Below are 115,000 nucleotides of genomic sequence, written 5' to 3' on the forward strand. Positions count from 1 at the left end.
CATCATCCACACATGAGTTTTACGATAACTTCAAACATTTCCCAAGAGCATGACAGGGCTCGTGAGGATTGAGAAAGAGAGGAGATTAAATCTGACTTGTGAATGACTGAACATTTTTATTTAAGAATACTTTTAAATGTATTATTGATACACTAAGTTGACAGGTCATGTCTCCCACTTTTTAGGTGTTCATTGGTTACAAGGAAGTGTTTACAGATATGTGTTACTGGATGTAATAATTACTATTCTTATCAAAAAATGGAGGACTTTGAATATGTAAATATACAGCACCACTGTACTGTGCCACTGGCCTGAAAAGAGTCCCTGACTACCTTGACTTTCTGTCCACACGAGCTATTCATCAAACTATTGGATGGAGTTAATAAAACTTCACAGCAAAAATTTAGGAGACATAAAAATGCAACCATAGCTGTTATACTTCCTCAAAATCCAGGCCATATTTTCAACATTTTACAACAGAATTTTTTTTTCTCTCTAATTTAAAAAATATATGCCAAAATAAGTTCTGCCTGGCCTATAAAAATGTTCAACTTACATTTTAGTCTAGTCTAGGAAATATACTTATTTTTAGTACATCAGCATGTCTTTGGCATACAGTTTATGCAATGTACTGTGCATGAAATATACAACAGACAACTGAGAACAGAGGCAATCCTAACCTGAAAGTGAGCTCTAACACGTCATTGTTTATTTCAGTACCATGCCATCACACTACACTGCCTGCGCCTGTCCCCAGGCCTCAATGCCCCTCAGGAATGAAGGTGGATACACTGCATCCAACAAACCATATTTTTGGAGGCAGCTCTAGAATCTTTCCTCTGCTCTGCCAACTCCTAAGTATCAGGCTTGCGACAAAAGCAAGCCCATCTCAACCTGAGAATAACTTCTGCCCTAAAGCTTAAGAGGCAAAATTTTCAGCAACTTTTTTTTTTTTTCCAGCAAAATGCATACTGATGTACTGAAAATTTTTAGGTTTCTAGGACCTTCATGTAAGTTAAACATTTCTGCCTGTTCTTTTTTTTTTTTTTACTAAGAGAAAAGCCTTGTTGTGCAATTGAATAATTTGGCTTGGTTTTCAGAAAAAAAATACACCTTCAGTTATCTCTGAGGAAAATACAGCAATTGTGGTAATCTCCAACATTTTTGTTACTACTAAGTTTATTGACTACATCAGTTGTGTTGATAAACAGGTTCTTACATGAATGTAGGGAAGTCATAGTAATTAGGTGCTCTTTTCAGGCAAATGGCCCAGTGATCTGTGACACATCTGGGCCTCTGCACAGAAGTTACTCACTGAATATTTCCCCAGGTAGAAGTACTGTGACCAATGAGGTTCATCCAAGGTGTAATTGCCAATGTGCAGAAAACTATGGGCTTTATTAGGAAGCTTATTGGGAAGCTAACACTCCCAAAATTTCTCATCATGCATCTGCCAATGACTCCCTTTTGGGAAGAACAACATGACTATAGGCACACAAGAGGCTCCATCTTGCCCTAGGGGAGAACAAATTGTGGTTAACAGTGACCCCATTCAATTAATCATATGCATACAGAAAAAAGAGAGAAGTGATACAAAGTTATAAAAAGAGAAAATCAAGGGAAACAAAGATAATCCTAAAATCTCTGACACTGGAGGCACATGCATGGTATGGATCAAGGAAAGTGTGAGCAGTAGGGAAAGTGTGATAGTTCAATATGTCTGAATCTGTATATATCTATCTGTGACTGCAAGGAGTAAGAGAAGAGAAGAGAAGAGATGAGATGAGGATATTCTAGAATGACTTGAATGAACACCTGAGAACAGTTGAAGAAATAAATGTAAAAGTTACAAGTAGTGAGACAGCAAGAGTATCTAATAGGATAATAAGTACATAATATAAGAAACAAATGAAAATAAGGAGTACCTGGTGGACATACACACATGTAGAAAAAGATATTGTTCCTCTCAAATGCCTTCTAGAAAAAATGACCCACAGGTACACAGAAAGGAGGAATGAGAGTTGAAAACAGAAGAGTTTGATTTGCAACATAGCAGTAGATGACAAATTAAAGAAAGATGTGTTAGATGCCAAGGTAACAGAATGGAAGTTTAAAGAGTTAAATCCTTATCCTGTTGTAGCTAAGATGAAGATAAGGGTGGGATGAAGAATACATCAGGAATGATGGTAGAGTGAAGGTGAGTACAGTGTTGACTTGAGAAAGAATGAACAATGAGTATGGAGAGGAATACGAGATAAAGGTATGCAAGAGACTGAAAGAAGCTTGAGCAACAACTGGAGATGGATCGTGTAGAATTGTTTTAAATACTTAAAAGTACATTATATACTTACAATAGCAGCAGCAGAAGTGGTAGGGTAGAGCATACAAGGTTTGGGAGTAGGAGTAAGGAAAGTGGATGGCAAATAGCTGAGATTAAAAAAAAAACGTCATGCAAAATTGCTGCAAAAAAAAAAAATAATAATAATAAATAAATATATGCCAGAGAAGATTACAGAGTGGAGAAGAACTGATAACAAGTCTTGGAACAGAAAAAAGATGGAGCTAATAAGAGAAGCAAAAAGAAGAACTGAAGTTTGTAAGGAAGTTCAGCAAAAAAGTTCAATAAGAATAAGTTGCTTTGAAAGGAACTTAAGACATAGAATGGAGGAGGGTAGCATGGGCATATTAGAATGAAAAGAGCTCTAATAACTAGCTAGGAGGAAGTGAAAACTGTGTGGATAAAAGTGTTCTGATCAGTTACCTAATGAACGGAAAGACAGGAAGGAAAACACAAATCTAGCACAGATGAGGAAGAGGGTGAAGGGCAAGTGTTTTTGTACAGAGAAATTGGTAGAAAAGAGAAAGAAAAAGCAATAGCCTGGACACAGTATGACAAAGCTGTCACCATAGATAGAATGAATGCAGCAATGTTAAAGTATGGAGATGATGCAGCACTAAACTGTATGCTTCTGATGTGTGTTCTGACATAAAGGCAAGAAGAACCACAAGAAAGCAGAGGTTATACCACTACAAAATAAACACTGCCCTCTCAATTTCTGCACTTGTTTTCTTCCAAAGACATAACACTAAACTCAAAGACTGAAAAACTTGGGATATTGAAAACATTTACAAGTGCATATTTTATCCAGCCACATGGCCTATAACTGTGTGAGTGTCTGTGTTTTGTCCTCACATCTTGTCATGACACAGTGGTGTGGTACCAGCACAAGTAGAACTATGTGAGTGTGCTTTGTCCTCACCTCCGTCGTGAAACAGTTGTGCAGCGGTGTAGCAGTGTACAGCACAGATGATTTTAGTCTGAGAGTGATTCAGCCATCAAAACCAGATAGTAGAAATTCCAGAAGACTTAAGAACAAAGGCATGTTCGTTTGTGCTATGTTTTGGTAGGTGTCTACTGTCTCTTCCACTGATATAAAGGCAAAGGTTGTAGGAATTAGTACAATATTTATAACGAGATAAGTTTGCAATAAGCATGAAACATATACCCAGTATTTTCCAACTCGGAAACAAGACTAAAAACAATTTTCTCACTAAAAATTGGAGAAATATAGGTACATAGGCTTTCAAGGACTTTTTCCAAATCACCTAAATTAAACTAAAAAAGTGTTAAATAATTCAGAAGATCAGAATTCTTCTTTTTTTCATATAAGAGGGGCAATGGCAAAGGTCAACAAAAAAAATTAAAAAAAAAAACAAGGCCCACTAGAATGCCAGTCCCAATTCAAAAAAATTATGAACCAAATTTCATCAAACTTAAATATTAATATAAAAAGCAAGCACATACAAATAGTATATCAAAATTTCAAAGCCATGAGTCTTTGAATCTTTTCTTAGATATCATGATTATACACAGCAGCACAGCAGTATTCCTCATTATTTTTTCTCTTTTGTAATATTTCAGTATCAAATTCTTTTTAACATTTTGTAAACATCATAATAGTTATAAAATGCAACTACATTGAAAAGAGAGAGAGAGAGAGAGAGAGAGAGAGAGAGAGAGAGAGAGAGAGAGAGAGAGAGAGAGAGAGAGAGAGAGAGAGAGAGAGAGAGAGAGAGAGAGAGAGAGAGAGAGGAGTTAGGAAATATTTTCATTATATACGGCTGTTTAAGGTGTCAGTGCCAACTATGTCAAAACCAAATCCCTATTTAAATCTATCCTAACATTACATAATACAAGATAACCTGACCTAATCCAGCCTGCCATACCATAATGATCTACCAAATAAGCATTACAACCCACAACTAAATTTATTCACCCTGTAACTGCTGACAACTTCTATTAGTCATGTAACTGCAGAATACTTCTATTTGCCCTGCAACTGCTGACTACCACTATTTATCTTATAATTGTTGACTACTTCTATTTACCCTATAACTGACAACTATTTTTATTCACCCTATAACTGCTGACAACTTCTATTTATCATGTAACTGCAGAGTACTTCTATTTGCCCTGTAACTACTGACTACTACTATTTATCCTATAACTGTTGACTACTTCTATTTACCCTGTAACTGACAACTATTTTTATTCACCCTGTAACTACTACTTATATTTACTCTGTAGCTACTGACTACTTCTATTTACCCTACAAATGCTGGCTACTTTTATTTACCCTGTAACTGCTGACTGACTTGCTATTTCACTTAGTAAACCTAAGCAATTTTTCGGGGTCAAATAAGATTACAGGCAATAAAAGGTTTTCAGTTCCTCCTTCTACTGTCAGCTGTGTCTCAAAATATACATTTTTTTTTTACTCCTGAAGATTGATCTACAAGAGTCAAAGAGGGAAGAGAACAGAACAAGTTTATGATGACAAGAGAAAATAATCATTGACAGAGACAAAAGGTTTCCTGTCAAACAATAGGTGAATGGAATGGATTAAGTCCTTTTTACCTCTCAGAACTGGTGTGGGCAAACAATATACATGATCATGGGTAGGCTTACAGATTCATTTATATTTCTGGGTTCTACACAAAGAAAAGATAATATTGAAATAACTGCGTTTTCATTTAAGGACGAGGTTAGGTTTGATTTAGATTAATTTACTTCACCAGTTTCAATGTTGATCCTTTCATTGTGTAGATCACGACTTAAAACTGTAATATTTTGCCCAGAAATAAAACACTCTGGAAATTAGTACACTAAGGTAATTCCCATAATCTCCTAAAGAAATTATTATCTGCTAGAAAACAGGAAAAAAAATTAATATAAGAGATGGTATCAATAAGTGCTTTCATCAATACAATAATAATGCAAATAAGTAAATACGTATTAACAACACAGCCATTCACGATCATGACAAATTAAATTCCTTACCACCATGGTCCTCTGAGGTGAAAATATCCAATTACGAGCCAATATCTGTCGACAACCTGTTGAGTGGAATCTGTGTCAGCCGCTCGTGTGTGTCATCCCGCCTCGCTCCCTGCACCCTAACACTGCCCGACACCCACACTGCACGCACTTAATATCGTACTGCCTCACCCTTCTTATGCTCACTCAGAGTTTAAAATCAGCATTGGAGGAACCGTCTGTTATCAGGTTAATTTCATTCCCCTTGCCGATTACTTATGTCCACCTCTACACCGCCTTACATCTCAACCCGGCACTGGCGAGACTAAGGGATATGCACCCCCTGGGCCGAGCCGTCCTCCTTACCCTATTCCTTATTTCACTAGTCCTTTCCACCAAATTCTGTTTATTTCAACACCCATCATCTTAACAGGGGAACCCAAATTCAAACTGTCCTAGAGAGAAATAATACATTTTGAATTACTAGAGAAAATAGACATGTCGCTAACTAACACTAAAGTATTCTTATTAATCTTTGTTCTACTGATACCCTCCACTAAACTCAGCTTATGAAGATAACAATCGGCTCGTCAAATATACCTAAATTTAATAATTGCAGCAAATAAGCATTTACTTTGAGCTAAGGGATAAAATAATGGCTATGCAAGCGACAATATACCGTTGTCTCGGTTACTTTTGCCTAACGTATAGACGAAGAAATTTTTCGGCAGCGATACTCATAACAAAGATCAGATTCTATCCTGTCCTCTGTTGCATGGCTGCTGGAATTTATATATAAAATCCCGGATTCTCATACACATAAACGCTTCTATCACTTTGTTAATCTTATAGTGCACAAGTAAACACAGTCAGGCTGAGGAACCAAATGGAACAGAGAGCTCAGGTAAGAATATTTAAGGCACCAAAAGGAAAAATAGGGCACTATGGACACAATGTCTTGCAGGAAAACAGCCATCAAATCGAATAGCCTCGAAAACACTGCTGTACGTGAATCGAGGATGTAGTGTCCAAAATTAACACTATGCAAGAGTGAAGGACGTAATCTGATTGATCTGATAAAAAATTGGTGAATGTGAGATAAGGAAAAGACCATCAGCATATTTTTTTCAACAGTAATATATATATATATATATATATATATATATATATATATATATATATATATATATATATATATATATATATATATATATATATATATATAATTTCGAACATTGATTCATTTAGATAATCATAATTTTGCCATTTTAAAGCTTTACATTATGAAATCTGTCGCAGATTAGCCTCTACTCGTAAAACATAGAGAGATTAATTAACTAGATGAAATGGGATTTGGTCAATATTAATTGTATGATATTACTCCATTCCACTTGTTTTCATTTAATTTCTCCTACTCACCTTTGTAGCCCCAGAGAATGTTGAGGACTGGCTGGCTGTAATGCAATGACTCACTTGAACATTTTCTTCTGATTTATTGTGTAAGTTGTTTCTTATCAAACCCCAGACAGCTGGGTCTGATTGATAGTGTACACAGTATTTTCTGTAGACCTAACCTAACTTTAGGGCACTAATCTTGTGGGATTGGGGCACTAACTGAATGGTACTTCCTTGGAGAGCCTTTCCATAGTTATATATGTGGTAATTGTTGAGAGTCCTGTGGTGTCTTGTAGACTTCAAGATAGCTGAGATTCCTTAGCAAGGTACTGTTTTGTTTGTTTTTTCCACAAGGTTAAGAAGATATTAGCTTTACAAGCCATGAAATTTGTGAATATTTAGAAAACTGCAAGACAAGACATATCAAGGCAAAATTATTTTATTCTGATAGACCAGTGTGTTTTTAATTAATATAATCACTTAACATAGCCTAAACATACTTAACCTAACCTTACCTAACAGAAACTAGCAGAATCCTGAGACTGCCCATCACAGAATCTGTAGGGATGGAATTTCTCAGGCTTGTGACACTTGAGCCTCTGATGTTGTCAAAGCGAAATGGATTTGAAATCCATAGCCATAGGCATATGATATATGTTGTCCCTTTCATAACAAAAATAGAAAAGTGTGAGCTTTCTTCTTTATTACCAAGGCATCATTTAGATCTCACAACACATTCATTTCTTGTTGCATTCTCACTGTAACAATATCAAGTATAGCATCCTCTTCTATTTAGTTTCCTAGGATTCTCATAATTCATGATGCATACTCTTCCATTTAGATAAACCTTTCAAGTATTGATAATGATTCCTTTCTTTCAGTACAAGTTCTGACAGCTACAGGTCCAAACACCTTGGAGCATTGGAATTTGATACCAAATTACATAACTGCATGGATGCTTAACTAGAAGAGATCTCTATATTTGCATATATTACAGGTTAGTGAAAGAGACAGCATATTTGTTATGTTTTTCATTCATGATAGATCTGGACTTTATCCAAGGCTTTTTATCTTTTCTTTTTCCTTATATATATATATATATATATATATATATATATATATATATATATATATATATATATATATATATATATATATATATATATATATATGTGTGTGTGTGTGTGTGTGTGTGTGTGTGTGTGTGTGTGTGTGTGTGTGTGTGTGTGTGTGTGTGTGTGTGTGTGTGTGTGTGTGTGTGTGTGTATATATATATATATATATATATATATATATATATATATATATATATATATATATATATATATATATATATATATATATATATATATATATATATACTTATTTAATCTTAACCAAAGTAGTAAATCCCAACTTTAATTAGACAGTTACTAAATAAAGCCATGTTGAATGCTTCACACAGGATAATCATTCATGGTGAATGGAAGTAAACAAACTTAAATGATGCCTCAAATAACTAAATTGACTTACCTGAGAGGTGTGCAAAGTGTGAACAAAATAGACAATGAAAGCGTCTGTTTTAGTTTTGGTTAAATGAGTAAGGGCGAAGAAATGAAGTTTGGAGTGATGGAGATGATGAAATGTAGCAATGAGATGGTGTTGAGTTTCCTTTAGCAAGTAAGGGAGAAGAAATTAAGTTTGGATTGATGGAAGTGGTGAAATGTAGCACTGAGATGATTTCACCATCTGAAAAGAATGAATGAATATGTCATGTGACAAGAAGATTATAGAAGAATAAGATTTGCTTTTAGCATACATTATTCTTAGCACAAGTTGTTGTTGATATAACCATGACATAAATCCTTGGTATCTGCACTTGTGGTCACATCCATCTCAGTATTTTTCCTAATTCTTCTCATGAGGCAGTTGGGTTCTGCCCTGAGGAACCCTGTTGTGGTTATCACCTTGGGAGTGGTCTTTAGAACTGGCATCATAAATAGATCACTAGATTGAAAAGATATTGGTATATATGAAAAATTGGGGTTCTGAAATATACAAGGATGAAGTGCACTGACAAGAATAAGTGCATTTTTCAGATGCATCATCAAAAGAACTCCATTTTAATTTACACTTATCAGTATTTAAGATAAATTTTTCATGTATCAGTGAGAAAGAAAGTTTAAGTTTAAATTGAAATACATATGTTACTTAATATAAAAGTCCAGTTAAACAGACCAGACTTACTGTATGAAGGAAGCTTGGCTGATAATTTGGATTAGAAAGTGTGCACAGTGTTATTGGTCATTTGTATGTTGTGTGTGTCAAATAAATATTATGCAAGTGTTTTACTTACTGCTGATCAAGTTTCTTATTTTGCAGAAGCTTTATGATGGCACTTCCTTCTGAAACATCTCCTACCTCCACCTGGCCTCTACCTCCTTCACAGTACATCAACCAGTATACTGATGAAATCATACGAAGGGGTAGGGCTCCAAAGCCACCCTTGCCTATCCATAATGATTACACAATGTTTGGTGTTCCCTTCAATGCTGATGATGTAATCATTAGGCCTCTTGAGTCTCAGGTTAGTTGTTTCATTCATGCCTTTTGTATAGATGTAGATAGATATTTTACATAAGTAAGACCTTCAAGAAAAGTAAGTACTTAAAGCATGGCTCTTAGATCCTAACATTCTTATGAGGATATCTAGAGCTCTGTTTTCAAAGAGAAATAGTGTATGATGGCAGAATTTTGTCCCTCAAGAACACTGCAGACCTTGATATATGCCATGTTCTTTCTTTACTGTCATATTTGCTTCCTATAATGTAAAAAACTCGTCTTCTCAGTTTTATTCATCATAGTTGGATTAATCATGAAGAATGCATTTAAAACAGGAGGCTCAGATTATGACCAAGACAGTAATAATTTAGGTACAAAGAGACAGTGAGATAGCATTGTCTAGTTGGAGGCATGGTGGCTGCTGACAGGAAGTCTTTGATTGTTAGAAGTACATACTATTGATGGGGAAAACAGGTCAGTATGAAGCTGCTTTTTTCCTCTCTCCAGTTACAAATACTTAAGCTGTTGGTATCACTCTTTATACTATAGGAGGTAAGATGATTTGAAGTATTAAATATTGTACCTATGCATGTAAAATCAATTGGACATTTATCTCACATTTTCAGAGCTACACTCAGTAAGCTTAAAGATTCTCTCTCTCTCTCTCTCTCTCTCTCTCTCTCTCTCTCTCTCTCTCTCTCTCTCTCTCTCTCTCTCTCTCTCTCTCTCTCTCTCTCTCTCTCTCTCTCTCTCTCTCTCTCTCTCAAAATTCAAAGCTTCCTTGTTGCATGTGAATATGAGTAGGGGTCCAGTTGGGTCAGTAGATTGACCTGATATTAAATGCAAGGTTTTACTAAACTTGGAGAGTTATTTTTCCATGAGTGCAACATATATCAGAATTTATGCATAACTAATAGCGAATTCTTGATGCAAAATATGATTAAGCATGACATGCAGAATGCCTTGTCTGACATGATTCTTGTTTTGCAGTCCATCCGTCGCCTTTATCCTCAAAACTTCGACCATCGAAGAGAATTAAAAAAACTCAATCACTCAATTCTGGTGAACTTTCTAGACCTCTTGGACATTCTCATCAAATGTCCAGACTCTACAAAGCGTACAGACAAGATTGAAGATATCAACATTCTCTTTATCAATATGCACCACCTAATAAATGAATTCCGACCCCACCAAGCACGAGAAACTGTAAGAGTCATGCTGGAAATGCAGAAGCGACAAAGACATCAGGTATGTTACATAGTACACATGAAGCAAATTTTAGCTGAACAGTCAGAGATTAGAGTAGTTTCAAAAATTTCAGTTATACCTTACCTGGTGAATTTTAAGATTTGTTTAATTTCTTCTCTTGCAGACATTAATTTTCTCAAGATCACATAAAACTCCCTAATCCTCATGTATAGTCTCATCCCACAGTGAAGAATGGCTTAAGGTTGAGCCATACTTGTCAGGTAGCAGACTCTGTACTCTGTGATAAGACTTGTTTTTATTTGAACTCATAGCTTTCCCACTCAAAGGGAGAACATTCAATGCCCACAACTGGCTTCAGAGGTGCCCAAACAAACTATGTTTCAAGTAAAACATTATGGGGATATACATATCACTGAGACACCGAGACAAGACTACCACCCAGGCAAGTGCTCTGTATAGTTGGACTTGTCCCCAGGTGAGCTGAGTTTGGTGCCAGATGCCACTCATCTACAAAAAACAACCACATTTGAATTCCTATCACCTCAACAAGAATAGACAGGGATGGGCAGATTCCCAGTCCAGCATCCCTCTTGGGTAGGACATGTAGAAAAAAAGAAATAGCACAAAAGATTACATATGGTATTTTAGAAGACACCCATCCTCACTTCTATAGGAGACCAGCCACCACCACTTTTTTCTACCCAAGAGTGGTGGTAGGCTGGGAATGTATGTATCTTTGTCCATTTTCATATCTTTTAAGTGGAGATGGGAATTTAAAAGTGCTTTCTGAATTTGCCTATTACAGGCAGGAAGCTGAATTCTGTGAATAAGTAACAACTGCAGCTGTGAATAGTCCAGCTATGGATTAGTCTTGCTATGGGAAGCATTCAGAGCTGCCTGTTTAAGAGGGCCACTGGCCAGGAGAAAAAAAATAAATAGATAGGAATAAAAAAAGGGCCCACTTTTTTTTTGTTATTTTTTTCCCTCTCTTATGTAGGAGGGACACCAGCCAAGGACAACAAAAATCCAATAAAAAAAGGCCCACTGAGATGCCAATCCTCGATTAGGGTCCAAAGCAGTAGTAAAAAATTGAAGGATAAGTGTCTTGAAACCTCCCTCGTGAAGGAGTTCAAGTCATAGGAAGGTGGAAAGCAGCCAGTGAGTTTCAGAGTTTACCAGAGATAGGGATGAATGGTTAACTCTTGCATTAGAGAGATGGAGAGCATAGGAGTGAGAGAAAGAATAAATTCTTGTGAAGCAAGGTCATGGGAGGAGGGGAGGCATGCAGTTAACATGAAAATAGTGGTAGAAGATAGCAAGAGATGTAACATTGCAGTGATGGAAAAAGAGAGGCTGAAGGAGAGAAGTTGATAAGATGAAAAGCTTTTTGATCCCACCCTGTCTAGAAGAGCAGTATGAGTGAAACCCCCCAGACATGTGAAGCACTCTCCGTACATGGATGGATAAGGCCCCTGTACAGAGTTAGCAGCTGGAAGGGTGAGAAAAACTGGCAGAGACATCTGAGAATGCTTAACTTCATAGAAGCTGTTTTAGCTAGAGTTGAGATGTGAAGTCTCCAGTGTAGATTATAAGTAAAGGACAGACCAAGGATGTACAGTGTAGAATAGGGGGGCAGTTGAGTGTCATTAAAGAAGAGAGGATGGTTGTCTGTAAGGTTGTGTCGAGTTTATAGATGGAGGAATTGAGTTTTTGAGGCTTTGAACAATACTAAGTTTGCTCTGCCCCAGTCAGAAGTTTTGGAGAGATCAGAAGTCAGCCATTCTGTGGGTTCCCTGTATGAACTGTGATGTCATCAGCATAGGAGTGGATGAGACAAGTAGTTTGGTTTAGAAGATCATATATGAATAATAGAGAGTGGTTGACAGGACAGAACCTTGAGGAACACCACTGTTAATAGATTTAGAAGAAGAACAGTAACTGTCTACCACAGCAGCAATAGAATGGTCAGAAAGGAAACTTGAGATAAAGAAACAGAGAGAAGGGTAGAAGCTATGGGAGGGTAGTTTGGAAATCAAGGCTTTGTGCTAGACTCTATCAAAAGCTTTTGATATGTCCAAGTCATCACCAAAAGTTTCACCAAAATCTCTAAAAAAGACTCAGTAAGGAAAGCCAGAAGATCACCAGTAGTGCAGTTGTGACAAAACCCATACTGGTGATCATATAGAAGGTTGTAAAGTGATAGATGTTTAAGGATCATCCTGATGAGGATAGATTCAAAAACTTTAGATAAGCAGGAAATTAAAGCAACAGGATGGTAGTTTGAGGGATTAGAACAGTCACCCTTTTCAGGAACAGTCAGAATGTAGGCAAACTTCCAGCAAGAGGGGAAGGTAGATGTTGATAGAGTTGGAAGAGTTTGACTAGGCAAGGCATAGGCACATAGGCACAGTTTCGGAGAACAATAGGAGGGACCCCATCAGGTCCATAAGCCTTTCGAGGGTTTAGGGCAGCAATGACATGGAAAACATCACTGCAAAGAATTTTATTAGGTAGCATGAAATAGTCAGAGAGTGGAGGAGAGGGAGGAACAAGCCCTGAATCATCCAAAGTAGAGGTTTTAGCAAAGGTTTGAGTGAAAAGTTCAGCTTTAGAGATAGATGTGATAGCAGTGGTGCCATCTGGTTGAAATAAAGGAGGGAAAAAAGAAGAAGCAAAGTTACTGGAGATGTTTTTGGCTAGGTGCCAGAAGTCACAAGGGGAGTTAGATCTTGAAAGATTTTCACACTTTCCATTAATGAAGGCTGGTTGGAGAACAGACATGGCATGTTTTGAAAGTTAAGTAGTCAAAGAATTTCTTACAGTCAGAGGAGTTAGGTAAAAGGTATACAGCACAGATAAATTTAGTTTGAGAGTGACTCTGTAGTCATAACCAGATGGTGGAAAACTCGCAAGATTTAATAGCGAGGGCATGAGAGCAGATTAAGTCGTTGCGCACATAAATGCAACATCCAGCTTTGGATTAAAAATGAGTTTAGAGAAAGTAGGAGGGAACAGAAAAGGGGCTACTGTTAGTTGTCTCAGACACCTGTGTTTCACTGTAGAAAAGAAGAGGTTTAGTAGAGGGGAGATGGTGCCAGTCCCTAATTGAAAGGGCCAAATTAATTATCCAAATTGGAGGATAAGTGTCTTGAAACCTCCTCCTGGAAGAGTTCAAGTCATAGGAAGAGCTAAATACAATGGTCTGGTAAATCTAAATTGGTGAGTGTGGCATATAATCCTCCCGGTGCAGTGGTGTCGCCTCTATAACTGTCAAACTGATCTCTGTTCCACCCACCCATGCCGTTTCTTGGGAGATGATAATTTGGTCAACTCATATTCCCTTCATTATGCTTGAATGCATGTTTTATCTAATGTTCATTCACTGACTTGTGTTGCTGCTATTGTCTGAAATCCAACTTTTGAAATACCATTAAGAACTCCTTCATTTTCCTTCTCTCTTTGAAAATACTGATTTACTTTATCATGATATCCTTTGCTTGACTTTATATATGTGAGGTATGGTTCACACAGGGAAGCCACAGAATGCCTGACTTCTGATCTCTCTAAAATTTTGATTGGGGCAAAGCAAACTTGGTATCGTGCAATCCCTTAAAAACTCTATTCCTCCGTCTATCAGCTCAACACAACCTTCCAGACAACTATCTCCTCTTTTTCAATGACACTCAACTGTCCCATATTCTACACTGAAAATCCTTGGTCTGTCCTTTTCTTATAATCTAAACTGGAAACTTCATATCTCATCTCTAGCTAAAACAACTTCTATGAAGTTAGGCATTATGAGACGTCTCTGCCAGTTTTTCTCACCCTTCCAGGTGTTAACTCTGAACAGGGGACTTATCTGTCCATGTATGGAGTATGCTTCACATGTCTGGGGGGGTTCCACTCATACTGCTCTTTTAGACAGGGTGGAATGAAAAGCTTTTCATCTCAACAATTCCTCTCCTCTAACTGACTGTCTTCAGCCTCTTTCTCATCGCCGCAATGTTTGCATCTCTTGCTATCCTCTACCGCTATTTTCATGCTAACTGCTGCTCTGATCTTGCTAACTGCATGGCTCCCCTTCCTCCTGCAGCCTAGCTGCACAAGACTTTCTTCTTTCTCTCACCCCTATTCTGTCCTCCTCTCTAATGCCAGAGTTAACCAGTATTCTCAAGATTCATCTCTTTCTCTGGTAAACTCTGGAACTCCTTGTCTGCTTCTATATTTCCTTCAAGAGGGATATTTCAAGACACTTATTCTTCAATTTTTTACTATCACTCTGGACCCCATTCGAGGACCAGCATCTCAGTGTGTTTCTCTCTCTCTCTCTCTCTCTCTCTCTCTCTCTCTCTCTCTCTCTCTCTCTCTCTCTCTCTCTCTCTCTCTCTCTCTCTCTCTCTCTCTCTCTCTCTCTCTCTCTCTCTCTCTCTCTCTCTCTCTCTCTCTCTCTCTCTCTCTCTCCTCTCTCTCTCTCTCTCTCTCTCTCCTCTCTCTCTCTCCTCTCTCTCTCTCTCTCTCTCTCTCTCTCTCTCTCTCTCTCTCTCCCTTTGGCTGGCATCCCTGCTACATAAAGAAAAAAAGATCTGTGTGGTGCAAATGCAATGACCTGACTTTGTGTGGTGTGGGTGTGGGTGGAGCATTGTGGTGACAGCTGCATCTCACTCAACCTGGCTGTCCCTGGCAGCACTGCACAAGCAGGGTGTGTCACATCTTACATTAAGTTCTTTATATTCACAAACAAAAATGGATTATTCATAAAAAAAATTATATCTCTATGATCAAATATAAGAATACAGAGTATATGATTTATTGACAGATAAAGAACAGTGTACTGACTCTGGGTGGTTCAGCAGAGGCAGCTACAGCAAGTCTTGAAAATTATACATCAAACACACCAGTTTAGATTTGCCAGACCATAGGCTTGTTTTAGAACCAGAGGATTTGTATATGTCCATAATGTTTCCTTCAGCAAAAATCCTTGGTTTATTTGAGCAACTTTGATATTTGTTATGGATAATGGTAAAATTCCTAACACCCTTCTCATGGCAGACCTAGATGTGGGTTGCTGTGGTGTGAGATGGTTGCTGGTTTGAAAACTACTGACTTTACTTCTAGGACATTGAGATGTCTCAGCCAAACCAGCCATTGAGGACCAGTTGTTGCTAACATAACTGCAACATAGATCTCTGTTAACTAGATTTGGTGTGGTCTCATGAGTTCCTTTCCTCCAAAAGACTTTATATATATATATATATATATATATATATATATATATATATATATATATATATATATATATATATATATATATATATATATATATATATATATATATAAGAGGGGTACTGGCCAGAGGCAACAAAAATTAAGGGATAAAATGCCCTATGAAGTGCCAGTCCCCATACTGAGGTCAAAAACAATAGTACAAAATTGGAGGATAAGCGTCTTGAAACCTCCCTGTTGAAACAGTTCAAACCATAAGAGGGAGGAAATACAGAAGTAGACAGGGAGTTTCAGAGTTTACCAGAAAAAGCTATGAATGATTGAGAAGACTGGTTAACTCTTGCTCTTGCATTAGAGAAATGGGCAGAATAGAAGTGAGAGATATAAGAAGTCTTGTGTAGTAAGGCTTTGGGAGGAGGGGAGGTATGCAATCAGCAAGATCAGAATAGCAGTTAGCATGAAAGTAATGGTAGAAGATAGCAAGAGATTCAACATTGCAGAGATGAGAGAGAGACTGAAGACAGTCTGAGGCTGGTGTAGGAGTTGCCATGTTAAATTTTGAATTTTGAGTGAAGAGTGTGCATGTATTAGGTACATGTAAAGTTGTGTGAAGGAAGAGAGTTGTCTTTAGAAAGCAGGCTACAACTGCCCTATTGTGTTGTGAGACACAAAGAGAAACATTCATTGAGGTCATAGCTGGGTTAGTGAAGTTCACAGCACCCCCTGATCTGGTATGAAACCATTCCAGTGGTTGAGACCTCACAGGGAGTAATTATCATTTCACCAGGTGTCTACTGCCTCCTCTGACTGTCTTGATTCCCTCACTCACCAAGGTAATGGTAACTACATGCCTTCCCCCTTCCCACAGCCTTGTTGCACAAGACTTTCTTCTTACTCTCATCCCTATTCTGTCTATGTTCCTAGTGCAAGAGTTAGCACTCTTTCATTTATTTTATGGGTAATCTCTGGAACTGTTTGTTTCTGTATTTAGGGGAACAGCTCTCTCTCTCTCTCTCTCTCTCTCTCTCTCTCTCTCTCTCTCTCTCTCTCTCTCTCTCTCTCTCTCTCTCTCTCTCTCTCTCTCTCTCTCTCTCTCTCTCTCTCTCTCTCTCTCTCTCTCTCTCTCTCTCTCTCTCTCTCTCTCTCTCTCCCAACACCTGCAATAAAATAAATAAACTGTAAGATCCCATCTCTTCATATTATTCTCATTTTTCAGGTTGCAGAACGATTAGAGCGGCAAGAAGATGAAGTCAGTAGACTTGTTAGGGAAGCTCTTGCCTCCTTGCCTGACAATCTTGACTCTGATTCAAAACTACTTGTGCCTTCCCCTGAGGAGCTCCAACTGAGGCCAAAAAATGATGCAAGCAACAATGCTGAAGATAAGTGTTCCAGTCTAGATAGACTTATGTGCAATATTGTGGATGCATTATAGAGGTAATGATATTTTATATACAGAAACAGTGATGTAATATATAAATATATATATTGCTATGTTATGATATTACTGTGTTCCATAATTCCATTATGGCAAAATCGTCCTTTTTGGGAAAATTAATTTTCTGAAGATGTGTATTTGTTCATAATGTTTATGACTCAGAAGTGCATTTTGTAACTTTGTATGACTGTATAGGTAAGTAATAATAGTACCATTAATGGAATGACATCCAGAAAATATACAGTTTTATTTTCTTAAAACTGTTTGATAATATTGTGGGAAAAGAAACATTTCATGAGACATTAATTTACACTGCATAATGCAGTATTATCACTGGATATGTATGTTTGGTTTCTGAAACACACACACACACACACACACACACACACACACACACACACACACACACACACACACACACACACACACACACACACACACACACACACACACACACACACACACACACACACACACCTACCTGAAGCCTAATTCTTTCTTGAAGTTCTTTCCAAGAAGGATGGCCACAAGAGAGAAATTATAATGTATACTATACTATATACATGCATGTACACATTTAAAACCTAGAGCTTCAGACAACATAACCATAATTGTCATAGGCTGAGCTGATGTGGAAGCCATGTCTCCTCCCACCTCCCCCATGCCCGTCAGTGGGACAGCTGATTGGTGCACTTATAATGGAGTTGCCAATGCCTCTAATTTCTTATATCTAAAATGTATTTAACCACCTTATCAGTTTGCCTTGTCTTAAGTTGATTTTTCAAAAATATCAGTAGGAACACAGTGATAGTATTTAAGTAATGATCCTTCAGAAAAATTGTGGAAATTGTGTAGCTACCTATCCATCTATCTTTGATGCCACAACAGAAGAGCCTCAATCTCTCCCTGTCCAAACATTCCGGTCTTGCTTGTTCAAGCACTTGGCCTCTACAAACACCCCTTTCATACATGTACTCTTTTATCCTATCTTTTTACCTTTCAAGTGGCCTCCCTTTCCTAGTACAGCAAAAGTACCGTCTTTTGGCATCCAACATTTCAGAAAACCTGCTGTTTTGGCATTTTTTGCAAAATAGTCTTATTCTGAAAATTATCTGATTTTTCATATTTCCAAAGGATTTTGGCATATGGTAAGTTTAAAAATTATGCCAGAATACCACTATTGTCTGCCATCATATGTAGGGTCTACTGCTGGCTGCAGCACCCATGGGTATGATGGTGTGAGTGGTGTACATGAGAATATTTTTGGTATGAACTTGGAATATATGAATAAAGTACTAGACTGAGGAGGAGAGGAAAAGAATATTAGCAATCCAAAGTGTAACATGCACAAAATAAAAAAATAAGAACATGAGAACATGTCTATTGTGTTTACACCGCCATATTTGTCTTTCCACTCCGTGAATGAAAATTCACCAGTGGTCGAGGAGCAGACTTACCAGCAGATCATTTTAAGGGTGACAAATCCTGCTGCTTTGGAGATGAAAGAGGAGGAAAGTGAGGAAGAAGGGCCAGAGAAAGTTTCATGGAAAGATGCTGCAAAAATCTAAGTTTATTTATCAAGTTTGCTGAGGCCAAACTGGTTTGTTTTCTAGAAATATGCCTTGAAAAGTTTTGTGATTTCTATATAAATATACCTTGGAAACGTTAGTTGTGTTTTCTGCAAATGAGTAAATAAATAATAGCCTATGTTCTCATTTACTCATTACTAATATAGCTGATGAACTTCACATTGATCTTTCAGCATATTCAATGTTTTGGCAACTGTTCAGTCCTGTTAATGCCGAAAGATGGGACTTATACTGTATGTAGTACCTTCAACTTCACTCATGTATGTACATTTTCTTTGTAAATTTTTCACTTTTCATTCACTCAATATGGTCACACCATCTTGATGTGTTTCTTTTCACCCATTCCACCATTCCATAGTTTAGACCACTTGCACTGACACTCATACCACACTTCTCATACACACTCATTGCTCTTATCCTCCCTTGTCACACAAAGCTCATTTCCACTGCACACATTCTTGATTGCTGTGCCCTATTTCATGTCCAACTCTCTGATCCTCTGATCCATACATCAGTACTGACAGGAAAATATTATTCCCTAATCCCATATTCCTCTTTACATCCACAGACACATTTCTCTCTTTCATGTCTCTTATAAGTAATCCTATGACATGCTTACCTTTTGTGATTTTTGTATCTCTTCATCCATCTCACACTGTTTACCTAACACTGTTCCAAGATACTTAAACTCATCCACTTCCATTCACTCCCTTCCCATAACCATCTCACAGCTTCCTACTGGTGGCTCATTTACCTTATAAGGTATCCTAAAGTCACACACCACTTCTCTCGTTTCAAACGCCACTACTTTACCCTTCCCAACATTCACCTTCAGTTTCCATCTTAACATACAACATATGCAAGTTATTTATCACTCTTTGGAGTTCCCTTTCACTCTGCTAGTAATACAGTCTGCAGACAGACATACTACTGCAGCCAATCCCACTCCATTCCATTTCAGACTTGCACCAACATTTCCTGCTTTAATTTCCTTCATACAGCAGTTCATGAAAATATCAAACAACCACAAAGACATTACACATCTTTGGTTCACTCCTTTTTCTGTAGCAAAATTCCCTCCAAGCTCCCCCTCCATCCTCACACATGCACTTGCATCCTTATAAGAAGCTTTAATTCTTTCCAACACCTCCCCTCTTATACAATAAATCTTAAGAACATCCCAAAGGGCTTCCCCGTCTACCATATCATATGTTTTTTTTTTTAAATCCATGAATGCTGTATACAACTTTTCATTCTATCTTAAGTACTCCTTTATTATCACTTTAATTACAAAAATTCCAATCCACACAACCTTTTCCTCTGCATGTTCCTTACTAACCTTTACCTAAGTCACTTACATCAGTTTCTCAGTCATAGACTTTATCTGGAACACTAATCTAACTAATCCCTTTAAAACTATTGCACTCATTCCTATTACCTTTTCATTATATATAGATACAGTGATTCCTTCCTCCACTCATCTGACACTTTTCCCTTCCTCCATGCCTGGCCACATATTATGTGCATCCAATCTAGTACCATGTCACTTCTTTACTTAGTTATTCTAATTATGTCTGCAGCTTTCATACACTTCACTCTAGCTATCAGTTCTCTACCTCCTTTCCACCAATTCCTTTCTGCATAAACTTTTATTCTGTACCTCCTACCCTTCTCTTACTAAATATTATTGTTGCTGCTTATTCATCAACCAAAATGCCTCCTCCTCCTCCTCCTCAATTTCTTTGGCCTCTCTCTCTCTCTCTCTCTCTCTCTCTCTCTCTCTCTCTCTCTCTCTCTCTCTCTCTCTCTCTCTCTCTCTCTCTCTCTCTCTCTCTCTCTCTCTCTCTCTCTCTCTCTCTCTCTCTCTCTCTCTCTCTCTCTCTCTCTCTCTCTCTCTCTCTCTCTCTCTCTCTTTTACAGCTCCTTTCATTTCAGTTGTCCATCTTGCACACCCCTAACCTCTACACCCCAGCTTTTTTATATCCTACCACTTCTGATGTAATCTCTGGAAAGAAACCATTTATTCTGTTACATAAACACATTCACATGACTGTCAGCTTATACCATCAATAAAGCAAGTCAGCCTGTCATACAAATGGATTAGTGTAAGTAATGTTAACTGTTTCCTTAATTTTCCAGAAGGCTTAATACTTTGATATTATTGTTGTGTTCATATTGGTATTTCTAAAAGTCACCTAAAGGTTGTTGGTAAGATAATTGAAAATACTGAAACCAAAACTACTTTTGAAAGTGACTAGAGCACTAGGAGTGCACTAATGAGCTGACTTGCCAAAAGAGGGCAGGAGGCATGGAGCATGCCCTTTAAATCAGCTTAGCCTACAGCAACCATAGTACACATTGAATTAATTTTGTGGCAAATTTTACTTTGTACTATTTGCTATGATTGATAATAAAGGTAAGAAAGTGTTTTATGACAAGACTATTAATTATCCTAATTTCCATATATGTAAAATGTCTATTTTCTTTTCTATCTATCTATATAAAAGGCTAGCAATCCCACATGGGATGGCCCAGTCAAGGCACATACACACACATCATTCACACTCTTAGCCCTGTCAGCTTTCAATTGAAAGGGACACTCTTGCAGCCCACAATACTACATCCCAAGAGTCCAGGCACAACATAGCTGGCCACACATCCACATCAGTGCACAACAACATATACAAAAAAATTCTGATTGGGGCTGAGCAAAATTAGTAATGGTCAATGCCTCAAAACTCAGTTCCTCCATCTATTAACTTGACATAACATTCCAAATAATTATCCCCTCTTCTTCAATGACACTCAACTCTACAATGTAGAGACTACACTAAGTCTGTCCTTTACTTATAATTTAAACTGGAAACTTCACATCTCATTTCTTGCTAAAACAGCTTCCATGAAGTTAGGCATTCTGTATTGTCTCCATCAGTTTTTCTCTTCCCCCTACCCCAGCTGCTTACTCTGTTCAGGGTCCTTATCAGTCCATGTGTGGAGTATGCTTCACATGTCTGGGGGCCTTCCACTCATATTGTGCTTTTAGACAAGGTGGAATCAAAAGCTTTTCATCTTATCAACTCATCTCCTCTAACTGACTGTCTTCATCCCCTTTCTCATCTCCACAATGTTGCATCCCTTGCTATCTTCTACCATTATTTTCTTACTAATTGCTCTTCTGATCTTGCTAACTGCATGTCTCCCCTCCTCCTGCAACCTCGCTACACAAGATTTTCTTCTTTCTCTCATCCCAGTTCTGTCCACCTCTTTAATGCAAGAGTTAACCAGTATCCTCAATCATTCATCCCTTTCTCTAGTAGACTCTGGAACTCCCTGCCTGTTTCTGTATTTCTTCCTTCCTATGACTTGAACTCTTTCAAGAGGGAGGTTTCAAGACATTGTACCCTCTAGAACATAAATAATAGGCAATGCATACTTTTCAGAGTTTGCTAATCCTCACTGGTGTACAAGTCTTTTAAGCCATTCATAGGTACTAGATGTTAGAAATTTAGGTCAGATTTAAAGGGTCACGATTGTCACAGTTCCTCACATTAACCACATTCAGTGCATTTTCACTTTTAACTTCAGATTATGAGGGAAATAGGATCATATTCTGCTGACTAATTGGTTTTTACATTGTTATGCCAAATAATCTTGTAAAAAATAATTACAGTAAACCCTCATTATACAGGACCCTGTTATGATGGATTTCCGCATTTAAGGGACATGTATGGTCTACGGACCCTCCATCAGATTTGCCAGATAAATGGCAGTAAATAAGGTGGAGCGTGTGGCCTATGGCCAGAATATTAACTTTGTATTATTATTATTGATAAATTCACTAAATGCTTACAACACACATTCCACAGTATTTTAAATCATGTTTGTCATCATCACAAATACTTTATTACACTGTGGTGTGTTGGCATGTTTGGAGCTCCCTTCTAGTGGAGCTCGACCTGGTAAGAAATCCTAGTAAGCGGCAGTGGCAGCGAGGAAATGAGTGAGGATCAGAGGGAGGGAGGGTGTAGGTGGTGGTGAGCACACACTGCACTAACCAGGGTTGCACTGTCTGCCATAATTATGGTATTTCTGTCAAAATTTTGGTGTTTGTCTACCATCTGCCATACATTGTCCACCATACACAATGCCATAATGTAAAGAAAATGTCATAAATTTCATATTGCTGTATAATAATCTGGGCTGACTGGCAGAGCAACCCTGGCATCCACACACTACATCTGCCTCAGTTTATGGTTCAAGAGAACCATATAAAAGGAGTTTGTCATTTGGTACTGAGGTAGATAATTAGTGGGAGTTTCCTTGTGTAGCACGCCCTAGGCAAGCATCAACTTTGGCAGCTTCCACAGTTAAGAACCACTGCATTAGTGTGTGAAGATCCACAACCTGGCTTCAATGAACAGACATATTTTATAGTTAGTAGTTAATTTGTATTACACAAAAGGCCTTTTGGCAGACTTCCCAGCTTTTCAGTCCATAGTAGTAGAGTTTCATATGTTTTTGCTGCCCCACTCGACGCACAATGGAGGGATACACAATTCTTTTGAGGTGGTCCCTTGACCAAAAAAAAAAAAAAAAAAAAAAAAAAAAGCAGAACCCACTGTCCGTGGTTTCATTTCATATCCTGAAATATGAAAGCAAAATAATTAAAAACGATATCCTATGGCATTATCATATACATTGGAAATGATGACCATGATGATAATTATGATTATGCTACTGCAGCTGCTGCTGATGATGACTATGATGATGATGACTGATAATGATGACCATGACAATAATAATGATGATGACAATGATAATGATGATGATGATGATGGAGAGGAGGAGGAGGAGAAAGAGGAATTCTTCACGTAACCATTAAAAAAAATATATACATCAATGAATGTTCAACAACCCAGTGATGATAAGTGTCACATTTGTTCCCTTTTCTCCAACATGAGTAGGTGGGAAGGGTGTTAAATAAAATCTGATGTACAATTTACATTTCCCACATTGCGTAAATGATTTTGAAACAAAAACCAGCCTTCTTGGCCTTAAGAATACTGACTTGTGGATTGTTATTGCCTTGTGATCTTTATACCTTGGCTGACCTTGACCATGACATGTGCCATTTAGGATCAAAATGTTTCCATCACCAAAACGTATGCTTATGTACCAAGTTTCTTGTGTCCTTCCACAGCTGCGACAAATATCTAGAATTTGAGAAATTTTCCCCTGATTACCTATCTTGCAGTATGACAGTGTCAAGAAGGACAAACCTACGTAGGAATCTGTCTACGAACAGTAATCTCTTTTGTGTATGTACATTGCGTACGTGTACGCAATGTACATACACAAAGTACATATCAAAGTACATATCAAAGTACATATCAAAGTGTCAGCGATTATTGTTGCAATAGCGTGACCATGAAAATTAACGTACCGATAATGGGGACTTAGGTGGCATTACTTCGTATAATATATGTGCGCCGCAAGACAGTGGTATGATTGGTGCCTGATCTAGGCCACGATCAGTTCCCACTTGTCAGGAACACTACACTGATATCGCGTGGCAGTGGCACCGTTCTTACAACATTCCCGACCGAGGAACATCTTTCAGGCTGAGATGTGTGCATAAAGAGAGCATCGTTCCCTAAGAGCCAATAGGACATTATAAAACGCTTCCTGAAGAATGTTCAGATTTTTCTCATACCCTTATCATTATGGTGATGCTGATAAACGCGTGTGTAGCCATTACTCAGTTTTACATGTAATGCAGTACTTTACAACGAGGAAGAGTGTTGTCTGACTTGAGTCACGTCCAGGGCTAGCCGGCATCTTCGTTTTTTTTTTTTTATCACACAAATGTTGTTTGTTATATGTATGTATATGTTTTAAAAATAGATAAATAATAATAATGCTGATGAAAAATAGAGAAAATAGTTTTTAATGTATGCTGTTTTAGCGTTATTGTACTTATATCAGCTACTCCCTTGAAGAGAGAAAATTGCCAGTATCATGTTCTTTCCTGAAATAGAATACACTATAGTAGTAGTAGTAGTAGTAGTAGAAGTAGTAGTAGTAGTAGTAGTAGTAATTGTAGTAGTGGTGGTGGCGGTGGTGGTGACCACGTGGTGGTAGCAAGAGCAGAAGAGGAAAAGTAAAAGTGAAATGGGTTTGATATCTTCTGTATACACTTAAAACAATAGAAATTCAACTCGTTAAATATAATCTTATCATTTCGATAAGATATGTTCGAATACTGAAGAGAAGGTCTTTCTAAGATAAGGCAGAAATGTGATCACAGCTTCCTTGTTTAAGAATGAGAATCTGATACGTTGGGTATAATTACCTTGCATTGTGCTAATGTAGACATTGCACATGCATTATCATTGTTGTCCCCTTTGCTTAATAATGAAGCGTCTTTCCTTTTGTACCATTGGACATCTACCCGTGGTACGTCAAAAGTGTCATTAAGAGAGGGTATCAGCCCATCAGGTATTGAAAATCTTAATATCATCGTGTGTTTAACGTCTTCAACAATAAGAGAAACTTTTAACTTCGGATTGCAATGAACTATGCAAGATATTTCGGTCAGAGTGAATAACGAGTACATGATCGTATTATATATATATATATATATATATATATATATATATATATATATATATATATATATATATATATATATATATATATATATATATATATATATATATATATATATATATATATATATATATATATACACACACACACACACACACACACACACACACACACACACACATTTATTATTATGGTTTATCATTACTTTTCAGTTAAATCATAACAATATCGAGAGAGAGACATGTGCATGAGCTTATCATTAGACGCAATTGAATGCGAAGCGTGTAGGGATCACCGGGAAGACATTAGAAAGGCACTTGGAATTAGGGATCACCGGGGAGAGATTAGAAAGTCACTGGGAATAACTAGACAAGACTGAGAGATAATGAACATGTGTGTGCAGTGGACCTAGCGATGATGTGTGAGGTGAAATTTATACTCATATTTCACTCCCCTTAAAGTTGTGATAACCAAGTCACTGTATGACTTTAGATGGAGCTGCTCCATGTGATTACTTGAGGTAAAATTGGCACGAAGGTTAGAATAGGTGAGATTGCTATTAACCTAAACTGATTGCGCATTTTGTCGTGGCCGAGAAGAGAAATATACTCTTAACTTGCGTCTATTATTTAAAAGCAAATTAATTATCTGTAAAAGGAGACATGTCTGCTAAATTTATTTGATTTATAAAGCCATTAATTTCTGCATTCATTAGATGAAAAACCATATTTTAGTCTAAGGCGAGAGTAAAGGATTAGGTGACATGTAGGCTGCTTCCTATGCAGACAGCATAGCCACTCCTGTGATAGCAGCAGAATAAAACAATTCGGTACAAGGTTATATGTACTTTTATTCATAACAGTATTGAGTATTGATTTAGATAGTTCCATTGAAGGAATGTGCTCACGAAAACCAATTTACGTAATTCCACGTGACCGGATTTTATGAAAACTATCTTGTATTTATATTTATTTATTTATTTATTTAGAACTTATAGGTACTTATTTATTTATTTTTTGTTGCTGGAAATGTACTGCATGCTTCTTCTTTTTTTTTTGTGTGTGTGTGGGAAATATTAGTGACTTGTGTAGGAAATATGGCAATACTTCAACTTTCGTAGTTTTGTACATATGACTACGCATCCCTTTGTTGGTCTCTCTCTCTCTCTCTCTCTCTCTCTCTCTCTCTCTCTCTCTCTCTCTCTCTCTCTCTCAGCGTCCATGTAGGGATAAATAAATTGGGACAAAGATAGAGCCTGAAGATTTTACTTTGTCCACAATGAGCGTATGAATCTTTTGAGATTTTAGTTGAATGTTTCGTCATAAGCAGTTTTAGACTGGCAAGAAGTAAAAAGTCAGTGCCTTCCATACGTCTTCATTTACGCTTTCGTATATGTTGCTATTAGTGATATATATATATGTATATATATATATATATATATATATATATATATATATATATATATATATATATATATATATATATATATATATATATATATATATATATATATACATATATATATCACGTACTTACAACATATGCAAAAGTATGAATGAAGACTGCATGTAAGGGGCGAAATCAGTAGGGAGGGAGCGGGAGGGAGGAGAGGTGGAAGTGGTGGCTAACCCTCCAAGAGTGTGGGACAGCCTGCTGTCTCACTGGCAGGCAGCTTGCAGAGCATTGCAGCAGTAGTGGGCCGATGGTTGTGGGCTTGTGGCCACTGCCCACTTGTCAGTGAGGTTTGAGAAGTCTGCGAGTGAACATCGCATCCCCCTTCACAATGTGGCAAGAGAAAAAAAGTGTCTTCTGGCTCGTGGTGGTGTTATCGTTCGTCTCTACAGTGCTGTCCACAGGCAAGTGAAAGATAAATTAAAGGACTTACAATCGATGTATATCTACGCTGTTTTGCATTATATGTCATAGAATGTAACACTGAGATGTACGGCTGAAGCATCAATTTTGATGATGTTTCGCCATTCTGCGTGCTGAGGGTCGCACGTTCGCCAGGCAGCCTCTTGTTATGGGGGCTCGATGACGGAAGGGGAAATTTACTCCTGTGATTTCAAAATAGGTTCTTTTAATTGACTTGCAGAATCGTGATATTAGTTTCTTCATGTGTTAATTGTCAAATCTCTCTCTCTCTCTCTCTCTCTCTCTCTCTCTCTCTCTCTCTCTCTCTCTCTGCATATAAAATGTATTATATATATATATATATATATATATATATATATATATATATATATATATATATATATATATATATATATATATATATATATATATATATATATATATATATATATATATATATATATATTAAAGTTATTTATTCTATTATTTATTTATTATTATTTTTCTTAAGGAAAGCAGATTTTGCCAGACTTATTCTACTCGCATTGGTGACTTGCTTTTCATGCAACAACTTTTTTTGGGATCAGTTGCAAATCTTGCCTTCTCTTTTAGGAAATACTTCATCTAGATAGATCTTCCTTCTGGCTCCCACTTTTATCTTTTCTTTTGCTATTCTTTTTCATTCATTCTTCCTGTGTCGAAGTCATTTAGGACCTAAGTCGTGCCTTTTTTGTAATTATTTTTTGACTGCTAATGATGACATTCCAGTAATTTCTCTGGTATTTCTGATTCTGACCCTTCTAGTTTTATTAGCAATTGCTATCAGGTTTTTCATTTCTGATATTTGCATCATATTTCAGACACTTGATGTTATTATTCAACTTTCTGATTTATATATCAATGTTAATTTTCGCACCAAGACGATTCAAATATTGTTTTGTGTTTGTGTTGATATATTCGTATCCTTTAGCACAGGATATAATGCACATACAAACTTGTACTTCGGTATTCTCTCAGTTATCTCCTTTTACAACCACAATTTGCCAGATATGCTAGATGTCACGTTCGTCTTCTCTAATTATATTAGTTTACGTAATATTGTTTTCTATCGTAATGATTAGTATTTTTGTCTTGAATGTTGATGCGTAACCCTGCATCCTCAAAACATCTATTCCAGCAAATCGTTAGAAATTTCTCCACAGCTGTGTTGTACTGTTACTGCAACATGTTATATCATATGTGGATGTACGCACACCTGCATGCGCATCCTCTTCTCCGTGATTTTCCATTCTCTTTATATCGTTTAATGATGCTGCTCATATACTGTCAACAACAATGGAGATAGCATGTTTCTTTGCTTCACTCCTGCTGTTACTTCAAATCAGTCATCCTTCTCATATCCAGTTTTAAAAAGACATATATAATATATATATATATATATATATATATATATATATATATATATATATATATATATATATATATATATATATATATATATATATATATATATATATATATATTGAAAGTGTATATGAGCAGGAGATTCTCTTTCAAACATGTTTAGCTGAAAGTGATGGTAGGTTCTGCAATTTGTATTTTCTTAAAGAACTTCTCTTTTTCCTTAAAACTGTCCGATTTTCTTCCATGTGTTGTGTGATGACATCTTCATAGTGTGTCATCTCTGCCATATCGCGATTTCGGGTCCGTGACCCTTCTTCAGTGGCTGCGGTGGGATGCTTCTTTTTCGATGTTTAAGGAGAGAATGAGTAGCTCGCTAGCTGGTCGGAGAATGAGTAAATACTGGCAATTCCGATCAGCTACTCATTCTCTCCTCAACCATCGAGAGTGAAGCATCCCACCTCAGCCACTAAAGAAGAGTCACGGACTCGAAATCGCGATATGGCAGAGATGACACACTAAAGATGTCATCACACAACACATGAAAGAAAACCGGACAATTTTAAGGAAAAGATAAATTCCTTAGAGAAAATCTAAAATGCCCATACATGCATTACGTATATAACTTTCTTAACTAAGTACTTTTCATTCCATATTCCTCCAGTTGACATTTCCAAAAGCTTCTCTCTTGGAATCAAATTAATTTTTTTTCAAGATTTATGAAAACATAATGCAATTTTCTTTATATTCCAAACATTTTTCGATAACCATTTTAAAGATATAGATGGTATTCGATGTACTTCTGTCTTTTCTGTATCTAAATTGCTCTCTTAGATTTTGCTTTATTACCGTTCTTGTTCCCTTTCCAAGAATTCCTCTATAAACTTTAACAACATGGTTGATGAGAGAAATACCTCAGTAATTATAGTAATTTACAACTGGTTACAACAAAATGAAGAGGTGCTTTAGAAGAATAACAAACGATCCGTTATTGTACGAAGCAATATGGAGCAGGGACCAGTTACAGCTATGAGCTTAATTAATTTGACTTTAGAAGGAGTCCTCGAACGTGAAGCACTGACGCAGTGCTGCCAGATAGAGGGAAGCTTCAAGGAAATTGTTGGTGCTACAGGGGAATAGAAAGAAAAAAATCTTAATACACTAAAATGTAGCGAAATTCGAAAGAGGCGGAGATTATCATCATAACTATCGTCATCAGCTTATAGCATTCCACTGCAGATAGAAATTAATCAGAACCCTTCTTCTAGGTCAGGCCTTAAAATCTGTGGATATGATTCCGTACTGATTCTCTCTCTCTCTCTCTCTCTCTCTCTCTCTCTCTCTCTCTCTCTCTCTCTCTCTCTCTCTCTCTCTCTCTCTCTCTCTCTCTCTCTGTCTGCGTGTATATCTTGTAGAGCAGCGGTTCTCAACCTGGTGGCCATGGCATTTTAGTGGGGGCCATGGCGGGCTGTTACAAATTATGCATTTCTAAATAATAACTTTTTCCCCAACGAAATTCAAGTTTGCTTGTGTCCGCTAGTCTTTTGTAGTCTAGTGATGTAAGTTAAGCATATCACAGAAATCTATCAAATACAAGATAATAATGACTGCCAACTTTATAATAAAGCAAAGGTGTTCTCATCAACATTCAGTTATTATTATTATTATTATTATCATTATTATTATTATTATTATTATTATTTATGTTATTGATTGATTGATTGACTTTTTTTTTGCCTTTTTTGTCGGGATTTTGGAGAAAAATGAAGGAGAACCACACGAATGTTGAAAATTCATGAAGGGGGAAATGGAGAGAGAGAGAGAGAGAGAGAGAGAGAGAGAGAGAGAGAGAGAGAGAGAGAGAGAGAGAGAGAGTTGAACAGGAAAACGTTGCTGGTGAATCTAGGGAACTTTTGATAGCTGTATCTGACGGCACTGCAGTGGCGTCGTATTCGTAAACGTATCAAGACATGAGCGTTGGAAATTTCATTCAATAACACTTAAGTGATTTTTAGGTGCCAAGTAGCGTCTTCAGTACGGTGTAACCCTGCTGACAATGTGATGATAATGTCAATAGCAAGGAAGTAACTGCAAGACAGCCATCATTAATGCTTACCATGCCTTTGACATCATCCTTATCAGCATGTCTCCATTTCAACCATTATCCCGCGTATATTCTGCCACTACGACTACTACTACTAGTAGTAGTTCTACTGCTGCTGCTGCTGCTGTTACGACGACGACGACGACGACGACGACGACGACGACGACGACGACTACTACTACTACTACTACTACTACTACTACTACTACTACTATGGTGGTGGGCGCTTTTTTTTTTTTACAACTGCACCAACCCCATCACATTAGATTTACAAATGCACCGACTTGGCACTACAACATTATTATTATTATTATTATTATTATTATTATTATTATTATTATTATTATTATTATTATTACTGTATTTCTATTGTTATTCTTTCTTGGGCATGAATTGCTCTCAGTTGAGTAAATCTCATTAAAGAAAAATGTTTTGGTTAACATTTTTCTATGTAGGGATATATATATATATATATATATATATATATATATATATATATATATATATATATATATATATATATATATATATATATATACAGGATCGGGTAAAGTATAGGGAAATATGAAAAATGTTTACAAGTCATTTCACAAAGATTAGGTTACGTTTCGCTGTAACTCGTGCAAAAGAAAAAAAAAGGAAAATTTATCCCACACTTATCTACATCTTTACACAGTATCATTATCAAATTGCTGAATCCTTTTCTAATTTTGTTTTAGTGACATCTATGCCTTTTTCTCATAGAAGATGTATAATGTAATAATGCTGCATGTGGGAATTTTGTAATACATGATGGCTTTATTAGGTTGCCCTAAAAAGAATATCATCACAAGTGTAAGACCATCTATCTATAGTTCTGGCAGACAGGGTGACATCTCCCTTAAGAAATTATTCTTAGGAATGCTTCGCAAAGACAGTAGAGTGGGAGTGTGGTGTTCTTGTTTCTTCTTTCCCTAATTATTCCCCATCAATGGGGAGTTTTCGCTGTTCTTACAAAAACCTTGAGTTTGTAGCACACAATACAGCCACAGTCAGTTAGTATTGTATACGCCTTCTTTCTTGCTTACTTTAATTTCATGCACAAGGAATCTCTTATCTAAATATAATCATATCGCGTGCATTACCTGTTAAGTTTTATTAGGTTAGTACAACTGAAGAATTGTTGCTTTACATGGCTGTCATATAAATGTAAAGCTAAGTTCTCTCACACATCAAACCTGTTAAAAAAATTCCAACAATATATATGCTTGAAGGCTAAATTAAGCACATGGCTTGTGAATTTTACTCTCTCTCTCTCTCTCTCTCTCTCTCTCTCTCTCTCTCTCTCTCTCTCTCTCTCTCTCTCAAAACTTATGTACTGCAGTTTTTTTTTTTTTCTGTGCAATAAGTTCGCTATGAAAATACTAGAACTCTTCTACAAGGTTTCAGGCTTTAGGGAAATTTTCTAGGGATATTTTTGAACATGTGCGGACTCGACTTTCCCTTTCTCCGTTGAGCCTTGACTGAAGTTGACTCCGCCTTCTTCCTTTAGTCTCCCGCTCTCAGTGGCCACATGAAGTAGTGAGTGGGTGCTCGTGACGTTGTTTGCAATGGCCAGTTTACTTCAGAATGTTGTGTGGCTATTATTCATATCATTATCATCATCTACTGGTAAGCTATAAGTTCGAATGTGTTTTGCTTTGAGTCAAGTTGCTCGGGAAATCTAGTTGGGGATTGGTAGACCACATTGGTACCGATGATGAAACCTCCATTCTGAGCCAGAGGCCGGTCACGTACTCCCCCGGCCGCCTCTGCAAATTGGCCTTCTTGCAGTGACTCATGATAGCCTCTGTTGAAGACAGATTAGTGGTGGCATAGACGAAAATTATTGACGTGTTGTTAATAAGTGTTTGTGTTGTTGCGTAACTTTTGGCTATGCTCCTAAACTTATCGCGCGACTTTATCACCGGTTTCGTCTGCAGTGCATTCCGTGCTTTGGTTAGGTAAGAGTAAATGCATGTTAGGACATGTGCCAGATGGTTAATAGGTGGGTCTAGTTTTGTTGATTTTATTTTATTGAAGGCCTGCATGTGGGTTTCTGGTTATTTATTTTTTTTATACATTTAAATTCTTATGTATTTGGTTTGATTTTTTTTTATACTGATAATTTGTTCAGTCTATTTCCGGATCATAGTGACGCAGTAGTATAGTGTAGCATGCCTTCAGCTTATTTGTTGGTTCAGACATGGTCTGCCTTGCATTTTAGCCGCCGTCATGCAGTTATTAGTAGTTAGGCAATGTTGCCCTAAAGTAAAGAGGCGTCCTTTTTAATTAGGTTGTCTTTTCACAAAGGCAGAAATCGAAACATGGGTTTCAGGCAAGATGTTTAACCATGGCAGTTCCTACCACAAGATAAAATTAGGTCACACGTTTTGGGAGTTGAATTTTCTGCTAGTCCACTATAATCAGGTAATACTTTAGCTTTTTATGTTTTATATCTACCATGACTGTAAATTTGGTTTTCAAGAGTGGATATCTTGGTCTTCTTTGAAGTAATAGTGCTGGTGCTTTTGCTGTTACTATGATTTGTTTCAGTTTGAACACTGCTATTGCTCAGGGTTAGACATGAGTCAGTAGACAAGGAGTATCCTGGTTATGCACTAAAGAAACACACACCTCCCATACAAACACAGATTGATCTAAAGGTGGGATAAATCTTATTCCATGAGAAGGTTGCAGATGACTATTTAAGAATATTAACATTTACTTTGCTAAGGAAGGGTTAAAGTTTTGCTGTTATATATTTGATGCATGCTGATGTCTTAGTCATATACAGTGGAACTTCGGTTCATGAATGTTCCCGTTCACGAACAAATCAATTCGTGATCAGATTTCTCAAACAATTTTTGCATCGGTTTATGAACAGTGTGGGAACAGTGTGCAGGGTGTTTGTATATTCGCACACAAACACCCTGCAAACCCTCTCATTTGGCAAGCATGCGCTCATTTGCACAGCTGTGTTTTGGGCCGCCTGCTGTGAGCATTTTGATTATCACACACTAGCAAGTCTCTCCAGCATTGGTTGTAGCTTGTCACTGATTTCAAGGTCAGGTATCTTCCCAGCTGTTTGATGGGGGTTAAACCTGAGTCCCCCTACTCCCCTCCTATCTCTAACCTTTCAGGGTGGTTGGAAAGATGATTTGAGAGGAAAAGATAACATCCTACCTTGTGTCAAACATGCATTGGTTAGAAGGAAACATTGGAGCATATGAGTCTGTGTAAAGCAGGAACTGTTGTGCTACTCATTACAGCACGTGCTCTGCCATCCCATCACATTTCACCTTGTGTTTTGGTGTCTGGATGCCCCAGAAAGACCTTACCTGCTACAGACACGCTCATATGGTGTGAGGTTGTCAAGACTCCCTGGATCACAGATACTGCACTCAAACAAGGGACGTGAGGTAGAATTAGGGAAGCACATGCTGTCTTGAGCAGCGCAACAATCTCTGCTGCACAAACTTGTATGCTCCTATGTTTTCTTCCAGCCAGTGCATGCTTGGTGCAAGGCCAGACTTTGTGTCTTTTCCTTTCCAACCAAAATTTCATTCTATATTCCTTGTCACAAAAAGCATTCAAAATGGGAAAAAAAAAAAAAATGCAATAGTTCTGAGGCTGGAATAGAATAATTGTGTTTACATTAATTTCAATGGAAAAAAAATATTTTGGTTTGTAAACTGAGTCATGGAAAAGATTAAGTTTGTGAACTGAGGTTCCACAGTACTATGTATGACAAATTCCACACAGCATAACTAATATACACTTGTAGGCAGGTTTGAGGCTTCCAAAACCTGGATCCCAGTACAGTATCCACTGGTGTTTGTTTCTTATGCATTTTTGTCTGTAAGAGGTGGCATATCAGCAGAGTGTGGCTTCCCCCTCTTCCATGTTGTCTAGGGTTGGGAAGCCCACCAGGTGAGATAACCCAAGTCTCACCACTCTACTCTCCTTCATCTGTTTCTGGAATTCCAAAGTATCTTAAATTCACAAAACACATTCTTTTAATTTGTTTGGATTATTGGCATTTTCTACTTAAGGAATGCTAAACGTATTGATATAAAAGCTCAATGTGACAGCTGTGTACAGTATTACATGGAAGTTTTGTATGATGACCAAAAAAGAAAAATCTTTCACCAATTATGATAGCAAAACAATTTCCAGATAAATTTTGGAGCATTCTGAATCAATCTGCTTTCTCTTTTCCCCCAACCTTTTTTATCCACCTCCCAGGTTTAAAAAAACAACCTTTGTCACCAGCACTATTTTATGCTAAATCACCTAAGCTCTATATTTTGTTTATGAATTTATTATTTACTATTTATCGAAATTATATGAGATCTCTACCTATGTCATCTCAGTTGTTAGTGTGGTAAATCACAAATTATATATGAGTTCTACATGATGCATTTTCTACAAACTTGTTAGCTACCTATCCTTGCTTCTGGCCTCTGCTTACTTGATCTTTAATGCGACTATTAATGTAATCTAACAGCAGTGGGGCTCCTTCCCTTCAAATCCCCAGGAGTATTTTTGCATTCATAGCTTAGTTGATATTAAGTCTTTTGACTATAATATGGTGCCTTAAATCACATTTTAGGACATTTGTAATTTTACTGGCAGACCTACCTGCATTCATGTGTTTGCATTCTTGATCTGGTTAGTTACATGGTGGTGTTTCCATATTTCCCTGACAAATCATGTATATATATTGGTAATGACAGAAGATGTAGTGTAGTGAACGGAAGTGATACTCTTTAAGGGGAAGATTATAGAATGTCAAAAATTTATGTTTAAGCATATGTATCTATTATGTATTTATCTATTTATCTGACGTCTCACAAACCTGGGAGCCTCCCCCAAGTTTGTGACCAAGGCAGTTCCTATAGCAAAACTCTCTCCCAATTCACCTTCAGCCCTGACTCATGCACTTGCATTCCTATGAAAAGCATTCATTCCTTCCAACAACTGCCTTCCTACACTATCAATCTGAGGAGCATCTTGAAAGATTCTCTTATCCACCCTCTCATGTGCTTTTTCAAGGTCCATAAATGCTGCATAGAATTTTTCTCTCCTCTCTTTATTCCTATATTCCCATACTTCTCTCCCATCTCTCTCATAACTTAAACATTCTTTGATTTATCTTTTCACTCAGCTTCCTATCAAACTTATCATTTGATACCTTTTTACTTTCTCGTAAGTTCCTTCACTTACCAATTCTCTGTTGTTTCACTCTAATATCCACCAGCACATGTTTTTGTAAAATGTTCTCATACTCTCTTTTTTCTTCCAGCCTCTTCAGTCTCAGTTGTCCATCGTGCAATTCCCTTACTCCTATTCTCAAGCTTTCTACACCTCACCACTTTTGCTACCTGTAGTCACTGTATCCTTGAATACAATCATCCCCATTAACCACAGTTTCAGTTGTCCTGAGAAAGGTTAGGGTGCATGGGATAAATGGGAAGGACTGGGAATGGATAAGGTCATGGCTAAGTGACAGGCGATAGAGTTGTAATAAACAACTCTAAATCCAAGTGGGGTCAGGTAATTAGTGGAGTGCCACAAGGATAAATTTTTGGTACATTGTTGTTTTTAATACATATCAGTGAGTTCGATAGTAGAATTAGTAGTGATGTTAGTAAATTTGCTGATGACACGAAGATAGATAGATTCATTAGGTCAGAATCGGATGCCATCACCTTGCAGGCAGATTTGGATAGGATGAACGAATGGACAGACAGATTTTTTTTTTTTTTTTTTTTTTTTTTATGTAGGAAGGATACTGGCCAAGGGCAACAAAAATCTAATAAAAAAAAATGCCCACTGAAATGCCAGTCCCTTAAAAGGGTCAAAGCAGTGGTCAAAAATTGGAGGATAAGTGTCTTGAAACCTCCCTCTTGAAGGAATTCAAGTCATAGGAAGGTGGAAATACAGAAGCAGGCAAGGAGTTCCAGAGTTTACCAGAGAAAGGGATGAATGATTGAGAATACTGGTTAACTCTTGCGTTAGAGAGGTGGACAGAATAGGAGTGAGAGAAAGAAGAAAGTCTTGTGCAGCGAGGCCGCGGAAGGAGGGGAGGCATGCAGTTAGCAAGATCAGAAGAGCAGTTAGCATGAAAATAGCGGTAGAAGACAGCTAGAGATGCAACATTGCGGCGGTGAGAGAGAGGCTGAAGACAGTCAGTTAGAGGAGAGGAGTTGATGAGACGAAAAGCTTTTGATTCCACCCTGTCTAGAACAGCAGTATGAGTGGAACCCCCCCAGACATGTGAAGCATACTCCATACATGGACGGATAAGGCCCTTGTACAGAGTTAGCAGCTGGGGGGGTGAGAAAAACTGGCGGAGACGTCTCAGAACACCTAACTTCATAGAAGCTGTTTTAGCTAGAGATGAGATGTGAAGTTTCCAGTTCAGATTATAAGTAAAGGACAGACCGAGGATGTTCAGTGTAGAAGAGGGGGACAGTTGAGTGTCATTGAAGAAGAGGGGATAGTTGTCTGGAAGATTGTGTCGAGTTGATAGATGGAGGAATTGAGTTTTTGAGGCATTGAACAATACCAAGTTTGCTCTGCCCCAATCAGAAATTTTAGAAAGATCAGAAGTCAGGCGTTCTGTGGCTTCCCTGCGTGATATGTTTACCACCTGAAGGGTTGGACGTCTATGAAAAGACGTGGAAAAGTGCAGGGTGGTATCATCAGCATAGGAGTGGATAGGACAAGAAGTTTGGTTTAGAAGATCATTAATGAATAATAAGAAGAGAGTGGGTGACAGGACAGAACCCTGAGGAACACCACTGTTAATAGATTTAGGAGAAGAACAGTGACCGTCTACCACAGCAGCAATAGAACGGTCAGAAAGGAAACTTGAGATGAAGTTACAGAGAGAAGGATAGAAACCGTAGGAGGGTAGTTTGGAAATCAAAGCTTTGTGCCAGACTCTATCAAAGGCTTTTGATATGTCCAAGGCAACAGCAAAAGTTTCACCAAAGTCTCTAAAAGAGGATGACCAAGACTCAGTAAGGAAAGCCAGAAGATCACCAGTAGAGCGGCCTTGACGGAACCCATACTGGCGATCAGATAGAAGGTTGTGAAGTGATAGATGTTTAAGAATCTTCCTGTTGAGGATAGATTCAAAAACTTTAGATAAGCAGGAAATTAAAGCAATAGGACGGTAGTTTGAGGGATTAGAGCGGTCACCCTTTTTAGGAACAGGTTGAATGTAGGCAAACTTCCAGCAAGAAGGAAAGGTAGATGTTGACAGACAGAGCTGAAAGAGTTTGACTAGGCAAGGTGCAAGCACGGAGGCACAGTTTCGGAGAACAATAGGAGGGACCCCATCAGGTCCATAAGCCTTCCGAGGGTTTAGGCCAGCGAGGGCATGGAAAACATCATTACGGAGAATTTTAATACGAGGCATGAAGTAGTCAGAGGGTGGAGGAGAGGGAGGAACAAGCCCAGAATCGTCCAAGGTAGAGTTTTTAGCAAAGGTTTGAGCAAAGAGTTCAGCTTTAGAAATAGATGTGATAGCAGTGGTGCCATCTGGTTGAAGTAGAGGAGGGAAAGAAGAAGAAGCAAAGTTATTGGAGATATTTTTGGCTAGATGCCAGAAATCACGAGGGGAGTTAGATCTTGAAAGGTTTTGACATTTTCTGTTAATGAAGGAGTTTTTGGCTAGTTGGAGAACAGACTTGGCATGGTTCCGGGCAGAAATATAAAGTGCATGAGATTCTGGTGAAGGAAGGCTTAAGTACCTTTTGTGGGCCACCTCTCTATCATGTATAGCACGAGAACAAGCTGTGTTAAACCAAGGTTTAGAAGGTTTAGGACGAGAAAAAGAGTGAGGAATGTACGCCTCCATGCCAGACACTATCACCTCTGTTATGCGCTCAGCACACAAAGACGGGTCTCTGACACGGAAGCAGTAGTCATTCCAAGGAAAATCAGCAAAATACCGCCTCAGGTCCCCCCAACTAGCAGAGGCAAAACGCCAGAGGCACCTTCGCTTAGGGGGATCCTGAGGAGGGATTGGAGTGATAGGACAAGATAAAGATATGAGATTGTGATCGGAGGAGCCCAACGGAGAAGAAAGGGTGACAGCATAAGCAGAAGGATTAGAGGTCAGGAAAAGGTCAAGAATGTTGGGCGTATCTCCAAGACGGTCAGGAATACGAGTAGGGTGTTGCACCAATTGCTCTAGGTCATGGAGGATAGCAAAGTTGTAGGCTAGTTCACCAGGATGGTCAGTGAAGGGAGAGGAAAGCCAAAGCTGGTGGTGAACATTGAAGTCTCCAAGAATGGAGATCTCTGCAAAAGGGAAGAGGGTCAGAATGTGCTCCACTTTGGAAGTTAAGTAGTCAAAGAATTTCTTATAGTCAGAGGAGTTAGGAGAGAGGTATACAGCACAGATAAATTTAGTATGAGAATGACTCTGTAGTCGTAGCCAGATGGTGGAAAACTCGGAAGATTCAAGAGCGTGGGCACGAGAGCAGGTTAAGTCATTGCGCACATAAACGCAGCATCCAGCTTTGGATCGAAAATGAGGATAGAGAAAGTAGGAGGGAACAGAAAAGGGGCTACTGTCAGTTGCCTCAGACACCTGAGTTTCAGTGAGGAAAAGAAGATGAGGTTTAGAAGAGGAGAGGTGGTGTTCTACAGATTGAAAATTAGATCTTAGACCGCGAATGTTGCAGAAGTTAATGAAGAAAAAGTTGAGGGGGGTGTCAAGACACTTAGGGTCGTCGACGGAAAGGCAGTCCGACCTGGGGACATTTATGGTCCCCTCCCCAGATGGGGACTCCGAGGCTGGTGTAGGAGTCGCCATGATTTTAAAATTTTTTGAGTGAAGGGTGTGCGTGTTATTAGGTGCTTGTAGTTTTGTGTGGAGGAAGAGAGTTGTCTTTAGAGGGCAGGCTGTGACTGCCCCCTTGTGTTGTGAGACACAAAGGGAAACGTTCAGTGAGGTCACAGCTGGGTTTAATGATAAGTTCACAGCACCCCCTGAACAGTGCTTTAGACCTCACTGGGAGTAATTATCGTTTCGGCAGGTGTCTACTGCAGGTGTCTACTGCAAATGCAGTTTAATATCAACAAATGCAAAGTACTTAGCATAGGTAGAAGAAATCTACACAGTAGGTACCCAATAAACAACAAAGCTCTGGTAGGTTCATGGTACAAAAAAGATTTAGGAGTTGTAGTTATCTCTGAACTCCATCCAAGAAAGCATTACATAGAAACAGGGCAAATAGGTTATTAGGATTAATTTTTAGTAGTGTTAAAAGTAGAAATTCCAAAGTAATATTAAGATATCTAGACTGTTGTGCAGTTCTGGTCCCTATATTACAGGAAGGATATAGGTCTATTAGAATCAGTACAAAGGAGAATGACAAAAAGGATACAGGGGATGAGGAGTATTCCTTACGAAGCAAGATTGAAGCTGTTAAGTTTACATTCTTTGGAGAGATGTAGGTTAAGAGGGGGAACTGATAGAAGTCTTTAAGTGGTATAAGGATTATAACAAGGGGGACATAAGCAAAATTCTTAGAATCAGGATAGAACAAGAAATAACAAGTTCAAGCTTGAAAAATTTAGGTATAAAAAAAGAGATAGGAAGGTTTTCAAATAGTATGGTAGATGAATGGAACGGACCCAGTAATTAAGTTGTTAGTGCTGAGTCATTAGGGAGCTTTAAGAGAAGGTTAGACAGATTTATGGATGGGGATGATACGTGGAGATAGATATATTTCATACAGGGACTGCCATGTGTAGGCCTGATGGCTCCTTGTAGCTTCCCTTATTTCTCATGTTCTTACATATTGCTGCCAGCCAAATTCAAATAAGAGAAGAGGCAATGAGAGGCAACCTACCAGTGTTTCTCTCTCTCTCTCTCTCTCTCTCTCTCTCTCTCTCTCTCTCTCTCTCTCTCTCTCTCTCTCTCTCTCTCTCTCTCTCTCTCTCTCTCTCTCTCTCTCTCTCTCTCTCTCTCTCTCTCTCTCTCTCTCTCTCTCTCTCTCTCTCTCTCTCTCTCTCAGTTAATTGATAAATAAGATGTTTAACCTTGTACATGTAGTGTTTCTTTACTAAAAACAATGTTTTGGGCACTCAACGTGGGCATTAATTTTCCTCTGATTTTCTTTATTTGTGGGTTTGTCTGTTACTCGGTCTCCCTGGATGACATTAAATACCATCCTTTTATTTGTTCCTAACAAGGGATGATTGCACATAACATTAAATACCACCCTTTTCCTTGATCCCTCCTAGCTTCTCTCAGTTTTTCTCATATTCCTCTTGTTGCACTTTCCTGCCCAGCCCTTCACCAGCCACTCCTGCATGCACTCTTTCTACCATCATTCCTACCATACTCACATTCACCTCTCATTTTCACTTTCACTTCTCATTTTCACTTCTAAGTACCTCAGCATAGTATTCACTTCTCATTTTCACCTTTAAATACCTCAGCATAGTGATCTGACCCATCACATCCTTCCTCAGTGTCTCATCCACTACTACATAGTAAATAAGGTTCTTTTGTTTACCACTTTCATCCCTCCTCCTCCTTGTGTGCCTGTGGATTATTTCATGTTGGAGAAGGGTATTTATCAAGAATCATCAGTCTACCAAGTAGTCCCATTCTCATTTATATTCTGACTAAATATGTGACTAAATACTTATCAAAGTATTTAGTCATATTTTTGTAATTGGATTGTAAGAATTATTATAGAACAATATAACTGTTGTGTTGGGCACAGCCACTAATTGTAATGAACCAGTTGGCATCTGTTGGTGATGTGTATCAGGTCAGATTGAGGAACAGCTAGTCTGCTCATCAACAGTCAGTGCTACAGAGGCTGACTTTAGAGGTGCCACATCTGTTATGGATTGGTAGTTGTAGTTAGCTTAAGGATTATTCCAGTGACATTTTTCAATCTGGAATATGTTGATGATAGGATTAGAATACCCATATATGAAATTTGAGCATGACAGTCTTTTGTAGCATTTGTTTTAAATGATGTTTTTCCTCCTTTTAGATTTGGCTGCCGTCTACAGAGACAAGATCCTAATCCTTCGTGATGCTGACTCTATCCATCCTGACTCTTTGTCATGGGAAGACATCTTTGTGGAACTCCCAAAACCATTGTCTCTTCCTGTGGCCCTTGCGCATGATGTGGAGACCAACAGACTCTTTGTGGCAGATACTGATCCCAAAGAAAAAGCAAAGATTATTTCCATTTCGCTCAATTCAACATTTGGAGTGGTTAACATGACTACTGCTGTCGAAAGTGAGTTTTTTCACTCTAACTTTTATTCTCATGTTTTTAATTTTTTCCAGGTTTACCTTCAGTGTGTGTGTGTGTGTGTGTGTGTGTGTGTGTGTGTGTGTGTGTGTGTGTGCGTGTGCGTGTGCATTACAGTAAGATCTTGATATAACAAACTAATAGGAGAATGCCATTTAATTTCAAACAAAAATATTCAATATTCAGTGATTCTTATAGCAAAACTTTTTTAACAAGCTCATATTCAAGGAGATAGTCTCCATTCTTTGGTGGGTTTTGTGGGCAAAATATGTTGGTATCAAAGTGCCACTTTCCTTCACTGTCTTGCCCAACAGTGATCTGTCTGCTCCCTCCATTCTCACTCCTTTCCTATGTGACAAAGAATTGAACCCATTAGTTGTGCTGGCTATGTCATGAGCCTTCTCCACTACTGTAGCTTGTGAGTGTGTGTGGATGATTGGTGATGTGAGGCTGTGAGTAGCTGTTGTGTGGCATGACCTCACATTTGCCTCGTTTTTTGTTTTGTTTAGTTATTTATTTATTTACGTATTTGTTTATTTATTTATTTATTCATTTTTAAAATTTTTTAAATTTATTCCACTGAGGTTTATCTGTGTCATTGTCTACCTTATCCTAGCACTTATGGAGGCCTTTGCTGTAATATCATACTCAGGTTGTTGCTTTGGCCTAGACTGATACAGGATGCAGACTGAAGGGACCTTTCCATAAGTGGGGAGCGACAGTGGTAGTGGTGATGGTGGTACAAGGTGACACTGCTGCTACTTATCCTTTCTTCTTTATTTTCCCTTCTAGCTTCACTGACTTGTTTAATTCACTATGGGGTGAGATATCCTGCTCAGTTAAGTAACTCAAAGAAGTTGTAAATATGAGTGTGTCTGCACCACTTCCACCATTACCATCACCACCACCACCATCATTACTGCTCTTCTCCACTTCAAACTAGTTCCCTGCCTCAAACAGCTATCACCTCTTGTATGTATCACAGCATTTCATCATTATTATAGTCAGTCAGTTCAGTAGTGAGGACAGCCTGTACTGCATCTATGGTGACCACGAATTGGTTTCAAAGTCCATTAAATAGGATGCTTGTTCATTGGGTTTAAGAGATTCACTATATCTAAATTTGCTATGTTGCTGTTGCTGTTCATTGTATCAGGGTTTCATTTTATTGGGAATGGCTTGTATAAGTATTTTTTGGAAGAATATGTATTTAGGATTTCCTGCCTTTGTGTTTGAAGAAACTTATGTTGTGTTTTTTCAGGCACTTCGGTATCAGTGGTAGAAGGGATGTCATATAGTCCACGGTCAAAACATATCTACTGGACTGATGCTACCCATCATTATATTTACAAGGCCTCAGTACAAAGTGAAGATGGCAGTTTTGTATCCACACCAGTAGTGATGGAAATTCTAGGTGACAGAATTTCACCTCGTGGATTAGCATTGGATGTTTGCAATGAGTAAGTTCTAAAGTATCTCTCTCTCTCTCTCTCTCTCTCTCTCTCTCTCTCTCTCTCTCTCTCTCTCTCTCTCTCTCTCTCTCTCTCTCTCTCTCTCTCTCTCTCTCTCTCTCTCTCTCTCTCTCTCTCTCTCTCTCTCTCTCTCTCTCTCTCTCTCTCTCTCTCTCTCTCTCTGTTAGGAGGAATGTAGTAATTGTTCAAATGAATTGATAGCCATTGATAGTCACTAATGAAAAAAATGTTGAATTCTTGAATGTTAATTTTTTTAGAAAACTCCTGGACATTTGTAGAGTTGCAAGGTATGCAGCTGATTTCTTGGTTAGACAGACTTTAGGTGTTAATGAATAACCTAACCACATATACACAGGCCTGAATACACTGTAGATTACTTAACCGAATTAGTCTTTGTGATGGAGTGGAGTTGTAGATTTGACATGTGCTGTCAGTAGGAGACTTGACTGTGTACTGTCAGTAGGAGACTTGACTGTGTACTGTCTGTAGGAGACTTGACTGTTTGCTGTCAGTTGGTTTGAGTTGAAAGTATGATCATGGGATGCACATGCTTATATCCAGGAGTTGCAGTACCTTCATGACCCTGGATCACCACTAGTTATTTTTTATTAATAATAGAATAATAATAATAATAAGAAGAAGAAGAATAATGATAATAATCTTATTTCAGTTTAATGCCATACATATATAAAATATAGATATATACTAAAACCTGAAAGATCTTTCTAAAAAAACAGAAATAGAAATTAAAAATATATATTTTGTTTACATAATGCATTTTTATTTACTTATTTACTTTATTTACTCTCTTGAAACCTCCCTCTTATAAGAGATCAAGCCATAGGAATGTGGAAATACAGAAGCAGGCAGGGAGTTCCAGAGTTTACCAGAGAAAGGATTGAATGATTGAGAATACTGGTTAACTTTTTTTGCATTAGAAAGGTGGACAGAAGGAGGACAAGTGAGGAGGCAGTAGACACCTGCTGAAACAATAATTACTCCCTGTGAGGTCTAAAGCACTGTTCAGGGGGTGCTGTGAACTTATACCCAGCTGTGACCTCACTGAACATTTTCCTTTGTGTCTCACAACACAAGGGGGCAGTCACAGCCTGCCCTCTAAAGACAACTCTCTTCCTCCACACAAAACTACAAGCACCTAATAACACACGCACCCTTCACTCAAAAATTTTAGAATTATCATGACGACTCCTACACCAGCCTTGGAGTCCCCATCTGGGGAGGGGACCATAGATGTCCCCAGGTCGGACTGCCTTTCTGTCGACGACCCTAAGTGCCTTGACACCCCCCTCAACTTTTTCTTCATTAACTTCTGCAACATATGCGGTCTAAGATCTAATTTTCAATCTGTAGAACACCACCTCTCCTCTTCTAAACCTCATCTTCTTTTCCTCACTGAAACTCAGGTGTCTGAGGCAACTGACAGTAGCCCCTTTTCTGTTTCCTCCTACTTTCTCTATCCTCATTTTCGATCCAAAGCTGGATGCTACGTTTATGTGCACAATGACTTAACCTGCTCTCGTGCCCACGCTCTTGAATCTTCTGAGTTTTCCACCATCTGGCTACGACTACAGAGTCGCTCTCAAACTAAACTTATCTGTGCTGTATGCCTTTCACCTAACTCCTCTGGCTATAAGAAATTCTTTGACTACTTAACTCCCAAAGTGAAGCACATTCTGACCCTCTTCCCTTTTGCAGAGATCTCCATTCTTGGAGACTTCAATGTTCAGCACCAGCTTTGGCTTTCCTCTCCCTTCACTGACCATCCTGGTGAACTAGCCTTCAACTTTGCTATCCTCCATGATCTAGAGCAATTGGTGCAATACCCTACTTGTATTCCTGACTGTCTTGGAGATACACCCAACATTCTTGACCTTTTCCTGACCTCTAATCCTTCTGCTTATGCTGTCACCCTTTCTTCTCCGATGGGCTCCTCCGATCACAATCTCATATCTGTATCTTGTCGTATTGCTCCAATCCCTCCTCAGGATCCCCCTAAGCGAAGGTGCCTCTGGCGTTTTGCCTCTGCTAGTCGGGGGGACCTGAGGAGATATTTTGCTGATTTTCCTTGGAATGATAGTGATAGTGATAGTGGTGATAGTGTTTGGCATGGAGGCGTACATTCCTCACTTTTTTCTTGTCCTAAACCTTCTAAACCTTGGTTTAACACAGCTTGTTCTCGTGCTATACATGGTAGAGAGGAGGCCCACAAAAGGTACTTAAGCCTTCCATCACCAGAATCTCATGCACTTTATATTTCTGCCCGGAACCATGCCAAGTCTGTTTTCCAATTAGCTAAAAACTCCTTCATTAACAGTGTCGAAACCTTTCAAGATCTAACTCCCCTCGTGACTTCTGGCATCTAGCCAAAAAAATCTCCAATAACTTTGCTTCTTCTTCTTTCCCTCCTTTATTTCAACCAGATGGCACCACTGCTATCACATCTATTTCTAAAGCTGAACTCTTCGCTCAATCCTTTGCTAAAAACTCTACCGTGGACAATTCTGGGCTTGTTCCTCCCTCTCCTCCACCCTCTGACTACTTCATACCACCTATAAAAATTCTTCGCAATGATGTTTTCCATGCCCTTGCTGGCCTAAACCCTCGGAAGGCTTATGGACCTGATGGGGTCCCTCCTATTGTTCTCCAAAACTGTGCCTCCGTGCTTGCACCCTGCCTAGTCAAACTTTCAGCTCTGTCTGTCAACATCTACCTTTCCTTCTTGCTAGAAGTTTGCCTACATTCAGCCTGTTCCTAAAAAGGGTCACCGTTCTAATCCCTCAAACTACCTTCCTATTGCTTTAATTTCCTGCCTATCTAAAGTTTTTGAATCTATCCTCAACAGGAAGATTCTTAAACATCAATCACTTCACAACCTTCTATCTGATCGCCAGTATGGGTTCTGTCAAGGCCGCCCTACTGCTGATCTTCTGGCTTTCCTTACTGAGTCTTGGTCATCCTCTTTTAGAGATTTTGGTGAAACTTTTGCTGTTGCCTTGGACATATCAAGAGCTTTTGATAGAGTCTGGCACAAAGCTTTGATTTCCAAAGTACCCTCCTATGGCTTCTATCCTTCTCTGTAACTTCATCTCAAGTTTCCTTTCTGACCGTTCTATTGCTGCTGTGGTAGACGGTCACTGTTCTCCTAAATCTATTAACAGTGGTATTCCTCAGGGTTCTATCCTGTCACCCACTCTCTTTTTATTATTCATTAATGATCTTCTAAACCAAACTTCTTGACCTATCCACTCCTACGCTGATGATACCACCCTGCACTTTTCCACATCTTTTCATAGACTTCCAACCCTTCAGGAGATAAACATTTTACGCAGGGAAACCACAGAACGCTTGACTTCTTATCTTTCTAAAATTTCTGATTGGGGCAGAGCAAACTTGGTGTTGTTCAATGCCTCAAAAACTCAATTCCTCCATCTATCAACTCGACACAACCTTCCAGACAACTATCCCCTCTTCTTTAATGACATTCAACTGTCCCACTTTTCTACACTGAACATCCTCGGCCTGTCCTTTATTTATAATCTGAACTGGAAACTTCACATCTCATCTCTAGCTAAAACATTTTCTATGAAGTTAGGCGTTCTGAGACATCTCCGCCAGTTTTTCTCACCCCCCCAAGCTGCTAACTCTGTATAAGGGCTTTATCTGTCCATGTATGGAGTATGCTTCACATGTCTGGGGGGGGTTCCACTCATACTGCTCTTCTAGACAGGGTGGAATCAAAAGTTTTACTTCTCATCAGCTCCTCTCCTCTAACTGAGTGTCTTCAGCCTCTCTCTCACCGCCACAATGTTGCATCTCTAGCTGTCTTCTACCACTATTTTCATGCTAACTGCTCTTCTGATTTTGCTAACTGCATGCCTCCCCTCCTCCCGCGGCCTCACTGCACAAGACTTTCTTCTTTCTCTCATCCCTATTCTGTCCACCTCTCTAATGCAAGAGTTAATCAGTATTCTCAATCATTCATCCCTTTCTCTGGTAAACTCTGGAACTCCCTGCCTGCTTCTGTATTTCCACCTTCCTATGACTTGAATTTCTTCAAGAGGGAGGTTTCAAGACACTTATTCATCAATTTTTGACTACCGCTTTAGACCCTTTTATGGGACTGGCATTTCAGTGGGCATTTTTTTCTATTGGATTTTTGTTGCCCTTGGCCAGTGTCCATCCTACATAAAAAAAAAAAAAAATGGGTGAGAGAAAGAAGAAAGTCTTGTGCAGTGCAGCCGTGGGAGGAGGGCAGGCATGCAGTTAGCAAGATCAGAAGAGCAGTTAGCATGAAAATAGTGGTAGAAGATAGCAAGATATGCAAAATTGTGATGATGAGAAAGAGGCTGAAGACAGTCAGTTAGAGGAGAGGAGTTGATGAGACGAAAAGCTTTTGATTCCACCCTGTCTACAAGAATGATATGGGTGGAACCCCTTCAAACATGTGAAGCATACTCCATACATGGACAGAGAAGGCCCCTGTACAGAGTTAGCAGCTAGAAGGGTGAGGAAAACTGGCAGAGATGTCCCAGAATGCCTAACTTTATAAAAGATGTTTTAGTTGGAGATGAGATGTGAAGTTTTCAGTTTAGATTTCAAGTAGAGAACAGACTGAAGATGATCAGTGTAGAAGAGGGGGAGCAGTTGAGTGTTGCTGAAGAAGAGGGGATAGTTGTCTGGAAAGTTGTGTCAAGTTAATAGATGGAGGAGTTGAGTTTTTGAGGCATTGAACAATACTAAGTTTGCTTTGCCCCAATCAGAAATTTTAGAGAGATCAGAAGTCAGGTGTTCTGTGGTTTCCCTGTGTGAACTGTTTACTTCCTGAAGGGTTGGATGTCAATGAAAAGACATGGAAAGTGCAGGGTGATATAATCAATGTAGGAGTGGATAGGACAAGGGTTGAGAAAATTATTGATGAATAATAGGAAGAGATTGGGTAACCGGGCAGAACCCTGAGGAACAGGAGAAGAACAGTGACCATCTACCACAGCAGCAATAGAATGGTCAGAAAGAAAACTTAAAATGAAGTTACAGAGAGAAGGATAGAAGCTGTAAAAGGGTGGTTTGGAAATCAAAGCTTTGTGCCAGACTTTATTAAAAGCTTTTGATATTTCAGCAAGTTTCACCAAAATCTCTAAAAGAGGATGACCAAGACTCAGTAAGGAAAACCAGAATATCACCAGTAGAGCAGCCTTGACAGAACTCATACTGGCAATCAGATACTTTTTTTTTTTTTTTATGTAGGAGGGACACTGGCCAAGGGCAACAAAAATCCAATAAAATAAAATGTTCACTGAAATGCCAGTCCCATAAAAGGGTCAAAGCAGTAGTCAAAAATTGATGGATAAGTGTCTTGAAGGAATTCAAGTCATGGGAAGTTGGAAATACAGAAGCAGGCAGGGAGTTCCAGATGGATGTTGTGAAGTGATAGATGTTTAAGAATTTTCCTGTTGAGGATAGATTCAAAAACTTTAGATGGGCAGGAAATTAAAGATATATGACAGTAGTTTGAGGGATTAGAACAGTTACCCTTTCTAGGAACAGGCTGAATGTAGGCAAGCTTCCAGCAAGAAGGAAAGGTTGATGTTGACAGAATTAAAAGAGTTTGACTAGGCAAGGTGCAAGCATGGAGGCACAGTTTTGAAGCTGAAAGAGTTTGACTAAGCAGGGTGTAAGCATGGGGGTGCAGTTTTGGAGAACAATAGGAGGGACCCCATCAGGTCTCTGAGCCTTCCGAGGGATATGCCAGTGAGGGCGTGGAAAACATCATTGTGAAGAATTTTAATAGGTAGTATGAAGTAGTCAGAGAGTGGAGGAGAGGGAGGAACAAGCCCTGAATCATCCAAGGTAGAGTTTTTAGCAAAGGTTTGAGTGAAAAGGTTAGCTTTAGAGATAGATGAGATGGCAGTGGTGCCATCTAATTGAAATAAAGGAGGAAAAGAAGTAAAGTTATTGGAGATGTTTTTGGCTAGGTAACAGAAATCATGAGGGGGGTTAGAGCTTGAAAGATTTTGACACTTTCTATTAATGAAGGAGTTTTTGGCTAGTTGGAGAACAGACTTGGCATGATTCCAGGCAGAAATATAAAACATGAGATTCTGGTGATGGAAGCTGAAGTAGCTTTTGTGGGCCACCTCTCTATCATGTATAACATGAGAACAGGCTGTGTTAAACCAGGTTTGGAAAGTTTAAGTCGAAAAAAAGAGTAAGGAATGTACGCTTCCTTGCCAGACTCTATTTCCTTTGTTATGTGCTCAGCACACAGAGATGGGTCTCTGACATGGAAGCAGTAGTCATTCCAAGGAAAATCAGCAAAATAACTCCTCAGGTCCCCCAAACTAGCAGTGGCAAAATGCCAGAGGCACCTCTGCTTAGGGGAATCCTGAGGAGAGATTGGAGCAATAGGACAAGAAACAGATATGAAATTGTGATCAGAGGAGCCCAACAGAGAAGAGAGGGTAACAGCGTAAGCAGAAGGATTAGAGATTAGGAAAAGGTCAAGAATGTTGGGAGTATCTCCAAGATGGTCACGAATACGAGTAGTATTGCTCTAAGTCGTGGAGGATGGCAAAGCTGAAGGCTAGTTCACCAGGATGGTCAGTGAAGGGAGAGGAAAGCCAAAGCTGGTGGTGAACATTGAAGTCTCCAAGAATGGAGATCTCCACAAAAAGGGAAGAGAATTAGGATGTCCTCTCCACTCAGGAAGTTAAATAGACAAAGAATTTCTTATAGTCAGATTTAGATTCATATTGTCATGATATAAATTACTCATCATCAAGCAAGTATATAATATTTTGTTGGAATTTATACATATTCAACAATTTGTTGATAAATCCTAACAAAACACTGTGTATCATAAGCTCAGCCTAGCCAGTGGATATGTTTGTTGGTGCACTCTTTGTACAGGATGTGGCTGACAAGTATGTCATTGCTTGCATAGTCATCATCAGGGCAGTTATGTTTCAAGAAGTACCAGACACTTCTTCATATCTAAAGTAATTCATCAGTTTTAGTAACTAGTGTCTTCATGACACAGTGAATCTTGTAATATTGCTTGTGGAATGGGTGAGAATAACATACAATATGCTGTTGTAGAATAAGTTATGTAATCAATAAATAGGCTAAGAAGTCCCTCAGTGCTATGCTGAGAGATCTTTCAAGGAGTGTTTTTAGTGATCCAATTAATGTCTTGAGTTTGTGACCCAATGTACTTGTATGATTGCAGTTAAGGATTTGCAAAGTTGCTCATTGATTCTATAGGTAATTATAAATAATAAGGATAAATGTATGAGTTAATGATATGATGAAAATTATACCATCATATTTGCATTACAGGCATCTGTATTGGAGTGAGGCAGGTAATCAAGGAACCGTGCCCAGCAGTGTAGAGATGTGGGATCCTAAAAGCAACAAACATCATATTTTTAAGAAGGATGAAGAAAAAAAAGATTTTTATCAGGTAAAGTATGTTTGTGTTTGTTAGAATGAGCAGAGTATAATGTTGAGCAATACAAATGTTTCTTTTCCTGGGTTCAACCATTCTTTCATTTTTGCTTGGCTTTGTCATGTTAGCTTTGGAACTATTGTATTGTGTTAAACCTAGGGAGGTAGTGACAGTTTTAATAAGGGCAGAGTAACTGGAAGAGAAGAGATTAGGTTTGGATGTTTGATTGCTTATTAACTGTTGTTGAAGGTTTTGAAATTCATAGTGTGTTGCCTGCTTGCCCTTATTTTCATAATGGCTTTGTTAGGCACAATGTGTCAGTGCAGTGCAGTGAAGTTGTTTATTTTTTAAAGTACAGTGGTAGATAAGCTTGTGAACTTAGGTCAAAACTATACTGAAAATGAGAAAGAGTGACAATGACCGATAGAGTTTGGACAATACCACTGGAAGCAATTTGAGGCTAGAGTTACAATGGCAGTGAAACTTCCAGAGATGTTTGATACCGCTTCTTGACACTTGCACATGTTTTATATCCCTGATTAAATCACTTCCTCATTAACTTTTAGGTACTTGTGAACACCATTAAAGGCTAATACTAATTTTGAGCACCATTAACCCTTTCCTTCCGGCAATCGTATATGTACGATTGCATCAATGCGTCCGTAGCGACGGCAATCATACCCGTGATCAAGAATTTTCGCGCCTCAATTTTGAGCTCCAAGCGCAGTTTCTCGAGTCAGATGGTGAGTGGAAGTGTCTGGCATGTTTCCACATTTAATGTTGTCACTAGCTCTGGAAATTTAGTGGTAACTAAGCTATTTTCCCTTTCTCCGGGCGACACTTGGCAACCCCAGCGACCCGCCGGGTGGAAAGCAGCTTCCACTGCTTCTTGCCAGCTATTGTTGCAACATACCCTAAATTTTCTAATATATCTGTAATTCTCCTCAATTCTCAGAGCATATTTTATATAAAGTCACTTATTATGTTTTTCCAATTTCCCCTCCAAGATGAGAGAGAGAGAGAGAGAGAGAGAGAGAGAGAGAGAGAGAGAGTGTGTGTGTGTGTGTGTGTGTGTGTGTGTGTGTGTGTGTGTGTGTGTGTGTGTGTGTGCGTGCGTGCGTGCGCAGTGTCATCGCTCTCCGGGCTGTTTCTGGAAGACGGATCACACAGTGGGAGGAGGAGGAATCCTTGAAAAGGCATAAACTAAACTTTCAGAGGTCACATCGAGCTACAAAGTACATCATTGTACTCAGAATAACAAAGAGAAAATAATTATTAGTATTCAAACAGTTTTCTGACAATTTCTAGGTTTATGATTTTTAGCCGTCATAGCAAACGGGAAAATAGTTTAAGCGCCGGAAGGAAAGGGTTAAAGGCTAATGCTAACCTTGAATTACCAGTGTGGTGCAGAAATAATCTAAAAAAACCATGCTGAGCCATTGTTTACACACGAGTTGATGAATGCTCACTGTTGATATCATCTCATATCTTCCACAATTGGTGTTCACACTCATACTATGTTAATTGGGTGCAAAGCTATGGTCTTCAACACTGAATCCAAATGATAAACAATAGTTTTCTAATGGTGTAAGCAGTGGTGACTTCATTGCTGCAGATCACAAGAGAATTGTACTGTTGTCAAGTATGCAAGCACAAGTCATTCTCTTAAATTGGCATCACTGCAGGTGGCAATGACAACACCATGCTCAGTACTGTGGGTGACAGAGGTAGCAGCAAACTCAGTACTATCTCTGTGGGTGTCGGCATGCTCATTACTATCTCTGTGGGTGGCAGGGTTGGTGGCACGTTCAGTACTATCTGTGGGTGACGGATGGTGGTAGTGGCATGCTCAATACTGTCACTGTGGGTGGTGGGGTGGTGGAGGCAGCAGCCTGCTCCCTCCTGTGGGTCAATTACAGTAAAATCCCTCTCATCTGGCATTCGAGTATCCGGCAGCTTCAAGTATCCGGCACATTTTTCCCCGAGCCTTAAAATCAACAAAAAATCAATGTGTACTCATAAAATCGATTAAAATTCCCACGTGAGGCATACTTTATCCCCTCGCCACCAGAACGCACTGCTTCGCGCCACCTGCGGCCCACTGCACTGTGTTTACTCAGTGACTCAGTCCCGCGTGTGCACTATTTATGGCCTGACACCTTCATCATGTCTAAAGTTGTAGAAAAGAGGAAGCGTGTTGTGCTTACACTTAAGCAGCTGATCAGATCAGCTGATCTTTGTTATGGTAAGATGCATGAGTGTAGGGGGATGATTGTGGACATAATTTCACTTCTGTTCAAGTATCCGGCATGTCGGCGGTCCTGTTGATGCCGGATAAGAGGGATTTTACTGTACTGAACTATGAGTAGTATCACTGCAGGTGGCAAGGATAGACCACACCTCCCTCATTTCGTTGCTACACAGTCACATTTTATGGACTTCTCTGGGGCTTGTAGTGGCTCATCCCCATGTTGGGGTTTTGAGTCTCTCCTGTGAGAGTGAGACTTAGGGTGAATTGATCCCCTGCATTAGATGGTATTCATGTTAGAACATTGTGTGTTAGCAGCAACTTGACGGTACAACATTTCTTTTATGGTAATGTGCAGTATGAAGGCCTGAATGAAAGGATGCATTGCAGATATACCTTATGTGATGAGTGTGCCAATAGTAAGAGGGTGTGAAGTAATTATGGAAGAAGAGATAATTGAGGAACTCAAAAGTTTAAAGTATCTGGGGCCAATGTTGTGTAAAAAATGGTGTAATGGGTGGAAAGGTAGAGAGAAGGCCATGAAAGGTAGATGTGTCATAGAATCGCTTGTGAGGGTTGTGATATGAAAAAAATGTGTCTATGAATGTAAGAAGTGTAAGGAATAGACATGTGAAGTGACAAGAAGTTAGGAACAATGAATGTATAGAGGAGAGATGTAAAAATAATGGAGGGAAGTGTGGGGATGGTGACATAAGTTGAAATAAATATATTGAGATGATTTGGCCATATCAAGAGGACAAGTAAAGAGTATGTAAAAGAAAGAGAATTGTGAATGAAGTGAAGATGTCAGTTCTTATAACTGTAGTTTTTCCCACTCAACAATGAACTTGAAAGTATACGACAATAAACTTGAAAGTATAGGGTAAAGGAGTCTGTATGTAAAAGTACAAACATTTTATAAGTACATAAAGTAGTTATAAAATATTGGGATCATTTAGGCATTATCGCTCTCAGGGAATCCCCAGCCTTGTGGTGCTTTCATGTCTTGTATTGGGCAAGTTATAGGATTAGAGTGTATGTACAAAGGACAAGTTTCATTCTTTGCTCTCTCTCTCTCTCTCTCTCTCTCTCTCTCTCTCTCTCTCTCTCTCTCTCTCTCTCTCTCTCTCTCTCTCTCTCTCTCTCTCTCTCTCTCTCTCTCTCTCTCTCTCTCTCTCTCTCTCTCTCTCTCTCTCTCTCTCTCTCTCTCTCTCTCTCTCATATAAAATATATTAAGAAAAATTATTGAAGGAAAAAGAGTAGTTTTGTCAAACTTTTTTTCTACTCCCATTGGCGGCTTGTGCTTCTTATCATGCAACAGCTTTTGAGAGATGAACTGATGAACTGTAGGCTGTATTTACCTCCTCCTCTTGTAGAAAATGTGTATTTGCACTGTAAATTGTTCTTTGAACTGGAACAGAAGAGGACAGGTAGCAAGGATAGGAACTTGTCTTTGGTAGCAGCCAGAGAGGAGGTAAATTAATATGGTCAATCTGACTTTTTTGTCTGATCCATCTTCACTGAATTACCCACAGAAGTATTACATTGTAAGAAAGCAAGGTTTAAGTATTTATTAAGAGCAATTGTTCAAAATGGACATTTATAACCATATGACCTTATTAGGAAATTAAATACTATAAATAAATGTAATCAGGAGACAAAGGAGTGTTTTGGTATAGGTTTGACAGAGGAAGTGGGTGAATTTTTGTGAAGGACAACAGCCAAATTATCTTGATATTTTAGAAAAAAAATTACTAATTATTATTATTACTATTATTATTAGAATGGTTGTGTATGACAGAAATGAATGGAGAGCATTTGTGAGTTCTTGAGAAATAACACGGCTGAGTGGCCTCCAAGGCAGGCGCTACACATTGATAGCTTTACACAGGTGTCAGGCAGTTGGGTGTGGCAGGGAGAATACCCCCCTTTTTGGGGAAGACAGCCTTGGTATATGTATGTATTTATTATTATAATTGTTGTTGTTGTTGTTGTTGTTGTTGTTGTTGTTGTTGTTGTTGTTGTTGTTGTTGTTGTTATTATTATTATTATTATTATTATTATTATTATTATTATTATTATTATTATTATTATTATTTTCAGGCACTGCTCCCCTTAAGGAGTATTGCTACCTGGTATATTGATAAACTTTTGAAATTTAAATGTTGATAAGTTAATTAAAAACTGTAAAACAAAAAATGTAAGATGAAAAATGAGAGTTTGAGAATATAAAAATATTATGGGAACATTGTTGAAATTCTTCCAAAAGTTGTGCTGTGAATTACTGCTTAATATTCAGCTCACCTTAAAGGGTTGTGTTTTGAATTATGCTCGAGAAGACAAATTGGATTTGTATCCTTTATGCTGTGTGTGTGTGTGTGTGTGTGTGTGTGTGTGTGTGTGTGTGTGTGTGTGTGTGTGTGTGTGTTTGTGTATTTACCTAGTTGTATTTACTTAGTTGTATAGTACAGGGTCCGAGCCAAAGCTCAATTAGTCCTGTCTCCATACCCGAATTTGTCCAATCTCTCTTTAAACATGTGCACACTCTTTGCCGCAACCACCTCTTCTTTTAAGTTATTCCATATTTCAACCGTTCGATGCGGAAAGCTGTATTTCTTAATATCTCCCAAACAATGACTCTTCTTTAATTTCTTCATATGTCCCCTTGTACTTATATCTCCTTCCTCCACTTTTACAACTAGGTCATCTCTGTCTATCTTCTCCATGCCATTTACTAATTTGAACATTGTTATCAGGTCTCCTCTTTCCCTTCTTTCTTGCAGTGTTGGTAATCCAATTTCTTCCAGTCTTTCCTCGTCTCATTTTCTTGTTCTTTTATTTTCTTTAGTGATTCTTCTCCAAATTTACATTCATTTAACCACTTATTTTGCCTCATTTCCACATCCTTAACACTTGCCTTCATTTCCTCATTTCCTTTCTGAACAGTCTCTGCTTTCTCCTTTGTTTGTTTCTTCAAACAGCCATTTTCCACCTTCACCTTTTCATTTTTATCTTCCATCTCAACCAACTTTGTTGTATTATTCACCAATTCCATACCTGTCTCCTTCTGGTGTGCCTCCAATGTCTTTATTTTCTCCAATAACTTGTCCATCATTTCCTCCTTATACAAAATCTTTCTGCACTGCAATCTATAATTCAGTTCTCTTTCTTCTCCACTGAAACCTTCAAAGAATCCCCTTTGCTTTGGGGTGCCGCCCTCTGCCATGTTTGTCCAAAATATAAACAGACAAAATAAACTTTCCTAGAGACAGGATAACTATACTCATGGTACTGTTTCTCTCCTCCCTATTTATCACCTAGATATTCCTGGGTCTTCATAACATATCTTGTTCAACTATGAGCGATTTGTGTTATTCCTTCACTTCTATAGATAGAGCACTGGAAAACACGTCCTGTCAGCTCCGTGTGTGTGTGTGTGTGTGTGTGTGTGTGTGTGTGTGTGTGTGTGTGTGTGTGTGTGTGTGTGTGTGTGTGTGTGTGTGTGTGTGTTTGCTACAAGAGACCAAAAATAATTTACTCCACTTGAGTGGTAAACAGATGAGGTATGGAAAAAATAAAACTAATTGCAGATGTTGTGAAAGTATAGCTTTATAGATTTATCTTAGGTTCATAAATTATATTTACTGTTTTAAATATTTTCCCTTATAATATACCTTCACAACTTTTTAGGTGAAGGGAAGTTCTAAGGAATTTATTTTATTTATCTATTTTATTTTCTTTGACCAGGGACTCACCTTCGATGACACCACAAGAACCTTGGTGTGGGCTGTTACTCATGGAGATGACTTAAATAGCTCCTGTCGTATTGTCAGCACTTCAGTTGATGAAGGGCTTCATCAAGACCTTGTTCACTTGGAAAACTGCTACCCATTTTCATTAACTGTTGACGAAAAATATGTATATTGGGCAGACTGGAGCAGAAAGGGAATTATGAGAGCATCAAGGAGTGACCCAGATGATATCGCAAGGCTCCTCACCACCCCTAGTGAGATGAAGGAAAACTATCTTGGTGCCTATGGCATAGCAAAATTAAATGTTGGAAAATTGGTCCAAATTCCATGTCAGGATAAAGAAGATAAAAGTCATCATGAAGATAAGACAGAAGATTCAAAATCAGTAACTAATGAAGAAAGAGGGGAAGATACAGCAGAGATCAAGAAATTTCATGATGATTCCTCAGATAATGTGGAATCTACAAAGTTGAAGGAGGAGGATGATGGTGAAAAAACAGGTGAAGAAATTATTTCTGATTCTTCAGATTTTAAGGAATTTGGAGAGTTGCAAGATGGTCATCACATAAAAGCTGAAAAAATCAAGAATAACATAGCTGAGCATGCTCCTACAGAATATTCAGGCACAGAAAATGACAAAAATAACCACAACATATATGAAGATATCATTGTGAAAACCTTCAAGCAAAGAAATATGCTGAATGGATCCCAGGCAGATTCACCTTCAGCAGAACCGGAACAGAAGACCAACCAAGAGTCTGTAGACACAGCAACCAAAATTAACGGTGATGAAACAATGACTGACACGATTGCCTCACGTTCAACTTACAGGGTCTCAAGCACAGAATGGTGAGTATCAGTCTTGATCTTTTTTTATTTGATTTGATGTATTCTTGAAAGTAATGGGTCTTTTTTAATTTTGTTTGATGTATTCTTGAAAGTAATGTAGTGTATATATCATCCTTCTGACCATATTGTCAAATTAATTAATTCAAAAAGATTGGTAAAATTTTTTGAAATTTGAGGAAAATTTCCCTCATGGAAGAGATGAAGATATTTTGAGTGAACTAAGGGAAGAAGTAATGGTGAAGTAAAAAGAAAGGTATATATATATATATATATATATATATATATATATATATATATATATATATATATATATATATATATATATATATATATATATATATATATATATATATCAGTAATCCCTTGACTGTTGTGGGTGTTATGTTCCAAAATCTCCTGAGATAGGTAAAAATCTGTTAAGTAGAAACAAGGCTGTGTTCATTAGTGCAATCCTGCACAGCCCAGGTCACTTAAGTCACCTAACTGAACAGTTTTGGGCACCTCCATGGATATTGTAAACAAATCATTGACGTTGCCATGGAAATGACCACAATCTACCTAGCTTTGTAGCAGTAAGCATATGGCTGATGCTTAACCACTTGGTGATTTGTATTATAGATCACTTGCTGTCCTCAGTGATGAGGTTCTTGATGAAGATATGTTACTATTATCATTAATTATCCATCCCATTTCCTGGGGAACACTGTATATATATATATATATATATATATATATATATATATATATATATATATATATATATATATATATATATATATATATATATATATATATATATATATATATATACATATATATATATATACATATACACACACACACACACACACACACACACACACACACACACACACACACACACACACACACACACACACACACACACACACACACACACACACACACACACATATGCTATTTGTGGGGTTATATTCCAAAGCCTCCTGCAATTAGTGAAAATCCACGAATATGGGAAACCACCTCTACAAGGCTCAGCAGTACCTGTGTTTATAGTTTTAATCTAAGAAATGTGTCTCTCACTTATTAAACACATTTAAAATTCACTTAAACACAATAAAAAATAATTCTTATACATATAGTACATAATATCTTAATTAAAAAAATACAGTACACTGTAAAATGAAAGGGACTAAACTAATGTGTACAGTAAACCCTCAATATAACGAACTTCTTTTTATTGAATCGTGGATATAATGCCCCCTTTAAAGCTGCTATTGCCCCTCACCTCTCTCTCTCTCTCTCTCTCTCTCTCTCTCTCTCTCTCTCTCTCTCTCTCTCTCTCTCTCTCTCTCTCTCTCTGAATATAGTGAATTTTTGTCTTTACTGAATATAGTGAATTTTTGTCTTTACCAATGCACCTTTCCACCATATGTGTTCATTATATTAAGGGTTTACTGTAATTTACAATAATTGAAAGAATAATCCATTTTCTTTGGGTTGGAAGACTGAACTGGTGGGCACATCTAGTAAAAATCCACGAATATGCAAAACCGTGAATGCAGAACTGCAAATACTGGGGAACAGTGTGTGTGTGTGTGTGTGTGTGTGTGTGTGTGTGTGTGTGTGTGTGTATATATATATATATATATATATATATATATATATATATATATATATATATATATATATATATATATATATATATATATATTTGACATTCCATGACTTACAAACATTTAAGTTACAAAACTTCAGGAGATGCAAACAAGAATCCCTTCTAGTCCAAATTCTGTTTCACTCAACACAGGTTCAAATTCGCTGTGCGTCCCTTGCCTTGTGCCACTTTTGGCCACTACCTACACTGAGCAGCCAGATATATAGGAATTAACTGTGTGGAATTGCATTTCAAAGTCCTGGGCCCATATTCACAAAAATTCTTAAGTAGAGGGATTATGCTTAACTCAAAAGTTATGCTTAGTTTTATGCTGAACTTCCCGAACCATGCTTAAGTCTAAGCACAAAGCTTAAGAATCAAGATGGTGTACCAACAAGGAGGTTGAGCCTGCCACCTCAGGAATTACTGGCCTTGTAAAGATGTCAGTGACCTGTATGACTGAACTGTTGAAAATTTATAGAGTAGATTGTCAGGAGTGTTATTCATGACAGATTTAGCAGGAGATGCCAATGAGAGCTCTACAGGAGGGAGTGATGCATTGATGCTAGAAATAAAGGTAATAATTACACAGCAATGGGAAGTGAAGTTCTGTAACATTGATGCCTGTGTCTCATCCTTTGTTCTTTTGATGCTGTGTGTCTCATTTACCCACCTTCTTGATAATAGAAGCCCATGCAGCTTTTTATGCTGCTGAGTGAATGAAGCTCTTCAGGCTACTTCTTTTGTCATATACTAACTGGAGAAGGAAGGAAAGTCTTATCATCGGTCCAGTTGGGTTTCTTCTATTCACCTTTTCAGCCTTAGGTGTTGTTATTTCCTCTATACTAAGGAAAAAACAAGGAAGGGACTGGAGTTGCCGACCTGCAGGCCTCATTGTTTAAATTGCTATTTGGCCACACTGTCTTGACTTTTTCATGAGTAAACTCATGTTAAGTATTATTCTTTGAAGCAACTTCTTCATAATTATTAAAAATTGGTTTGGAACAGTGTGCTGCAACTCATTTGTAGATGCTGCACTTGACTTTTTGATCAGATATTCTTTTACTATATTTAGTAATTGACTTCCAAGGTTGTTATTCACATTCTGTAGTAAATAATGTGGCAGTTATTGGCATCTAGAGAGCATGAAAGTGAAGTTTGTGTACATCATGTTACATTGTCAAAAAATAATTATGTAACTGATTGCAATTATTTCAGTGTTCCTAGGTATAGCTACATAGCAGTTGTTGTAGTTCTGGCTGCAACCACTGTTGCGTTCCTGTGCTCCACAATCATCCTGGCAGTTTTGCTGTACCGCAGGAGAGCCACTTCCTGTAAAGGAATCTCTGTAGCTGCTGTAGAGACCCCACAAGGTGAGTAATGTCAACAGTTGTTTTTATTTGGCTCAGGAGTTTTTCATCTTATTCCTGAAAAGCCTTGCTGGCCCAAGGAATCTTTGCTTGGTAATACTTTTCTGTTCATTTGTAGTACATTTTCATTGCCTTTTTCGAAATTTGCCCTGTACTATCTTTGCTACTACACAGAATGTGCTTATGTTCTTCAAAGGCTTCTGTGTTCAAATCTCTCTTAAAGAAAGGTAGCCCAAACAAGACATCATATCTTGGCTTCATTTTAGTAACAATAATACACTCCTCTTGCTCTGTCCCTTTGAGTAGCCTTTTATGATGTGCAGGAAACAACTGGATTGTGTTACTAGGCAGTCTTCCCCAACACAAGGGGTCCATTTTCACTTTTCAGTTATTTTCATAAACAATAACAACAGCTTCATCATCATTATCATCATCATCATCATCATCATGGGAATTTTCTTCCATAAAAGCAGTCATTCAAGTTTTTTTATTATTATTATTATGTAGGAGGGGCACCAGTCAGGGGCAACAAAAAAAAAAAAAAAAAAAAAAGTTCACTGAGGTGCTGACCCTCAAACAGATTCAGAAATCATTGTCAAAAATTGTAGGACAAGTCTTTGAAACCTCTCTCTTGAAAGAGTTCGGGTCGTAGCAAGGAAGAAATACAGGAGCAGGAAGGGGGTTCCCCAGTTTATCAGAAAAAGGGAATGGTAGATTGAGAATACTGGTTGCCTAATTCTTGCATTAAAGAGGTGGACAGAATAAGGATGAGAGAAAGTAGAAAGTCGTGTGCAGAAAAGCTGCAGAAGGAGGCATGCAGTTAGCAAGAAAATAGCTAAAATATTTCCCTCCTCTATTTCAACCAGATGGCACCACTGCTATCACATCTATTTCTAAAGCTGAACTCTCGCTCAAACCTTTGCTAAAAACTCTACCTTGGATGATTCTGGGCTTGTTCCTCCCTCTCCTCCACCCTCTGACTACTTCATGCCATGTATTAAAATTCTTCGCAATGATGTTTTCCATGCCCTCGCTGGCCTAAACCCTTGGAAGGCTTATGGTCCTGATGGGGTCCTCCTATTGTTCTCCAAAACTGTGCCTCCGTGCTTGCATCTTGCCTAGTCAAACTCTTTCAGCTCTGTCTGTCAACATCTACCTTTCCTTCTTGCTGGAAGTTTGCCTACATTCAACCTGTTCCTAAAAAGGGTGACCGTTCTAATCCCTCAAACTACTGTCCTATTGCTTTAATTTCCTGCCTATCTAAAGTTTTTGAATCTATCCTCAACAGGAAGATTCTTAAACATCTATCACTTGACAACCTTCTATCTGATCGCCAGTATGGGTTCCGTCAAGGCCACTCTACTGGTGATCTTCTGGCTTTCCTTACTGAGTCTTGGTCATCCTCTTTTAGAGATTTTGGTGAAACTTTTGCTGTTGCCTTGGACATATCAAAAGCTTTTGATAGAGTCTGGCACAAAGCTTTGATTTCCAAAGTACCCTCCTACGGTTTCTATCCTTCTCTCTGTAACTTCATCTCAAGTTTCCTTTCTGACCGTTCTATTGCTGCTGTGGTAGACGGTCACTGTTCTTCTAAATTTATTAACAGTGGTGTTCCTCAGGGTTCTGTCCTGTCACCCACTCTCTTCTTATTATTCATTAATGATCTAAACCAAACTTCTTGTCCTATCCACTCCTACGCTGATGATACCACCCTGCACTTTTCCACGTCTTTTACAATTCTACAAACTTTTCAGAAAAAAAGTTGCTCGACACCAGGGGAAAATTTTTTGTGAATTTTTGGCACCCAATGGTTTAAGATAAGAAATCAAGATTTTTTTTTATACCCATCCATATATCCATATATTCACAGTATATCCAGAAGGAAAGCCACATACATATCCTCAGAAATGAAAGATCAAGTCATTCTAAGTTGGAAACATTCCATGGTTAAATGTTTTTAACACCATGGTTTAAAAGTTAAAGGACATTTAAAAATTAATGCGCATCACAGGCAAGTGGCTGCACATGGGTTGTTCTGCATTGTCCAGCTGGTCACTCTTGCCACGTGCTGTTTGTTTTGTTTTAACTATTATTTGCTATAATGATACACTGCATTCTTGAATTAAATTATATCTTTATGAAAACCTTGATGTCTAATCAGGTAACATCCTCATGATGCCAACACCCACCATAGCTTCCCTCTCCTCCTCCCTTCCACCCTTGACAGTTCTTAGCACATTCATAATAAAATGTACTGTAACTTCTACACCATGGTATTAAAAGCATTTGGCCATAGAATATTTTGTCTTAATGACTTGATCTTTCATATCTGAGAATGTGTGACTTTTCTCCTTTGGTGCCCTGTATATCATAGGTAATATTGGTTGTTAGCCGGGGAAGGGAGGATGACCAGTGACTCCCTTCTGCTCTGGTTTTGATTCAATATAAAGATAAGCAGTAATCACTCAACTTCTGTGGCAGTTTTCTTGTTTTCTTGCACATGTTCCTCATTTCAACAGGAAGCACCTTATTTAGATTGTCTTCAGTGAAATGTGCATGCAATGTAGTGTTAGTGTACAAGAAGAGAATTTGTTTTTAGAGGGCAAGCTGTGATGGCCTTCTTGTGCTATCAAGACACAAAAGGAAATAATCTGGAAGGAAATGGGAGGGAATTGTGGCAGGATACAGCTACCTCCATTCTCCATTAATACCTCATTGGGAGTATTTTCAACCATGACAGCATGTGTCTAGTATCTCCTCTGAACTCTCACTCACCACTGCAATGGTGCAGTGGTGCAGTTACTATTACCTTGGTTACTGTTCTTTTAAACTTAGAAACTGCATGCCTCCCACAATCTTGCTGCATGTGACTCTGTACTTACACTTTTCTCTGTTGTGTTCACCTTACCAGTGCAAGGGTTAACCATTATGTTCATGCTTTTATCTCTTTTACTGGTAAACTCTGAAACACCTCCTATTTCTGTCTTGTTTATGACTTGAATTGTTTCAAAAGAGAAGCATAGAGACACTGCAGAAATTAAATTAGCCATCCCTTGCGTTTATTTGTTTATTGTTTTGTTTCTCTTTAGGAATGGTTTTGAGTTTTTTTTTCTTTTTTGTGGAAGAAGGGGGAGCAGTCTGATATGGCAAAAAAAAAAAAAAATAAATAAATAAATAAAATAAATAAATTAAATATAGATAAATAAATGAATGGTTAAGCTGTGATAGGAAAGACTCTTCATTAAATAAACTACCTAGATCTCAGAGGTTTACTAGTGTATCTGCTGCATGTCCTAAAATTAATCAATCTTCCAGTTGACTAGAAATTTTCCAAATATTTGATATATTTCTTGTATCATATATTTTCTTGGTATTACCTATTTATGAAGAATTATATAAATGTCATTGAAATAAGGCCATTCTCTTACACATTCTCTATCATCAACCACATATTTAATTAGAAAACCAGAAGTAAAGTATCTAAACTGAAGTAACTCACCATTGTTTGTTTTTATTTATTTTTCTTTAATCTCTCTCTCTCTCTCTCTCTCTCTCTCTCTCTCTCTCTCTCTCTCTCTCTCTCTCTCTCTCTCTCTCTCTCTCTCTCTCTCTCTCTCTCTCTCTCTCTCTCTCTCTCTCTCTCTCTCTCTCTCTCTCTCTCTCTCTCTCTCTCTCTCTCTCTCTCTGACAAAAAGACCTACAGTTTAGAAAATGTTAATGTCTTGCTTTCTACACTTTCTCACCTACAGAGACTAATATCCCTGTAGGAAAAAAGTGTACAATGATAGAAGTTCTGAAAGTGTTTTTACTCACAAGCAGTGGTTACATTACTTTCATGCTTACATTTTTCAACATTTTTGCAGTCACCAGAGAATTCCTCTTTGTAACCTCATTGGACAGTGTCTTAGGAATGCCCTAAACTAAAGCTCTCATCAAGGATAAACCTTTTTTTTTTAGCATTACTATTTATGAAACAACTTACTATTTATGAAATTTGTTCATATTATATAAGAAAATGACAAGTAATATGAAAGTAATGAGATATTGGTTAAATTTTTTTCACAGGGAGATTAGGTTCCTAGTTCATGGCATCATTCATAAAGGGCAGTGACATTAATGATGTAGAGGCACACACCCCATTGCCATTGATGATGTAGAGGTACACACCCCATTGCCATTGATGATGTAGAGGCACACACCCAATTGCCATTGATGATGTAGAGGCACACACCCCATTGCCATTGATGATGTAGAGGCACACACCCCATTGCCATTGATGATGTAGAGATACACACCCCATTGCCATTGATGATGTAGAGGCACACATCCCATTGCCATTGATGATGTAGAGGCACACATCCCATTGCCATTGATGATGTAGAGGCACACACCCCATTGCCATTGATGATGTAGAGGCACACACCCCATTGCCATTGATGATGTAGAGGTACACACCCCATTGTCATTGATGATGTAGAGGTACACACCCCATTGCCATTGATGATGTAGAGGTACACACCCCATTGCCATTGATCAACTGGAAAAAATTGCTTCAGTGGTTAATGATGGCCAGGTGGTTGTGAGGCCAGTAGAGACACTCAACAGAGACCAAAAAGACATGTGGACTGTAGAATAATTGATTTTTTCCCCATGAGTTATCCAAAGAGTTGCAAGATGATCTCAGGGATGTTCTACCACTCAGCTGTTTATCACGTTAGTGACAGGAACATTTTATTTAAGGTAGAATTATATTAATAGGCTTGAGGAAAAGTTTCCATTAAAGCACTATTTACAAGGTTATTTCTGGGCACTTAGTTTTTAGAGTTAGTTTAGAGGTTTTGTGCACACACAAAACACAAAGTCCAACAACAGGCACACCAATGGTCTTGATGTGGCCCTCAGTCATATATGCAGCCACAAGGAAGTGTCACTCCTCCCCAAAGCACATGGCTCTGCTTCCTTCTATGCTACCTAGGGAAGTGCCACTGGGTAACATATAGTGGACATAAACATGACATCCGTATTTGCACCAGCAGCATGTGATCAGGACAGTGGCTAGTGTTGTGCTAGTTGGTGATATTTCATCAGATAGAAAACAGGGAAGTCTTCTAGACTAAATTAACAAAGGACAACTTCTGTAATGTTTAACAGAGGGATCCTATCTCTCCCTACCTACATATTTTTTTACATTGATGCATCCTGTCAGACTACTAGTCTGAGTTATCCTAAGAGTTGCAAGATGATCTCATGGATGCATCATGTCAGACTACCATAAGATTATCTCAGCCTCAATAAAAGGCTGTTAAAAATCTGAATAATTTTGAAAGAGGAATAGAGAAATGTCATAAAGGGAGGTTGTGTCACCAGAAGGAAGTCTACAGTTTTAATTGGGCTCAGATTGTGGAAATTTTTCCCTCCAAAGTGAGCACTCAATCCATAGTTGAAACATGATAAGTGATCTGTGATAATTTTCAGTCATCATCATCATCATTGCCATCATCATCATCCCTTACAAGTTTGTCATATGAGGATCTGTCTAATCATCCAAATATCAGGGGTAGACAAGACAAGGCACACACTCACTTTCTCTCACAAATATTCCCACTGAGGTTCTAGAGCTCAGGAGAAAGGACCAGTCTTTGTCAACCACACCATGTAGGAGTCAGAGTAACCAGATTGCTAAATATTGGGATCCTATAGCTGAGGTGGTTTTCCCCTGCTGCATCATAAACTTTTTTTTTTTTTTTTTTTTTTTGCTGCATCTAACCTGCTAAGTTCATCAGACTACTTGTGGGATAATCTTGTTGAAGCCTTCAAGATTGTTTACCACTCATGCAATTACAGCTATCCCTCTCCATTTACCCCTCTCATGCTTAACTATTCCTTCCTCTACAGACATGTAATGTGCTCTTTACAGTTCCTTCTAGCCTTACACTACACCACTTACACCCCAGACTATCATAACAGTCCCTGCTCTGCTTGATCAGCTACATACCTCTTTCCTTCCTCAGTCTATACGTGTTGCTCCATACATTTTCCTAATCTCAATTATATTCCATCTCCTTACTACGATATTCCATATTTCAGTCCCCCCACTGTGATGTACACTCGTAATCAGCAGTTGAGTAAACCCAGTCAGTTCACTGTATCAGATATTTTTCCTTCATTAAAACATCTGATCTGCTGATAACCTTTAAATTGTGAGAAATTATAAGATTTTCAGCAGATAAGGGAACTTATATTAATGGGGAACAAAAGAGTGGGAGAGCAGAAGGTTGTTCATCCTCATACCAGTGACAGTATCCGGACACCATAATACAGCATTCTTTTGCATTCTAAGTACTCTTGATTTCTCATGTCTTTTCTACATAGATCTTTCATTCTAAGCTTTATCCTTGAATCTATTCCCACATTCTCAGTAACACAATCTTAGATATTTGAAACAGTTCTCCTCTTCAAAGCATTCAAAACTACCAGTACATCTATTCTTTTGTATTCTACCATATTTATAAACTTGAATTATTTTACTCAGACTTCTTCCCTCAATTTCTTGTTCTCATGCACCATTTCAAACTCCTGTACCAACTGTCAGTCTTTCTTCTCAATCAGCCAGTGGTGCAGTATCACCACTGGCTGATTCAAATTTTGCTTTATCATCAGCATTCATCAGACATAAACCCTTGTCTAAAATCTTCATTCAGCTCCTTAATAACACCAGACATCTAAAGGTTGTGTGACATCACATATCTCAGCTTCACTCAACAGAAAACCATTCAGTCACATTATTTCCCATTCAGACACATGTTCTGCTGTTGAGATGTAAGAATTTTGTTACATATAATAGTTTTACATTCAGCTTACATTATCTCAAATCAGTCCACAACATCCTCTCTACTGTATTTAGATTTTTCTCAAATTCATAAATGCCCTTAATATATCCTTTAATATCAAATACTTCCCACACTTGTGTTATAGCAAACATCTGCTATAGGTATCTCCTTCCTTTTCTTAACCCATTTTCCCCACAGCCTTCTCTAACCCTTGTGAAGAACACTTCCATCACACACCTATCCTTCAACAAAAAACTCAAAAAGTCTTGTATCCCCTAATATCAAGCTGTTTATACTCGTAATCCCTAACATCAGGTTATTTATACTCACCACTCTTACCTTTGTACAAGAAAACTGCACATACCATCTCCCAGTCAATTGGCACCATATTGGTCATGAAGGATACATTCAATATTTTTTTTTTTTTCAGCTTTCATGTCTTTTTATCAGTTCTGCTTTTTCATCAGATCAGTGTGTTTAGAGAATCTTCTTGCATGCTTCCTCTTAACTGAATTGCAAGTTTATTCCTTATTTTAGGGCATTATGTTGCATGTTCCTGCATGCCTCACCATATGTGGGTAAAATGACTTGATACTAAAACTTATATGCATGCCAATAACTCATGCTGTGTTTGTTATTGGCCCCCCCCCCACCTCTCTCTCTCTCTCTCTCTCTCTCTCTCTCTCTCTCTCTCTCTCTCTCTCTCTCTCTCTCTCTCTCTCTCTCTCTCTCTCTCTCTCTCTCTCTCTCTCTCTCTCTCTCTCTCTCTCTCTCTCTCTCTCTCTCTCTCTCTCTCTCTCTCTCCACTTTTTAAACAAGAAAGCAGGATTGGTTTGCCATATAGTTTTCCCTAATTGAACTACAGAAGACTCATGAATTTAATATTTTCTGCTAGAAGATTGTGTTTATATGAGTTGGAATAAGAATACAAGTGTATTTATGAATGCAGGACATCTTCATTAGGTAATAGTGTGAGTTTTGGAGTGGACAAGCAAGCAAAGGAAAATTCTGGTACATGTTAGGGCATTGTAAAAAAAAAAAAAAGGTAAGAGTAAATTAATTGTTTCAGGATGATTGTAGTGTAAAGGGAAAAGTTTGAATGATAACATTTATACAAGTAATTAGAATATAAATGGTATGAGATAATTGCCTTAAAGGTGAAGAAATGATGAAGTAATCAAGTGTGTGGATGCTGTTCCTTTTTGAAATGCACTTCAGAAAGAATATAACAGATTACTCTGTATTTCAGTTACATATCTTAAAAAGTATTTGTGTGTATGTGTGTGTGTGTGCTCATGATTGTTAAAAATACTCCACAGACCTGTTTAAAAATATAAAATTGCTTTGTCAAATTTCTTGAATGGTAACATAATTGATTAATAACTTAATTGATCAATAGGTATCTTGAATGATTTGTTTGCATTGCTTTGTATATCTTTATTATTATTTTCAAGCAATTTTACTGGTTTTGGTAATTTCCTAAATATGGTTTTGGGCTGTAATTCACCATATGATTCATGAATGAGACTGGTCTCATGGCATTGTATTGCAGCTGTGGTTGTCCAGGTTCCCCGCAAGGTGAAGCGCTTTGGCCCAAAGAAGTCATTTGTTACTAGAAATAAATCAAGACCTTCTGGGTCCTCCACATGTTCTGATTTGGCTAATGATGGTGTGAACATCAATATTGAGGATTGCTGTCAAATGACTCTTTGTGAAACTGTAAGTTTGAAATCTCATACAGATTATGGTTGATTATTTGTGGTTTTGTTATAAATCAGTTTAATGCAATTATATGTGACAATTTGTTACTGAAACAGTGATTCAAATATTAAACTCAACCAAATCATGTGGACATTGCCTGAAAGGATCATTAATTTTCATGTATCATACTTCTTACAACTCAGCATGATATTTTCCAGTAATGCCTGGCTTTTAGACTGCTATTAGTTGACATATCTCAACTGTCTAAAATATCTACCTTGTTGCATGGTCATTTATGCCAACTCTACTTTAGAAATATTTAAAAACTTACTGTGAGAGTTTCTTCAGAGCCAGTTACTGTTTGTGCTCCTTAGGAACTGCACTCATGCATTTGCTTTGGCTTGCATTTAAAAGCTGTCTGCATTTGTTCATCGTGTGATATACAAACTCTAATTTAATTCTTACAAGCAGCTTTGTTTCTGATTGTACTATACTTGTATGTATTTTTTTAAAGTGCTTCTGGACTTGATATTGACATAATTTTAAACCACATTAACTATGTTGATATTACTTTCCCTCTTTACAGCCCTGCTACACCACTGTTAAAAAACAAGGCAAGTCATACAAGGATATAAGAAAAAATTCCAAGAATTATGAGGACAAGAAAGGATTACTTGATGATGGTGAAGATATCTGAGCAACTACTGAAAATGTTATCTGGGACAATGTTGTGGTCCAGAGAAATTATTTCTGGTGGGCTCATGACAGCCAGTCACAGGCACTGGGGTAGATATCATGTGATATAAGGGACATCTGAACATACTGAACACCAATAGAAGGCTTGGAGTGATATGATCCTTCCCATTACATGCATGATCACAGACATGAAATACCTCACTACCTAATGAGAGATGACACTTTTTATATGATTTCGTTTTTGCTTTATCAAAAAATAAATAAAAAACTGTTAGTGTCATTGGTGTAGAAAGGATGAACTCTGAGTTATCTTTAGCATGATATTTCTACACTTGGGCAAATTTGAGTGAAATTCTATCCATGATGCCTTGTTCCCAGTGAGAACAAGGCATCAGATAGATAATTATAAATAAGTTGCCAAGTTTGCCAACAGTTTTGGATGATTTTGCCTGGATTTGGAAGCCTTAGCTTGTATTTTATCTGAGGATTTTAAATGATACAAAGATAGTGCAAATAGAAGTCCACCCTCAACTGGAAATATAAGAAAGTTTTCACACAAATGAAGCACCATTAATAGTGTGTACATAGTGATGATAGAGTATCATCTACAACACTTAGCAGTTTGACATATACATTTTAAATGTATTCAAAAAATATCCAGCCTTAGGCCAAGGTACAAAAGGTGCCTTATTTTTTGGGGATTGTAACTCAAATGTTCTTCGATGTGCATCTTGTGTTACCTCACACTTTGGTCTATTGGTCCTTCCATTGCTTGAAACATTTCTATAAGTCATGTTCTGGATTGGCTACCTGGTGCAGTGTTGTATTTTTAATTATGCATCCTCAAGTTTCAAATGGTGGCAACTTAAGCTTCCAGAGCAGCCAGATATCATAAGGAACCAAGTCTGGAGAGCAAGAAATCTGGCAAACCTGAGGAATTTTATGTTTAGCCAAGAAATTGTGCATTAGGTGTAAAGAATTTCGCACCAGAAACCAGACATCTGAGCAGCAAAGAACTGGCAGCTGCCTTATGACAATATGCCAGTCTATTCTTCACATCTAATACAGAATATTGTGGCCATGCACTAAATTTCTTTCCAGACCTGGTTCCTTGTAATATCTGGCTGTTCCTTAGGCTGAAGATAACACTGAAAATGTCTCTGTTTGAGGTTCAAGGAGAGATAATATTGAGCATGAAGATACACCTGGTAGCAATTCCAGGAGTGGAAGCACTGATGGTGTGAGTGAGTCACAAAGAGGCAACTTTAAAGGACATTAAGAGACAGACCCTAAGCTACTGTTTGTTTCCTTACCTGAGGTCTGATATAAAAATAACTGACTTGGTATATAGGTATATTTAAAAACATTATTTGTTTATTTTTTTGTTTTTATCTATCCATCCTTGTATACCTAAAACCTGTTCCTAAGAATTCCCTTAAGGGAATGGCTGTGATATGAGTTTTATAAGCCTGCAGCCATTTTTTTTAATTGACAAAAATTTTAATGAATGCACAGGAAGAAAAGATAAATTGAAAAACCTCTAACTCGTTGCTCGATAAATTACTTTTTTTGTCAGATAATGAGATAGGTATCTTCTGGAGTCCATAATTCTAAAATTGAAACATAAATTGCAAATTAATTAATTATACAAAGTTTAAGATTTACATTTGACAGTGATATCACTTAAGGCAGTTATATTTTCATGCCATAGTATAGCAAATACAAATTAAAGTTTTGTAAGAACCTAAACAGTGTGTGAATTGAATTAGTTAAATTAGTAGTGTTCATGGGTTTCACCAAAACTTTCAACTGAAGACAAAATAGGATTATTAATTTTGATTGACTAACACTGCCTTTTAAATATTTATTTTCAGAGATACATTACACACATTACTGAAACCATTAAAGCATTTCGAAGTTCATAAGATAATGTGATATTATATGAAATATTTTTTTGCAGCCATGGTGTGAATTTCAATTTTCAAGTGCAATAACAAAAAAATATCTTAGTTTCTTTAGTTCTTCAAGTAAAGTTATGTGACAGTGCATTAGCTTCTAGGAGACAAAGTAAAATTAGTAAAGATATGTGATTGCTTGATTTCTTTATTATTATTATTATTATTATTATTATTATTATTATTATTATTATTATTTTAACATTTCATTAGCTCATGCTATTTGGCTATTAATCAAAGTAAACAAAATAACTTCATAACTTGTGTATAGGAGACTGCTTTGTCATGGTATGGTATTCTTGGTTGTGGATATCAAGTAGTTAATTTTCTTCTTTAATTACTTGGAAGTTGCTTTCATTATTTTCTTCAGTTAGGAAATTTATTCTCATTGCATTGTAAAATACCACATGATAAAATATAAAGTACCTATGCATCACATTCATGAATACTGTTGTACATAAGCAAGGCTAAAGAAACATCATAATGGCTGTGATATAGCTTGTAAGAATTATAATGTTGCACATATGATTTTTGCAGTTACTTATGTTAAGCTTTAATGAGAATGTGACTTCTGAAAGAAGTCTGGAATGATAACATGTCGTATGTGTAAGAAGACTTACACAATAAATTGGTAAAAGGTGTGTGCATTGTCGTAAATATTTTTTGTAAGCTAGTCTGTTGAAATATTTAAAAACCTTGATGTTAGATTTTGGATATGAACAACCATTATTTATTTTTTATTTATGATATGTCTTCTTGTATACTAGCCAAGTTTGTCACATGTCATATTATTTATTTAATTTTATTTATTGTTTTTTTTATTTATTTATTTTTATTGTTATTTTTTAGGTTTTGGAAATTTTAATAGCATGCTGAACATTAATGTGTATTATTTTTCTTTTTATTTATATATGTTATATTTTGATAGGAACAAGTGTTCCAGCTGTACACATTTGTTTCATGAAGCCAACAGTTTATAATCTGGGATGTATATATTTTTAAGCCGAATGCCAGCTTTTGTTATTAGAAACTATTGTTGCATTTATAAACTGACACAAGAAGCTCTGATATCATTGTTATCATATATCACAAGTGCCACAAGCTTACTTAAATTGAAAACAGAATGAATCTCAAAATGGTAATGAATTTTGTGAATTGCTGATTTCACATGCAGAAATGGAAATGAAAAATTAGGCATCAGTTTGCCAGTTTATTGTGTTCTTTGAAGTTTGATATGCATTTGGTTTACTTTGTTTAGCACTGCAATCTACTTTTTTTCCAAGTTACCATTGATTTGAGAGGTCAGTCAAATTAAAAACATGAGTTGGTGTATAATTGGAAGCAGATATTTTATGCCTTTTTAAAAGCAGAAACATTTCTTGAGAATGACTTAAGTGATTTTAAATTGGGAAACTGATATTGTTCTTAAGATACCTTCAGATGTGATATTTCCATTAAGAATGACATTGATGTTATGACTTGTTACCAATTTAGTAGATTGAAATAAAAAAAAATAAAAAAATTATAGGAACAGCAAGTTAAGCTGCAAGAGGTCTGCAGCAGGCTTACACCTGACCATGCTTGTATCCACTGTAAATTTATCTAATCTTTTGAAGCTCCCTATTAACTCCACTGACAACATAAATACTTATTTAAGTCTTTTCCAGTCATTCACCACTATTTAAGAAGCAGTTTGTCATGCTATGACTACTACTACAAGCAGCTACTTTAAGATGTGTGCAAAATGTAATCTATGCGAAGAAATTTATAAAGAATATGTTATTGGAGCACTTTTCATACAGATAGAAATTCAAAGTACATTAATGTCACAAGGCTTCATTCTTATTATTATGGTGGTAATAAAATTAGAAACTACAGCTTTGTAATCAACATAGAAATAAATGGCCAGAATTTTAGTGCAATCATTAAAGAAGGCAGCTGATTGCATCCCTGTTGCAGTTGTCAGCTATTGATATTATTTATTTGGCTATTTAGATAGTGCTATTTTCTAGTTATTTTTACTTCTGTACACAAACATCACAGATCGTGTGTTTGATCACCATGTGCAACACTGAATGAAATCTTTATCCTCTGTTCTGAGGGATTGAAAAAGGAAGGTGGGTTCCTTTCCTTCTCATTACACCTGTGTAGGTTGGAAGGTCCCAAGATATGCAAGGTATTCATACATTGGACTGGTTTATGTGTGTTTTGTGACCATATTCGGAGTGGTAAGAAAATGATTACTTAACAATTTTATCCTAATTTTATGGGGATATCCATGTTCCAAAGATTCCTGCAATTTTATAATCTTTATGTAAAATTGGCACTTAATTTTAGATATTCTCTTATGAGTATTATGAGATCAGCTGCAACAGAATTATTTTGCTAAAAAGATTGGGAATGTGGGCTGTTTTTAAGTTAACATTGTATTGTCCAAAATATGACAAGATATATGGCTGATGAAGGAGGTTTATAAGTATAATTTCAGAATGTTGAACTTAAAAAAAATCATTTTGCTATATTCATTATTTGGAGAAAGGTATTTGTGTTTTATGATTTTATTGAGGGTGATCTAAATTTTGCCTTGAAATTTTAAAAAAGCAAAAAAGTTCATGTAATGTTCAACACAGCATATGCAAAAAATGTACTCTCAGGAAAACCATTATTAAAACCTATAAATGGCTTTCAAGTACTAACAACCTGTATGGTCCAGTGCTTCACAGAATGTAAGAGAAAATAGTAGACTGCACTGCTCACAGAAAACAATTTAGAAGCAAGAAAAGCCGCCAGATAAAAACCTCTTTTATAATTTTTCACTTCAAAATTTTGATAAAGTCAAAAATTTTGTAGTTTTATTTTGTTCACACAGTGGATTTCAACATTTCTATGTTGAATGGTGTTAATTTTATTCCAAAATTTGATACTCCCTAAGATCAAAACAGCAGGCAGGCAATTTGCAACATATATGTGGAAGCTATCCACCTGGTCAGTGTGGAGAGCTCAATTAACCTGATTGAGTTTTGAATACTAGAAATAAACTTTTGAATATTCAAGAAAATAATCCAACCTAAGATACCAAGTTCATCTTGCTTGAAGCTTTGTTACCTGGATCTGCATTGCCAGAGGTCGCCTCTTGCTATACATTGAAATAAAAGTTTGAGAATTGTTTCTGCAGGCATACTGCTGTAAGGAACTCTATGATATTTGAGACTACAAATGGCACCAAGTGTAAGGGCCTCGTATACTGGAAAGATACCCAGTACTTCAATAATGGATGATGAATTTATCAAAATCTAATTACACAAGTAGAAGTTAGTTAGTCACTAAGACAAGCAAAAGTAGGTAGATGCTGGACTACTGGGCAAAATTAGTTATGGGTTAATGTTTCATTTGGAATATGTTGCCCCTTGTTCCCAGTTAATGACTATATGTAATAGTTTTGTTCAATATGATATGCTCATTAATGTAATCATATGGACATGTATCCTGGCACTTAAATAATTTACTATTTGTAAAGGCCATTGTTGACAGTCATATTTTATACAACAGGTTAAGGTTCATGTTAAGGAAATTTAGTGACTTTCAAAATATACAAAATGTTAAATCTTGAAAATGGCAAAACAATTTAACTTAAAAAATTGCAGACTTGATTGAGCATATGCAAGATCTATTCATGTTAAAATATCCATGATGACATTTTATGTATAATCTAGTTTTTGAAGAGAAAAATTTTAGTGGAAAATATTCAATACAACTCCTTGAAGGGTGGCCAGACACTATGGTGCAATCCTTGGTGATATTGTTATGTTGTTGGTTGTACTCAAAGCACTTTTATAACTTTCCACATTGAAATACAAACAAGTATGCGAAGTTGTGAGGAAAAGTATTTCTAGATGGAAGGTTACAATAATGCATTGAGTAAGTTATCTTACCTCACTCATCCCAAGAAAGGATAGTGATATTTTTGTAAGCAGATGTAGTGGTTTTACATTTTTCAGGTATTGTGATCTCAAGTGGACGCTTAGATGGGTCACTTGTTTGATCTTGTAAGTTATTGTTAAAGGTCTCAAGTGGACACCTAGATGGGTCACTTGATGAACTAGTCATTGTATGCAGGCTGAAGTAGACACCAAGATGGGTCACTTTGCACGCCTGTTAGTCTCTGTGGGATTCTCTGCACATGCTCTTTAGGTGAGAGATGTGCATTAAATCAGTTGTTAGCACATAGATGAAATAAGAACAGATCAACATGTAACTGTTCTAAAGACAACAGCTGTCCATTGTCTACTCTGTGGGGATTGCATTAAATTATAATAATGTGGTGTCCTGTTTTTGTGGTTTGCAATTATTAAGATATTCTTCATCTAAACATCCAACATATGATTTAAATTTAGGATGTAGTTGTGTTAAAATGTTTCTTAGCATTGTACTTCTTGTTTTGCCCAACAATTACGGTTAAATTACCTTTCATGGCCAGCTTACAAAATCAACCACCTGTAGACAAAGTGATTGTGCCATCCAAGTTAAAAACATATATGTTCAGTGCCAAACAACTCCAGAACTCTCACTTATGTGAGCATCACATTGCACAAACTGGCAACCTGCCAGTCTGAAAAATTGGCCAGGAGAAAATAACTTCATGGCAACTTAGGTTAGTCTCTCATATAATAATGTATTCAGTGTTTGATTTTTTTTTTTTAGTTTTGTTTTAAAATATTCCACAAAGTTACTGTGTGACACCTGGAAAATCTACAAGCCATGATGACATAGTATGAGTGACAGAGTTTTATAAGAAAGTTGAAACATAAAAAATAAGCTGTATAATTAATGCCCATGATAAGTTTGTGAGTATGTTGGTCAAGAAATGGCAGAATGAGGGATGCCAGGATGTGGCTTACCACAAACATGGTGGTAGACCTCCCCAAAAAGTTTGACAACACTTTGCATGCTATCAAAAGACAGTTAAATGTAAAATGATGATTAAACAAAAACTTTTTCATGGTGGTTCATCATCATGTTTGTGGTGAGGCCACATCCTTGCATCTCTTATCATGCCATTTCTTAGCTAACGCACACAGTCTTTTCATTGGCATTAGTTATACTAATTTTTCTATTTGTTTCCCCATTCTTATGAAACTAACTCATACTATGCTGTCATGATTTGTATATCTTTCAGGCATTGTACAGTAACTGTAGAACATAATGTTTAAAAAACAAACACAATCGTTTTGTTAGCCAAAACAATGATGTCACAAAAGAATTCATGTCAATATGTCAAAACTCAATCCATCATCCTGTACTTTTACAAACATCTGAGAGACTAACTTAAGTTACCATGTATTTATTTTCTTCCAGTTGACTTTTTTAGACTGAGAAGGAGCAACTTGCCAGTTTGTGCAATGTGACACTCATATTAGCAGGATTTCTAAAGTTTTTTGGTGCTGACTGCATCTTCACTTAGGGTTTGTCATTCACCTTTTGGACCTTATTTTTGAACAGAGAATTTGTCAGATGGACCAAAGAATGTATTATTTATTCTCAATTTAAATTATTCTGGTTATGTTCAACCTTGAATGTTCTTTCAGTAGAACAGTATGGGTGCAATATAATGTTGATCTTATCTTGTGTTTTATTTATTCCTGGAAATTAAAAAGGCCAGTAAATGATAATGAATTAATAGATTTAGTCCTTTATTCTGTATACAAATGTTGGAATGCCTCAATCTGAAAAGAAGTAAAAAATATATATGATTATCCACAATTCCATAAACTTGAACTCTAGTTATTATACTAATTGTATCTCTCTAGCTATTATACTAATTGTATCTCTTACTTACTAAAATAAGACTTCCTAACCAGCACTCAGGTATCCAGAAACATCCAGCAAAATCTGGGCTTATGATTCAAAATTCCTGTGTGAAACCTGGTTACTGCTGCCACATCACATGTTTTGATGCTGACTCAAGATCATTTGTACTCAAACACACCTGCTGTGTAAGTTAATTGATAGACACAGGTTGGTCTGGATTTTATCGGTACAATTTTTTTTGCTCTATTTACCTCATTTTCCCTTTTTCTCAAGGAGGAAGACTGATGAAGTAGATACAGTATGTAAATGTGTGTAGTGCATATAACAAATATGAATAAAGAACTATGTACAATAAGATTAACTACAAGCAGAAGTGCCTGCAAACCATTGCTACACCTGTGCTCTGTATTCACATCAGCCTCTGATAAGAACTTTTAATCGGATGTATTTCTCAGTGTACAGCATCTTTAAGAACATGTTGAACTAAGTAACTTTAACATGTTGAACTAAGTAACTTTATTAACTTATTTATTTATTAATTTTTTCTTTTTTATATTTCACATCAGTAAGTCTCAAGCATCTGGAATTTATGCTTATACATGGCACTTCCAAATTTCCAAATTACCACTGGTGCCAGTTAGTCAAAGTTTTCATCTATATCCTGCCTATGAACTTTAGTGGTCTATGATAAATGATGTAACACGGTAAATATATAAAAAAAAAAATATAAGCAAAAAATAAAAATGCATTGGTTAATTGCACATGCAAAGTTCCTGCTTATTGATATTTTTCTATCTAGAGTGCACACACATGTATAAAAAGTAAAAATGCATTGGTTAACTGCACATGCAAAGTTCCTGCTTATTGTTATTTTTCTATCTAGAGTGCACACATATGTATGACTTTTGACCTTGTTCTAATCCTAGAAGAAATTATAATGTGAGATTTTCCCATAAGCACCATAGAAACAACTATAGGCTAAGTGAGAGCACCATAGATATCCTGTGTACTGAAAATTATACCACATAGTACCACTATGAGAAGTAAACTGATAACATGACTACACTGGCATGTGGTCTGGCAGCTCGTGTGCCAGGTAGAAATGAAAACAGGGAGAAACTTGGAATTGAATTATGCATGGAACAGGAAGTGGTGGTTGGGAAAACAATGTTTAAGTACATTTATATGTATACATGGATGAGGCAAGTAAGTGGGACAGTGGTAGACAGAGCAATTAATAATGGACTATGAGAGTATGTCAAGGAGCATGATGAAATGGTTGTTAGATGTGAGGTGTGGAGAGGGATGGTATGTCAGACCACTTCCTGGTCAAGTGGAAGATGAGAGTTGACACATGGATAAAGGCTTTGCAAGAGGGTAAGAATGTGAGTTCTGAAAATGAGGGAGTTTGGAGAAGAGGGAGAAGGCTGCATAGTACCAGGAAAAGATTGCAAAAGAATGGAATTAAATGAAGGATCAGGAAGTGGCAGTGTCTCAAAAGTGTAGTCATAAGTTGTTTGCAGCAGATGTGTGGGTTGAGATGAGTTATAGGTGGTGTGAGGAAGATGAGTGGTGGTGAGTGAGTGGTGGTGTGAGGAGATTTGTGTGGCTGTACAGGAAAAGAAGCATGCTTATGAAATCTGGATGCAAAAGACGGATTGGGAGTTTTACAACAAATATTGAGAGAAGATTAACCAAACAAAGAGAGTAGGTAGTATGTGATGCAAAGATTAGGCAGATGAGAGGTGAGTGTAGTAAGTAGACAGAAAATGTTCTGGAAAGAAGTAAAGACAACAAGGAAAGAAACATCTGGGTATGAAGAGACTGAAGGCAGGTGATAGAACAATGCTGAATGAGGAAGATACAATCTGCAAAAGATGGGCTGAATATTTTGAAGAATTGTTAAATTGCTGGAGTCGGTGAAGGAAATAGTCAACACATTAAGGGAGTTAAAACAACATACCAATTAAAAGGGAGGAAGTATGAGAGACTGTGAGGGAAATGAGGACAAGGAAAGCTGTGGGTTTGGATGGATGTACTGTAGTGCTTGAAAATTGGTGGGAAGACCATTATACGGTGGTTGTTAAGGTTAATGAATTTGTGGTTTATTGCTGGTAAGGTGCCATAAGATTGGACAAGTACAAATATAGTCCCCTTATATAAAAGAACAGGGAATTGACAGGAATGCTCTAACTATAGGGGAACAAGTTAGCTAAATGTAGCAGTAAAGGTGTATGGTGTGGTGGTAATGAGGAGGATATGAGAAGGAACAGAAAATGCTGTCCAAGAGGAAAAGAAGGTTTTAGAAGGGGAAGAACTTGTGTAAACCAGATATTTGCAATAAGGCAACTGTGAGTTTTTATGGAAAAGGAAAGGAAGTGGTGTTAATGGGCTTGGAGAAAGCACATGGTAGAACTGATAAATAAGGACTGTGAGATGTTCTAAAAAATATACAGAGTTGGAGGCTGGTTGCTGGAAGGAGTGAAGAATTTCTATGTAAATAGCAGGGCATGTGTGGGAGTTGGTGATGGTGTAAGTGAATTCTTCCCACTAGGAGTATCTTTGCATCAGGGTTGTGTAATGTGCTGTATAGTGCTGAAACATAAGAGAAGAAATGGTAATGAAAACATATAATGAAAACAAAGTGTTTGAGGGTTATATGTGATGAACACAGAGCCAGAATAAGAAATGGAGGCAAAAAGATTAAATAAGATGATCCATGAGTGGGGTTTAGTGACGGAGACACACGGAAACCACCATGAAATGAGGTGAATAGGTGGTCAGCGAGGTAGCAGCACTTGCATCAGTGCTTCACAATGTTTACTGTACTTGCTAGCATTGGTGTGACACAGTATGCAGTATAAGTAAGCAAGCGAGAATTCGTTGCTACTCATTCTGCTGTAGTTGCAATCTGCCTTAACCACCCTTGGTGTGTGCAGATGGCACTCATACACATAGGTGTGTCCTGATACATATACTCCTCCTCCTCTCTACTGATGAGAAATGTTGCGGCATTAACTGTGGCTCCTTGCGGCAGTGCATATGGTGATGTTTGCCAAAGTGATCACCCTTCAATGCAGGGACCCCTCTTATTTACTTGTGATGGTTACTCAACTCTGTGATTGATCATCTGTACCATAGTGCAAACGGTCTCCCTGACTTCTCGACGGATGCAACTTCTATCAAGAGGTTGGTTGGAATGGAGCACAACCATTGAAGTAGGCAAAGGTGCTGTTCTTGTTGGTTTGAGCTGCCAGATTCAAATAACAAGCAATATTAGCCTATCTATACTAGTCTAGACTAACTAGAATGATTTTTTTCCCCTTAGTGAGAAGGGACACAGTGTCAAAGACCAATGCTCTCTGATGCTTGGCACTACTCAAGGTAGTATGCAGCAGCAAACCACCTCCAATATTATGTTCTTATGTTCACACTCACACATTTCTATAACTGGCTGGACTGCCACACTGCTGCATCATAGCAAATGTGAGGACTAGACACATTCACACAGTTCTAGGCCATGCGGCCAGAATGAATACGTATTTTCAGTGTTTTCACTACTCTGAGTTTCATGACCCTTCAGTTTAGCACTATGCCTTGGAAAGAAAGCAAGTGTGAAACTTGAGAGGGTACTGTACATTCACAAATTTGCCAGGCCTGTTTCCTGTTTCATGATGTTTGTTTTTTTCATTTACATTAAGTAGTTACACTTTCAGTGTATCTGAAAACATTCTCTGGCACACCAGGCACACTATCTAAATCTTTCTAGACATATCAGGAGGTATATTACAATATATGACAATATATTACAATATGACCTTGGTTAATCTGGGAAAACAGCTAAACTGGGATGGCTCTTGAATCAAGGATGCCAAAGCATTTATGTTCAACCTGTAGTAGTTGCACACTGCACTAATGATAGGGAAGGTCATCTGTTTGAACTGAACTTATGGGAAGCATGATCACCTTCCTGAGTCAGGTGGTGGGGGAAATGGTCCATATCCTGGACTTTCTGCTTCCCACTAATAGCAGTCAGTTGAGGTTTATTTACATTTGTACACATAGTTTTTTTTACATAAAAGTCAAGGCTCTTATGTTATATTCCTTTTAGCTAAGCTTAAAATTATTCTCTTGAGGGGAACATCTGGTTGGGACAAAAAAAAAAAAAAAAAAAAAAAAAAAAAAAAAAAAAAAAAAAAAAAAAAACTGAACTGAAAAATATGACCTATTGTAAAAAAATACATATGGTAGGCATACACATTCCCTATTTTTTCACAAAGATTTAAGGTAAAATACTTTCCATTTAAATCCCATTTAAAGGTTCCATACTCAGCCACGTGCCTTTGTTTACATCAGTAGCGTGTATCTTTTTTCCCACAAAACTATGAAATATTGGCAAAATCTTTTGATTTTTTGGGGTGAACAAGATATAAAGGGAGGGATGAGTGGTGTTCTCAGCTCAGTGCCTTGCTAGGCTCTCAGTCTCAGTAGCTTGCCAGCCTTAGTTGAGCGAGGACATGTATCACTTCCTTGGAGGTACCACACAACTATCTTGTCCCATTTCCCACATTTCTGAGGATGTCCAGGCATGCAAAGTTGATATGAAAGTGGTGACTTTTGAGGAAAACCTGGCAATAATGAAGAGCATGGCAGCTCTGAAACATCTGGGCTGCAGCAAGATAATACCATGGGTTAAGAACCAAGAGCCACTCAAGCAAATAATATCACCTTTCAAAGTATTTTTCTACCATACAGACATGAAGGAATGATGTAACAACACAGACAATGTAATAATAAAGTGTAGTGATGACATATTAATATAAGAATGATGAGTAATACAAATGTTGAGCCTGTATCTCAAAACATTTCTGCTAACGTACATGCCTAAAACTCAGCCATTTTTTTGGATTCCCATCAAACCTTCAGGATTATTAGAGTAGACTAAAATATACAAACATACATGCTTATTATTTTAAATTAACTATTATGTATATAAAAAAAAAATGTTCATGGAGTCAAAATTTGCCTAAGTTGAAAGATGAGAAATCTTTTTCTTAAATTCAACAATAAGAATAAAAATTTCAAACATACTCACTTAAAAATCAACAGTGTACCTACACCTATGGCACAATGCCACATAAAAAAAACACAAGTTTTTTGAGCTTTGGGATTTTGAAAAGGCATCTTATTTTTTTTTAATTAAAAAAAAAACAAATAAAAAAAAAATAAATAAATAAAAAAAATCAATCAATAAAATAAAGGTACAAGAGTGTTATAAATGCTTTGCCCTACCACTGTGCAAAATTTTGTGTATGACAAATAAACAGAATGGCAAAAACTGAACATAGCCCTTAAAATAATAATAATAATAATAATAATAATAATAATAATAATAATAATAATAATAATAATAATAATAATAATAATAATAATAATAATATTAATAATAATATAATAATTATAAAAATAATAAAAATAATAACAAGAACAAGAACAACTACAACAACAACAACAACAATAATTAACAATACCTATAACAGCTTTCCTAATTTCATAAATGCACATTTCATAACTCTCTATAGCAAAGCTATACTAAATGTTAGCAAGACCCAGGCAGTTAGCACTAAGTGTTATAGGTATTAGTCTTTTTTTTTTTATGTAGGCTTGTAATATTTCAATTTCATGTACTTTTGGTATGCATAAATAAAAAAGATGAGTATAAATTACAGAAAACTAGAAGAAAGGATGACATAACAGTTAAATCAACCAATGCTTTATAAATAAAGCTTTCACAGGTTGTCTTACCTTACTCACACTTCACACACACACATCTGCTGAGGATTCTCTCATCTCTCATACGTATATTCCAACCCAAAGCAGCAGGAAGAGAATTCCAAATCCCATGAATACTGAAGCGACAAGGGCTATCAGGCATTCCTGAAAAATAATAAATAAAATAAAATAAAATAAAATAAAATAAAATAAAATAGAAATGAATAAATAAATAAATAAAATAAAATAAATAAATAAACCAATTAAAAATAATAATATATAAATAAATTAAAAATTAAGAAAGTATCCTATACTAATTTACTCAAAGATCTTGAAAACTAAATTCATGCTTATGTAAGACATGTAATGTAAGACAAGAAGTATGAAATGCCACTGACGTTTACAAGAAATTCAATTACATAAGAGTTTTCATGAAAGTACAGCCCATTGATTTAACCATCGAATGACATAATGGACTTAATAGCCACCAACATAATGTTACAAGAATTAATGTATATGGGATGGGGATTCAAGGTCTTTGGCTGCTATTACTGAGGCCCAATGCATGACTGATTACTATTGGCTGTGCATGCTAAATTTTGTTAGTGAAACTTTGTTTCTCATCAAATGTTTTAATCTGCTGTACAGCTTCTTCTACCTGTCTCAACTACAAATTTTGTCATATTTATTATGAAATAATTTTTCTTTTCCCAATCTTCCCAGGCATTTATCCTGTTTATACTACTACATTGCATCTTCATAAAATATAATTATCTAAACATTTTTTGTTACTGTCACTGTATTTCACCTGTAGCCCCAATTACTGTCAATGCACATAAGTAATAAGAATGCACTGTTAAACACACCTTAAAGAAGTCACGGGTGAGCTTTGTGGACGTGACTTCATAAACAAAGAACCAGGCCGTGAAGAACACCCCAATGCTCATCAGCACAAGGGTGAGGTGAGGGTAGATGGCCGGATTCACCGGAGACACATATCTTGACATAGATTCCAGTCCAACCTAAAATATATCATTATGAACGAATTAAAAAATAATAAATAATTGGTAGTAACACTAATGTTTTGGTGAGCACGTGTTGAGTTCACACAAGTCACCAGTACATTGTCATCTAGCCTTCTACTCTGTACAATGATATAAGTATGATTAGGAAGTTATTTAGTGGTGCTAGGTTGATTTGTAAGTGCTCTTACATTATGCCCAGCTTCTTTATCCTCAAAAAGTTCTAGAAATTATCAAGACTCCCTTTTCTCTCCTTTGTAATGAAACTAAGATTCATCTTAAAAGTTCTTTGGAAGAAAGAACATAAAAAAATAAGGCTACAAAAGAAGTCAAGATACTGACTAATACATGCTATTTTCCCTCAAATTCCAGGCATCAACATGACAGGTGCTATTGTACAAGTGTGTTGATACAAAAGTAGCAGTCACCTCTGTTTACCCAAGTTTGCTCTGTCCCAATCAGAAATTTTAGAAAGATCAGAAGACAGGTGTTCTGTGGCTTCCCTGCATGAGCGATTTAATTCCTAAAGGGTTGGACATCTAAGAAGACATGGGAAAATGTAGTAGTATCATTGACATATTTATGATAGGACATTAAGTTTAGCTTAAAAGATCATGAATAATAGATTAATAAGTATAAATAATAGAAGAGAGTGGGTGACGGAACAGAGCCTTGAGAAATGGCACTGTTAAAAGACTTGGGAGGAGAGGAGTGTCTGTCTGACACAGCACCAATAGAATGTTCAGAAAGTAAAATTGTGATAAATTTACAGAGAGTAGTTTATGGAAGCTGTATGAGAGCAGTTTGGAAATTAAAGCACTTTGCTTCACTCTATCAAATGTTTTTGATATGTCTAAGGCAACAGCAAAAGCTTCATCAAAATCCCTAAAAAAGGATAAGCAAGACTCAATAAGGAAGGCCTGAAGATCACCAAAAGAGGAGCCACGACGGAACCCACACTGGAGATTGTGAAGTGGTAGATGTTTAAGAGTCTTCCTGTTGAGGATAGATTCAAAACTCTAGAGAGACAGCAAATTAAAGCAATAGGATGATAGCTCAAGGGATTAGAGCAGTCATCCTTTTAAGGAACAGGCTGAATGAAGGCAAACTTCCACCAGGAAGGAAAGGTAAATGTTGATAGACAGAGTTGGATGAGTTTGACTAGACAAGCATGGAGGCACAATTTTGGGGAACAATAGGAAGGATCCCATTAGGTCCATAAGCCTTCCAAGGGAAGAACAAGTTCTGAATCATCCAAGGCAGAGTTTTAAGCAAAGCTTTGAGCAGAGTTTAGCTTTGAAGATAGATGAGATGGCTCTGGTACCATCAGGTTGAAATAAAGGAGGAAAAGTTATTGGAGATATTTTTTGGCTGGGTGCCAGAGGTCATGAAGGGAGTTAGATCTATAAAGATTGACATTTTCTATTGAACAAGGAATTCTTGACTAACTGGAGGTCAGCCCTTCACTTATTCTGGGCAGAAATTTAAAGTGCAAGAGTTTCAGGTGATGGAAAGCTCATCTCATTTCATGGACTGGCTCTCTATTGTGTATAGCACAAGAAGGCTGAGTTACACCAGGGTTTGGGAGGTTTAGGGTGAGAGTGAGACATTGTAATATATGACCATTCCTATTATGGAGTACAGAGTGAGTGGGTAGCATATGACTCTCACCTTCAAATTTTTCTGAATGAAATTTAACATCATTAAGACTTTCCCTTAAATCAATTAAAAAAAGAGTATTAAATGTGAAGAATGTAAATCATAATTACCTACTATAATGAATATGAGAAATTCAATTACAAATACTTTTGCAGAATTCTCAAATGCTTCTGAATGTTTTTCCTTGTAGATGAGTATGAAATGTTGTTGCTAGATCCATCCTTTTATGACGCTTCACCCAGCATACACACACACACACACACACACACACACACACACACACACACACACACACACACACACACACACACACACACACACACACACACACACACACACAAACTTTGGTCACCGAGAAGGGGTTGTGGAAAGGTGCATATGACAATCTACATAAAAAAAAAACTAACGTTATATGAAGAGAAATCAATGGAATATGAAGGTAAAGTGGAAGAATTAAATGTAAAACAGGAAAATGGGAAGAAAGACCAAGAGGAAGAAAAGATTGATTTTAGGAAAATTGTGGAGGAACAAACCAAAGCAAATGACACAAAGCTAACAGAAAAAGTTGTTCAAGTTATAAAACTGAAAGAAAAATTGATGAGAGACAGTGGATAAGAAAAAACTGTTGTGATATTTGGCCTGATGGAAGGATGTACACCTTAGTGGACTAAAAGAGAAAAGAAGGGAAAGAGATGTGTGGAAAAATTAGTTGACATTGCAAGAAAAAGAGCTGACTGGAGAGACTGAAGAAATTAAAAGATTAGGTAGATACGCTGAGGGTGGACAGCGTCCTATGAAAATAAGGTTTAGGTCACAAGTGGTAGCTGAAGAAACACTGAGTAAATCCTGGAAATTGGCCATGGTGGAAGAATACAAACAAGTGTGGATAAAAAAAGATAGAACCAGAGAAGAGAGAGATACTATAAATGAACTAAGAAAAGAAGCAAATGGAAAAAAAAAACGAAAAACTATCAGAGGTGGAGAAAAAACTTCTTTTGGAGGGTCATGAACATGAGGTTGAAAAAGTGGTACAGGAGGGAAGTAAATGCGGAAGGGGAAGACTAAAAGTAGCATACACGAACATAAAAGACTAATGTCGGCAGTGTTGGAACTAGGAGACTATTTAAAAGAGGAGAAACCGGACATCACTGGAATCGTTGAAACTAAATTGGCAAGTGAAGGGGATATATTAAATATTGAAGGAAAATACCTCTGGATGAGAAATAGAAAGAATAAACGGGGAGGAGGTGTGATGCTTCTAGTTAGGAAGGATTTATTAGTGGAATCTGTCACATATGGGGTGGAGGAGGCAGAAGTATTGACAATAAGCTTAAGACAGAATATGGGATGATACCGTAATGTTGTGGTGACATGTTCCCCCCTATTCCAACTCTTGGAGAGAGAATGAATGTAAGAAAATGTTTGAGGACACAAGGACATGTTTAGCAGAGCTGCTTGAGGAAAATGATGATATACTCCTGAAGGGGGACTTTAACTGTGAAGAGATATCTTGGGAAAATTGGACCACAGAAGGCCGTGAGTCATGGGGGAGCAAGCTATTAGACCTGGCTATTGAAAATTTCCTGAAACAGTGGGTTACAGATGACACAAGATTTAGGGGAAATGAAGCACCTTCAAGGCTCGATCTAATTATCACCAAGGAACAAGAAATAGTAGAAAACCTTAAATTCATAAACCCAATAGGAAAAGTGATCATGTGCTGATTCAGTTCAGAGTTAGGGATAATAATTTCAGTATAAGGAAAGAGGACCACAGAAGAGAATGGATAAACTACAGCAAGACTAACGTTTGACAACTTAGGAAGTATTTCAGCGAAGTGAATTGGAACATATTTATTCAAAAGAGGGTCAGAAAAAAGTGGACAGCTTTCCTGGACATTTATAATAAGGGAGTAGAGAAATGGGTACCCAAAAGATCAACAGAGAACCTTTTCAAAAATTATTGGTACAATAGATGTGCAACAGTTAGATTGGAGATAGAAAAAGCATGGGACAAGTGGAAGAAGAACAAAAGACTGGACCTGTGGAAAATTATACATGGAAGAGGAACGAATATGTCAAAACTCGCAGAGATGAGCAGAAAAATTTTGAAAAGAATGTTGTGGAGTAATGTAAAAAAACAAAATTATTTAATAAATTCATCAATGGAAAATTAAAGAGCAAAGATGAAATAAGCATGGTAAAAGCTGGAGAAGAGACAGTGGATGACCCAAAAGAGGTACCTGAAGTGTTTAACAGATACTTCCACTCTGTGTTTACTAGGAAAAATGATCTCAGAGGTGAGAGGACAGCGTTAGAAAAAGGGACCGACCTAAAGGAGATTAAAACATCAGTAAAAGAAGTAAAGAATATGTTGGAAGACCTGCATGTAAGGAAAGCAATGGGTCCTGATGGTGTATCGAGTTGGATTTTAAAAGAGTGTAGCTCACAATTAGCCTCAGTGCTGCACAATATAATTAGCACCACCCTGGTAAAAGGTAGAGTACCCATAGATTGGAAACAGGCAGATATTACCCCAATTCACAAGACCGGAAGTAAAGAAGATCCATTAAATTATAGACCTGTATCGCTCACAAGTGTGGTGGTGAAGATTTGTGAAAAGATTATCAAGAACAGATGGGTGAAATACCTAGAAGACAACAGTACAATAACAGAGAAACAGTTTGGCTTCAGAAAAGGAAGGTCTTGTGTAACAAATTTGATAAGTTTCTACTCAAGAGTAATAGATATAGTGCAAGAGAGAGATGGATGGGCTGACTGCATATACTTAGATCTGAGAAAAGCATCTGATAAAGTTCCACACAGAAAACCAACATGGAAATTGGAAAAAATTGGAGGACTTGGTGGATCACTGTGAAAATGGATGACTGACTTTTTGACAAACAGAAAAATGAGGACAGTAATTAAAGGCAGCAAGTCGAACTAGAGAATGGTAATAAATGGAGTCCTGCAAAGTTTGGTACTTGCACCTAACATATTCACAGTTTATGTAAATGATATAACAGAAGATGTAGAAAGTTACATGAACATTTTTGCTGATGACACTAAAGATTATGAGGAAAGTAGCAAATGAAGAGGACTGCATTGGTTTAAATCAGGACTTAATTAAGATTAATGAATGGTCATTGAGTTGGAACATGGAGTTAATGCTAAAAAATGTAGTGTGATGAGGTTTGGAAAAAGTGAGAAAACCAGTTGGCAACTATTACTTAGGAAATGAGGAAATCTCTATAAGATCAGAAGAAAAAGACCTAGGAGTAGTTATTACTGATAATTTGTCACTTGGGAAGCACATAAACAATATTATAGGAAAACAATCTGCTGAGAAACATCAAGATAGCATTCTCCTATATTGATGAAGATATGATAAAAAAAACTGATAACAACAATGATATGTCCAAGATTTGATAGCAATAAATAGAATATTGGAAGGAATGGAAAAGCTAAACAGAAAAGGCCTTATGATACCAAATATGAGACACAAGAGGAAATGGAAGGAAATTGAAAAGGAGTGTTTGCAGAAGAGCATCAAGAAACATAGCTTCCCCCACAGAAGTATAACAGTGTGGAATGAACTTAAGGATGAGACTGTGTGTGTAAAGACAATTCATAAATTTAAAGGAAATCTAGATAAAAGTTGATATGGAGACAGGATGGCACGTGCCTAATATGGCTCTTGTCCTGTATTTCACAACTAGGTAAAAACACACACACACACACACACACACACACACACACACACACACACACACATAAATCACCTTGGAAAATGCAATTATGTGTATTGTGGCAGGTGTTGGGCAAACACAAGATGGAAAAAAGATAAAAAATCCATAAATAAGCATTTTACAACATAAATATCATAGAAGAAATGTGTCTTAGAACTGGCTGTATACATAAGTAATAATGTACAATACCATTTGCCATCCTGACTGGACAGTTCCAAAACAATTACCAAGTCTGTGTAGAGATGACTTACAAAATAATATGCTGCACAGGGTCTTGTTGTCCTGCTTTGTTTGGAGGTTACCCTTGCAATGTTGGGAGGTCAGCCTTGTAATATTGGGAGATCAGCCTTGTAATGTTGGGAGGTCAGCCTTGTAATGTTGGGAGGTCAGCCTTGTAATGTTGGGAGGTTAGCCTTGTAATGTTGGGAGGTCAGCCTTGTAATGTTGGGAGGTTAGCCTTGTAATGTTGGGAGGTCAGCCTTGTAAGGTTGGGAGGTTAGCCTTGTAATGTTGGGAGGTCAGCCTTGTAATGTTGGGAGGTTAGCCTTGTAATGTTGGGAGGTTAGCCTTGTAATGCTGGGAGGTTAGCATTGTAATGTTGGGAGGTCAGCCTTGTAATGTTGGGAGGTCAGCCTTGTAATGTTGGGAGGTTAGCCTTGTAATGTTGGGAGATCAGCCTTGTAATGTTGGGAGGTTAGCCTTGTAATGTTGGGAGGTCAGCCTTGTAATGTTGGGAGGTTAGCCTTGTAATGTTGGGAGGTTAGCCTTGTAATGTTGGGAGGTTAGCCTTGTAAATGTTGGGAGGTTAGCTTTGTAATGTTGGGAGGTTAGCCTTGTAATGTTGGGAGGTCAGCCTTGTAAGGTTGGGAGGTTAGCCTTGTAATGTTGGGAGGTCAGCCTTGTAATGTTGGGAGGTCAGCCTTGTAATGTTGGGAGGTTAGCCTTGTAATGTTGGGAGGTTAGCCTTGTAATGCTGGGAGGTTAGCATTGTAATGTTGGGAGGTCAGCCTTGTAATGCTGGGAGGAGGTTAGCCTTGCAGGACTAATGTTTGGTTAAGTTAAGATCAGGGGTCCACGGAATGGTTTTTAAGTGGCTCATGAGGTTACAAGTGATTTTTCAATAATACATTATAATTGTTACAGTTGAGGAAACTACTGAACTACCAAGGCAAAACATAACATTAACATTTACCTATTATTTATGTGACAATTTATCTTGTATAAAGTTCCTCAGAATAATGCTCTTTTATTGCTAAATTTTATGAAAGAATCATTACAAATCTGCTCAATGAAACCAAATAATAAAGTCTTGGTAAACCAACATGACCGGCAAAATGAAATGTAGACTTCACGAGTCAATATGTGATTATTGAGGCACTGAGGGCCCTTGAGATCATAACCAAGGGCATTATTGGCCGAGTTTGACACAACTGGTTTAGATCAATTTACTTAATGGCAAAGTAAATATTGACTATGGCTTAAGAAGAAACGCATTACTGGAAGAAAATGAAAACAAATCTGTCTGAAAATAATCAGAATTTTTTCTTTTTTCGTGAATTTCGGCCAAATCGGCAGACTTTTCAAAACACACACACACACACACACACACACACACACACATTCTGCCCTGAAATAAGGGTGGTGTTTCAGAATTATCTCGATAGTATTATCCCGATAAACTCCAGGCTGTGAAATGCTAAGAGGCACTTTCCTTATGCTGTGGCTGACTACACCTAGTAGTAGATGCTGTAGCTGCTGTGTGTGGGGCTACATCATCTGTCATTTCGTGTTACCAGCAAGTTTAATGTGCAATTTTTTTTTTTTTTCCTTTTTTTACATGTGTTCATCTTCCCAAGACACCACTCTCCTCAGCAACACACGCACAGTTACAAGTGAATTAAGCATCAATTGAAGTGCTTTGCTAGTCTGCTACAACCCAAGCAACATCCTAACAACAGGACATAAATGTCAGCGGCCACTTACCATGTTCCCGGTGTTTTGACGAGCTGAACCAATGACGTCCCGCCACCTTGGCCTGCCAGCAAATCCTGCATCGCCACTTGATCTTAGTCTTGATGTTACTGGCGACTTTATTGGTTTGCTTCTAATAAGTCAGAAGTGAAGAAAAAAATAATAAAGAAAATAAATAAGATAAAATTAATTCAAATAGAAAAAAAATGAGAAGGAAAAATACATTCAAATTCTACATCTAGCACACCACATTCTGTCCAGCAACTCCTTCACTGCCTCAAACATAATTTCATTCGTTTCTCTGCACGTTCCCAACAGTATTATCATCAATTCCCGGACTGTTTTCTACATTATTTCATCCCTATTATACCCAAACTCAGAATCACTAGCATAATCCGGTCTGTCTCATACCTCATATTATTCTTGATCTGAAGGCATGGTTGACAAGTCCAGAAGTAATATTGAAGTTATATTTAGCGCTGGTTAGGCCTCATCTACATTATGTATGGCCCCCATATTACAGGAAGGATGTGCATAGGTCTATTACAATCAGTACAAAGGATCGATTGATTGATTAATAGGTTTATTGTTGAATATAGAAGTGCAGCAAAGGAGGAGTGCGGAGCCTGCTGATATTCAGCAATGAGAGGAACTCCATAAGGTAGTTTTACAGTGTGTGGCCCCTTGGTGCAGCATACAATGTATGTACAGCAGACACATTACTAACTTCCCACAAATACCTATAGCCCAACCTGAGATGAACTTTGTCTCCCTAATTGTAATCAGTGTTCTGGGAGACACTTGCATAGTGAAGGGAGCTAGGATTGCCACTGTGACGGCAATGCACCAACTGAGCGCTCGTATTACTATTTACATAGTCCTTAAGTGTACTCTAACATAACTCAAGGTGTACTCTGAGACAGGGTCCACTATGTCGTCCTGAACGGCATACTGGGCCAGGCTGTTTGCCTTTTCATTTAAGTGGATGCCCACATGAGAAGGCACCCAGGTGAAGTGGACTGTCAGTCTCTCTTCCTTGTCCAATCTCCTTGACTCGCATAAAACAACACACACACACACACACACACACATAGAGAGAGAGAGAGAGAGAGAGAGAGAGAGAGAGAGAGAGAGAGAGAGAGAGAGAGAGAGAGAGAGAGCAACATATACAATTAACAGATCAAAGAATGCCACCATAACACACGCGGGCAGGCGCACACTGCGGGGTGACATTGCAGGTGAGATGAAGCGAGTGGAGCTGCGGGACAACAGTTGAGAGGAGTGACTGGTGCAGGGACACGGCACCTGTTTTGAATAGAGGGATGCAGGAGGTGGAGGTGGGGTGGTGGTCGCGCTTATTCTCTCTCTCTCACACATACGTGAGGACAGTCTTTTCCACTTCTTGGATTCCTCTCCTACTTTTTTTTTTTTAATCCTTTTCCTTTTTTCTTTTTTTTCCATATACGATCATCCCTCATCTTTTTTCATTCCATTTTTTTTTTTCAGGTTTTAGAAAATGACGAGCAAGCAGTGAATACGTAGATTGGTTATGTCACCCACCTCGAGATTGATGCTGGAAGAGGGGCGGTCCGTGGGTGAAGCTTATCTATCTATCTATCTATCTATCTATCTATCTATCTATCTATCTATCTATCTATCTATATATATATATATATATATATATATATATATATATATATATATATATATATATATATATATATATATATATATATATATATATATATAAGAAAAAAAAAGGAGTTTTTAGTTCTTGAAGTGGATGTAAACTGTGAGGCTTGGAAACAGATAAACAGATAAACAGATAGATAAACACACACTTCTCTTCATAATACATATTGATGATATGCCACGTGTAAACCCCAAATTATTTACTGGTCTTAAAATATTGAAAGAGAGAGAAAGGAACTATGGTACCACCTCTACCATGACAATTCGAGCTTGTGTTACTTTCTATCAACAGGAAAGTGTTTTTAGTGTGTGTGAGTATGGGGAGTGTCACGTATTTTTCAACAATGCCTTGCAAGCCTAACTCTCTCGGTATGGTTGTTTAGCTCTCCGACACTAGGGATATGGATGGCAACCTCAGGTTACCAAAATGAACAGTGGCGATCTTCCTAGTCTATATTTTCACGATCAGGTCACATCTCTCATCACAAAACATATAGGGTGAGGACAACCTTCAGACACAATCTCTCTCTCTCTCTCTCTCTCTCTCTCTCTCTCTCTCTCTCTCTCTCTCTCTCTCTCTCTCTCTTATACTTTGTTATGGACTAATAGTCCCAACAGTTGTTTTATTGTCAGTGCAGATATGATCTAATAAATATCTGTCGTTTTCTTGTTTGTAAATATCATCAATGTGTGTGTGTGTGTGTGTGTGTGTGTGTGTGTGTGTGTGTGTGTGTGTGTGTGTGTGTGTGTGTGTGTGTGCCGAGAATATCTCAGTATCTGCTCTAAAATGCATTTTCTGTTGTTATTTACAGAATATTATGTTTCTGGAGAATATTATGTTTCTGGCTAAGTAGAGAGGTAATCTGGTGTTTTGTAATATTTTTGATTATGAAAATTTGTTCTTACGTTGCAAGCATATGATACCCACATGTAAGGAAAATTGTACTCGTATATCGTATATCTTGTTATTCTTGTGAGGAGTGGTGGGGGTTGGGACGTGTGACACGAAAGCTTGATTTGATTATCTATCTGCTTATGCCCATCCTTCTCCGTGCAAGCTGGACACTCATCGGGTTGTGATGGTGTGATAGTGCTATATGGACCACATTCCCAGTATTGTCCAGTGACTGGCAGTGTCTAGACTAGAGGAATGATGTACTGTGCGATTCATGTCAGAGTTGATTAAATGTTTGGTTATTATGTCATGTCTCAACACTATTTATACTGTGAACATTGCGCTGTGATAAATGTTTATCTTTAGTCATAATGAGCCTGTTAGTTTGTGCATAATTTATGTTGATTGTTGCTCAATCTCCAGTTATGCTAGTGATAATTATTCGGGTCAGGTGCAGAGCGGCATACCACGTGTTATCGTAGGTATTTTGTCGTTGTACCTCTGATTCGAGACCCAAGGCTAGTGATCAGAATTAAGGCTATTCCAATCACTGTCTGGTGATACAGTGTGTGTGTGTGTGTGTGTGTGTGTGTGTGTGTGTGTTATTCATAGTCATCTGCTAGCCTTGTAGGATAGCCAGCTGTTCCCATATAGAAAAAAGTTCAAAGTTCATAGTAATTGGTCTATGGATGACTGAGACCGCTCACTCACACCACACTGAAACAATGAGATCACAGTCTCTCAGCTTACATCACAACCTACTTGCTGCTAGGTGAAAAGGAGCCACGCTGCTCATGGGACTCAAATCCACAGGTCGTCTCAATGGTGAGCTAACCTTACTGTTTTTTTTTTTTTTTTCCTTGTTACAGTCTTTCCGAAATACGAAGTCCATTTGGGAATAGCCCTTTTTGGGATTCCCCACCTGTAACTGAGCCAAGTCAGGCATAGCACATTCCATCTCGTATGTAAGTTGTTTAATAATTTTAATATAATTTCAATTAGTAATGTGTATGTTTTTCTTTCTTTAATAAGATATAGTGCTGTGAATATTTATGTACTTATTTATTATTAATATTTTTTTTATATACAGTAACAACAATGCATAAACATTACAAATATTTGTGTCTGACTGGCAATACACGAAGGGTGGGTCACATCACACAGTCAGGATGATTGTCAACCCTCAGGTCACTTTCCCGCCAGCCACCACCCAAAGTGCAGCACAACCTAACGGATTTCACAGTCAAAAGAAGAAACTTATTCACAATGTAAATAATTATTTTTTTTAAGAAAAGCAAATATGCAGATAAAGAGACTGGCAGACAGAGGCTTTAGAAATATTAATAATTCATCACACCGTATGGTCTTTTTATATAAATAAATCTACAGAAAATATATAACATATTCCTTTGAAAATGCAGAGAAATAGAGAGAATTGTATGGAGAGTGGTGAGTGTTATTATTATTATTATTATTATTATTATTATTATTATTATTATTATTGTTATTATTATTTTTTCCACTTACAATAGTAATTAGTATTATATGTTGGCAAGTGTTGTGTTCGCTTTATATTGAAAGGACTGATTTGTTGATATACTGTATCATATTTTATTTGTAAAGGGATATTCAGTTACAATTAAACAAAAAAGAATGAAAATATTTTATTGTATAATTCATTCATTCCAAGTGTACTTGTGATGTGAGAGGTATGACAGGGATAGGAGAGAGATGATGCAAGTAATTCTAACTAAAAGCAGGGTAAAACAGGAACAGCAGTCTGGGGAGAGAGAGAGAGAGAGAGAGAGAGAGAGAGAGAGAGAGAGAGAGAGAGAGAGAGAGAGAGAGAGAGAGAGAGAGAGAGAGAGAACAGGACGGGAATGGATATTGATGTTCGGACTGTGAAGATGAATGAAAGGATGACGGAGGGAGTATAGAAGTTCCTGGAGAGAATGTAGTATGCCAGGTGTGGGAATTAATGGTATGGATATTGTGGATGCTGTTTTCTTTTTTCTCTTATCTTTTTTTTCTTTACAGGTGTCGTTATAAAGGCCTGACAGGAGAAATCTTGTCATTTGTACTATGAAGATCAGGACAAAAATGAAAATCTCTTTCGAGCGAAGGGGAGAGTGTATGACTGTAAATGAAAGCAATAACAGATGGTCTGAGTATCGCAGCAAAGTGTGATATGAAAGAGGATGAGACGGTGGGGTATGTGATGCTGGAGTGTGTGATGAGATTATGAGGGATGAAATGATGCAAGTAGTGCTGAGGGGATTGAGGAATGTCAGAGTGAAGACAGGAAGGGAATGAATAGTGTTACTGCTGGAGCCGTATGGAGAGACGAATGAAATAATGATTGAGGCTGTGAAGGAGTTCCTAGAGAAAATGTAGTGTCCTAGATGTAGGGAATCGTGGTGTGAAAGATACTGTTTGTTTTTCTTTTTGCTTCATTACCTCCAAGGAATGGTAAGATGCTTGATAACTTTGTGAATGAGATGGACTTAAAGAACCTGAATGAGACACCGGCAAAAGGACGAGGAATTAGTGGTGTAAAGGATACTGTTTGTTTTTCTGTTTGCCCTTTCTTTCCACCCTACAGAAACTACCGATAAAAAAACCTGACATCCTGAACCAACTGTAGAATCAAGATCAAGATCAAAACCATAATCAAGATTAAGATCATCAGTAGTGACCAGCATTAAAATAAAATAAAAAATAAATAAATAAATAAGTAAATAAAAATAAATAAAAGCGCCGTTGCAAACAAAGTAAACTTTGTAAAGGTTGTACTGTGACAGTGTACCCCGGGATATCCGAGTGATCTTATCTGACGTCTGGTCTGCTTTCTCGGCAACATAGACGTATCTCATTCTTCATCTTAAGGAAACACACAGGGAAAAACAAAACAAAACAAAACAAATGTTTACTAGAGAGATAGATTTTGAATCTGTGGGTCGAAGTCTTCAACTGAAGCAAGAAGTAGAAGGAGATGTTGGATGTGTGGTGTGGGATGCAGCCATCGTCCTGGCAAAGTACTTGGAAGTTAGAGAAAAAGGTAGGTACCATATTAAGCACGGTTACCATCTAAAGCTCCCATTTACGAAGATAAAGACAGACTTTACTGTCAGGTTTGCTCCATTTACAAAATGGATAAATTAAGTTAATTTTGCCTTACAATTTTTCATTTAGTTCAAAAGTATGATTTCCAGGACGAGTTAAGAGGAATTCACATCTACATGTACTTATCACTCGTCATTTTTCAACAGGCAAAAGAAAACTCCTAAAGGGATCAAGTGTGGTTGAGCTAGGAGCTGGGACTGGGTGTGTTGGTCTTGCTGCAGCCCTCTTAGGGTATGTCCATTAGTCATCTAATACTTGTGATGCATACTTATACATAAAGATCTAGATATCTACATACCAGGCTGGCAAACACACACGGGGTGGCCCAGACAAGGCACCAGATATTCACACACACACACACACACACACACACACATCATTCACACTCAACCCTATTGGCTCCTGATGGGAAGGGACAGTGTTGTGGCCCACCATACAACACCCAGGCACGGCAGTTATCACCCACAAAATGTGATCTGAGTGGAAGCTGAGACATACCACAGGGAGCAGAGTTAAGTGTGCACCCAAAATGATAATGCAAAAGACAGTCATCCTGAGAATAGTGTTGTGTTATTGGGAGTTGGTAGATGACACTTGCAGTGCTTTCAATGAGCAATGTGTTCATGACTACCACCCAGCATCTCACCACCTGCACATCCCAGACTTCCCTGGTGTGTTGCCTGTTCTGAGTAACCTGCTCACCTTTAGTGACTTGCTGCAAATTATACTTTTATATTTAGTAAATCTTATTGATTGGTAAGCAGAGTATTGTCACACAATTATAATGTGAGTGTTTTTAATCATGGAACTTCATGAATATTCTCATTCATGTATTTTTGGTATGTCTCACTGGTATACTTCTTTATGTCATCAATGGCCAATTAGGTGAAAAGGAGCGGAGCTTAAATGGCAAAAAGAGTAGTTTCTCAGTGCAAATTTACCCTTGTAATTTGAACGGAGTGGTATACAGTTAGACACTCAATGCTGATATCAACAACTGTTAGCTTGCCATCACATTAACTGTACAATTTATCCAACTTATGCTTTATAGATGCTTTTTTTTTTTTTTTTCATACTTGACAATTTATCATCAAAATTTTTTGAAATGAACTAAGCATCATGTTTGCTTTTTATTTGTATAGTTAGCCACTGTGCACTATTCTTTCTTGTTAGGTCACTGCTAATTACTATGAAACTTTATTTTGCTTAATATTATTGAGCTTGTGGTATTTAGAATTAGAATTTTAATCACTATTATACACAACAGTGCATTTATCTACCTTTAAAGATATCTAACATTTCTCATTCCAGTTTACTAGGTTGCTTAGATCTATCAGACCTACAGTCTTCAGCAGTATCATTTACCACACAATTTTACATTGGCTGCAAAAGTTAAAGGTTCACTCCAGACCCAGCATGAGTGATGGTGGCTTTAACTGCAGCATATTGTTGCAATGCATTATTAGATCAAATTTTATTTCAGGGCCTCCCATGTCACCTTAACAGACTTGCCTGAGCTGCTGCCACTGCTAAAGATCAATTGCGCTCAGAACACACCAAATATTCATGGTGTGGCAGAGGTGCAACAACTGACCTGGGGCAACACTCATCAAATACAAGCCATTGAAGTACCTGATGTCATCCTTCTGGCTGACTGTATTTATTATGGTGAGGTTGGTACTATTTGGACTTTTGGAAACTATGATGGTCTCTTTTGGTATGTGTGGCCATACTCAGTGGATTTACAATGTATGCTTGCTGGGCAAAGCTTCTGACTTAGTTGTAATGTGTTTGGGATTTCAGTATTGTACTTGAGTGTTTATACACTGCTAACATTACTCAGTCAGTCTGTCTCACTTTTGATGGCAGTAAGGTCTCATCTTTGTGATTTAGTAAAAACAACTTAATGTGAATGGTAGATATTCCTCCTCCACCCCTCAAAAAAAAAAAAAATAAAATAAATAAATAAATAAAAATAAATAAAATGAAAAAAAAAATCTAGAAAAATTATATATATATATATATATATATATATATATATATATATATATATATATATATATATATATATATATATATATATATATATATATATATATATATATATATATATATATATATATATATATATATATTTTTTTTTTCCTATTATTTTCTAATATATTCTATTATTTTATTAAAGATCCATAAAAAATTGTGGCCATGTTGTCTAAAACTCCTTTCATAAGTGAGGCAACATTCTGAGACAAGAGCATGCAATCAGTGAATACCTGAACTACTATCCACCTCCTTTCTTGCCAGCTAATCATTAATGTCTTCCTTTACAGTCCTTGGAGCCTCTTGTGTCTACTGTGAGATCTCTGAGCAGCAGCACCACCACTGTCATCATGAGTTATGAACTGCGCACTGATGGAAACAAGCCTGAGTTGCAGAGGAAATTTTTTGACTTGATGGAAGAATATTTCACAAAAGAAAGAATTCCTGAGCAAGAACATCACAGCACATACAGAAGTGAAGATATTTTAATATATGAGTTTAGAAAAAAATAACATTGATACACTTTAAATAAAAATTATTCTCATGGATTAGTTGGATCAGGTATTGTGAAAGGTAATGATAAAATTCTTAAAGGTTTAATGAAGTTGATTAGTTGCTCATACACACATTTTCTTGCATTTGAAGACAGGCTATAATAGAACTTTAAAAGAAGATAGGAACAGGGGAGGCAGTTGTGAACAGACATTCATGTGTTGCTAGCCAACATCTTTGGAGCACTTAACATTCTGCAGAAGGTTTACGCAAGTATAGGTACTCGTCCAGATTGACAATATCAACAATGTTCTACACTGTCCGGATTAATAAGCAAAAACAAAATCTGTTTGTGTTTACTGTTCAAGCAGCCACCAGTGTGCTTAGTGGATCATCACTATTGTTCATTTCATAAGGCTCTGCTAACCTACTGACTGTTCTCCATTCTGCATGTTTTAGTTGATCTGTCCAGGCTGATACCTGGACAGTCCTTAACAAATATTTATTCTGGGTAGCAACTGGCAGAACAAACTTACAGTGAATAATACAAATAATGGTGACTAAGCATCAACTTCAGTCTGAGCTGCCTAGATGACATCACAGTTCCTTGTCTTCCTGCCAAAACTCATCCCACCACTCAGTGCTCATGTGGCTGCCATCCCATCACTTGGTGCTCATGTGGCTGCCCTGAGAAGACATGATTGAATTTTTTTACTGAATGTCTCATGATTTTTCACCTGGGTGAATGGTTTTGTTTTTTTACAAATATTATGGGGTAAGTAAAGCAATTAATACCTGACACTATTTCAGTGGTCATTAGTCTGAAGACTGGTATTAAACAGACCAGGGAAACAGCAGACCAAGTTGAGATAAATGATTGCACTGTGAGACAATATATCAGACTGGTTTAAAAATGTCCTGAGATGAAAGGATTATGCAGTGATAAGAAAAGGAATCATTGATTGATTTCTTTGTAGATTTGTCAGATTTTATCTATTTTTTCTGAATATGTGTTTTAATGTAATTTTGTTTTTGAGATGTGGTATGTATGTATGAAAGTGGGAAACAGGCAGTCACCCAAACTGACTATGCCTTGCATCTTAAAAACCTCCATACTGTATTGTACCTTGTGGTGGGGTGAGTTCACTGCCAATCATATTATTGAATTTCTCTACTAATCTCATTCTGAAAAGAATAAAAACAGAAGTACTAGTTATCATCTTGTCTTCATAACACTTGTGAAAATTTTCATAATAGTTGCAGAGGTGGCTGGAAGGCCAAAATTGCTGTAGAAGAGGTAGTGATGTGGCCTTGGGGGATGTTGATGGCACCTGTGTATTGTCATGTCTAGTTGTGAATGAAGCATGGTAATAAAGGTGGTAAGGAAACCTGGGCCAAATCAGGAACACTGTTTATTCTCTAACGTTTTGACAGGAAAGTCTTCTTCAGAGAGTAACAAACACGGAAAGACTGGATATATATATATATATATATATATATATATATATATATATATATATATATATATATATATATACTGTTGTGGCAGAGCACCTGGCTGGACGTCTGACAGGTGAGTGCGCTGATTGGTCCATGAGGATGAGTTTGGCCGCAGCCCGGGAGAGGCTCACAAAACCTCCTCTATGGTTAGCGGCCTCTTGTTACTATGTAGGCGACATTCACCAACTTCTTCCTCTCCTACATAGTGACAAGAGAGGCCACTAACCATAGAGAAGGTTTCGTGAGCCTCTCCTGGGCTGCGGCCAAACTCATTCTCGTGGACCATTCAGCGCGCTTGTCAGTCAGACGTCCAGCCAGGTGATCTGCCACAATGGTACATATACAGCCAGTCTTTCAGTGTCTGTTACTCTCTGAAGAAGACTTTCCTGTCAAAACGTTTGAGAATAAACAGTTATTCAGCCCAGGTTTCCTTACCACCTTTACACTCATTTGTCTTGCTCCTACACAAGCATGGTAGTGTTATTCTGAGTGTACATAAGTGTATGAGTTAGCATAGAATTTTACCTGTATTAGCTAGGATAGTGTGTGTGTGTGTGTGTGTGTGTGTGTGTGTGTGTGTGTGTGTGTGTGTGTGTGTGTGTGAGTGAATTAATGTGCTTATAAGTTGTGTGTCAACAATGTCTGAGATGAGTTTCTAGTGTGACCATGAGTGCACTGCAAGTTAGTTTGCTTGAGACCCCAGACAGGAGAGGAGTCTGCTTTGTAGCCCCACACAGGAAGGATGTATTAAATAAACTGGATGAGGATTAGCTGTGATTTTTCCCTACCAACACCCTCCTTTGCCTGCTTGTGAGTTGATAAGAGCTTGGTAAACCCATGAGGTTCCTGGACACCAGACCCATGTAACTTGGTAAGGCAACCACTGTGATATTTGGCTGTTAATCCTGACAAGAAGTGACACAGCTGAGGTAGTGTCAGTGGCTGAGTGAATCTGGATTTTGTAACAGTATATAATTTTATTTTATTTATTTTTTTTTCTACTCAATTAGATCATGGACAGTGATTCCATATTGCAGCGGTCAGTGGAACTTCTGAGACACTTTCCAACTTTACCTCCAGGCAAGTGGAAAAATATAATGAGACAGTTTACTTGATACCTCAAGTACTTCACTCTGCCTTACACTTATTGAAACAATATTCATGTTAATTTAATATGCTCAATAGTAGGAATATGCACTGTGTCTTTTGTTGCAAATGGTGTGAGGAACAAGACACTGGGTGACATGCCTTCATTCTCTCCATCCATCTCACCATGTTTACCTAGCATTGTGAGTAACAGTATTATTATTATGTGTGCATATCTTAATCTTTCATAGTGTTCCATACCATTTGATGGGTATGGCTAATTGATACACATTTAGATAATAATTTTTCTATGTAGCTTTAGTTTCCATATTGTTGATAAATAATATAACACTGCAAAGGGCAGCACAACACACTACAAGGTGCAGTGTGGCAGAGATGCTACAAGGTACACAAAATACTGCATAGTGCATGTCATTCGTCATTCTTGATGTACCTTTCCTGGTGTCTGCCATATGCTGGTGTATATTTACATGTTCAACAGGGGGAAATCTACCATCATGCCTGAACATTTTCTTTCTTCTTGCTGGAATTTAGATAGCAGGGATGCATAGTTGTGATGAAACACTGCACATATCTCTAGGTATTATAATAATGCCACAGCATTTTTTTTTGGCATTCTTTTTATTCCATGTTTGTGTTGAGAGAGAGTGAGCATCACGAAGGGTGTTGGAGGGAGTGAAGGTGTTGCTTTCTTCCCTCAAGTACAATACTCAAAGCATAGTCAAAAGTTAGTTATGTATACATTATGTATTATGACACATACCAGGTTTTATTAGGACTGGCTTAGTAGTTATTGAGAAACAATATACAAAATATACTCCTTTTTGCAGGTTACCCATCAACTCTACCCAGCAGTGATCAAACCTGTATCATATAAAACTAAAAAATTGTGCTATCATATAAGTTTCATTGCAACTGGTCATGCAGTTCCCGAGATATGGGGCTGTGGATAGAATATTGGTTGGGCTGAGCCAGCTCACTGAAAAACAAGATCCACCAACTTCATACATCATGCCACTTGTAATAACATTGATTATGTCCCTATACAGTAGATATCCATGGTGTCTCTGAAGGCAGTCAACTTCGACTAGACTTTTAACTAACACAGCTAACCATGTCTGGTGTGTCATAGTGCAAGCTGACCCATTGTAACCAAAAACAGGAAACAGTCTTAGCCCACAGCTCTCTCAGACACACTTGCCAAACTCTCACTTTCTTATCAACATTAACCTCCCCATTCTGCTTAAACTGCCTTTATTCACTAAATAAAAGTTGCCTATTTCTTGACTGCTTTCCTATTTCTTGTTTCTCATATGTCTCTCATGCTTCCCACATCTAGACAACTTGTGTAACTTGCAAATCCCTTTGGTCAACACAATGCATAGTATGGAAATTGTTCAATTGAGAGAGGTATGTGGAGTGACAAGATGAAATGGTGAGGGAAATGAAAATATGTATGAGGTAGAGTATGATCACCTGTGCACATGGACTGGTGAGGAGTGATGGAATGAATGAAAAGGGATGCACTGAAATGGTATGGCCATACTGAAAGGATGAAGTGTGAAGAATCTGTTAGGAAAGTGTGTGCCTTCTCCTCCTAATAGAAGGCTACATGGAAATGGAAGAACAACGTACAAGAGTATGTGTGAAAAAGGTGCCAGTAGAGCACTTCAACATGCAAAGAGCATTTGGATACAGAGAAGTGAAGCCTTCAGGATGCTCCTTGGGGCAGTGATATAATTTTTGTCTATACTAGACATGGTTTTCTCCTAATATTTATGATGTTTAGTGATATACTTTTTATTCCCAAGGTTTCAAATGGTTGTATTTAAAAGGTATTTAAATCATACACTTAAACACAATGATATTAAAATATACTAACCTGTAAGCCACAGAGGAGGATATTCATATGTGGAAGCTAAATAAAATGTAAAAATGTATAAAACTTACTCTTATCAATATTAATGACAAAATAGTTTATTTTTACATTAAATTTATTAATGCTGTGCTTGAATCAACATAGTTAACATATGACATATACACATCTTCATATAAACTGCATAAACAATCTTAAGACTGTATCAAGAAAATAATTTATGAACAATAAAATCATCCCCCCCAAAAAATGCTTAAATTACTGAGTATCCTTATTGATAAAACAATGATTTAAACTATGCATGGAAAATCTACTTTGCGAATTTGATCAATGCACAACAAATCTGAACCCCGTTTGATGTATGTATGTAGCAAAGAACATGGAAATACAAACTACCACTATAAGCATCCTAAAAACTGTTTTAAAAAGAAAAGACTTTCATGCAATTGAAAGCCCATGTATCCAATGTAAAGCTATACCAAAATGTAAAAAAGCTGACATGTATACATTTCACCATAAGCTTATTACAAACATTTCAAGAGTATGTTTCATATAAGTGGAAGTGATCCTACAATATCTATGTGAACATACAGATATATTTCTTTAAAAAAATGTACTATATTTTTTACTTATTATTGAGATGAGATATATATATATATATCTATCTTTGGCAACATGCATAACTAGAATTCTCAATAAAGTAACATTCTGAAGCTTATTCAATATAGTAAAACCTTCCTATTTTGGAATTGATGTGGTAATCTTAAATCTCTTGAGCATCTAAACTGATTTTCTCTTTTCCATAAAATATCCTGTTAATGTACAAAAACAAAAGACACATCTGACTCAACAAAGATGCCTTACACAATAACAACTGCTGCAGCAATTCATTTGCTGCTATACCGACTCATACTCTGAATCATCACATAAACAACAGTAGAAAACTACCCATGTTGTGGCATCTCAACACCACAAATGGCTACAGTATGGTATACCACAATGAAAGTTGCATGGACACAAGCTACACTTAAGGATACACAAGTGAAAACTATACTGATCAAGAATCACAAATTCTATCCTTGCACAGCAAGCTCTTCTAGCATACCACTGCCATCACCTGTTAGTTATTTCCTTAGTCTCTCTTAGAAAAGAATGTAGTAAATTCACACATTGCAATGTCTGGCTGGCCACTCACTTCATACTTCCCACACACATGCATTCATGGATGAAGGACTACTCCTAAACATGTACAACACACACAGTTGCATGGTATAAGAAACTTGTTTTGCTTTGATTTTATAGTTACATGATAGGAAAACTAGCACTCACATCCCTATTTTCTTCATCTTAAAATTTTCAACCATCATGGACAGTAGTTATTCACTTTATTCCAAGGAGATAAGGTTTTATTACAATTTTACTCAAAATCATATTGAGTGGCTTGAGATTCAGAGCCATAACTTTTTCTTATATTGTGTGAGTATCAAATCAAATAAAACAAGAAAAGAATGTCATATTAAGCCAAAGAATAAATGTATTACCAACAGAATTGCAATCAAATCACATAATTTTCCATGAGCACATTAGCTTAAATTATAGAAGATTACTAAACCCAATGTCAAGTAGATATAGAGAGATGCAATAGATGACAAGTATCTTAGTATAGAAGGGAACATTTGAAATACAAAAATCTGAGCCATTTTTGGAAATTTACACAAAGGTAAATCATGGTGGTTGTTGTAGCATGTGTTACAACTTATGATGGCATGCCTTGGATATTCAAAATCTATATGATGCATGTGGAAAACTGACAGAGAGTGAGGGAGCTTGTGAATTCCATAAGTCAGTGCTGAAGTTGATGTGAATATGTATTTGAAAAAGTACAAATTCACATGTAGATGTGTGGCTAAAGACAGGACTGAATCAAAAGAAGTGGGATTGAGAAAGCAGAAGGCAGATGTAAGAATTCATGAACAAAAAATTAAAACAGTAGTAAAGCTGTGTAAAAATGAGATAAAGAGAGCATTTAACTTTCTCATACTTAGGTACATGTATAAAAAAAAAAAAAAAAAAAATACTACTGTGCTGGTAAAAAAAAAAAAAAAAAAAAAAAAAAAAAAAGAGAGAGAAATGATCAACTAAGAGCAACCTAAGAAATGCATATTATTTAACATTGTGAAATAAGAATATAAAGTATTTAAAAAAAACATGGGATATATCTATGAAGACTGAAAACAAATTGTGGGACACCTCAACACATGATGTATAACACAGAGAGGTAAAAACACAAGATTTCCATGTTATAAATACTAAATGGTCCCAATTTCATAAGATTCCACTTATCTTATATTCCTTTTCAACAAAAATATACATGGCCCACATATAAATGTTAGTATCCATAATTTAAGATCTTTTTAAAATTTCAGGATCGGATAAAGACAGCCTGATATTTTTCAGTGCCTCAGTAGCTCAATTCTTACTTCTGCTAATCACAAACAACAGTTCACACACATACAGTATTCAATCTTCTTCACTAAACTCTTCCCTCCATGTGCAACTTTCTTGGACTATCCTTAATGGAGATCTTTCCTAGAAATTGCACATCTCTCCTTTTATTGAATCATCTTCCATGTGCTGTACATTCTGTATTAACTTAGTTAATTCTTTTCTTCTTGACACATGTATGGAACTAAACATAATAATCAAAATCTAGCAACACCTATGAAGGACCATATGTCACTGACATTTAAAAATGATGGAGTAAAATGTATATATGCTTAAGCACTGATGGATTAAATGTGAAACATACATAAGAGGTTAGAAGATAAAACCAGACATGTTAAAAGATGGAAACATGTGGAAAAGACATTATAAAGGTGATACAGATTCATATATGGTGGAATTTCACCTACACAACACTGAACATTAACAGTATGCAGCCAAATGGCAGTGTGTAACTCTCAAGTCTTTCAGTGATTCAGTCTCTCACAGTTCATACTTGAATCTATTTTCATGATTTCTGCCATTATGAAATTATTGACTACATGTTTCCCATTTTAGCAATCCTACTGCCATAAATTTCCTCTTCATTCTCCTCCTTGCTCTATCCACCTTACTGATGCCAGAATAAGGTATGTATTAATTCTTCTCATCTGTAAACTCTGGAAACCTTGGTTTTCAAACTTTTTGTGTTTTCTGATCTACAGAGCAGCAGATGGTGATGTTCTTTTCCAAAATTTTATTTTGTAGCCCTTGACTATCTTTGTATGAAAAAAAATGTCAATATCTAATTTAGAAGTCTACATGTAGGTTGTTGGAATAACATGAGAGAAAATGGTGTAAAAATGAAAAGAGTATTGTGAGAAAGAAATTAATGTTTGGCTTGCTTTGAAGGGGCAGTTTCAAGCTTGTGTGGGTCAGCCATTATTACCTGCTGGTGAAAAGTGACTTCTGTGGCCACTATTTGGCTGTTGAAACCTTATACTTTACAACCACAGAGAGACTTTTTAGCAAGGATGGATGGAATGTCTGGAGGGTTGCAGCATTTAAGATTTAAGATTATATTTCTAACAATTTCAATAAGTTGCATAGTTTGGTCTTCAGGATGGATTGTCCAACTTTAGATAAAAGTACTAATGTTGCATGTAATGTGAAAAGAGAGAGAGAGAGAGAGAGAGAGAGAGAGAGAGAGAGAGAGAGAGAGAGAGAGAGAGAGAGAGAGAGAGAGAGAGAGAGAGAGAGAGAGAGAGAGAGAGAGAGAGAGAGAGAGAGAGAGAGAGAGAGAGAGAGAGAGAGAGAGAGAGAGAGAGAGAGAAAACATATTGGTATGCTTTAAATAGTGCAGAGAGAACATCATTAATAAAATACCTGAGACCAGATCAGATGATGACATAATTTGGCCTCGTTGACAGAGAATTTATTACAAATTTTCACAGCTACATTTCTTTATAAGCACACCATTTGTTGACACCCAAACTCTCATAACTGTGTGCGGAATGAAGGTGTAGCCCTGTACCAGCAATTGTATATTTTGTGCCAGCTTCTTTTCAGCATCATACATTGCTGTGAGTCTTGCCATGAACAGTTTATGTGCTCAGTGGACTACAACTCAACACACACCATCCCAGACTCCTCAGTCACACGTGTATGTGCCAGCAAATATGCTAATTACAATATGTAAATACAAAAATAGAAAATATCAATTATTGTGGGGTGAGGCTGGATATTTGCAAGAAGACAAGAAAATATTAGAAAGCATAAATGCATGAATGAAATTAAAAGAACAGACCTCCTCAAAGAAACATAAATAAAATATATATATATATACAGATTATTCGCACCTTATACAGTGTCAGAGATATACCAAATATCAACAATGGAGCTTGTTCTTGTTGAGTATGTCAACTACTCAATAGTCAGTACTCAACAGATCAAAACATGATATAAAAAATTTCTGGCCACAGTTAGTGAGTACCTGACTGGCGCCAGCTCTTATCTATTTTGGTTTTTATCATAATATGACATTATGAACATTATGAAGAACACATGGTAAAACATTTATCAAATGTAAATTATATTAGTGGACTGGAAGTTAGTGGAAGCTTGAGAAGTTAGCAAAAATCCTAATCATCTAATGAAAAAAAGTTAGTTTTGGTATTTAGTGGTTAGCATATTAGCAGAACCATGCCCACCACTACACACACACACACACACACACACACACACACACACACACACACACACACACACACACACACACACACACACACACACACACTAGCAAGTGAGATGGTACTACAATTTGTAGAAAAAAATTAGTGAGAAAAAAATTACCAACATTTGAAAGAAAAGAGAAAACCAAATTGTGATATAAATTGATGAATGAACCAGATGAATTTGATGGAAAACACTAACCATAAATGAATAAAGAGACAGAATATTTGATGGGATACAAGAAAACTGTTAAAAGAAAAGTACTTGAACAACATACAAATGTATTTATTTCCCCATAAGATACAAGCAAATGTTTGGAATAAACTAATAAGAAGGAAGAGTGGTGAAGAGGTGAAGAATGTATGCCAATAGAATAAAACACTGGATAAATATATGTAAATATAAAGACTGGACCACACAAGTGTAGCTCAAGACCTATATGTTAAAACAATGTACATGTGCCTGCTCTATTTTTCCATCTTGCCTGCCCACTAAATATTGCTTATGTTTGAGATGAAGTGGAACAGCACAGTGCTCCTCCAAGATCTCAAGTTCTAATAGCTTGCTTTTCTCTAACAGAGATGAAGAAAGGTTGGTACCACTTTGCTTCATATTCATTACTGGGGCTACAAATATCTCTCCACAAAAAAGTAGTATATACTACAAATAATGAAAGGTAAACATAATCTGACAATACCATATTTTAAAGATTCACATAACACAGGCATTTAGGTATGTCATTCTGGGCCATATCGCTCATTAGCTATATTATAACATTTTTTTCTTCTGAAATTCAATAAAAAAGTATGGGTGTAAAATGTGTTCAAAGGTTGGAGGGACTGTGAAAGAGTGAGCTTGTTCACTGTGCTTGTGTAGTTCATAACTTTACTAAGAAACTTCATAATCCATAAAACAAACTTGCCAAATCTTTTAGAGCTGTTTCATAAATAGTTTTGCTCATAAGTACGATACAAGGGCAAAAAAAATAAATAAATAAATAAAATAAAATAAAATAAAAAAAATAAAATAAAATATAAATAAATAAATAAATAAATATATATATATATATATATATATATATATATATATATATATATATATATATATATATATATATATATATATATATATATATATATATATATATATATATATAAACATTTTTCATTGACTGGAAAGGCAGGAAAATATCTTTTTCCATGTTCCTATATACGTAATAGCAAATGGATAAAGTGCCTCAAGTTACATGTCCATGATTCTAAATCACTCAAGTGACTTTTCATGTAAAGTTGTGAGAAGTATGTACCACAAACTTGAGTCCTTAAAACTAGACTCAAAACAAGTCCTTACCACTATAATATTAGTTCTTCCTTTAATTCTAACACATTGACACTGCAAGACAAGAGAGGTAGCAATGCATGTCTTCTGTTTGATGTTACTAACACCAACTGACCACTCACTTTATTCATGCCAGGAAATAATAACAACAAAGTAATATTACATGGCATCAAAGATAACTTGTCAAGTGAGACAGTGTCATTTAATGTGACAATTATTTCAAAGGAATTTTGTGTAACATTATAAAAATACAAAATCCACCTCATTTCCTATTGGCTGGTAGCCATAAATCTAACTACTTGAGCTTCTGCCAATGCTAAATTAATACAAATGTAAAGCTTCACAAGAAGAAATATTTAGCAATTATTTCATCAACTGCATGTTCTATTAAACATCAATATTTTTGCATTGGGATAGTATAAAAAATAAATAAATAAAAAGGCATTGAATTATCACATATAACTATCTTAGCTTCGAACTATGCCACAACAGCAGCTACTCTACGGCAGTGAACAGCAGCAAGGGATCATTCTGAGGTGTAACTCTTTATACCACTAGCCAAAAGTTCATCAGTCAAACAGCATCATTAATGCTTTGTACAAGTAAAACAGCTGAGCTCCTTTTCTATTAGTCTTGAAGTCAATGATAAATGAAAACTTGTGACAAGTTGTTTGTTGCAAATTTCATGTCTAAGTATACAGCAAAATTTATTTTGATTTTCAACTGATTAACTTCAATGAACATGGTTTTGCACAAAATATTACAGCACAAGGCATTGGTTGATGCATGTCAAAAAACCTGCATGTTGTGGAAAAACATTATTTGTGGTAAAGCATTGGCACAACTTTGGCACAGACACAATATATGGAATGCATACTAATATATATATATATATATATATATATATATATATATATATATATATATATATATATATATATATATATATATATATATATATATATATATATATATTTAAGTCCACTATGTCTACTAAGACAGGTAGCTATGTATTTGGTAAAACTTGACTGAATACTACTGAACATCAAAGTGACACAATCTATGTATATTAGCTTATTTCAAGATCACATAGTTCATTTTGTGTTCTGCATGCCTAATCTCCCAAGCTTATCTAAGTGATGGCAGTGCATTACTCCTGGGAGTCTGTCTTACTACATTAACACATAAATAAAAATAATAAACATTAATAAAGGTATTATTTCTGAAGATCAAACACCATGAGGTGCTTAGGTATTGTCCAGATATCAGTCAAACCATACAAACATTATGAATAATTCATTTTTTGTGCTGACATGTTTCATGCACAGTTATGTCAAGAACCACTCACACACACACACACACACACACACACACACACACAAAAAAAAAAAAAATAAAAAATAAATAAATAAATAAAATAAAATAAAATAAATATATAAAAAAAAATAAATAAATCAATAAATCAATAAAAAAATAATAAGTAAATAAATAAATACATATATAAATAAATAAATAAAAATAAATAAATAAATAAATACATAAATAAATAAATAAAAATAAAATAAATAAAATAATTAAAAATAAATAAAATAAATAAATAAATAAAAATATTAAATAAATAAAAGAAATAATTAAATAAATAAATAAATAAATAAGTAAATATATATATATATATATATATATATATATATATATATATATATATATATATATATATATATATATATTGATGATTATATACATATATGAAAGATTCACTCACACATATTAAGCATAATCATAATGCAAGATTTCTATCTTGCAGTTTTGATTCTGAAAGCTTTAAATTTCACTTGCATATGGTTAATGTTTTAATATGACCTTTACTATCACATAAAGTAATGGCCTTGTTATGGTGCACCCTTTAGTCCTCTCATAAGTTGTGAAGCATGGCAAGGATGCTATACAATGACTATGTAAATTCACGTTTTATCTTCTTACATACCTATTCATTTGAGCAAAATGAAACGTTCATTACTTTAAAGGAAGATGTGATAACTTGAGGCAGACAGATAGATTCTGCTGAATTGAATGCTGAAATAATAATGGAACATTTCTATTATTAGTATATCATGTGGATTAAATGTGATTAACCTTTCTACAATTTTATGACTTCCTACAAATCCATTACTTTTCATGACACTCTGTCCTTTTTTAAAGTTAATATAAAAGACATTTGTCCTTCAAAGATAAGTCAGATGCCTATCACTAGCTTAATATAACCAGCTGAGCATCAGACATCAAGTCTGTGTGCAGCAAGTCTGCCACAGCAACAGCACCGCAATTCTGTCATTACGTAGTGATATTGTACAAAATGTTCCAGTGATGGGTAGAAGATAAGAAGTGTCATATTTACATATCCTTACTGTTTAGAAAATGAATACATAATCACAGCTTCCCCCTATTGCCTTTGAATGTGTTGGGGAGGTTACACTGATAAGATGAGCTGAATGTAAAAATTAAATGGTGATTTGTCATTTTCAGTGTTCTTGAAAACAAAAATATTTCTATATGTATTCAAATGATTTGTTTAAATTTTCCATCCATATGCTACAAATCTTGTAGCATGAAACTTTGGTGATAATCAAATAATGAGTTACAACCTCACCACTGTTGTCATACATGTAAATAAGTGACCACTTCTATCATTATGTGAGTTGTTTCACTCACATAACACTGTTTACTACAATTACTACTCATTTCCTTTTAGGTGTTCTTTTAGCAAGTCAACAAATTCCATTGCTTCAGCTTCTTTCTTCTTCTTAACATAAAACTCAATACATAATTCTTGTAATTTCATGGATGAGTCTGATGAACTTAAATCTGCATCTTTGATAATTTCTAGGTCAGACAAGCTCAAGAGAGCCACTGAAGCTGGATTATCTTGAATAGCATTTAGGAGATTACAGGCTTTTTGGGCATCATCTATGGCAGAATCAGGCTCATCAGAAACTAGTAAAAGGTTACTTGGTACTGATAGAGGTGAAGGCTTCCAAACTTCATCACCAGACAAAAGAATAAGCTTTGTATCAGGAGGAATAGTTTCCCAGTAGTCTTCGTCCACAGCAGTTCCATCTTCTTCCAGCACCAATGTGACAGTAGTTGGGTCTGGCAATCCAAGCTTTGCTGCACCCTTCTGTACTGCTTCATTAAAACTGCTTGCTACCACTCCATATCTCCTCTTCCTGTCTTGAGACCACACTCGAACTGGTTTATTCATTGTTACTCTGCTGGAATTATAATATCTTGTTAAAATCTAAGCTTCTCAATGTCAAAAAGTAACACTGACCTTATTCAGTAATGCCCAAAAATAGACATTAATAAAACCTGCTATTATGTATGATGAAAATACCTCTTATGCTTATGCTGGTGATACATAGAGCATGTTTCAACATACTCAACAACATGCTGCCGCCTGACGCGCCTCGCCCTGTCCGTGCCACCAGACACCACAACAAAATAACGCCCCTGAAGGCGCCGCGCACGGACCGGTACAGACTCTGTGCGATTCCCACCATGGTGCGAGCCATCAATCGATAGTATTTCCCTCCTAGATTAGACTTACCTTTAGGATTAATGTTAAGTTTTCCCCATCCCCTATGTACATTTTCAGTTTGTCAACTGCCTAAATAATAAACCGTTTATTATTATTATTATTATTATTATTATGAAGTTGCAATTCCTTTCTTGCACATTCCTTCAACACTGAATTGTTAGAGAAATCTTTCTCAAAGGCAAAAACTTTTCCAGTGGCAAAAGACAAAATCAGATAGCAGTTGAGATGTCATTGCAATCAATACTTTTGTATCAAGACCTGTAATGGAGGCTGTCAAAAGGTACACAGATTGGGAAAAAAGCATCCAATAAGATGTCTGACAAAAAAGTAAAACTAAATCAAAATTTCCAAAATGGAGGAGGCCTTAATAGTTCAGATGTCCCAACATTCCTCTCTTGAAAAAGCTGTGGTCATAGAAAAGGGGGAAAAAAAAAAAAACAAAGTTCCAAAGTTTAACAATAAAAGGAATAAAAGTGACAGTTAACATTACATGAGTGATGTAAACAATATAAGGATGACATTAAGTGTAAGCTGTGCAGTAAGGCTGTTGGATGCAGCATTGCAGCAGTGTGGGAAGGTGCAGGAATTCCCTTCCTGGCAACATTATCACTTCATCTCCAACCAGGCTTACAATATCTCACATGTTGGTTATTTAGTATCTAAGATAATCTTAAAAT

General features: G+C 37.0%; 6 protein-coding genes across 19 annotated transcripts in view; 3 read left to right on the forward strand and 3 right to left on the reverse strand.

The window, feature by feature from the left end:
- Window positions 1-5,656, reverse strand: part of LOC135101237 (tyrosine-protein kinase Btk-like) — a 162,723-nt gene extending 157,067 nt beyond the window's left edge. The window contains exons 1-3 of one of the 6 annotated variants that reach the window (XM_064004906.1): window positions 5,342-5,656; window positions 3,261-3,427; window positions 1,316-1,515 (exon numbers count right to left, since the gene is read on the reverse strand). The gene's annotated coding sequence lies outside the window, so the exon portion shown is untranslated. The remainder of the gene's footprint in view (window positions 1-1,315; window positions 1,516-3,260; window positions 3,428-5,341) is intronic. The other 5 variants (XM_064004908.1, XM_064004909.1, XM_064004911.1 and 2 more) reach the window with 5 other exon arrangements.
- Window positions 5,657-6,061: 405 nt separating this feature from the next.
- Window positions 6,062-17,597, forward strand: LOC135101238 (mediator of RNA polymerase II transcription subunit 7-like). Of its 3 annotated transcripts, none has more exons than XM_064004912.1 (5): window positions 6,062-6,221; window positions 7,594-7,709; window positions 9,074-9,278; window positions 10,244-10,501; window positions 16,902-17,597. In XM_064004912.1, exons 3-5 carry the CDS (start codon window positions 9,081-9,083, stop codon window positions 17,115-17,117), a joined length of 672 nt encoding a protein of 223 aa, XP_063860982.1. In that variant the 5' UTR covers window positions 6,062-6,221; window positions 7,594-7,709; window positions 9,074-9,080; the 3' UTR covers window positions 17,118-17,597. The 3 variants fall into 3 exon arrangements, with proteins under 3 accessions (XP_063860982.1, XP_063860984.1, XP_063860983.1); XM_064004913.1 differs by lacking the exon at window positions 6,062-6,221 and adding an exon at window positions 6,793-6,816; XM_064004914.1 differs by lacking the exon at window positions 7,594-7,709 and having other exon boundaries at window positions 6,069-6,221.
- A 9,327-nt stretch (window positions 17,598-26,924) lies between these two features.
- On the forward strand, window positions 26,925-77,595 carry LOC135101243 (protein cueball-like). 5 transcript variants are annotated; one of them, XM_064004924.1, is made up of 8 exons: window positions 26,926-27,174; window positions 41,735-41,986; window positions 43,263-43,461; window positions 50,830-50,953; window positions 56,934-57,787; window positions 60,642-60,796; window positions 69,176-69,342; window positions 69,911-77,595. In XM_064004924.1, the coding sequence occupies exons 1-8, from the start codon at window positions 27,102-27,104 to the stop codon at window positions 70,019-70,021; spliced, it is 1,935 nt and encodes a 644-aa protein (XP_063860994.1). In that variant the 5' UTR covers window positions 26,926-27,101; the 3' UTR covers window positions 70,022-77,595. The 5 variants fall into 5 exon arrangements, with proteins under 5 accessions (XP_063860997.1, XP_063860994.1, XP_063860995.1 ...); XM_064004925.1 differs by lacking the exon at window positions 26,926-27,174 and adding an exon at window positions 32,173-32,327; XM_064004929.1 differs by lacking the exon at window positions 26,926-27,174 and adding an exon at window positions 32,452-32,659.
- A 57-nt stretch (window positions 77,596-77,652) lies between these two features.
- Window positions 77,653-93,347, reverse strand: LOC135101244 (uncharacterized). Its single transcript, XM_064004930.1, has 5 exons — window positions 93,160-93,347; window positions 91,968-92,088; window positions 84,422-84,577; window positions 83,589-83,720; window positions 77,653-77,698 (listed from the first exon to the last, which is right to left on the reverse strand). The coding sequence occupies exons 1-4, from the start codon at window positions 93,330-93,332 to the stop codon at window positions 83,637-83,639; spliced, it is 534 nt and encodes a 177-aa protein (XP_063861000.1). The 5' UTR covers window positions 93,333-93,347; the 3' UTR covers window positions 77,653-77,698; window positions 83,589-83,636.
- A 3,972-nt stretch (window positions 93,348-97,319) lies between these two features.
- Window positions 97,320-101,410, forward strand: LOC135101240 (protein N-lysine methyltransferase METTL21D-like). 2 transcript variants are annotated; one of them, XM_064004916.1, is made up of 4 exons: window positions 97,320-97,600; window positions 97,812-97,896; window positions 99,149-99,333; window positions 99,993-101,410. In XM_064004916.1, the coding sequence occupies exons 1-4, from the start codon at window positions 97,465-97,467 to the stop codon at window positions 100,061-100,063; spliced, it is 477 nt and encodes a 158-aa protein (XP_063860986.1). In that variant the 5' UTR covers window positions 97,320-97,464; the 3' UTR covers window positions 100,064-101,410. The 2 variants fall into 2 exon arrangements, with proteins under 2 accessions (XP_063860986.1, XP_063860985.1); XM_064004915.1 differs by having other exon boundaries at window positions 99,149-99,338; window positions 99,993-100,358.
- A 12,013-nt stretch (window positions 101,411-113,423) lies between these two features.
- LOC135101241 (uncharacterized) overlaps window positions 113,424-115,000 on the reverse strand; it is a 5,928-nt gene continuing 4,351 nt past the window's right edge. Inside the window, exon 2 of one of the 2 annotated variants that reach the window (XM_064004918.1) lies at window positions 113,424-113,997. In XM_064004918.1, coding sequence (XP_063860988.1) covers window positions 113,460-113,987 — 528 coding nt within the window. In that variant the 5' untranslated portion in view covers window positions 113,988-113,997 and the 3' untranslated portion in view covers window positions 113,424-113,459. The remainder of the gene's footprint in view (window positions 113,998-115,000) is intronic. The other variant, XM_064004919.1, reaches the window with a different exon arrangement.

The sequence above is a fragment of the Scylla paramamosain genome, chromosome 6 (genome assembly GCF_035594125.1).
Source record: "Scylla paramamosain isolate STU-SP2022 chromosome 6, ASM3559412v1, whole genome shotgun sequence".
Taxonomy (NCBI): domain Eukaryota; kingdom Metazoa; phylum Arthropoda; class Malacostraca; order Decapoda; family Portunidae; genus Scylla; species Scylla paramamosain.

Excerpts from the sequence above, each read along its gene's own strand:
- LOC135101243 (XM_064004924.1), top strand. The coding sequence starts at position 27,102 with ATGTGGCAAGAGAAAAAAAGTGTCTTCTGGCTCGTGGTGGTGTTATCG. Across the intron at positions 50,954-56,933 it reads AAAAAAAAGATTTTTATCAG|GGACTCACCTTCGATGACAC; the intron begins GTAAAGTATGTT and ends TTCTTTGACCAG. Across the intron at positions 57,788-60,641 it reads AGGGTCTCAAGCACAGAATG|TGTTCCTAGGTATAGCTACA; the intron begins GTGAGTATCAGT and ends CAATTATTTCAG.
- LOC135101244 (XM_064004930.1), bottom strand. The coding sequence starts at position 93,332 with ATGTGTGAGAGAGAGAGAATAAGCGCGACCACCACCCCACCTCCACCT. Across the intron at positions 92,089-93,159 it reads CGCAGTGTGCGCCTGCCCGC|AAGCAAACCAATAAAGTCGC; the intron begins GTGTGTTATGGT and ends CTGACTTATTAG. Across the intron at positions 83,721-84,421 it reads TCACCCGTGACTTCTTTAAG|GAATGCCTGATAGCCCTTGT; the intron begins GTGTGTTTAACA and ends ATTATTTTTCAG.
- LOC135101238 (XM_064004912.1), top strand. The coding sequence starts at position 9,081 with ATGATGGCACTTCCTTCTGAAACATCTCCTACCTCCACCTGGCCTCTA. Across the intron at positions 9,279-10,243 it reads TTAGGCCTCTTGAGTCTCAG|TCCATCCGTCGCCTTTATCC; the intron begins GTTAGTTGTTTC and ends CTTGTTTTGCAG. Across the intron at positions 10,502-16,901 it reads AGAAGCGACAAAGACATCAG|GTTGCAGAACGATTAGAGCG; the intron begins GTATGTTACATA and ends CTCATTTTTCAG.
- LOC135101240 (XM_064004915.1), top strand. The coding sequence starts at position 97,465 with ATGTTTACTAGAGAGATAGATTTTGAATCTGTGGGTCGAAGTCTTCAA. Across the intron at positions 97,601-97,811 it reads CTTGGAAGTTAGAGAAAAAG|GCAAAAGAAAACTCCTAAAG; the intron begins GTAGGTACCATA and ends ATTTTTCAACAG. Across the intron at positions 97,897-99,148 it reads CTTGCTGCAGCCCTCTTAGG|GGCCTCCCATGTCACCTTAA; the intron begins GTATGTCCATTA and ends ATTTTATTTCAG.